Source organism: Paramormyrops kingsleyae, chromosome 19, assembly GCF_048594095.1.
Source record: "Paramormyrops kingsleyae isolate MSU_618 chromosome 19, PKINGS_0.4, whole genome shotgun sequence".
Lineage (NCBI taxonomy): Eukaryota > Metazoa > Chordata > Actinopteri > Osteoglossiformes > Mormyridae > Paramormyrops > Paramormyrops kingsleyae.
Genome location: NC_132815.1, coordinates 21,551,244 through 21,674,175, shown reverse-complemented (window position 1 = coordinate 21,674,175; position 122,932 = coordinate 21,551,244). Strand labels below are relative to the sequence as shown.

The following is a 122,932-nucleotide window of genomic DNA, read 5'->3' as shown; positions in this document are numbered from 1 at the left end:
GACAGAAAACAGCATGGTGGTTCTTGGCGGTTGTTATGTCTGTGATGGTGCCGGGTTTGTTGAAGGGGTGCGGGTAGTTTGTGTGTGGGCATGCTAATTTTTATTTAAAAATTCCAGGTCTGTAGGTGTATTGTGAATTGTGTGAGTGACAATTTCCGTGTCAGGTGAGCGACAGCACATGCTGTGTACATAGACACTAAGTTTTTTTTTTTTTTCTTTAACCACAACAAAGAATAACTGAGGGAATCGTATCTCTGGGTTGTGCCACCTGTCTGGTTCTCGGTCTCAACTGATAGACAGTAAAAATATGGGTCAATAAAGGTTTAAAAATGCAATGGAGGTGGGGGGTCAAGGAGTGGTGCTGACAATGCTATGGACTGGAAACACGGAGCCCACGGTGGTGATGGCAAAGTAAAAATAGTCCCCAGAATCTAGCTGGAAACCCCAAAGGAAAAGCCACACATTACCTCTTCAAGGTAATGGGTTTCTATACCCTTGACTTGCACTGATGTAAATTCAGAAGCTTGTTGACTGAAGATTATTGGGATAGTATTTCATTACATATATTGTGATGTGCTGTGTAGTCATCTTTGCTCTGTTTACTTCAGGCCTAATGCACAAGCAGTTTCCACCTTAAGATGCACAAAACCACAGACAAAAAGAGGTGTACGCAGCGACTTGCATAGGGATGAACAGACCATAATGGTTTGTCCCCTGGAACAAACTCAAGCACGTTTCAGCTTCAAATGAAGTTTCCTGAACTACAATAGTTTTCTACTCTCTGTATAGCGACTAGCTCGTTTTGACATACCTTTGGGTGTCAGAGGAGAGACATTCTGCCACAGACGTCTTTCCTCATTCTCCAGCCATTATGAGTCTCACAGCTGTAAACCTGCACCTTACAGTATCATGTTACGATTATGCAGCAACTCCTGACCTACTTTAAAAAAAAAAAAAAAAAAGCCAGAGAGACAGCGGGAAAGGCAGGTGTGCAGAGGAGAGAGATGATTGAGATCTAAGGTTTAGAGATGCTTTAGTTAGCCCTTTGGCAAGGGTGGGACAGATTGCCATCGGCCTGTTCAGGAAACATGTGAAAACATGCTATTTCCCAAACACTCCTGTTGCGAAATGAAGGAGAATAAAAGCCCTGACTATTTATGAGGAGGCAGTCATCTTTGCTGGCTTGGCTGTACTGTCATCAGTGAAGGAGCGAGTCCTCATAAAAGCCGTGACCTGTCCATTCCCGGGTATGTAAACACTTTTTTTTTTCTTCCCCATACCTGACTACTCAATATCCCGAGAAATGAGTGTCCCATTGGGGAAGCATCTCGGACGCATCACAGTGCCCGTAATACCACACGTACAGTGAAGTTTGAGATAGAGATCCGGGTAGAGCTTCGTTTTTCATTTTCAGTGGAATGTGGTGGTACATTTATCACAGATTAATTGAATATGACCTACAACTGGCACATTACTCTTCACAAGATCAAAATTTCCAGACAATGGATAAGCGATAGTTTAACAGCTTAAGTCGTCCCAGAGAGAGACACTATCCCACGTCACGCCAGTTGGCCCCATTAGCGAGATCCAGCGTTCTGAGGTCTGAGCTGAGTGGCTTGAGGGTTTGAGCCCTAATTAATGCCCCCCACCATAGAAATGGGCTTTGGGAAGCTCACAAACAGTTTCTCAAGCGCAACACTGTGCCTCACCAGTAGTATCGATTTCTTAGTCAGTGGGGCTACATGTGGATCCATGTGATTGGTTTCTGAAAAGTAATTCGGGCAAGCAGAGACTGGGTCAGAGTGGAAGCAGCATGGCTGGCTTTCTGCCGGAAAGTTTGGAAAAACCAGTACCAGTATTCTGGATTTTTGGTATTTTTACAATGCCTAAAACGGCCGCTTTGTTCCATTTCTCTCTTTTCTAAGGACATCTAAGCAATAACCTGATTTGGTTATGTCCCATTTCTTTGCTCATTCCAAAACTTTACGATTCTCCATAGTGAGAGAACAAGCAGACTGTCTCCCTTCAGCCCCATACAGATGGTTACAGAGGAGAAGCTCTCATTTCTCCTGAATGGCTGGAAGTGGATGAGAAATTAAGGTCAAGCTGAGAAATAAATAACTGCAAATTAAAAATAGAAAAACTGTTGTTAAATGAAAACACTATCAATACAGATAGATTTTATTCATGTGTTCTGTAGATGATGAAGCTAAATACATTAAACGCACAGAAACAGCACTGGAAAAACAGTTATCTGCAGTTAACTTATCAAAGACTGGCACTCTGAGGATCACCACTGTGATGTGAACAAGCCAGTGAAACCAGCCTGTGTGTGGTGTGTGTCAAGTTAAAAAGAAGGAACCACCCAAAATAAGGCCATTGTTCAAATAATCAGCCAAACTTCCTCATCTTCCCCTTCAGCCCTAAGCACCATGGCAACAGCCTGTCAAGTTCCATTAGTGCGAGCCAAGATTGATGCCTTCAGTGCCTGAGCAGCCAATAGCCTTTGTGGGAGAGGATCCCATAAATAAACAGCCAACCGAGATTGCACATCAGAACAATGCCATAGGTTCCTTCAGGTAATCTTCCATCAAGATTGAGCCTTGCATGAAACCTGCCGAGCCTGCTGTGCCCCCCCCCCCAGGGGCCAATCACCTGGGGATTCGCAGTGCAGCCAGGTGTTACCTGAGCTGTGAGCTCACACCCCAGGCCTGTTTAGAATAGTGTGCGTTTTGTGGGGGGGTGGCACGGGGGGGGGTCTTTACTGATTGCAGTTTATGTCTGGGCAGGAAATACTGTGCAAGTACAGACACATTTTAACCTAAATAAAGTTCTAGGCCATTAATCCACATATGAAATTATATATGTATTTATTTCTTAACCTCATGCAGTGTTGGCACAAGACAAGGCTTCCATCCTACAGAGTATCTCAGCACATCACTGCATAGGTTCATAGCCAGCCCCTGACTACTCAGCACAAACACTGTCATAAAAATGATCATCCGCATAAGAGCCAATAAGGGTTAGGGCAGAGGGCCAAGCAGGACTTCTCATTATGTTTACTGGCGGTGACGGCTCAGATAACGCCTCGCCTCAAGCTGTACTGCGGTACCATTCGAGAAGCTGAGGGCCTGAGCAAACAGCTCAGATAACAGTAGCAGTAAAGGCAGCCCAGCAGCCGAGACGGTATCTGATAAGCAGACCCCGGCCCAAGGGTGCCGTTTGCTGAGCTCACGTCCCACCATCTTGCCCAGTTTTGTACATAATAGGTGTGATAAGGGTGCTGGGTGCACAGCTGCAGGACAGGAGGGCAGGACAGCCGGGCGCGTCTGACCACAAACGGTGCTCAGTTACGCATGAGCAACCGCAGGGGGAAATCAGGCAGGCTGAGCCGGGAGACTGCGGCCTTGACATCGGTTTGTGAAATCGCTAACATTCAGTGCCACTGTGGGCTGTTCCTCTCGCCCAAAGTCATAGGAAGATAAGACACACATACACACTTACACATACACACACGCCAAGGTCATCGTCTACTGTCATCGTGGAGAAATAGCCCAAGTTAACCGATCAGTCAGGAGTAGCTGCCTCTCATGTTGCGGATGGCAGACGAGCCCCGCGTCAGATTGCAGGCGAATCCAGATCGCACCCTGATTGGCTGAAGCCCAGGATCTGTGCCTTGGTGGGAGGGGCCTGCTTGGTCATCATCACCTAATAAACAAACAAACAAAATCCATAAATAACACTGTGAGGTAATGGAAAGCAACTAGATCACTAGGTCAAAATTCATGTCACACCAGCTCAGCACAGGACCATAACATTTTTATACATTCATACGTACAAATAAGTTTGAAGTGATCAGGACTGTTTCTGAGTTTAGGTCTATAAAATAGACAAAACACACAAATGTTAACAATATTAGCTGGTTTTTCACTACTTATGCCTGCACTCTCCAAAGCCGATGGCCCACTGCCCAGCTACATAGCTAATCTGCATGTATTTGGGTGGAATCATACAAAAGCAAGAAAACTGCTGCATAGAGAAGCCTGTCAGATAACAGAACAGCGGAAAACACAAAACTGTGCTGTCCTGTGGGCCAGAAGTAAAGATTCACTCTAAATTCCAAAAAGCACTTTCCAAAACTCCCACAATTACAAGACAATTTCCCAGAAATCAAACCAAATCTCCAAATGCAATCCAGCAGACATAATTAATGAAATACTTCCCAAAATTAGTTGTTCATCACATCTACCCTATCAGGGAGTGTAGCAAGGTAACATTATGCCGCAAAGCCTGCTGGGAAGGTCCATGTAAATTCTGTGAGACTGAAGGGGACCGTGGTGTAAATTCTGTGAGACTGAAGGGAACCGTGGTGTAAATTCTGTGAGACTGAAGGGGACCGTGGTGTAAATTCTGTGAGACTGAAGGGGACCGTGGTGTAAATTCTGTGAGACTGAAGGGAACCGTGGTGTAAATTCTGTGAGACTGAAGGGAACCGTGGTGTAAATTCTGTGAGACTGAAGGGGACCGTGGTATAAATTCTGTGAGACTGAAGGGGACCGTGGTATAAATTCTGAGAGACTGAAGGGGACCGTGGTGTAAATTCTGTGAGACTGAAGGGGACCGTGGTGTAAATTCTGTGAGACTGAAGGGGACCGTGCTGTAACGTCAGCCACCTCCCCGGCATGTGGCGGGGCAAGTAGCAGCCTGCATACTGACGGCAGAACACAAGGGGCCAGAGCATTAATAAGTGGTGACAGAATGTGCCAGAACAGCTCACTGTCTATCGCCTTGACCGCAGAAGGACAGAGAAGAATCGGAGGAAGAATAAAAGAGATACAGGTGTATCGAGACATCTGGGATATTATGTGGTTTTTATAATACACCATGACCGTCATCATCATCGTCATCATCACAAACTAAACCTCCCGTGCTTACAGGCTTCTGTGTAATTTCACACATATGATCCTTAGGGAGGCCAAAAGTTGCCCGATGCAGTCGTGCTTTCGATGCTCCCTCTGTGACCCTCTGGGCTTCACTGTTAATAGTAAAAAACAAAGGCCATGGCGATTGCCCCCATCACTGACTCACACAAGGTTGTGGAAATGAACTCAGGGGCCGCCGTGCCAGTGCCCCCACCCCCAACCCCCCCTGGGACTTATCTGTAACATCAGTCTACATGTGGGGGAGGGGGGACGTGAACACAAACCAACAGCCTGTGACAAAACCACAGAAACGGTTCACAGAGGGAGTTCCTTGGTGATGGGGTGCTGTACTTCTTTATGTGCCAGAAGGGGGGGGGAGGGGATCAGGATGAAACAGTAACGACAAAAGGCCACAGCATATCGGTGTAGGCAGGAACACAGACGGGCCAGACTGCGCTAATGCACAGAGATCAGATTAAATAAAGGCTCCGACTTTGATTCATCTCATTCTGACGGGCTGTGAAATGAACACCTTAACAAAACCTGTCACAGTATAAAGTATCTGAGGTGGGCCTCAAGATGGGGCCCGGCCAGGTCCCCATGCGGCCCACTGTGACATTAATAAAGAGACACTATTGGGCCAGGGCCCCTACAGCTCCTCCCCTTACCTACCAATCAGAGGCGGGGATGCAGGTCCCGTAGGCCATAGCATATGGGCGGGGCCAGGGAGAGGCGACCCCTGGCAGGACTGTACTGCTCCTATCATCTCTCAGCCAGACCGGCCTCCACAGCGCCATTACATAACCGTCACACTAACCCCCTCCCATCAGGCCTCACCGGCCAGCCGACCGCAGCACCGGCGGCCAACCAAACCCACAACTACGCTAATCAGACCACTTGGCTTCACAGCAACCGTCACGGCGACCCCCCGGCGACGGCAGCATGCGGTCACCCTACATACGGCCCCGAGACACCTGCCAACTGCAGCCAGAGCCGCGGGCATTTCCTGGGGCTGCGGGGGACGAGCTTGCCCGTTTCTGTTTGTTTACACTAGCCGTGGTTTTGAAACGTCGCGCTGAGGGACAGCCCGCTCTTGCAGCCGAGAAGCGCGCTGGTGCTCCCTGCAGGAGGAGCGTCCCCTGAAGGAATCTGCTCACAAACCTACCCCTGTGTAAATCTTCCCAGACCTCCAGCTGTCGGGCTTTTCGAAGCGAAGCAGACGTAGGACGGCAAACGTGTGACCCAGAGACCCCTCTGCAGCAGTTCCAAGCTTTGATGCACGTCTCTGAGGACATTACCCAGCATGCTCACTGCAGACTGACCTGTCCATTTAGGACAAAGGACATTTCAGATCCTGCTGGGTACATCATGCCACTCCCCCCCCCCCCCCCCCCCCCAAAAAAAAAATAAAATCCCATGTCTACACTGACAGCCCTTCAATCATGCTAACCACTCATGCCAACTACAACACACTGAAGGGTTGCAGTTACACAAACCATCTCAATGTACTGTCACATGTCTACACAGACAAACACAAACAGCTCACATTTTCTGTTTTGCAGGGCATGCTGCAGCGAAGGCAGAGCTATACAAAAATGGCACCTGCGTGAATACTATGAAAAGGCCTGATGAAGGGCCAAATGACCCCACCCTTGTTTACAAGGTAGACAAACCACAGGAAAGACTGGGGTCAAAACAAGTCATGGAGGGGGGAGCAACAGCACCTTTAATGTGCAGAGTGGAGCAGAACGCAAGCCTCAACTCAACCACATCTTTGCATGCAGATCAGTCACATGACCACTCTCAGTTTCTGCAGGAAGTTAAGTAAATACACATGGACAGCCTACATGATGTAGCTGACGGAACAGGTGACAGGGTGGCAGTGACGCAGAAGGGACAGAAACGCAGGCACGACGGGGCGCCTTTGCCCCTGGGCGATGTCACAGTCTGTGAGCAGTTGTAGCAGAGCGTAGCTTAATTTATAAACGATTCATAGACGTCGCACTTCCTGAAAGCCTCTGGACGATGGCGATGGAAGCGCGGGGCCACGCAGAAGCCATACTCAGCCCTGGACCACATTGGCACGCTCTGGGTTTGGCCCCACAATATCTACAGTGGAACTGGGCTACCAGTAGCGAGACACATGGCAAGCAGCTAAAGGCAGAAATCACTCCTTTGCATGATTGGTCTGCATCAACTTTATTTTCCTATTAGACAGCAAAATACTGCTCTGGGGAAAAATAAAGTTCCCAGTATAAACACCATCATGTGTAATCCTGACTTAATGCTAGTAAAACTTTAATCCCAGTTAATGAACTGGTAAGACAGTAACAAAAGTCAGTCATGGATGGTATTGAATAGGATCTCTCTGATTATTTCGTGCTGCTAAGCTGGACCACAGTGGCGCAGTGGTCCTGGGTGGATTCAGAAGTGGGGGCTTTGGTGGGGGGGGATCTTCGGACGGGGCCTTTGCGTGCACAGCTGCTAGAGAGGCTGAGGTCACACTGGGAATGCGAGGCAGCTGGAGGCAGGGAGAGAGACTCGGTAGGACAAATGAGGAGCTGCTTTCATGTACTTTTCATTACTTCTCAGGGTTCTGCATGCTACTCCTCGCGGGGAGGGGCGGCGTGTTGAGGGCGCATGTGTCTGACGCCAGGCACTGGATACATGCTGCAGCCAGACCTGCAAGATGTTTGCACAGTCTGTAAGCCATTAGCTGGAGGTCTGGTGCATTGCTGATTCAGAAACACATAGATGTGCATATTTTAAAATGTTCATTTGAAACAGTCACCAAGCATGCCTATGCAGACAGGCCAACAGGAGGCGCTCACTGTTGGAAAAGGTCATGAGACACAGTTGTTATATGATCATTTTTATGTGCTCTGTAAACTCCATTTGCTCCATTGTTTCTCCATGTCTTGTGACATACACTGCGGTCCACCTTCCAAATGGACTAATCGCACTCATGTTACATAACGCAGGTTCCCTCTCAAAAGCAGATAGTGTCATGAAACAGACAAGCCAGAACATGCCCTATTTAAAAGCTAGACAGAGCTCGATTTAGATAAACACACCAGTGGAGAAATCCCACGCTTCACAGCCAGTCAATACAATCCAGGTCATCCTGATGGGGCTCGATTACTGCAAGCAAGAGGCTGTCAGCTTCGCTTCATGCAGGCACGCATGTGACGAGCCGTGCAGCCGGCCACCGGTGTCAGGGACGACTTGACGTTCACCAAGTGTCACAGGTGACTGGCTCAGTGTCAAACTTCAACAGAGCAGCACCTGGAACAGGCCTCAGTGTCACACAGAAGAGACATTGGAGAAATGCCCCCCCTCCCCTCCAACATGCTCCTAGACATGCTGCAGAGATCAGGGCTGAAGTCAGTACGGGATGAATTATTAATAATTATAAAGGAAGAAAAACGACCATTTCAAACCATTTTACAACCTAAAGTGCCCCACCCACTGACTGCTTACATAAAATAGCTACATAACTTTGGAAAAAGCTGAAGAATAAAGAAAAATATCTGATCAGTTTGTGGTACGTTTCTAGCAGAGATGTTTTCTACCTTAGAACCGCAACGAAAGTTAAAAGCTCCACGTCAGACGGCCACTGGCTATAGATTCTGGGGGGAGCCATAGCTGCACAGCGAGCAGCCCGGCTGTGTGTGGAAGTGCAGGGTCGCGGCTAGAGGCCCCCCACCCAAGCTTATTAAATGTCTGGTTAACCCAGAGTAATCAGCGCTGGCCAGGGGAAAGCGAGCAACGTCAATGGAAAGGGATGTGAATCCCTCAGAGCACCACCTCCCCCCAGCTGCCTGAACAGCACCAGCTGTTCCGCCGGGGATGCAGGGTTCTGCAGAGCCAGGGAGGCGCCCCAGGCTGCCCAAACCCCCTCTGTTTACGCCGCCATCCTTCCTCCGCACTCCTCCTATCATCTTTAGCTTGTTTATTTTATTGCTCCCAAAAATTATGTCTAAGTCTTATCTGCCCTCCCATCTTTAACACAGTACAGTGAGTTTAAAAGTCATCTGAAAGCTGAGAGTTGGGCCTAAAAGGGTTAACTTCAGCTGCAGGTCTGTTTTTCTTTGCCTTGCCCCCCCATGCTGAGGTTCTTTCTATATCTGCAGCAGCCTTAGACGGATCACCAACCCCCCCCCCCCCCCACCCTAGAGGGATTGAATGGAGAAAAGAAAAGAGAAACATGATCTGCTGAAGCGTGAGAGATGGGAAAACGGGGAGTGGGATAAAGAGGAGAGGAAGGAAAATGAGAAATGGGATGAGGAGAAGGGAAAGGAATGGAGAGGATGGACAGAGACAGATGGGAAAGAGAGGAAGAAGACAGAGAGAGAAGGGAAAGAGGAAGAAAGACAGAAGGGAAAGAGGAACAGGACAGAGAGAGAGAAGGGAAAGAGAGGAAGACAGAGAGAGAAGGAAAATAGTGAAAGAAAGAGAGGGAAGGGAAATAGTGAAAGAGGGAAGGGAAGTAGTGGAAGAAAGAGAGAGAATGGAAAGGAAGAAAGTGAAGGGAGAGAGGAAGAGGACAGAGAGAGAAGGAAAAGAGGAAGAGAGAACAGAATGCGAGGAAGAGGACAGAGGGAGAAGGGAAAGGGAGGATGAGAGACAAAGGAAAGAGCGGATGAGAAAGAGAAAGGAAAGAGGACAGAGAGAAGGGAAAGACGACGACAGTGAAGGGAAAAGGCAGAAAGAGGACCGAGAAAGAAGGGGAAGAGGAAGAGAAATTAGGGGAGAGAAAAAGGATAATAGAGGAATAAAGGAATGGGAAAAAGAACATGTAGAAAACTAGAGAATGGAAAGAACATTAAGGAAAGTGAAATAAGGGGAGAGATGGAGAGAGAGAGGGAGGCAGTGCTTCACAGGAGCCCCGCGAACAAAGGGCTCTTTATGCCCCGTGCAGAGAGTGTAGTGCAACCCGGCTTAGGGAGTGTACACCAACTGCATTCCTGCAGTGTGATTACAAGCCGCTTCTCATTTATACCCCCTCAACAAAGCGCTTTAACTCTTCCCTGCCGCCTCGCTGTCGCGGTAACAGCGGACCCCTCGCGGGCCAATCGGCCGCCGTTAATGCGCATGACTCCCTCCCTCACTCCCTCCCTCCCTCCGGCCGGCCGGCCGGCACAGCCCAGCGAAGGAATCTCCATAGACCAAATGCTGATGCACTGGCAGCTTAGAAGCACAAACCCCAGCCCTTAAAAACATGCACTGTAAAGAAATGTTGCACTTTAAATTTATTTCCACTATCTGCAACAGAAGATCTGCTTTTTCACACACCAGGGAATGAAGTATTATGCTTACTACACCATGCGGACGGCATACAAACTCGCCCTTAAGCTAAGCCTTGCGCAGCAGACGTCAGATCCAGCAGCAGGTAGGCTGAAGTGCTTCCTGCGGGCCACACACTGACGCCATTGTACGGGATGGACAGCAGAACGTAATTTAAACAGCCAAATCAGAAGCCGGCATCTCCTGATTTGGTCTGTGAATGCCAGTGCTATGGGCCAGTGGAACGTGCATCAGAATCCCCCGACATTCCATCTGTGCAGGCCTGAATATCACTTCTGGACCCTCGTGGGGGCAGGCGACGCAGCCCAGAGAGGAGACCTGGCTTCCCCTTTTCTGGAAGGCGCTTACATTCATGTGCCTCTCACGAGATTCGGCTGTAGAGGAGCGGAGTACCCCCCACCCCGGCCGATCCCCCTCTGCCAGGCAACCCCACAGAGGGGGCTGGGACTCTGCCGGCTCACCCCCCCACCCCCCAGCCCAGCCCAGCACTCTCTCTCTACCTCTTTGGGTGACTCTCCATTCAGGAGCCAAGGGCACTCAGAAGAAAAAGCAAAACAAAGGAAGTGAGGGGGGAGGCATTTCGGGAGAAAACAGAACAAAACCCCCACAGGAGGAAATGGCAGTTGTGTGACAGGCTGAGCAGAATTCACCTCTCCGCCTTTTCATCCGCAGCATTAACAGGCCCACAGCACGCTCTCAATCCCCCCCCCCTTCAAAGCTCTCTCTGGCCACTTTCTCACAGGCCGGCAGGAAGGATTGCGTGGGGGGGGTATCGCTGAATGAGCGTGCAGGTCAGGAGCTCTGCTGCCGAACCCAGGTGTACATCGCTGCTGCAAGACAACGGCAAATAGTTTCACTTAGGGGAATAAATCCCGCAGTCCGGGGGTCTTGTGTGTAACAGCTCCCCCCCCCCCCCCCCTACAGACCGACAGTAACCTCAGCAGATCGCTGCCCAGTCTCCTCAGCCAGTGGCCTTGCCTCTCCGTCGTTACCAAAACCATCAGGTCTCCCCTCCACAGACACCCAGCTTCAGGACCCCCTCCCTGAGTGAGTCACCCCATATGGCAGCAGCGACCCCCAAGCGGCCTGTTAATCAGCAGCGCAGATTGAGGCTCCCCTGTAACATTAACTGTACTGTTTGTTATTGTCTTGGTATGATGTGAATTTCAGAGACTCTGTTGCCGTTTTCCTGTATTATATGAAAGCGGTCAGATGAAGCTGCACTAGGCAGATGTTACAGAAGAACAATCTGCACTCTAAGTCACAGCTTAGTGACAATCGCGAGGCATCTGCTCCCTTAAATGAAACTCAATCTATTCCCCATTAGATTTACCAGGGCAACCGTAAAGTCCAGACTCGGCAGGACAGAAGAGACTCAGAGCACCATTAAAATGGACGGTGGACACAGGAATGTGCAGGCACGACCCAAACGAGGCTTGTTTATGGGACCCTCGCGTGGGGGGTGGGGGGGGTGGCAGCACATGGGGCCCCGTCTTATGCCCTAGGTCCTGCAGCCATCTGTTCAGGCTGAATATTCCTGGGGGTGGGGCGTTTCGCCAGTTGAGAACTCGAATGGGCATGAGTTGAAAGCAGAGCGGACATTCAGCCCAGAGATTCCCCTGCTGTAAACTTCCCCTTCGGCAGGCTGCATATTTCACACCATCATAACCGCGGCTCCCCAACCCCACTGCACAAGCGGTCTTTGTCTGCCTGCCACCTCCCCAGGCGTCACCTCCCAACCGGTGTCGTAGCGATGAAGCACAAGCAAAGCACTCTGGGTACTGGCAGAGAGGGCCTCACATGGACCAGAAAGACAGCAGCACCTTCACTACCCAAGGCGTCTGGAAGAGGCTCACCTGTCTCCCAGGAAACCCTCCAAACTTTACTCCCCCACAATAGACAGCAACACTCCTGTCTGGCATGGGAACATCGCAGCCTCAAACAGTAGCAATACTGATAACACCCCATGCCCCCCGCGGACAATTACAATAAGCAGGGAAAACACTACAGCAGCCTTCGGCCCCCAGCCGAGCCCCACACACACCCAGCTAATCTACTGAATACAGGACTACAATGACTGTACTAACTCTAACCAGTCTGAATACAGAAGTACAACAACTGCACCAGTCTCTTTGTACATCGATTTAGCTTTATCTGAGTTTCCAGAAATCCAGCCTCAAACCATGTACGTTGTTTTGTCCTTTTTCAACGTCTAGTTTGACAAAAGCGAACCCTACCATAATACAGACCAGCGTACGTATCACACACTGCCGGACATATAATACCACACTACATGTCACTCCCCCTTTTGTGTTATTGTGAGCAGAAATTACGCTTGGACTAGTAAATATGATAGTGAGTGAAGTGTAATGCTAAACTGCTACTTAATTATCCAAGCAGAGCTAGCAGCTCCCAGCCTAGTCCTGGCACAGGCCCCGCTCCATGGCTCTGAAAGCGCTGACCCGTCCAGAATCCCCCTCCCTGACCTGCACCAAGCTACGGTGCATCAAGGGAATTACAGCAAAAACAAAACCAGACTGCGGTCGAGTAAGTGGGAAGGGATGAGTGTCAGTTACTGGGACTGAGAAGACGAAACCACAGAGCGAAAAAAAGTTAAACATAACAAACAGCGGTGAGAGAAGGACAGCCCTGATTAGCCGGCTGCTCGGTACAGGGAGGGACACGGAGAGAGGCTGCTAATCCAGGTGAACATCTGGTACCGGTGACACGCGACACCGCAGTCGCCTGAACTAAAGGTTAATGAAGATGCCCGGCGAGGCCGAGCATGACGCCCGCTGCCCGTAATACATTTATACTGTCCTAGGGGGCGGAGCTGAGCAGTAAACACCAGCAGGGCACCATATATATTTGTGAGAGCTGTACAGTATATCAGTTCTGCTATGTGCGGTGGTTCCTGTGGACACACAGGGAGAGGCTCTTCTCTCCCAGGGCCAAAATCAGACCTGGGGTTAGCAGACTACCAAGGCACTAAAGCCCCGTGCCACTGAAAGCCGGGACAGCGGAGGACGGCGAGGTCATCCGTCCACCGTGACCTTGGCCTAATCCACAAATCATGCAAGAGACATCCGGCCAGCCCCCAGCGCCTTCTCCCTTTTCAAGCTGGTACAGACTGGTCCCAGTAGAGCTCTGCATGGCCTCCAGCTCCGCAGAAGAATGGCCCTTCATCATCGCCAATCGTGACCCGGGTCAGACTAGGCATAGTGAGACTTATATTCTGAGACAGACCACCCCTGTGTTTCAAATGTCATACCAGCTCAAATCGCACTGTTAACTGGCAGTACCTGTGAGCATTCTCAGACGAAATAGCCAAAGCTTCAGAGATAGCATCGCCGTACCCATGCTTGATGCATTCTACAGAGCAGGAGGCGACCAAAAGAGGATAAGTACTGAAAAAAGGATGTTGCCATGGTGATGGGCTGTATGACACCTGATTAAAAAAAGTCAACGATCCTTACCATACAGACCAAGTGGCACACTGGGCAGATGCTCGCATCACACATCCCAGAATCACAATGGCTCCGGAGAATACATACAGCCACATATTGAATTAAAGATTAAAATACCATGGATTCCAGCTTGCAAGGCTTTTGCGTGGGTTGCAGGGTTACTAGGCAACATTAATGAAAAACAGAATCATGGTGAACCTCAGTTTTTTTTTCCCCAAATGAGAAAGGGAAAATGGAAGGGGAAAAGCCAGCTGACCAAAACGAAAAATACAATGTGTATTTCTGTGTTTATACCAGCATAAAATATTTGTTCACAGATTAGTCCTTACCATAAACAATCCCCCTGATGATTAATCAGAAGACATGGCACCTAGAACCGAGCAAAACTAGACGAGGATTTCACTTAAGACCTGTTACATAAACAGAGAAATTAAAGCGACATATATTTGTGCTCCAGACTGTGTTATCCTAGATTATAATGCATGGGCCAGGCCTTCTGGCAGGACCCTGCTCCGTGACACAGGAAACCACTTCATCATACTTTCAGCTTGGTGTCAGGAGTTTAAGGCTTTGGCCTCTAGCTCTGGGCAACGGCATTTAATGTTCTGCAGATCAGACCACCGTTCCTGGGTGGCAGGACAAATTAAAGCAAAGGATAAGTCAAGCTCAGAATGAAAAGTAAAAAAACAGCCATGTAGTGAAACACATCCCCCCCCCACTGAAGTGCCTGAGACTGTCAGACAGAAACAGACAGAGAAAGACACAGAGGGACAGAGACAAACAAACAGACAGAGAGAGAAACACACAGGCAGACAGACAGACGGCAAGTGATCTCCACCTCCCTGAACTGACAGTCCAGCACCCAGCAGGACAGGTCCTGAAGAATGAGGGCGACTCGGCCCCACGCGGAGCTGGGTTTCCGCCCGCTCATGCTGCTGGGGGCAGCCCCGCCCTCAGGAGCACCACAACATAACGGGGGATTTAAACGAGGGCTATTCAAACGAGTCACCAACAGGGGCACACTATACTAAGAGAAACAAAATTACATTCACTCCACACCGAAGTATGGAATTAGGACTAACAAACAATGTATTTTCCCTGGCTTTTTGTCCAATGCCGAGGCAGGGGGGAGGGGGGGGGTCAAGGAGTGTCCAGCCCCCATGTGGGGAGCTGCAGTAATTGGGTAGGCAAGTGTGAGACTGGGGGGAGGGTGGTGTGAGCCACTTTAACAGAATAAAATGGGTAAGATGTGTTCTGCAGGAAGGCTGGTGGCTGGAGGTAGTGACTTGGGGTGGGGGGGCACAGGAGTGTACCCGGGGTAACACTGTCCGATTTACGGCTGTGCTGTATTCCTCCAGGCCACCACAGTCACATACTCAGTCCTTTTTCGTGCCAGTAAGCTACTGCACCATCATGCTACCAAACTACGTCCCACACTTTACAGCAGCTGTAACATTTAAGGGTAACTGGTAAGTAGGTTTTTAAGGATTTGTTTTACTTTTCGCACCACCGTCCATAAATCAGCTCCTGCTTGCGGGATGGACGGCGGCGCACGCGTCCCAACACGTGCAGGACACGTCAGTCTGGGTCCGCCGCCTAAGCGGGTGGCACGGCGCCGGGGGCGTGAGCCTAGCCCCCTCCATGAGGCTGCTCACAAGGCAGAGCGATCATCTTCAGCACGGGGAGGGCATGGGGCTGCAGGACAGGGCCCATTTCCATGTTGCGCAGGACCGTTACATTTGTACAACTGCTTTCAATAAATTCTGGCCTGTTTTGGTTATCTGCTCATTTTGGTTCACTTAGCAGCAGTGTTTATATTAGGTTATTTATAGCACGAGGGGACTGTTTTCGTGCCTTCATGCTTGATAGGGAGCGAGGCGCACAAGCATTTCCCCACGGGCCGGTGCTTACGACCGCAATGCCACCCAAAGCGGCCCTCGCTCAGGCTCTGCCTGTGCTGGGGAGCCCGGCTCCCTGTGGATGGGCAGTTTTCATAGTGATTGACACTAATAAATAGGAAGGAAAAATGACTTTATACACAGCGGCTATTTATTATTATAAAGTCGATTTGATTATACTGAGCTTTGTTTTTCTGAAAGGGGGCCAGAGAGATATATGACACCACCACCGTCATCTGGGCTGGACTCCTCAGATGTAAACAATGCATTTTACTCTTTAACCCTTAATCCATTTAACACTATGGCCTTTTCAGCTGGGGAAGATGGATGAGACCACGTGACCCCAGGCTGAACCCCGAACCCTGAGCCACAGAGGGGGAAAATGGCGCGCGGCCGGGCCCAGCCCAAGTACGGCAGTCCCCTGGTACGGGCCGCGCGGCTTCTAAGAGAAACAGAGCCCGTGGTGATTAGTGTCCCATTAGTCTGGCACTGAGTGCTGACAATCGTGCAACGTGCCAGTCCCGAATCGCACATCTTGGCGTGGCCACACGTGCATTCTAGTGCAAACTTCTCAGGACCCGCCAACAGCCCTGCGAACAATGAATCTGTTATATTGCCGGTAATGGCGTAGTGATAATGGGGTAAAAGACACATCACACCAAAGGCAGGAACGGTGCCATTCATATACACCCCTCCCCCACCACACAGATGACCCCAGTGACTCACAGGTCAGCACCTCTAAAGCAAAGGGTCACCCTGCTCCACTAGAGCCGTAAGGCTAAAGTCAATGCGGCCACCACAACAAACCAGGGACGGCATTTGGCTGATTACCTCTGTCTTCCAGGGGGGAAAAAAAAAAAACCCGAAAGGAAAACGCCTGCGTACATTTGGCACAAACACGCTGCGAAAAGCATATCTGCGTTCATTTCATTTCAAGATGGCTTCCATCTGGCAATGTCGTTCTGGGCAAAATCCTATAACATCTCCAATAAAAACCTCCCCCTTCAGCTGGGTAAAAGCCACGAGTCTTGGGGCTCCTGCATCCCCACAGCTGGGCCCGACGCCGGTGACCCCCTCAACAAGTGGCCCCGCCGGCTTCCCCTCCCCTGGGAGACGCACATGCTCTCCCTCTGCTAAGGAGACATGCTGATCCACAGGGCAGCATCACACCTCTCTCAGGAACTCCCCCCAGCTCAGACATACTGGGTGTACCCCAGCCCCGGCCCAGTACCCCAGCCCCGGCCCGGTAACCCAGCCCTGGATAATGTGGATGGACAGATCACAGACAGCTCATTGTCGAAATTCTGTCACACACTTTCACCTCCGGGACGTGGTGGTGAACAGTTAGGCGTGACACGGCGCTAAGGCCGCCGCGCTGCCGGCTCTTCAACTGCCGTGTGGCTCAGTGGTTTCCCACGGCACGCTGATTGGCTGCATCTCCGCTTGCTTTCTGGCCTTTTTACACCAATGTCACACACTGCGGTTATGAAACGCCTCCCCACAAAGCCTGGGAGGTTACACAACACAGAAATGACTATCAGAGTGAAATAAGAGGGGGGGGGGGATTTTTTTTTAGAAAAGATTGATGCTGGCTTTCAGCATTTCCCCATACAGTGGCCATAACAGGCTAGATAGGTGCCAAGGACACCCCCCCCAAATAAATACTGCCACTCTCTTTTCCTCTGCTAACAGGAATCATCATCATTTAAAAAATCTTAAATGCAATCTACACCACTGACAGAACAGCAGCAGAGAGCCGGATTGAAGGGGTGATTACGGGGGACGGGGTAATTTTTTGGCAGGACTGCGGTCGCCTCGTGGTGGACATCTGCTAACCCTCCTCACTTTCATTTGTCCAGCTCAGCCCGCCAGCCACACCCCCCCCCCCTGCCAAAACGTACTGTCTTGGTCTCTGGCCAACAGAGGACCACTCACAGAACGAGACTGGCAGCCAGTACTTCAGCCATCCTGGGAACTTTTCCCACTGTCTGCCTACAGAGAACGGGAAACAGAGCTCAATGCATAAAACCACAACGGGCGGCATCTACACCCAGAAAACTTCTTACTACTCTCTCATGTTGGGTGACCCCAAAACAGATCAAACTCCAAGGGACAAACACATTAACACTGAACTGCCAAACTTAAATTTAACCCAGTCAGGCAGAAAGGAACAGAAGAAAGCAACTGGAAAACCACCTAACTCAGCTTAGAGACCCCATGGTCATGTCACAGCTGCGTGCTTAATCTCAGCCCAGACAATATGGTTTCCCCTTCTATTTGACCATTTGATGGAGGGTTGTACTATTTAAAAAAGCAGAAAAAGGCCCTTTGATCACAGAAGCTAGGTACAGGCTTGGATGATCAGTCACAGTAGGTGTACGAAAGGTGGCAAATGTTCCATAAGACATGAGGAAAAGTCACTATTCTGCCCTTGTGCTTTTATTTGAAAAACAAGCAGAAAGGAGAGGCTTTTCTTGACCCTCTGCACAGCTGTTCATCCAATCAGGGCCCAGGCAGCTCAGGTTTATCCCAGGAGTTATAGAGCAGCAGGAAGAAAGTCTGTAGCCAATAGGGGACTGGAGTCCATCACAAGGCAATTTCACACATTCAGGGAAATTCAGAGCGGCATTTTTAGACTGCGGCTGGAAACCAGCATGAACATGGAGGAAAGGTGTGTGAAGGACGTACCAGAGGGGTGAGAACATGTAACCGCGGACTGGTGGGGCCGGAACGGCAACGTCTTCTGAGGATCTCACTCTGCACACCGGCAAAGCAGAACGGCAGATTACCACCAGTTTCTCAAGCAAACAATTTTGCCCAAAGCACCTTCAAATTTTTCCCATTTATTCAGCTGGATTCTGTTGGAAAAAAAGTTCAGACACCCCATTCAAGGACACTTGGGCAGGGCTTCCACAAGTAAAGAAACCGAACCCTGAAGGACAAAAACTGAAGAAGTCTACAAAGGACTCAGCTGAACCAGAGCATGATAGCATATAATGATAAATATATGCTGTCATGAAAAATATATTTTTAAATTTTTCACAACACGTACCAATGGCACTGAAGGTATTGCTAATTATTACTGGATTTAAAGTCAGAAGTCACAGTACTTGTCCCAAAAATTGTGTTACACTAGAGCCTTGCTAAACCCAGAAGAGAGGAACCCCAGAGTGCGATCCACCAAGTTCCAGGAAAAACACTGAACACATGGCAATATGAGTTTCAGGTCACATGACCGACCCCTACGCTGTGGATTCTGGGGTAGCAACAGGATGGTGTTTCCACCAGAGACATGGGGTGCAGGAAGACAAGCGACCCAGCCCCCGGAGACGTGGGTCAGAGGCGCATCTCGGGGGTTCAGACAGCCAGCGGGGTTGACTGGGGTGAACTGGCAGCACGACAAAAATGGCAACGCATGCGAGGGCTTGGGAACGGGGCAAAGGAATAATAAAACAAACCAGCAGAGTGGTAATTAAGAAGAAATAACACACGCGGGTCCCCGAGAAGCACCGCAGAACACTCCCATCCATCCCCATGTGCATTCCTGCTCTCCCGAAAGCAGCCAAAACCAAGGCTACATAGAAATGTGAATGGAGAACAGATGAGGCCGTATGACAGGTCCTCACACATCCAACCTCTGTTCCCCGCAACCCCAAGTTTGATACAGTCCTTAAAAAAGGAGGGACAACAATCAGAGGAGCTTCTTGTGGTGGAGACCTGGGTTAGGATGCGAGATGATGGTAGTGGATGGTTAGAAAAGTGTGTGAGAGTGTGTGTGTGTGCTGGGTGGGGGGGGGCATCAATGAAAGAACTCTGAGGCCAATTGTACGCCATGCAGGCCTCCAAGGCTATCAAAAGCCTAATGCATTCAGCGAAGGAAGCGCAGATCGATAGGAGGGCCCTGTTTGGAGCGAGCAGGAAGCTCTCTCCTTTCACATCAAAGGCCCACTTGTGGGGAGAAGCCCAGATTAACACAGCTGATCACAGATAGAGGGGAGAAAGAGGAGAGCCATTCACAGCAGCCTGGCCGGGGCCAGCGGCTCCCACACGAGCCTCGCCGCTAAGCCTGCAGCTCGCCCACACATGCACACGCACGCACACACACGCATTCCCACAGTGCAGGAGGGCCCGCGGTCCCTTGTCCCCTTCCTCACTCTCTCCTGCCCTTTAACGCAGGGGTGGGCTAGGCTGAGCTAGGGGGTGGGGGGCTAAAGCCAGCAGATGGCCCTTTCTCTGTGGCCCCAGCAGCCCCCCCCCCCCATCACGGGCTCCGCGGCCTTTCCCACAATGGCGGGGCACCTTGGGGCTTTCCTCCGTGTCCTTCACTCCCACGCCATTCGCACTGGGGGGCTCCAAATAAGGCTCCCAGAGACAGGGGGAGGGGTGAGGGCAGAATGTAGAGTAAATCTCATAACCGACCATAATTAATTCTTAGAATCAAGTCCTGGAACCGCACACATTACATTACGTATCGTAAAATTTAATTTTAGGGTCTGTGCAGCTGGACAGTAATGAAAACTAAAACGCAAGGAAAGAGAGAACAGACAAAGTATTCATGCTATCTTTATGATATGACGGTGAATTCAATATCGCACCTTTTTTAATAATCAATCAATTTTTTACTTATATGACTCTAAGTAGGTAGCAAAGTTGGAAAGTAAAACTTATAATGAGTGCTGAGCAGCAGAGTTATAATAATTTTGGTTTGGTTATGGCTCAGATCGGACACCATGGGGATGGTCTGGCTGACACACTATACTCAAGGACACAATGTGTGACAGTTGCTGTAACATTCTACCACTGATTTTCACAGACACTTTTTAACATTGAAAATGTAACTCCCAGAAACTTGAGAATCGGTACAGAACTAAAACTTCCCATCTTATGCATAAATGACATAATGTCAGGATCAGACGCATTAAAATCCCCAAAAATGTTACTTTTTTCCCCAGAACAGAGAGAGAACATTTTCATAGAATTGACACAATGTGCTTATATTCTCATTCTTGTCCTCTACTTTGGTTTCTTCAAGCATTGCAATTCCAAATAATTTACACAAAATCAACATATTTAAAATAAAAACCAGATTTCTAGGGATGAACTCACTGGAGCTCGGGTATACTTCAGTAACACTGCAGAGCACTGCAACCAAACTTTTGAAATTTCACAGCAGCATGTGTTATTCTGAGGGGACGGAGATATTATTCTGTGCTTAGATAAGTCATCTGTGCTGTAATGTCAGGGACATCTGAGCTTCACCCCACTGGAAACTGACTGTCTACAAAACATCACGCAGCCTCGCTGCTTCCACATTTTGCAGACACTTGAAAAATCTCTGAATTTTGATTGGAGATGTCTGGTGAATGAGAACGATGCCCCTGTTTGAGCAGGCTTGGCGTGAGCAGGCTTCTCAGTGAATCAGGCACCAAGGGATACTTTCAGCGAAGACCTCTGGGTGTTTGCTTGGGTTGCAGTGCGCCGACCCGTCCAGAGGTAGAGTGGGGAAAAGCGACACTGCACTCACCTTCCAGACGAATGCCATCGCTCTGTATGGAGTACTTAAACACGGCAAAAGCGGCAATGGGAGACTTCGCTACGATGATCTGAAACAGACACGGGGGAAGGGGGAATACAAGGCTTCTTATTCGCATTCAGGAATTTCCCCTGGGGACAGAAACATGGACAGTAAAGTAGAGTATTAATGTATGGACCAAAACAAGCGTAGTAGACACTCAGACACAATGTGCTTGTGTGTCCCCTTCTGCCGGCCCACGGTCAAACGCGCGAGAGAGTGCAGAGAAGATCAGGACCGGCGGCCAGGAGGCAGAGATAAGCGGAGGGCTGCTATGAAACTCAGCATTAAAGTCGGCCGCCCTGACGGGAAACGGGGCCGCGCGTCACAGAAATTAACGAGCGAGCTCTTTAATCATATGACAGTGTTTATGAAGTTGCCCTTTCGCTTCCCCCCGAAAGGGTTGCAGCAACACCACTGGGGTTGAGTTCTGCGGTGACTGACTCACCATCTGGCTGTTTAAAGCAGACCAAACTGAACGTTGTTACAGTTTATGCGATTTGGAGCGAAACTAAGAACGTACTTAAAGCTCACTTAAATAGTCACACACACACACTTCTGCAATTCCTGTTTTTGAGCTACAGGCATTTTCTTGGTACTTGCATTATGAAGACTCAGAAACACTGGTACAGACATCTGAATGCAATCTAAACATCCCTTGAGGCAAACTAAAACTTTAAATGTATGCCTGGAAGGGAAATCAGGACGGGGGTAGGGTTCCTGTACAGCTCCAGTTGCAGCCACAAATCATAGTCAGGCCCTCAAAACGCTCAACAATAGTCTTCCTGGCAGAGCCTGATAAAGACTCTTCCTGTGCTCCTTGCGTGCAACCTCACTTCCTGTCTACATCATGACTATGATACGCTGGAGCGTGTTCCTAGCGCATCGTGAGAGTACCCCTGCTTCACACTGCTCCTACAGCCCTGCCCAGGGACGATAACCTCGTAGGGTACCGCAAGAATATCCGCAGGGGTCAAAGGTCAGTGAGAGAACGCACAAGAGGGGCTGAGGGTCAGGGTAGCACAGATCTCACTCAGCTGATCAGTGCCCACGGTGGAACAACACACCGTGCCTTTTCACCATTTGCATTCCAAAACGAGCGTCCTTCAAAATGGATATGATACACAAATAAGACATGAATGAACAAAGATCCCGAAGCCTGCATGCTCGCCATGTGTTTCCTGGGCCCAGCTTTCCCTCACACTATTTTTCTTTCCCTTTAAATCATAAAACGGGGAACGGAGCACTTGTGACTAATTATGGAGCAGACTTGGTTTTAGAGAAACACTGAGCCAGATGTACAAGGAATGTATTGGCAGCTGGAGGTGAGGTGGGGGTGAATTACACTGCTGAAGGATTACTGAAGAGTCAGCTCCGGCTGTGATCACTTACAGCTCTGCAGCCGGTGACGGCTTCACTCCCGGTGCAATCTGGGCGTCTCGTTTTGTGTTAGGTCAAACCTGGCTCTCTTATTAGAGCTTGCGGGGGGTTTTGCCGACCCCCAAAAAATAAAAATAATACAAATGTGTATTTGTCAGGAGAGTCCGAAAGGACAGGAGAAAGAGGACCTCACTGAGAGGCCCGCTGCCATGTGTTTAAGGCAGGTATCTCTCAAGCATACATAAACACACTGCTAACGTTATCCGCTGATACACTATATACCCCAATGAATATGAGACATACAAAGCATTCATCAAGACCACCATCCTATTATTTGCTGCATTCCGCTGACGATGTTAGATGCTCACTTCCAGTCTTCCGCTGCCTTCCCTCCGTTTCTGCTGAGCTCTCACAGCGGCAACAGGCAGACGTGCGGGGAAGCTCTGCAGACCGCGGGAAGGAGGAAGGCATTGCGGAAGCGAGGTGATGAAAACCCTAAAAGTGCTGCCCAAGGAGCTCCGACACGACCCCCCCCCCCAAAGCTAGTTAACTGTTCATACAAAGCCTCGGAAGGTCAGCATCACCCATATACAAGTCTGTCGAGGAGCGAGCGGAGACAAGAAGCAAAACAAGAAGAACAATGGCGTTTGAAGGCGGCCGCCCCCCACCCCCTGTGCCGCGCGGAACCCCCTGCTCCCTGCCCTCCGTGACCGTCCCGGCTGCCGCTTCCCGGCTGGGTGTCGGCCTCCCCATTTGTTCTCCTGCTGTATCAGCTCTACGGCCAGGCGACTGTTTCCTGCCCTTATGATCCTACAGCATCACCCGCTCTCTACCTCATCCTGCTCCTACTTTCTCTCTCACACACACACACACACGTGCACACACACACATGTGCACACACACACACACAAATTAATATCTTTATGGGGAATTTCTAGGGGACAAACCCTCATCCCAACAATGACAACCCTAACCCCTACCCAGCTCTAACCTTAACCAAAAGTAAACAAGTAGAAAACTTGACATTTAGTTTTTTGATTGCAGTAAGCGTGTTTTATAGAATTGAGCTTAATTGGACTGAAAAAATGGTCATTTGGTCCCCACAATGTAAAATATACATAACCCAGAAACACACATATACTCACACACACACAGCAGGAGAATGAACAAGAAGAGCAGGTCAGCTGGCCTGGTCCATCTCACTCCACCCCAACTTTTAACCCCCTGCAGTACCCGCTTTCCTCAAATCCCACAGACTAACCCCCCCCCCCCAGCCCACCTCTAAAAAGCACCTAGCATGCAGTCAGCTCACTGTGTTCAGGCAGGGGAGGGGGGGGGCAGCAGGCCTGTTTGTTCAGCTGCTGAAAGGCTCAAAGGCAGACGCAGGGAGTCTGGGAAGGACGGCAGCCTCACTGCCTCCGCATGGGACGCAGAGCGAACGGGGGAGGGAGAATAAAGATGGAAAGGAAGAACAAATAAAAACAACAGAGTCAACTGAGGAGCCACGAGCTTTCAGTCTGTACGCCGTGTAGATCTCGAACAAGTGGACGGAGGCACACTGGGGACTGTGCTCAGCGAGAAGAGTGTTTAACCTCACGGGTACGGCAGCCATACTTTAGGGATCCCACCCAAACTGCCTGGCATCTCAGAACGCTGAACTGGGCGTGTGATGGCTTACCTGTCTGCAGTGTGCGTCTACATACTGGACAATGAGGCGTGTGTTGACACTGTGGCTCCAGGTATTTCCCAGCGCAGCTGTCACATACCCAGAATCCTCTGCAGCCAGGGAAGATCCTACAACACAGTAACAGAGGTGCATTAGGGCAAGGGTCTATGAAGAGGGAGCCGGATTTGACTTCAGTGCCTCACAGATAAATAGCTCCTAGGGTGGAGGGCCTACAGATACTACGTGCATCTTTCAACATGTCATTGATTTACATCAGTCAACTCAAAGTGAGAAGTCTGCATAAAACCGATGAATTTTGCAAGAACCCATCAATGGCCAGTGCTGCTTTGATCCATCACATCTCTGCTACTGATGTGAAACCTTTCCCAAGTACAGATTGCATGTTAACTCAATGGCTCAGGTTGCAGAGCCTGTAATCTGCGTGGCCGGGGACTGACGTTACACTGGGTTTGACCACCAGGCTGACATCGGCACTTCCAGCAAAGATAACAATTCACTGCCTCTGTGCTCAGTCCCCTCATGCCCAGCGCTGCTCGCGACATGCCAGGACTCAATGGAAAAACATGTAATTAACATTCTTCCTCAGCCGAGATAACATGAAAAGGCCGGAAGGAGGAGAAGCCATACATGTGCAAAGACAAAGAGCAAAGTCGTTTATCAACTTCAGTGCTGAAATTTCAGACTAACAAGGGGGGAAACTCGAACCCGGGCCCAGCTGTCTGGGGCATGATATCAGCACTCACCTCCCACCACACACAGACAAGATCACATGGCCACTTTAAGAACACCCGAATATGACATGTGAGAGAAACCAAGGTAGAACATCAGAAAGCTTGTACACTATTATATCATGCTATTCTAAACCCCATTTACTTAATATTCTGAGAGGATAACAAATGTTCTCTTCAACAAGTAGCAAGTGAAATATTAAATTACTGAGGACATCCCCATTTAGTCAGCATCCTGCTCTAGATACAGCAGTGGGTGTTATTAAAGCTAATTGCCTTGCGTTTTATTTTACAAGCGGTGAGAGGCGTTAGTGCTAATGGCCTGGTGTCTAACGTTTCTCCCTGCATGTTACCGTGCCTGTGAAAAGGGGCTGTGACCAGGTTCATCCAGGTAATCAATAACGGGAGGGCAGTAAAGACCGCACAGACTCCTGGCATTCAGCTTGATTAATATGCTAAAGTATGCAGTTACATAACATGTTTTTGCATCCTTCTTCCTGAAACGAACGGCTGTTTACGTTTTAGCCAAGCCATCAGTTTAAAACATGGCTCAATTTCCAAAATTAAAATTAAGGGCCCCAAGCTGCCTCACAGATGGCCATAAGCAGCTTTCAGTCTTCTGCAGGCAGTTCAAGGAGCAACCTAGAGATCCACAGAATACTCACTCGACCTTCAAGCACAAGGACCAAACTGTTCAGAAGCTCCTCAGTGCACGCTACGCCCCCCCCCCCCCATGAGTAAACAGACTTGATTCCTCTGGCTGTAGGAAGACACAAAGGCCAAGAATACAAGAAGGAGGGAACTTTCCAGTGGGGGATGGACAGAGGACGGGCCTTTCAAGGAAGTAGGGGCTTACAAAGAAAAGCTCACCACGTCGCATACATATAAAGCTCTAATCCAGCTCCGGAGGGCTTCCTGCGGGTGGGGGCGGGTCAGGCTGGGGTGGACAGGGCAACTCACCGTCCCACATCCCTTTACTGCTGCCCAGCTGATGGGGAGAGAGTGAGGGGGACCAAGGGTAGACTAAACAATCGGCGCGCAGGGTGCAGGCTTCCGAAGGGCCCCCACAGGACAGGATGCTATCAGTGCGGCCCTCACTCTAATGCTGCTCCATCACTCCAACATAAACAGTCCGTCCGCACCCTGAGTGACCCTCCCAGGGCCTTCCCAGAAGCAAACGGTCTGCCGGAGGCTGTGGTAGTGGGGGGTGGGGGGGACAAAACTCTGTATAAAAACAGGGAAATATGACTGCTAGAGAATCCTCATGGGGGGGAGAGGGGGACGAACAGCCCGGCCCCCACCTTAAGGCCAAATGCCCCGTTTATAGGGCATGTTCTCTCCCTGTGAAACAGAGACCTGTATAAATCCGAGGTCCCCCTCCCCCACAGGTCAAACTACTACCAAAAGATGCAAAAGGTAACGTTTGGATCTCCTGACCACAGTGAGAAGAACTCAGAGGAACTCAGGATGGATGGGGGTCTGACGGTGGCAGGAGGTCCAACGCCACATTCCAGAGGGTTAGAGGCACGAAAAGCATAAATGCCATGAAAACCGCATGTCGTTCTGAACATTAAAAAATGTGTCGCCTTTTGTCCCAGCTCTTTGAGGCGAGGATCCTCTTTGGAAAACATGGATTACCTAGCGGATCTGCAGAGGACATTGCGTGGGTAGGCTGCTGGGAACAGCATGGAGAAAGTGGGAACTGCAACATTATGGTGGCGTTGAGGCTTTGACTTTGCGTTTTGGCTGGAAAGAGCAATTATACGCTGGGCATAATGATGCAGGCGCCCATCCGCAAACTGCGCCCGGCTTCTCATTAAGAGGCACGCCGGTGCCGAGACAGTCAGCCTGTCGGGTCTGAAGCGGAACCCAGGTGTCTGCTGGGTCAAACCCCAGGAAGCTGCTTTTCATTCAGCACGCATTCTTACAGCTCCGCTATCCTCCCAGATTCGCATTAGCGCCCTCGGAGAGGACGTGGAAAGTTTGAAGAGAAGCTTCCAGTCCCCATGTGTGAGCGATCGCGAGCGCCAGCGGGGCAAAAGGTGCGCCAGAACATTCTGGAAACAGAGTGGCAATGATGCTGGTTTTCCATGATGTAGGTCTAGAGTTGATCCTGGCAGACTATGGGGGGGGGGGGGGGAGGCTGCAAAGAGAAAAATACCCCTTAACTTACCCATGGGTTTTCTCACCTGCGTATTAACTTGCCCGCCAGCTAGTAAACATCTAAACACCTGCAGAGTCTCGGGAACCCAGCAACTGGAATTAGGGGGTTGCTGTAGGATGGCTGCGGAGTTACTGCCAGCAGGTTAGTGGATGTCACCACTTGATCTGCTGTGACGGCTTCGCTTTTGGGCTTCAAGCAACAGCTTAAGCGACTGGCACCTCGAGCCAGCAGGCCGGCAGAAGCCCGCTGAGACTCCACAGATTAGGTCATGGTGAGCCCTGCTCAGACAATGCACTCAGTCAAAATAGAGGAGAGCCGAGTAAATGGGCTGCCCAGCTGAACTGGGAACAGAAGCTCTCCTCTGGACTTCCCCAGCGGCTGGGAACCAACGGCGAGAGGTCAGAAGATGCGTTGACCGCTTGTCGAAGAAGCTTCACGGGGAAGTGGGAATGTTCGAAGGCTGCGCAGATAAGGTGACGCTGAAACGCTCGCTGACACATGCAGAATGCAGGGAAGGAGACAGACGGGAAGAGAGATCAGTGTAAGATAACTGTAAACACACAGAGCTACAAGCTCCAGGATTGTGCAAGTCTGTGATATTGAGAAATTACAACACAACTGCTGTTATAAACACGTCAAAAAAAAAAAAAAAAGAAAAAAGTCACTGTGTGTGTCGGGGGGCCCTAAATTAGCAGAACTTTGAATAAGTTCAAACCAAACACAGGCGCTTTGTCTCTAAAGCCCAATGTGAAAATCTTCTCCCAGACATTCAAAGACGTCTCTTCTCAGCAAGACAGGACAACTGGCCTTTAGTGACGTGTTTCTTTAATGAAACACACACTGCAATGTGAGACGTCGCACTGAGCTGCACGTGAGAAAAGGGCCCTGAGGGACTGAGAAAAGGTCCTTATACCTTCCAGACTGTTCCATTTAAAAGATGTCGCAGGTTTCAGGTCACTCAGGTTTGTGGTGATCTGATTGGTTAGAACAACCTGGAGAAAGGGGGAGGGGGAAGAATGGGGGAAAGAAAACAGCATTGCTATTAATCTTACTCATGATGGGCCTTCCAGGAGACAAGAAGTAATTATGAAATGGTAGGTGGCCAGGGGGCTTGGTCTGATCCTGTAGTTCCTAACCCCTGTCACGGGCTCAGAGTCAGGAGGCTATGTATTGTGTTCCAGCACTGACACCATACAAAAGCACCAAAGGACTGTGAACTGCCGATGACTGCCAGGTAAGGAAGGCAAGAGTCTGTCACACCCAACACTGTCAGCCCCGACACACAAACAACAGAGAATACGCGGCTAATGTCATGTGACGCTCATGTCATAAGATACGGATAAGGTTCAGGACGCAGAGACAGACATCTAAACAGGCGCACACACATCCCCTGAGTGCAGGTTCAGTGTGGGAGGGACAATGTGTCAGGGCAGAATATCTGGCTTACTTTCACAACCTCTGAGTCTGGAAAAATCAATAGAACAGAAGAAAAAAAAAAAATCCCCTGTCTCCAGCTATTTGCTTTGCGGTTGAACCTGAAACTCTGAGGTCTGACCCAATTTCATTTATATAATCTTGTGGATGTATGGCGGAACCCTGAGAAAGCAGCAAGCATGAATGCAAGGTCCACACACGACAACACGCCGACAGCTTGCCGATAACCCAGGAGTTCCCGGATATTTTCCTTTTATCAAAACACAACAAATAAAATATCTGATAAACAATTTCACCATCATTTTCCCTGCAGGGGAAAAACCTGTCAGATTGACCGACACTGCTCTAAGCAATTGGAGTAAAAATGAAGATGTGAGCTCAAGTGGAAGACAAAGCAAACAAAAAACAAAACAAGTTTATACCCTATCCTCACCCCCAGTATGCCTGCTGCTCCCCGAAATAAAGATCGAGCAGAAAGCACGACAAAGGAAAGGCGGGAGCCTAAAAGGAATTGAAACTGATACCAAGACAGAGCTTCTGCACTTCTGCACAACGCAAGGCTGGAGGAACACAACCTACCTGACCTATCTGACAGAAAGCACCGATAAAAAGTATCAAAGGCATGTGGCAGCAGGTACGCGTGTGGCGGGAGTTAGCGTCCAAAAGGCCTGCTGAGAACAGGCAGATACCCTGCAATGACAAGACAGGCTACCAGAGCGCTGGCACTTGCGTGGCTGTCCTTTAAGAAGGGGGGGGGGATGGAATTGGGACCGGTGGCCACCCGAGCTTGAGATCCATGGCAGTACAAACTCAAACCCAAACCCGAGATGGAACTTGAACTCCTACAAAGAGGATGCTCTTTGTCCCCTTCCTTCTGCCATATGAGGTTCTGTGCAATGCTGTCTGCCAGCAAGGTCTTGCTACGTGACCGGCGTCGCTCACATAAACACGTGTATGTTTCAAAACAAACAAAGTGCAGCTCAGGAAACATTACGTTCTCCGAGGCGAAGCTTTGTTCTCTTCCTCACAACACTTTGGCATCCATTTTTAATATATAAACAAGTTAATTAAGAAAGAAATCCTTCCCGGTCTGGTTTTTACTGTTAACGCTTTATCTCCTGTTTGTGTTATGTGCAACCTTGTGCCAAACACACTATTTTTAATCTGCACAGCTGAAAGGCAGACCAAGCCAGTCGGAATAACCTGAAATTCCGGCACTTCTCCCACTGAACCTTGCTGCACCATGTTCACAGGAAGCTAATGGCCTTGCTGCAGACACGTACCTGGGGCTTAGAGCACAACAGTGGCACAGATACAAGTGACAGCAGTGTAAGAGGGTTGAAAGTGTGTTTCTTTACAGACACACACACACACGCGCACACACCAGGAAAAGCCGAACCTCGACGACAGGCTACTTTGGCGGGAAAACAAAGTTGATCCAGAGATTGAGTCTAAAAGGAACGGCATCCTGTCCACAGCACGTCTGCACAGCATGCCTAGGTTGTGAAACTCATGTATGTTTACATTTTTACATTTTATCACATTCTCACAGAAAGGATTCAGGTTCCTGAGTCTTGCCAGCACAAATTTCTAACTGCTGTTAAGAAATAAAAACAGTTCACATATATAAACCTCTGTCCTGTTGTATTCCATCCATCCTCTGTTTTATTAATCTATGACTAATATATTAGATCTACAGTATGATCAATGCAAAGTTCAATATACCAAATACACAAAACTGCCATCAAACTCTCAAACTCAATCTTCACATTCCACACAACATCTTTGCCTCTGGGCTGCATTCTTCCTAGTTAAATGAACACAAAAACACAGTAAATGTGAGGTTTTGAAATTAAATACATAAACCAAATAGATGAAATATACTGCCCAAATATACAAACCAAAGCCACAGAAATGCTTCATAGCTGTGCTATAAGACTGTCAATGCATTATGCAAAGAGAATCCTGTTAGGTCGTTAGCTGTTCTGCAGGAATTCAGTGGGGTACTGTGTTCAGAGAGTCTTTTATGTGATATGAAATCCATCGTACGCGTGACTCACCCAGTAGGTACACATACCAGATATTAGGTGACTAAAAACGAGCTGTAATAAAGTAAGGCTGCTCAGCCTGCTTGCACCATCCAGTGATGGTCACTCTCCTCAAAAATCCCCCTAGAAACTGTTTGCCTGCCCTCTAGTGGCAGCCGCCCTGTCTGACACAGTGAATTGTGAGTGCACGTTTGAAGGCAAGCTGGAGAAGGGGGGGGGTCTGGGCTGACGGTGTGTGTCAGGCGGCAGAGTGCTGCCTGACACCCATTACTAAGGAACATTTTCCAGTTGCCTGCGGCTCAAGACCGTGCTGAAGAAGCCGTGTCACAGTATAAACCCAGATATCACAGCAGGCAGCTCTCCAAGTTGCTGGGGGGGTGGGGGGGTTTCAACCTATTAGTGAGAGTTAGGCAACTTAAAAGTGTAGATCATGGGGGGGCATGGATTTTTTCTTTAAAAAACATTATAAATTCAATCAAGAGGATGGACCCACGTCTAATCTGCAGTTACGCGGCTTCTAATTTCTGTACAGAAGCGTGGCCAGATGGATCACAGAAGAGGGGGGATAAAGACATACCAGAGCTGCCATAATTAGTGTACAGAAGTGGGCAGGGGGGGGGGGGGCATGGGACTGTGGGGACTGAGGAGTCTCGCTGGGCCTATCCTGTAATCTCATGAAGTCCTGTGGGACCGAGTTACGCCATGGTGAGCGCCTACGGACCAGACCACCTCCCAAAAACATCACAGCAGTTTTTGTTCTTCATTTGTTTTCAGCCAGGCTGCCCGAAATAACCCATAAAACGAGGCTCCTTCCTGGCTGCCGGCTCACCATTTACACATCGAGCTCGAGCAAAGTCTCGCGCACGAGTCACAGGTATTTAGGTAATCGGCAGGGCCCAGGCCGGGACCCGTGCTGGGCGCTACGGCACTCGCTCTCTCGCTCTCTCGCTCCCTCGCTCCAGGAGTGCAGTCGCTTTGCTATTTCCTGTATGTGACTCATGAGTCATTGCAATTCCCTCAGCGTTTACTGTTAAAGTGTCATATCCTGCCCAGCGAAAAACGCGCCACCCCTTAATCCTGGGCTACCCTTTTATAAAACTGGATTTTCCCCAGTTATATAAGCCTGTAATAGAAGTGCAGGAATATTCTTGAAAGAAAAAAAAAAAAACTTCCCGAACGTTTTGAAAGAAAATAGAGCTAAGATTTTTCTAAGAATTGCTTGTTTGTTGTCCAACACATTGCTTAATACAAGCTCAACTTTTAACAGCTTACCACTCAGAGTGCTTGCGGGAAATTCTAATTTTAAATTCAGATCACAGCACTCCAGTGTTATTGCTTAAGATTTTTGTTTACCACCATATAAATACACACTTGTAAACCCCCAAGGATATTCTTGTTTTAAAAAGTTCAGCTGAACACTATTATTTCCAAATTCCATAGCAATCGACTCATTTAGTTTACAATTTATGAGTGCCATAAAAAGACGTGTGCAAAGCCTCCTGTATTTACATGTCACAGTTCCCACTAGCTTCTAATCCTTTTTCATTTAAGCAGCACTGAATAATGCCGTCCAAAGCAAAATGGGTAGAAGGTGTCCTGAAGACTTATGTGCAAAAAAAAAAAAAAAAAAAAAAGTTGTTGTCATTTTTGTTGCTAGGAGACCAACAAAACTATTAGGGAGCGCTCGGATTTGAAACAAAGGCATAAACAAATAGCCGGGGAACAAACGAGGAGGGGAAAAAAGAGCAGTGAGTACAACTGTCCCCAACATGGGTTTTAAGAAGCTCCGAGTCACACAAATACCTATTGTCTGAGACTAAAGGGATGATTCACTAATAGCATGACTAATCCATAATTAGGCCATGGACCTGCTCACATTGTACTTCCTGACGTTGTCTTGGCCAGTGAGTGAATGAGTCAGAGTCTCAGAGGGGTTAGAGAAGAGAGTACATGTGTGCAGGATGGGAGGTGCTGTGTTTCTTCATGTACGCAGACATGATACAACTTCACTGAAACTAAATGCCAGCTGCACTAACGAACGGGGCCTCAGACGACTACCAGGGCAGGCCGGGACAGTTCCACTGAGTCTGCTTCATCGAGGGACCAGGGCATTTCATCTACTGCGTTCCTGACATCCTGTATCGCAGTCTGAGAAAACGCCACTCATCAGTCACGTCGTGCACGTCTTCCAAACCCAACCTAGCCCTTTGTCCACACAACGAGGCACTCAAAACTGAACATCCAGTAAATGCAGTCGTAAGCTTGTTGGGGACTCAGAGAAGCAGAGTGGGACACACTGCAGGCGGCGGCTGCTGGACCTCATGCCGCCATACTAGGTGCGGTGCGGTGCGGTGTGACAGCTGCGAGGTAAAACCCGCGACTCCGGTAACACGGCCACCGGCCACGTGCCCAAGGACGGCCCGACGGAGCAAAAAACAGCCAAGCAGAGACGTCAACGGGCCAGCTCCTGCTATCAACCAAACCGCAAGCTGGATCACAGAAACGTACTGGTAGGACCACTGTGGGTCCAAGGTAAACCCATTACAACCGAAGAAGAGGCAGAGCAAAAACAACAGGAGCAGGAGGGAACAGCCACCGTCTCCGCCACCACTGGCAGCAGCACAAACAGCCAGCAGATAGACGGCAGAATATTTACAGAAACATTTATCGTGAACCCGCACAAGCACAGGGATGGGTGAGGAGGTGAATCTGGAGAGGTCCAGATGGACCAGAGGGTTCAGAGGAAGGGCACGTCTCGAGACACCCAGCTTTCGCTACACGGACCCGACCACCGGCGGAAAATCCAGCGGGGTGGGAATCTATTTAACCGCCTCCAGAGAGCGGCCCGTGAAACTACGAGCCTGTGCCCTTTCTGACGAGACCACCAGGAAGCATGCCGGGGGGTGAGACCCCCACACAGTGGTGGCGAGGGGTGCGGGGGTGGTGCCAAATAGAAAAACAGCCATCGCTACCGCAAGGACACTGCGACCACTTTCGGTCTCTCAGCTGACACAAAGGGGCGCAAAGCACACGGCGGCACGCGGCTGCTTGAATAAGAAAGTGCGAGGTCTGACAGCGAGGCGTAAGGCATGCTTGGCGATGCAACTGGGGGCACACCAGCAGCAGGAGATGCGTCTGCAGATACGGGTGGTCTCCCAAAAGCATGTGGGCCTCAGCGAGGGGGGGGGGGCACGCCACAGACACAGGCCAGCTGTCACCCGCGCGCGGCACCAAATGTCAGCAGGCTAACCGGGACGAGCAGGACGCCGGCCAGCCTGCACCCACAGTCTGTCGCCCGCTGAATGGAATGTGTGCCGACGTGCGAGGGCCACCCTAGCTCTGTAGGTCAGCATGAAAGCGAGCCCCAAGCTGTTCAGCCTCCCCCCCACCTCCCCACCCTCAAAGGGCCATGCCCATGTGGCTCACACTGGCTGACCTTGAGTGCTGCCACAGATCTGCCAGCACGAACCTCGGAGGACACCAGGGACACAAACGTGCAGTGCGACCCGGTCAGACACATGCTGTGGGGCCTGGTGACCCTGCAGCCCAGAGGTGACCCATGTAATGCGATCCGAGCACCGAGGTCCAAAAGGCCTCCAGAGCACCTGGCCGAAACCTCCGATCCCGGTGAAAGAACACACTTTTGACTCACCAGGAAACGTCCGAGGCACAGAAGCGATGGTACTGAAAGAAGCAGTTTCGCCTGGTTATTATTGGTTTGAGGTTGACAAGCTACCGGCAACAGCCATGAAAAACACCAAACTAGCTGAAGCTACCAGCTATTTTTGTCTGTCACAAAGACCGTCTATTAATGATTACGAGAAAAGGGACCTAACGGAGGTATGCTGCAGAAAGGCATAGCTGTTGGCTACGATGTAGATGGCCGTACAGGCTCTTTATTCAGCCTTGCTGATTGAAACCCAGGGAAGTCTTGCAGCGTGGGCCCAGCCCGCATAAGCTGCAGGACCTCACAGGAGACGCCTGAAGCTAGACACGCCAGTACTGAGACATGCCTGCGGCGGCCGCTGCTTACAGGTCACCTCTCCCCAAACAGAGAGACAAACACAAACAGCCGCAGGGGAGGGGGAGTGGCAAAGGCGAACCGTTTAACTCCAGGACGCAAATTACTGAAGAGAGACGACTGCACACTTCAGCAGGACGGGTCCGACAGCCCGTCCTATTTCTCCAGGAAACACATTCGCCATTCTCCCACTCTCTTCTCATTTTTAAATACCTTTACCCTATGACTTTTTTATTTTTAATTCTCAGCTTCTCTCTCCCAACTAATAAGCTCTTGTAGGCCTCACGTCAGTTCTAATTCGCTAACTTAACTATTAAACTAATAAACATATACCTAGCTGCTGAAAAGAGCTAGTAATAAAAGCTTTAAAACACTGCCTAAGAAACTCACTGAATTAATAAACATGTGGACATCACACATTTATTCAGTTGAAAAAAATACATGATATATATTTTAAAAGTTATTTCCTTCTTTGCAAAATCAGTTATTTAACTAAAAGTAAAACTAGTTCCTTTCATTTTATCTATGCAGTTCCTCTAACTGCAACGGAAAGGTGGGATGTGTGATGTTAGCAATCAAACAACCACGTTCACCTACACCTGTGCAAGCAAAGATAACAGAGGAAACTCCAAAGGACAAGGATGGCTTTTGTGTCACTGTGGCCGGACTGCCGCTCTACAGGGCTTCTGGCTAGAACCATCCTGAAGCCACACAGCAAATATTCATATGAGGTAGGCCTTTCATCCCACTTTGATTTCACCAAGTAAGAATGACATGCATTGCATGGGGAGAGTGAGCAGAAGTGTTTCTAAAATTGAACTTGTGAGTCTTCAAATGCATCCCTTCAAATGAAAGCATGTCAGAGGCACCATGATAGAAATCTACAGCAAGGTTCCTCTGATGTGTCCTTCTGGACTCCTGCTCTGCAGTACGCCAGAAGAAAAACTTCCAAACACAGGAACCTGAGTAAAGACGGCCGGCCATATCTTTTCTATCAAAGGCACTTGAGCTACTGTGATGTCTCCACACACTAGTTTGCACTGGCCACCTTAAAGAGAGTTGTGTAGTAGACTATATAAATCCTTAAAACCCCACTTGTTTCGTCTCCTGCCATGGACATTTAACGCATGGAGCGTTTCTTTAGCCATTGGCTACCTGAAGTACTTGGAAAGAGGTTTTGTGGGGCTCGGAGGAGACAGCAATTAAGCGAATGGATCAAGGAGGGAGTAAGGAAGTCGATTTGCAACAAAGGAGGTGACAGGGTGGGGTTTTAGCTCCAGGGCTCCCTGGGAGATCTGCTGCCACTTGTTGCATATCTGCTCCTCCTTCTGTCTCAATCACAGCATCATCAGAACCCTGGAGCCAAAACCAAACCCACTGCTTGGAAAATAAATAAGATCCTGTCTTCCAAACCTCAGCTACAACATGAATGATTTTTCCTGGGTGGCGGCTAGGCCCGATGGTTCAGTTAAGGAGATATGAGGCAGCCATGGCATACCTAAGGTCCACAAAGCCAACTCACCTGTTAAACATATCGCCTTCCTCAAAGCAAAGACACCGATTCTGCCTGCAGTTTGACTCATTGGGCAGTGACTTGCAGTCAGGAATAACATGTCGATAGTCGCTGCCTGACTGTGACTGCATCAGGCACAGCACAGCCTACCGCCACAAACAAGCAGCACCATGTAGATCTTCAGCCCCCACTTCATGGAAAATACTAGGAAGGCGGCGACAGATCCGAAGCTGCTCTTTTGCTGGGAAGTCACACTAGAACAATAAAGTCAACAGACTAACTGTAAGCTGAAAAATGGGACCCATTCCTACTCACAGGGGCCTCTGCTACTGTAGGGTCATCATTAGAGGGAATCCTCAAGAGTACGGCTTTTGTTCAGTGCGAGGCTGATTTAGTCTGACAGTGGCTGCGTGCTCCACACAGAAACAGTGCTCCCTTTGTGCCAGGCCTCGCTGCCGTTCCTCTGGCGAGACGCTCTCTCTGCTTTGGCTACTCTGCCCAAAGCGGCGCAAGAGGAGCGACACAATTAAAGCACCGACTCATCTCTGCTGCAATTAGCAGGGCAGAGACGGGCTGAGCCCAGCTGGGAGGCCATTTCCCTCCTGTTGACGGTTCCCAAGGAATAAAAAGTAAATAGGCAAACGCCTGCAACACACGCGAAGCTGCCGCGTCCTCGTTATGCAAAGCTAGGCGAGATAGCGTCGGTAGCGGTTGGGGCAGCGGGCAGGCGCTCTGCAAGGAGCGGGAAGGGAAGCACAGGTGTCCCGCGGGGGCCACGTACGCAGCACCGCGAGGCAGACCATGAAGAGGGCCGCATTTACATACGCGCTAAGATAACACCGGCAGATTAGCCACTGAAGCAACAGCCACACACTGCTCGAGTGCAACAAAAGCCTGCACTATAAAGAACGCAAGCCCCACCTGCAGACACACAGGAATAGCAGAGGCGGCAAGCAATAAACGCAGAGCGAGAAAAAACACCCGATTCCCCGCCCTGCCTGCGAGGTGCGAACCCTGCATGTGCACTTTACAGTCTTAGAGAGCTTCCATCCAAACTCTGATTCCTTTCGAGAGAAGCAATTCTGCACTCATGATTTGCACCGGTTGCCAGAAATTGTTTCACCCCCCAGGTCAGCAGCACTGCCAAGAGTCAGGTGTATTCTTGCCAGCATGGAAGGGGCATTCCAAGATAGATGGTACCTGTGGCAGCAGGTAAGGTTGATCCCATGGGAATTTGGTGTGCTGTGACAGCTTTGGCTAGGCTGAGACAGACCAGGTCTGTCTCTGACCTTCTGCTGGAAACAGGTTCGAATGAAAGCTTTTACAGCCCTCCACTGAGTTCAATCTTTCCACACTGACTGGCAGAAGACCGAGGAGACCAAAGCCTGAGCCTCAGAGAGTCAACTGCAGGCCAAACGGGTAATTATATCAAACACACGTTTCCTTGTTGTTCCTGCTTTTATTAGAAATTCGGCATTTATTCTGGAATTGCTTTCGACGTACTGCCCTCCAGCACAGCTCAAGAGCACACAGAGCTGCACAGCTCAGTGAATGGAGGAATCTACAGGCCCTATGACAGGCACACATGCAGTATGGAGCGAGAGAGGCACATGGGCCCACCAGCACCCTAATGCTTTGTTGGGTGAAAGAAAGAAGCAGCAGTAGATCAGGGAAAAGAGTGACTCAGGCCCACTGAATTCCCTCAATGGACCACTCTTCTCTTTCAGACAGAAAACATGGCAGTCTCTGGACAGCTCCAATAGAAGAGCACGCCAAGCATTATTTTCAAGTCACTGGCAGCATGAATGGAGACACTTTCAGCGCTTCCAAGAGCAGAGCCCATCCTTCCCTCACAAACGTACCGTGACGGTGCAGCTGACTGCAGGGCGAGCCCGACGCACGCTGGTCGACATGTTCCAGCAGCGGAGTTTGGCCCTTTCTGGCAGCAATAGCTAGACCAGTCAAGAACAGACATGTATGGAGAGAGTTCCCATGCAGATTCATTTACCTCAGTGGTCTTAAAAAGACATTTAAAAAAAACCCCAAGATTTAGACATTGGGCCTTGTTTATATTGGCTCTGCAAGGTACAAGGTTCTACAAAATGGACTGTTCCTTCACTTTGCTGGACCTTATTCAAGACAAACAACGCTATTCTGACCTAGACAGGAAAAACACCCACGGTATCATTACACATCACATCTGCCCTTCAACCAGAACAAAAGCCAGAACCACAACCAGCCCTCAGGCCCTGTGCCGCGATTGGCCCATGCAAAGTGGGCGGGCTGGTTGTAGAGCTCTCACAGGTGCTGTACCTGCCCTCAGGTGAGTTTGAGCCACTCCTTAGTGATGACAGACGTGAACAGCAGCACCCAAACCAACATGAAAGGGCGATTTCATGATGCAATGACCCAGCCATGACCAAACCAGGGACAAATGTTCCAGTTACATAACACCACACTGACATCACTTAAGGGAAAAAGAAAAAAAAAAACACCTAGCACTTTTATAATGCAACGCTTAGGGATGGGGAGGACGACGACGCTGGGAGCCATAGGGTCACGCTGGTCTGAGCAGTCCTCTCATGACGTTTCAGCTGTCAATCCAGCAGTGTGGCCTGCATTTCGAATCACAGCAGCAAACAAACACTGCCTTGCTAACTGCCAGCAGCATGAAAACTCCATCATCACAGAAACATTTCACGGCGCGTCTGGGGAAAAGCATGCAGCCGGGCCCAAACCCAGGCTGATGCACCCGTGCCACTCCACAGCTCTGGATCTAGCTGGCTGAGGCCCCCGTTAGGACGAGGGCTAGGAAACCGGAATCCCTGCTGCGGCCGTTACACCGCAGGGATGCAAACGGCTGGCAGCCTGCCTGATATGGGCACGAACCGTGCCACCACGGTGCGACACAACAAAGCCATCTAACTGACTGCACAACACACAATCGGTGCGGTTTGCAGCCAGTCTGCGATTCCACATTATAGAGCCATTATGATTTTTACCGGCAATATCGTTAATATCGAGCAGCCTAGCGTGGAAGGCCAGGACCAACCATGCTCCTCTATTTCTGGGAAACAGGCGAGCCACCTCAACTCAATCTTTCAGTGTAAACTTGCAGGGTGATAAAAACAGCAAACTTGATTATACCCTCTATAAATCGCTGCTTCCTTGCAATATGTTTCCAAAAGGAAGCCCTTCTGTTTATCATTGTGGGCAGTTGTGAAGTTGATATGTGAGCGGACTGGATGTTAATGCATCAGAAATTGGGGGGGGGGGTGTTCCTAGGCTCCACAACCGCTCATGCAAAACTGTGTGCAAACAAACTATGCCTGGCTGCACGGATCCAGGCCCGCAGCGATCTGGCTGCAGGAGAGGCAGGAGATGGGAAGGTATTACTGCATGGGAAAGACCACCATATGCTTAGGCAGGCTGCAATAGGAGAAGGCCCTGGCAATAGGAGCTAAGTACAGACTGACCTCAACACTGAATGAAGGGTCACCATCTTAATAATAGCTGCTATAAGCATTTCAAAAATGTTTTTGAATTTTCCCTCTAATGAGTAAACAGAGGGAAATGAACAAACTAGACAAATAACTACTATTATTGATTTCTAAAAAGAACATCTGCAATGTTAATCTGTGACCAGCGGTTATACATGCATTAAAAAAAAAGAAAAAAAAAGTAACTTATCCTAATGTTCCTGCACTAAGGAGAATCCCGAATATTCAAAAGTGAAGCAGAGCCACCTAATGACAGAACGTGAGTACTGCAGCTCTCATAAGCTGGGTTGCAGAAGCCTCTGGCAGCATACCATTAGAAAGGTATTGCATTACACAGACAAGTCACTCGCTCCCTATCCAAAGACAGGCTGAAAGCTCACGAGGGAGCGGCAGCACTTAAAGGGCTCTCATCAATCTCCACTGTCACTCCGATTGCTCCTAGGCCAGTCGGCCACTAAAAGGCATCACTTCTGTTGCCTTTGAGAACTCCAGGGGGCGCTCTCCCTCCGGTCCTCACCGGGATGCTGAACTCCTGGGCCAGGTACTTGAGGGTGGCAGCCTGTTGGCCCAGCAGGTTGCTGCGGTGCGCCAGATTCCCTGGGAGTGATGGGTCGAACTCCTTCCTCACCACAGACGCCACAGAGTCCAGCACCACCAGGCCAGCCCGGCAGGAGATGATGTCCTCCTCCAAGTTCTGCAGTCTGCATGGAGTCACGTGAAAAGTGGTGATCTAGACTATCTGATGGAGCTTCAAGCTCCCACACACACATACAGGGTACAGCAAAAGCAGATGCTTCACAGCGAGATAGCAGCTGGATTTAGAAGCAGAGTGTGCACACGAAGCTGGCTGCAGGACAAGGTAATCACCATGACGGGATGGAACTGAAAGCAAACTGGCAGAATAACAGGTGATGTTACCAACATTCTTTCTTTATTCAGGATTCACAGCACATTTCTGAGTAACCAACTGCAGGGCAAATGCGTCACTTCCCAAAGGTTCAAAACATAAAGCGATATAAAAGAATGAAAGACTCCTTCAGCAGGAAATGCTTCTCTGCTCATGTCGAAAGCAGGCAGCTCACCTACTTTGGACGTCCCGGCAAGTGAGCTCCCGGAAGAGGTGCACCCGGCTCGCCATCTCCTCCACACGCTCCCTCACCGAGAAATAGTCGGGGAATCTGCTTTGAGCGATCTCCACCAGCCTGTGGGGAAAAGGGCGGCGTTCTTCCACTTCCATTTACATAAGAAATTTACAAACGAGAGGAGGCCATTTGGCCCATCAAGCTCGTTTGGGGAGAACTTAACTAAAAGCTCAGAGTTGTTAAAATCTTATCTAGCTCTGATTTAAAGGAACCCAGGGTTTTAGCTTCCACTACACTAGCAGGAAGACTATTCCATACTCTAACTACACGCTGTGTAAAGAAGTGCTTTCTCAAATTCATTTTAAAATGTTCTCCCGCTAATTTCCACTTTTGGCCACGAGTTCTAGTATTTAAACTAATATTGAAGTAGCCATTTAGCTGAACAGCATCCAGACCCATTAGAATCTTATATACCTGGATCATGTCCCCCCTTAGTCTCCTTTGCTCGAGGCTAAACAGATTCAGCTCAGCTAACCTCTCCTAAGACATTCCTCTAAGACCAGGAATCATTCTTGTAGCCCTACGTTGACCCTTTTCCAAGGCAGCAATGTCCTTCTTGAGGTATGGTGACCAAACCCACACACAATATTCTAGGTGGGGTCTTACCAAGGAATTATATAATCGTAGCATCACCTCCCTTGGCTTAAACTCCACACACCTAGTGATGTAACCCAACATCCTACTGGCCTTTTTATTGCTTCCCCACACTGGCGAGAGTGGGACATGGAAGCATCAACATACACATAATCAGCTACCTTTATTTCAGTGGAACCCATAAAATATCTGTACTTTATATTTCTGCTCCCTGCATGGATTACCTTACATTTATCTGTGTTAAATTTCATCTGTCATGTATCAGCCCAGTCGCTAATTAAATCAAGATCCCGTTGTAGCCTCTGTGCTGCTAGATCAGTATCTGCTACATCACCCACCTTGGTGTCGTCTGCAAATTTAACCAGGAGGAGAGTCAAAAAGAAGTAAGAAGGAAGAAAGTAAGGAAGGGCAAGACACCTCTCAGCGGAGAAGGCAGACTCTGTGTCGATGTAGAGAACCCCCCTGTCGAGGCCGCCCATGCTGTGCGGCAGAGTGGCCAACACACTGAGCATCATGCACAGCTGGCTCTTACCACAACCGGAGGGGCCTGTTACCTGGAGGATGAAGGAGGGTTTTATTATTAACCACATTCCTTGTATTTGAAGAAGACCTTGACTTTGCCCCACTTGATTCTTTAACACACAAACTGTGACTATAAACCTAGATTTTACACCAACGCAACTCAAACATTCTGCATGCATATTCTAGTGTGAATAGCCAAAAGTCAAAGATGTCAACAGGCTTTGAGAGACACTGAGGAATCCCGATGGTTTTCCAACAACAATCTAAATGACAGACGGCCCTAAAACTGAAGCCTGGATGACAGTTGCCTCACTAGGCCTCCCCAAAGTGATCAGTCCAAACCCGTTTTAGCATGTTCCTGTAATGCTGCACTGGCTGCTAGTAGGTGGCTACCTCGGTTAGCGTGCCGCATGCCAGCCCCCCCTGCAGCAGCCGGTCAAGAGCAGCGAGGGAGGTTGGGAAATAAAGACCAGTCTTCTGCCTCCATAGCTCCAAGGCCTGATGGAAGGAGGGAAGTAATATGTCACATCACTGACTGATAAGAAAAAATATTATCACTGCCATGCAGCAAAAAGAAGGGAATCAAGAGACATTATCATGATTTAAAATACTGGAAAATATCAATAAGTCTTAATAGCGGAATGTACAGTACACCATTAATACAGTATAAGGATATGAAAGAGATGTACACCATCAAACTAAAACCACTAAATCAGCTGAAATTAAATAATTGAAATCATTTTCCATTAGATCAAACTTAAGAGCTCTAAAATGGCAGCAGCTGAAAGCCATGCAGTTGCATAAATAAGTTAAAGCTGCTGCTTTGGATAAAGAATTCAGCACAATGAAATTCCCAAAATATACACTGTGACACCATGCGGCCCGTTCCAAGAGACTGATTATTCAGAATACCAGCATGGCACCGAGCTTGCATGAAATTCTCTTATTTACTGTGTGCGGTCGTGTATTTTATGTTGTACATAATACGTTAGACCACTGTAATGTTTAAATTGGGGTGCATGTGCATTGCTAGTGCCCACCCTGTGTGTGATGTCGATCGCTGTTTCCCTTGTGTGTGCCACTGCTTATTACATCTGGCACTGCATGTTATATAATCACAGAACTTTAGTCTGTCTTACAGAAAGCTGCCTCCTATTGATAAAAACCATGACCCACACCAATCCTGTTACAATATGCTGCCCACTATATACACTTGGTCAGGTCACATTGCCAAGAAGGCAGGAGGGGGATGCTGGCTGTTACCGTAGTCATTTTGGGAGCACAGGCTTGGCTGGTGGTCTTCAGCAGCTGGCAGGCTTGAGAGTAGCTCACCCCTGCCACACGCATCACCTCCAGGGGTGTGAGGGACAGCAGGTCCTGCACGTGGGGGAGCAGCATAAACCATCTATATGAACGTCAAGCCAAAGAATAGATTTCCACTGCCCTGACCGCCTAGGAATCTACACAGGAGCCATTTTTTCTGATTCCTGGGACTGTGGTCCGTGGGGGTCTAGTGTTCCCACATTATGGCAATAGGCACGTCTTTACTGAGTGGCTCTTTCTCTGTGCTTCATGGCCACATTATCTGAGATAGGGTACCTGACTGCTTGGGGGGAGGGGGGTTATCCTACCCCATTAAAAAAGACATCTGAAAGCACCTGAATTTCCAGACCACCACACTTAGTTTGAAAACATTTCGCCTATAAAACTGTATCAAATGTGACAACCACATCACCTGTATAAAAGCTGAATTTGTCGAATCATACAGACCACGGCTAACCCGAACATTATCGAGCTAAAGTTAACGTTGGCTTAGGTAACACTGCAAAGCATATTTTCTCAGGGTTAAGTCGGTCTGGCTGGCTTGACAGCAGACTGCAGCAACTAGTAACAATGCTGTGCTATAGCTAACCAGGCATACATTGGGTAAAAACTCAATTAGCCAGCTTTCATAGGAAAGTTACTTTCATAGTAAGGCCATTCGTTAGCATGTAGCCACCTATTGCGAGAAGATTAAATAAAGTTGAAGCCTGTGAAGTTTGCCTGAGCCGGCATCTTCAGCGACACGCAGCCGGCGCCTCCTTACCCGACAAGTCTCGATACGGTGGCTGTTTAACCTGCTGCATATCTCTGCGGACAGGTTAGTCCTTCTTAGCTTTTTACTTCCCATTATACGAAAAGGGTTAGGTAGCTAGCTAGTCGGTGAGCACCCCCGAATTTTTCCCTCACATAAAATGCAGCTGGAACATTATGCAGAAGTGACTATGGTTAAACTATGCGGACAATTTTAATAAATTATACTTAGGTGCAAAACACTTTACAGTGAACTTCACTGTAACACTATAACAAACCTAGCATTCAAAAAGTCGGCGCGTAGGCGCAAGGCATCATGGTCAATGTAGTGTGACGAAGCCGTGACCTGGATGGACGTCTCCAGAAATCCCGTGATTCTTCCCTTTTCTTCCACAGTAAAAACCTGGTCAGCTGAAACTGAGTTTCAGTGCTGGTCACATTAATGTTTACCGCAGCTTCCTTCAATTCATGCAGAAATGTTTGTTTCACTACTGCTTGGTTGTTAAAACACCTGAAAAGGGGTCAAGCGCATTACAAACCAGCTTATATTTACCGCTGCTTCATTCTGGCAAGGAAACATCAAAAATGCTGCGCACGCGTCAAATAACGCAACAGCAGATATTCAAAGACTAGCCATAATGTACAAGTCCTTTTCCGTAAATATGCCCTAAATATTCGTGTAAAACCACTTAACAAATATACAATATACATAAACACACACAGGGGGCGCAGGCTACATTAAAACATTTCAGTGCTGATGAAATCAATACACTTCGGTCTGATTGAAAGGGTTCAGATTTTAATACACTACAGTCACTGCAGGAAAAAACAGTTTTATTTTGATTATTCCTGAGATACATGTATTTTCCCAATTCATTAATTGGGAGTCAATTCATTTTTTAAGCCACCAAAGCAAATATTCTGGTCAGAGCATAGATTACACAGGCTTAGAAAAAACATATAAAAAGACCATAGTAATAACTTCAAAATAAATGAATAAATGATACATTTTATTTATTTAGCAGACACTTTTATCAATTTTTTTGAGAAAGCAGGGGCAGACAATCCCTGGACTTGCTCAAAGGCCCAATGGTGTAACCACTCTGCTGATGCTGGGATTTGTACTGATGACCTTCTGATTGCAGGCACATCGCCCTAATCCGCTGAACCACACACCACCCTCCTATGTAGCCAATGTTAATGAATTTCAGAAATAAGGTCTTCTATTGGCTATGAAAATAAAATAATTCATCAATTGTACAGTTGTACCACTTTCATTCCTCTGTCCCAAAAGTCCATCTATAGGAGGAATTATGCCACGCTGTCATATTGAGTGGCTATTTAACGCAAAGAATTCCCTTTCCCTCCACAGGCCAGCCCAGACAGCCTCTTAAGACTGGCCTATCTGCTTGCCCTAAAACATAGAGCAGCTGAGGTCCAATAGAAAACATCCCTCAGACTTCAGTTTTCAGTGTCTTTCCAGTTAACATACAGGAGCTATAATATCAGTGGTGAAATGTATCCGTAACTGTCCTCAGTCCACTTTAAAATAACCATTGGTAACTGGTCCTCCCAACCTGTAGGGGGCAGTGCTGAAAGCATCTAGCTCTGCAGTTTCATCGTAACGTAGCCTCAATGTGTTCCGGATGACCAGCCGCTCCATAATGAAGGAAGCACAGAACCAGGGCAGGGCATACTCAGCTGTGATCAAGCCCATGAAATTGTACCGAAACTGGGAGTAGTCCCAGGGACAGGCATTGAACTGGCGCAGCAGAAACCCTGTCCCGAACTCCCACAGGTACGTCCAGAGCGTGTAGATGACACACCGCAAAAGCACCGGGCAGCGGCCCCGCAGCCACAAATACATGCGCTCCACAGTCAGGATACATGTGCCGTAGATGAAGAGTGCCCACACACTGGTCACGCCAGGGAACTTCCAGTTCCAGTTAACCACAAACTCCCAGGCTGCCGTGAACATGACCTCACAGAAATATCCGTGGATGGCGTACAGGTACCAACGTGAGAGCGTGGTCAGGGGCTCCAGGCTCGTTGTCCTGGTGGCCATGTTTCTTGTGCAGGTGGTGGAGATTCTGGGAAACAGACAGAATATTTTGTTTTTGAGAAGAAAGAAGCAAGAAACAGAAATGAAATTAAATGAAAACTGACAACACTGAAGACTATAAACTAAACAGGATTTCAAATGAAAAATATAAAAAAAGAGAACGAAATTTAAAAATGAAAACTATAACAACAGATTCAAACCTCACCACCCATCTGACACAGACGTGGAATTAAACATCACAACCTGACCAGCAGCTTCTTCAGCTACAGTCCCTTTCAAGCCTCGAGCAGGACCCTCTCCATCAAGCCTGAACAATCCCATTACTCATGTCAATCCCATTTTAAATCCATAAATGTAAAGTGCTTGCACAAATAGTCAGTCATCATTCTGCCTGCTATGCTAATGGTATAGTGGAATATATGGATGCAAAGTGTCTTGACCCGCTGTTCCAGGTGTTAATGAAGTGCTAATTGAAAATGAATAGAAAAAAATAGCTTAACTGCAGGACTCCACTGCTTATTTCTACTACTAGTATAAGGTAAAGTATCACTCATTAGTATAAGGTAAAGTATCACTCATTAGTATAAGGTAAAGTACCACTCATTAGTATAAGGTAAAGTACCACTCATTAGTATAAGGTAAAGTACCACTCATTAGTATAAGGTAAAGTACCACTCATTAGTATAAGGTAAAGTACCACTCATTAGTATAAGGTAAAGTACCACTCATTAGTATAAGGTAAAGTATCACTCATTAGTATAAGGTAAAGTACCACTCATTAGTATAAGGTAAAGTACCACTCATTAGTATAAGGTAAAGTATCACTCATTAGTATAAGGTAAAGTATCACTCATTAGTATAAGGTAAAGTACCACTCATTAGTATAAGGTAAAGTATCACTCATTAGTATAAGGTAAAGTACCACTCATTAGTATAAGGTAAAATATCACTGGTTAGTATAAGGTAAAAATTTAGTGAAAAAAATGCATTGGTTCGCGTACAAAATTTGGCTGAGGAACAGATTCCTCGACTGACACCAATGCGTACGTATCGGTCTCTAGCAGCCATTGGAGGTGCTCACACTTGCTCTAAGTGCCTTAAAGCCATTTCAACCTTTGTTTGATTTTTGTGCATAATTTGTGAACCATGTCTACCAAGAAAGTGAGAAGTGTTCCTAGTGGTGTTAAGAAGATGGTGGTTAAGAAAATCATCATAAAAAAGAATTTATTGAAAAGCAACCTAGCGTCTGAGTACAAGATACCTTAGTAGACGATCTCGACAATTTTGAAAAGAGGCCATCAAAGCATCTGATGTGGCAAAAGGGGTAACTGCTTTAACCAAGCAAAAGTCTCAAGTGTTACAGCAAGTCAAGAAGCTTTTATTAATTGGGATTCAAGCGAAACAAACGGCAGGTGACAGCATCAGTGAGGCCATGATTTGTGAAAAAGCGAGAAGTTTGCACGACGATCTGAGGAAGAAAACTCCAGGCACGAGTGATGATGTTGAAGAGTTCAAAGCCAGTAGAGGTTGGTTCGACAATTTCAAGAAAAGAAATGGCATCCATAGTGTGGTATGGCACGGCGAAGCAGCGAATGCAGACAAGAAAGCCGCGGAAGCGTATGCAAAAGCATTCATCCAGTTCGCGAATGCAGAAAGCTATGTCATAGACCAAGTTTTCAATTGCAATGAGGCTGGTTTGTTTTGGAAGAAGATGCCGAAGTGAACGTACATAACGCAAGAGGAGAAGGCATCGCCAGGCCACAAGCCTATGAAGACTCATGCTTTTGATGTGTGCGAACGTAAGCGGGGATTTCAGAGTGAAGCCGACGGTTGTTTATCACTCTGAAAATCCTCGCGTCTTCAAGAGAAACAACGTCGTCTGCCAGTTACTGCCAAAACTGCCAGTTATGTGGAGGTCAAATACTAGGCCTTGGGTGATGAGGGTACTGTTCAAGATATGGCTGAATGATGAGTTTGCGCCCTCCGTGAAGCGATATCTCATGGAGAAGAATCTGCCCCTTAGGTGCCTCCTGATCACAGACAATGCCACGGCACACACTCGAAAGCCATAGTGGATGAGCTGGACCCCGAGTAAGTTGTAAGGGTTACAAGATAAAGTTCCCGCCACTGAACACAACATCCCTGCTGCAGCCCATGGATAATCAAGTGGACGAAACTGTGGCCAGAAGCTGCCCCTGAAAGAGATTTTGAAGGCTTTGAAGAAAGTTATGATGTGGAGGAACAACATGTAGTGGAGGATATTGTAAAAATGGATAAACACATGGGCCTGGAAGTTGACAATGAAGGTGTGGAGGAGCTGGTTCATGATGATAAGGACGCATTAACAACTGAGGAACTCATCGAACTGTACAAGGAGCAGCGGATCATGAGTAGGAGCATTCGGAGGAGGAAGACGAAGTGGGGGAGGCTACCAATGAAATGATGAAAGAAATTTGTGCTAAGTGGACTGAAGTGGAACTGTACCACCCCAACAAAGCTGAAGTGAATAGAACTGTTAACCAAATGAATGAAAAAGTGATGTCGTATTTTAGAAATATTCTTCAGAAAAAGGCAAGTCTCAATTGGCAGATTTTTAGTGAAACTGTCAAAACAAGAGGCCACGAACAAACCTGAGGTTACGCTCAAACAGGATACAGATGAACCACAGGTGATCAACGAACCAAAGGCCAAGCGAGTAAGGAGAGAGCACTCTTGAACAGTTTCCAACTGTTCCAACAGAAGGAGACTCTCCTTCCAAACAGTAGCCCCCCAACCCCCCCCCCCCCTCTATTCCTTCACTCCCGAACTCCCCCTTACAAAGGTAAGCATAGTGTGAACTTCATTTTACACTATTGTATATTGTTTTTTTACTTTAGCTAATAAGTTTCTTTTATTAATGCTTTTTTATACTATATTGTGTTTTTCTTTAAAGTTTTTACTATAAAAACAAGAAAATATATTAAAAAAAATTATTATTTGGTAGGCCCTTGAACGAATTAATCAAATTTCAATGCATTGTTATGGGAAAAATTGCCTTGGTTCACGTACAAAATGGTTTGCATCTTTGCGACCAGTTTCCTGGAACGGATTGTGTTTGCGAACGAATGACTGGTTATTAACCAGTGGTATAATACAGCAGAACAGAGAGGGTAACAGTTTGGGTGCATCTAGAGGTTTGGTGGGAAACTAAGTAGTTTTATTCTCCATCCCCAGGGCCCCCAACCTGACTGCAGGCGATTACTACAAAAAAAAGAAAAGGTAAACAAGTATTTAATACTGTGCTGCCCTGTCCCGGTCCTCAGTGTCCAGCAGTTTGGCTTGTTGCGACACTGGACAAACAACAACAACAAACGGTGTACGCGCGGTCAATTTACACTGAAATCTGCACTACATAAAGTGTCCACCAGAGGGCTAGAAAAAGGGGTCCCAGTATCTCACTGTATAAGCAGCACTTGTAGTTATAGACTTGAAATTTCGTGATCTGCCAGGAAAGAAATATGTACAAAAGAAAAAAAAAATTCTCAGGATGATAATTACACATTGCATTAGATGACACAGCAAGTAATTAGGGGAAATGGCACCTAAAACGGCAGAATAGGGCAAGCAGGAAAAAGAAACTGGGTCTTCTGTACAAAGGTTGGTGTTATCATGCTCCGTTTAAACTCATAGCAGATGAACCGGCTTCCCCACAGAGTTAGTATGCTTAGACACAGGTAGGGGTCACTACTCTCGTGTCAGATACAGCACAGCTCTTCATGGCTTAATGAGAAAGCCTTAAGCAGAAATATCACTCCTTTAAATATTTTCATTGTTTCAAATTCCATCAGTTCCTTCTCATTAATCCAGGACCTCAGGTGTGGATTATCTGTGCCTCTGTTTGTCGTCCCTTCCTGAATCTCTTCAGAGTACCCTGGTCGAGGGTTGGGTAGCCTTGGCTTGGCTGGAGATACAGTCGTGCCCAAAAGTTTACATGCACCTAAGTGAAATACATTCAGCTTCTATTTATATATCATTTACTGTTTAATATCCAACATTCAATGCATTCCTATAATAATGTCAACCAATCTCTTTCATTTCCATGACTGATTTCAACAGCTCTTTCATTTTCAATGGTTTTATTCACAGTTCAGTTAATGAAGCTACAAAATTAGTAGGTCAAAAGTTTACATACACCAGGGTGATCTGGTGCTTTTTTCCGCATGGATTATCCCCAAATGGTTTTCATGTGTGTCCTACTGGTTCAGGTTGTGCAACCAGGGCTGTATAAAGGACCAGAGTTACCTGCTAATGCCTCATTTCTACTTGATCCAACATGGGGATAGGAAAATAACACTCAATAATGCAGCTGCAGAAGTCGGGAAACTCTCTAGATGCCATAGCCAGACAACTAGGAGTACAGAGGTCATCCGTCCAGACAACTGTACAGAGATATCAAAAGTCTGGCACAGTTAAGACCCTAAAAAAATCAGGCCGGAAATTGAAATTGACACCAACCGATGAGAGGGCATTGGTTCGAAAGGTCCGCTTCAATCCCAAGATGACAACGAAACAAGTATGCCAAGAATTGAAGGCTTCAGGAATCAATGTCTCACTGTCCACAGTCCAGAGGGTCCTACATCGTAATGGGCTAAGGGGCTGCAGAGCACGAAGAAAGCCCCTTCTTCAAGAACGCCACCTTAAGGCGAGGCTGGAATATGCAAGAAAGCACAAGGATAAAGATAAAGGCTTCTTTGGTCTGATGAAAAGAAGATGGACTTTTTGGCTCTAATGACCAACAGTATGTTTGGCAAAACAAAAAGGAGAGGCCCTCAACCCAAAGAACATAGAACCCAAAGAACACTGTGAAGCATAATTGTGGCAGCATCATGCTATGGGGCTGTTTTGCTGCTAGTGGTCCAGGATCACTGTGTAAGATAGATGGCACCATGAAGAAGGAGGAAAACCATTGAAAGTGAAAGAGTTTCTGTAATTATTCATGGAAATAAAGAAGACTGGTTGAAATTATTGTAGGAATGCACTTAATGATGAATATTACACAGGAAATTATATCAAAATGGAAGTTGAGCATATTATGCTCCAGTGTATGTAAACTTTTTGGCACGACTGTACATCTGAACTACAGGAGAGCTGCATTAAATTCCCATCATAGGCAGCTCAGTGTCATGACAAAACATTCTTGTGAATCACAAGGACGTCAAGCTGTACAACAGTGATACAATAAAGCACCCAACAAACACACAAAAAAGAAATGTGAAAACAAAAGGTTGACGATTACTGTGAGCGTCAATAATCCTGCAGGAATGTGCTCCATTGGTTTTGGAGAACAAAAAGGTTCCTTACAGCCTTTCCAATGCAAAAAGTTCACAATCTATAGCCACCTTATAAGAATGTACTTGGCAAGTCAGTTGTAACCTTAAACATAGGGCCCTGGAAGCATTGTACCAATGTCAGCTGTAATGAATGCAGCTGATGGAAATACAAACGCCGGTCCTTAGAATGGCTCCGAGGCGTGTCACGTGATTGGGAACCGAGGGGGGGGGGGGATTGGTTGCTGCCGAACCATCTGGTTCTTCATCCCTCTCGTCACGACGCGACTCTGCCTCGCCCTCCTCCCTCTGAAAGCCTCCCTTTTTAAAGTGTTTGCACAGTGATGCAAACAAGGGTGGACGGCACAGAGATGGCGAGAGAGAGCGGAGGGGGGGGGGGGGGGGCAGGGAGCAGAAAGGAGAGATGACCAGGCAGAGACATGGAGGGCTGGACGTGACGAGAAATCCAGGCTACCTGTAGGGAAACGGATCCTGGAACTGATGTTGTCTGTCCCCCCCGCCACCATCCCTGTAACCCCCCGCCCCCCAAATCGTTAATGCAGGTTCCCTGAGTGCTGACATCACTCTACCTTTTTGAGCGCATCGCCACTAACTCACACTGACCATGAAGACGTTATGTCAGCCCTATGACTTGATATTAGATGAACTGTACGTGCACTAACTTTACCCTCCCCGCTACCTGCCAGTCTGTTTATATTAACTTTCTAATCAAGGTTGTTAGCTATTTTATAAATGCCTCATCTGGTAGTCATAATCACTTACTGTATAAGAAAAACTGTAAATTAAGCACAGCAAGCAAGTATACTGCCGTACAAGTCCCCGCATCACCCATCTTCAGCAGCTCTCCGCCATTATACCTGCACCGAAAATCTAGAGGCAAATTACAAGTGACCACATTAAACCATGTAAACATTCCAGCTCACCAACTGAACAACCTTTTAGACATTTAATAGTATGCTATCCTGGACCTCAGCATTCTAATATTAAGAGCTGTGTAATTGCTGATAATCAGATGGGTTCCTAAGTTGTAAGTTGAGGGCTGTGGTATCCAGGATAAGTAACCTGGGGACACAGAAACTCATCATCTCACAGGCAGGAGGCTGGCAGGATGAGGTGCACATCACACACCAAACAGACCATATATGTACCACACCATCAAAAAGCAGAATGAAACCTGCAGACCTCCACGATTTCGGTTGGCCCATAAACACAGAGAAACAGGAGCAGAACCAATATTTGGTCAATGCCATCACTACAAGAAAGGCTGTTATTAAACCCAAATGACCAACACACAGTATCACAGATGGTCTGAGCCAGAGGCTGACTTAAGTGGCACGATATCATACCCTTCTGAACCCAATCTCCCCACACCAGGATATAATTTGTAATATATTAGTGTTGTAAGTTTGTCACCAGACATTACAAAAACATAAAAATTGCAGATATGATACACCAAGTAACTTCCCCAAAAAAGTGTCCCATCACTATCTAGTCTGATGAAACATATCAAAATCTGTTTATTATTATTTATTACCTCTCACCTCCCACTGTAAAACAGGAGGATTCAATCACATTTTACCAGGCCCAGTGTAATGCCCACTAATTATATCACTGTAGACGATTTATTACCTACTAAATACCCAGGAGGAAGTAAATCCTTGATTTGTGAATAATAAACACCCATTCGAATGTTTTATTAACCTGCAGTCCACTTATTTTCTATTTACATTTCCCTATATTTATAATAATACTACAATGGCGACCAAAAATTTTGAGCACTGTATTATAAAGGAAAGCTAATTTTGTTGTCTCTTCAAACCGCTTATCAGGAAGTCAAAAATAACAATATGGGCTTTGCATATGCACCCCAAATCAAGTAAATGCATCGCATAAACGCAGCAACTGACTCGTTTGCCCTTTATCCGTCCGCTAAGCTGCACTGAATACAGTACACGCGTTAACTTAGCAACTCAGCATATAAAGATACAGCTAATAAACAGTAACGCGTTAATTATAACGGCCATGACCTTCACCGATGTTACTTTGGAAGAGCAGATAGCAGATAACTGTGTCTCTTCGCCGGAATTGTTTATTATTTTCTCCCGCCAACAAGCAACCTCATCCGTCAGCAACGTTTTGCATAGATAACTTCCTTTCATATAAAAAGTTCGTTAAAAATTCAGTGCAGACTTACGTGTTTTCAGTGATTGTCAATTAACAAACTATTTTCTACTAATTATTCCAGATGATGTTCTCATTTGACAAAAGAGCACACATGTCCCGGCATCGGTCGATCTCCGACAATCAGGAAGAGTGTCGGCTGAACTGAAAAGACGCAGCAGCCGGTATAACGCCGGGTCCTCTGCATGACAGTGACACACTGCGCCTGACAACGATAGCACACTTCGTAGACTACCGGGACTATTTACATCCGCACATTACAGGTGCTGTAGCCTTAAATACTCACCAGTATGCTTCAAATGTGTTACAGAAATGAACGTTGCGTCAATAAAGACAATCGCAGGACAAAGAACAGCTTATGTTAAATGAATCTTCCATTTTGCTCCCATTACCGTGGTTTCTGGTCATCTACGGCCGATGGCCATAAAATACAATTTCCCCAAAAGTGACATCGTTAATATTCATTAGCATTAAAGTGTTAAGTCAGTCAATCTCCTCCGTTACCTCGACTCACCTACTTCCTCGTTTCCCTGCCAGATCGCAGCGCGTACGTTTCACATTAAGACACGGACAGCACACCCTCAAAAAGGCCATCAACTCAGCCGCGTTTCACGTCCGAACCGACGCCCTCCAAAACATGCCGAAGATCCGGATGTTTTTACTGCAATTAATGATCTATATATACTCCTTTGCACATATTATGTTTTGCTAAATTACGTCCATAATGCAAATGATCACATAGACAAAGGAAGGTCAATAAAAAAATTTAAACAAAACTGAATTGTTTGGCATTACTCAAACAGCAGCTATCAATTCAGATCTGAATGTTATTCCTTCCTTTTTGCATTTGTTTTAGTATGTACTTCCTTTTCTGACATCACACTTCCCGTGTCTCAGCTAGAGATTAAATATTGGGTTTCTTTCTCTGTCACAGGGTATTCTACCCTACTCCCCTCGTTATAATTTCCATTCTTTTAGCGTTTCACACCAGGTATCTTTTCTATGTACTCGCTTTTCCCCTCTTTGCACTATTTATTTAAAAAATCTATGTATTGACCCCCCAAATCCCCCCACTATCTCTGGATGAGGTCCCAGCGCTATGTGAAGGCCTGGTCCTCATTGTGGTGGGCCAGGGGTTAATCGATTTGTGGACCTTCAAGGGGTTCATTTCTGTCAGGATAGGCTACAGAAGACCTTTCCTGCCTGACTCGACCCCATCAGCACATCCAACTTGCTCCCTGAACCCAAAGTCAGACTGAAAATCACCACCTGCCCATACCAGTGTGGACAGCTGGGGGAGAAGAGCAGCAAGCAGCCACTCATCACCTGAAGCAGACCTCCATCATCCACTATTGTGCTCCTCTGGTTGCATTCACTTGTTGTCCCAGTTACCATCTACTGCAGATCCATATCCCACTGCATTAGGCACACCATACATTTGTAAGTGCAAATACACAATGTAAAACAGGTTTAATCAAATTTAAAGAACAGTTTAGGTGTTAAGAATCATACCTTTAAAAGTGATGTAATTTTGTGCATCCTTTTTCTCACAAAGAATAATCAATTTATTTTTTTCAATAACATAAAGGGCTGATGCAAAAGTTATGAGAAAGATAGAAAGGCACATTTTCCTTCAATAAATTAAACTGTTTGGGACAAAGATGGGACTAGTTCACAAAACTGATAACCAGGAACTTACAAAAAAAGAAAACAAATCATTTTTCCCAATTTTTAGATATATATTTCCTTGTAATGCATAAAAAAGACCCATGAGGCATGTTACAAAGTCCCATCACTTCATTCGTTCAGAATGCAAACAATTTCACAAGCTTCAAAACATTTCATTGCTGTATATCAATAGCGGTTATCGTTCGTACAAAAAAAATACAATAACAATATTTATACCAATACATATCATAATAAACACAATCCACCAGAGTCAGGTTTGTCTTGATTGGCTACAATGGATTTCAGTCTTCGATGACGATTGGCTCATCAATGGCAGGTATACGCAAAGAAGGGCCAGACTGACAGGAAAGGACAGTGATTGGCTGGTGGGGCCTCCGGGCGGCTCTCCGGATCTGTCTGGCTGACAGAAGCCGCTTGATTTGTCTACAATAACAAGAGGCAAGAGTGTGAAATTGACAAAGGCAGACTGTACAGAGCAGGTCCAGCAGCCGATCCTCACAGTGCAGTTTGTGTGAGACATCCAGGAGAGCCCAGATACTTACCTTGTCCCTTCTTTCGCCAGGAAGTAGAGTTCTCCGCAGGGGTCAGTCCAGTTTGTGCACTGCCTCTTTTTGGGGGGCAGGAAGCCACCCTGGGTCATTCTGCCGCTTGGACAGGATCTCCCAACATGGTGCCTGGGCTTTGGACCTACCGCCTAGGAGATGATGCAAGACAGAGACAGAGAGCGGCAGTTGTTTGAACGTATAAAATGACCATGCAGATTGAATCAGCCAGGCAACATAAGCCCAGTGGAGACACCATGGCAGAGTGCGGCCGGGCAGCTAGATAGCACAAAGGTTCCCTAAGAGCTGTTTGCATCTTCAGCTCCTGTTGTGTGCAGAAACACAGGATATACATCAAATCTCACTTTTCTCCCATTGATCAACTGCTTGTCATCTCTAAGTCTCAAAGTGACCGCCCAAGACAAATAAAAAAAAAAAAAAAGCTGCCTTTTACAGTTGTATTAATCCAGCCAATTATTTTAATTTTTTTTTTCATTAATACATCATTAATTGTAACTGGCAATCAGAAGAAAAATTAAACCACAATCTAAAAGTCTAGTTTAGCAGTTTGAAATTCACACCAGTGTCATAATTAATATTTCTAGATATCAGTTCTTACTAGAATCCTTTCACAATCCACTACAGGAGTGTTTGCTAAGCATTTGTCTGTATGTGATCCACTGAGCACGTATCAGTTAATAAAAGCTAACAATGTCCTAGTGAGACAAAAATAATTGTTTTATGACGTGAGTGACTTACACAATGTAGAGAATAAGAAGACAGGAGAGGAGAGGAGAAGAGAGGAGAGGAGAGGGGACAGGGAACCCTGAGCGAGCCCTGGAGCATCCCTAAGAAGAACTGTCACAAACACACTTTCCTTCTTGAGTGCTTTTACGTGAAAAGCTAAACCCTCCAGAAACTGACAACAGGCCAAAAAAACATGGGAGGAGCACCTTACAGGGGAACAACTGTTACACAACATTTATCAGGGTCTTGGCTGCTTGAGTCATTCTCCCTGAGATTCTGTTATTTACCAACACTGACCAGGAGAACAAACTGACACAATTCAGACTGAGAAAGAGAGGGATTAACAAGACATGGCATCTGGACTGTCGGCCAGGAAGTGACTTCTCAGGTTTCTAGCTGCCGACGGGCAGAGGAATCCTTGCCCAAAACACTCAGAGTGCAGATCTCTGGTATGGTGGCCGGAGATTTGCTACGCAGTATCAGGGTTCCAAGGGGGACACGTGAGTCATCTACAGAACTGGATACAACTGAAAATCTGACTTGGGGGGAAAAACACACCATACATACAAATACAATTTTACATACATTTTCTCATTGTCATAGTTGCGCAGGAGATTAATAATTCCAGATGTTAATTATTCAATATCAGACTACGTGTACATATCACATACTCATATAGTACTGGCCTGCAATCACATTGTTTTACAAGGGTGCTGAGGAAGGGCTCTACTAGTAGCAGAAAATCATATGGCTATAATTAGCTTACTAGTAATGTTATGCAGATATGTGCAACCATGGGAGGCTGCATGACAAATTCAGTGAAGTGTGACTTGTTTTTCAAGTATGCTCTACCATCATAGCATGATGCCTCAAGGCTTCAGCCAACACAAGTTAACCAACGGAACACCTCACAAGGGGTCATCCAACGTGACCGTTTGTCTGCATTGTCATCTGTGGAATATGAAAATATTTTTCACATGGTCAAATTCTTAGAATTGTTGCTTTAGTGAACTGATTTGGGCTGTGATTATGTTTATTAAGTTATGCGACTAAGTTTATATAAGGCATTCTGATTTGCTACATCATAATAACAAAGGCAGACAGCATACTACAGTTAAAATCCCCTTCCCTCACTCCTTTGGCTTGTTTAGCTCAGCCTTAGCTCAGCATCTGTGAGGACACATCCAGGTGCAAGCAGTGACCTACTATTACTGTGGCCTAGCTGTTCCTGTTGGCCACCAGTGAGCAAGGCAGGCATGTGTCACAATGGCAAACCTTGGTGAAAGCAAACATGCAGTGGAGATCCATCCCACAAAACAGGCACATCACCACATGACACCTGCTACTGTGTGAACCAGAACTACGTGAACTGCGACCGTTTATCCCACAGTCAAAAAGAAAAATGCCTTAAGTTTACCACTATTAAATAGAGGCCAGGCTAACACTGCCTCAAAGGTAGCCTAAGGAATGGGTAATAGACATAGACAATCAGCAACTTAAAAATATGTAATTGGAGCATAGTGTTGTACATTTCTATAATCACCCTAAATGTGAACTGGTTAATTGTTTAGAAACCATTCAATCTTTTAGGTATTCCAAGTTTATGTTCAAAAGGTCATTGCTTCTGGCCCATCAGACTCATGACAGTCTTACCCTGGACGGCCTGTAAGGTGCCAGCACTTACGGGGCATTGATAGCCTGGCATATCCGACAGATTTCAGAAAGAGTCTCTGGCTTTTGGCTTTTTCTAATGTTGCCAAATCATCTGCTGATTTTCCTGGCTTGGTTTTGCCAGCTTGATAAAGGCTGTTTAAGGACAACCTCTCTCTTGCCTATGGAATGTTGGTACAGCTCATCCTTACTGGGGTTAGGGATACTTATGACATACCCATTCTACACCTCTTTACTAGGGTAGGGATGCTCCAGCTCTGATCAGACGATTCCCTGAGTAGATCTGAGGACAGAATAGCTTGGGGCAACTCCACTGGTAGCCACCCACCCCATTTCCCTTACCATCCCCCAACCCCCAGTACCCCCTCTGTGTCTTCTAAATCAGTGTTTCTCAAACTGGTCCTCTGGGACCCCCATATGGTCCAGATTTTTGCTCTCTCTCTCTCAACTCCCTGCCACACAGTCCACATTTCTGGTCAGGTCAAGAGGGAGCTGGGAGGGAGAAAAAACATGGACCATCTAGGGTTCCCCAAGGACCAGTTTGAGAAACATTGTTCTACACTACAGGAACCCACAAATACAAGGCCAGGACCCACAGAGTGCTCCGCCACTGAGGAAGGTTCTCTCACCATCGGTCTGGTTTGTCCATGGTTAGGTTTACCTAACAACATGAAAGAGAACAACTTGTGAGTCCAGATCTGGAGGACAGAGGCTTTGCTTTGAAAGTAAAACTGATAAAGACAGGGACAGATACAGTGTGGATGGAAACTAACAGGCACAAACAGTTACACTGGTCCTTTTTAATCTAAACCATAAACAGGTTAAACTGTAGTGCCAAAGGGAAAACTGACAGTCAAAGGATACCATGTTCAGATTCAGGTTGTTTCTGTTCCGAACGAATAAGAGCACAAGCCCTCAGTGGACTGAGCTACCATGGAGGATTTGGATATTTGTTTCTACATCTACCTTTATATAGGGCATCACCGCAGAGTAATGCGGGCAGGTAACAAATCACTGTAAATGGACCGGAACCAAAGACATATTAATGCAACATGGCCTGGAGCTCAGCATATAATGTATCCTCTCCTCTGGCACACACTGCATGCCCACGTCACTTACAACACAGGTTTGAGTACTTGGGAATAATCAATAGCCAAGTTAGAAATCAACAACCATTGCTGAATACTTGGGAAGGCTATTCTGTAACTATTTGTTGAACAGGTTTCTGTCTGACGGTACCAGAAGGCAAGAACTGATACATTATAAATAATTTAAAAGAATTACTAGTATGCTAATATCAAAACACGAGAAACCCTTTGAATCTGCATGTGTAACCAGAGAGGGGCATCCTGCAAAATGACTGTCCTTATAGGAGAACTTCTCCAGTACAGATACAAACCTGCTTATATTACAATGCAGTAAAATACCCTCTCATACACTGCCCTCGGCTGGCTAGTCACAGCATAGCAAATCACTCATCAATTAACTAGGTCACCCCCCCCCCCCCCCCAGCTCAATATAGCAAGCCCAAGTAAACAAAATAACTGGTCCGGGTAAAATGTCCAAACATTTAAATAGAAAAAAAAAATAAAGATATTATTATGGTTAAGATATTATACAACTCATGTAACCTTTTTAAGATTTTGTAATTTAACTACTTCAGCTTGCGCACCAGAAACCCCATGAATAATTAAAAATTCCTTGCTGTGTATTTCATGTACGTGTCTTATGATGCCTTTCAGAGGTGCTTTCAAACACCGGATGTGGCCTCACACAGCCTGAGGGGGCTGGCAGGCTGGTGTGGGGGACACAGATGGGGGTGTGGCGTTGTCAGCGGGGACCCCCAGGCACCCTTACCCTGTTTTTACACCATGTTCATTGCTTAGAGTAAAACGCTCCAACTCTTGGTGTAATTCATATTGCAGTATGAAGACCAGTTTGTTTGGTAGAATAGCTTGCCAATAACAAGCGGGAAAGTGAGGTTTAACATGGTGATCTTAATTATAGTTCATCAAATTAGCATAAAAAATTTGTCACATTAAAAGCAAAGTTGAGGATAAAGCAAACTGACTATGGAGGTGTTTGCTATGTCAGCAGAAAAGAGTCAAAGGGGAGTCAGTGGGGTACTGCGAGGGGGGGTGAGGAGTCAGTGGGGTACTGCGAGGGGGGGTGAGGAGTCAGTGGGGTACTGCGAGGGGGGGTGAGGAGTCAGTGGGGTACGGCGAGGGGGGGGTGAGGAATCAGTGGGGTACTGAGAGGGGGGGTGAGGAATCAGTGGGGTACTGAGGGGGGGGGTGAGGAGTCAGTGGGGTACTGAGAGGGGGGGTGAGGAATCAGTGGGGTACTGAGAGGGGGGGTGAGGAATCAGTGGGGTACTGAGGGGGGGGGTGAGGAGTCAGTGGGGTACTGCGAGGGGGGGGTGAGGAGTCAGTGGGGTACTGCGAGGGGGGGGTGAGGAGTCAGTGGGGTACTGCGAGGGGGGGTGAGGAGTCAGTGGGGTACTGCGAGGGGGGGGTGAGGAGTCAGTGGGGTACTGAGAGGGGGGGTGAGGAATCAGTGGGGTACTGAGGGGGGGGGGTGAGGAGTCAGTGGGGTACTGCGAGGGGGGGGTGAGGAGTCAGTGGGGTACTGCGAGGGGGGGGTGAGGAATCAGTGGGGTACTGAGAGGGGGGGTGAGGAATCAGTGGGGTACTGAGAGGGGGGGTGAGGAATCAGTGGGGTACTGAGGGGGGGGGTGAGGAATCAGTGGGGTACTGAGGGGGGGGGTGAGGAATCAGTGGGGTACTGAGGGGGGGGTGAGGAGTCAGTGGGGTACTGCGAGGGGGGGGTGAGGAGTCAGTGGGGTACTGCGAGGGGGGGTGAGGAGTCAGTGGGGTACTGCGAGGGGGGGGTGAGGAGTCAGTGGGGTACTGAGAGGGGGGGTGAGGAGTCAGTGGGGTACTGAGAGGGGGGGATGAGGAATCAGTGGGGTACTGAGAGGAGGGGGTGAGGAGTCAGTGGGGTACTGCGAGGGGGGGGTGAGGAGTCAGTGGGGTACTGCGAGGGGGGGTGAGGAGTCAGTGGGGTACTGAGAGGGGGGGTGAGGAGTCAGTGGGGTACTGAGAGGGGGGGTGAGGAGTCAGTGGGGTACTGAGAGGGGGGGATGAGGAATCAGTGGGGTACTGAGAGGAGGGGGTGAGGAGTCAGTGGGGTACTGCGAGGGGGGGGTGAGGAGTCAGTGGGGTACTGCGAGGGGGGGGTGAGGAATCAGTGGGGTACTGCGAGGGGGGGTGAGGAGTCAGTGGGGTACTGCAAGGGGGGGGTGAGGAGTCAGTGGGGTACTGCGAGGGGGGGGTGAGGAGTCAGTGGGGTACTGCGAGGGGGGGGTGAGGAGTCAGTGGGGTACTGCGAGGGGGGGGTGAGGAGTCAGTGGGGTACTGCGAGGGGGGGGTGAGGAATCAGTGGGGTACTGCGAGGGGGGGGTGAGGAGTCAGTGGGGTACTGCGAGGGGGGGGTGAGGAGTCAGTGGGGTACTGCGAGGGGGGGTGAGGAGTCAGTGGGGTACTGCGAGGGGGGGGTGAGGAATCAGTGGGGTACTGCGAGGGGGGGTGAGGAGTCAGTGGGGTACTGCGAGGGGGGGGTGAGGAGTCAGTGGGGTACTGCGAGGGGGGGGTGAGGAGTCAGTGGGGTACTGCGAGGGGGGGGTGAGGAGTCAGTGGGGTACTGCGAGGGGGGGGTGAGGAGTCAGTGGGGTACTGCGAGGGGGGGGTGAGGAATCAGTGGGGTACTGCGAGGGGGGGTGAGGAGTCAGTGGGGTACTGCGAGGGGGGGGTGAGGAGTCAGTGGGGTACTGCGAGGGGGGGTGAGGAGTCAGTGGGGTACTGCGAGGGGGGGGTGAGGAGTCAGTGGGGTACTGCGAGGGGGGGTGAGGAGTCAGTGGGGTACTGCGAGGGGGGGGTGAGGAGTCAGTGGGGTACTGCGAGGGGGGGTGAGGAGTCAGTGGGGTACTGCGAGGGGGGGGTGAGGAGTCAGTGGGGTACTGAGAGGGGGGGTGAGGAGTCAGTGGGGTACTGAGAGGGGGGGATGAGGAATCAGTGGGGTACTGAGAGGGGGGGATGAGGAATCAGTGGGGTACTGAGAGGAGGGGGTGAGGAGTCAGTGGGGTACTGCGAGGGGGGGTGAGGAATCAGTGGGGTACTGAGAGGGGGGGATGAGGAATCAGTGGGGTACTGAGAGGAGGGGGTGAGGAATCAGTGGGGTACTGAGAGGAGGGGGTGAGGAATCAGTGGGGTACTACAGAGCTGCAGAGGGGCGGGGTGAGGGGTCAGTAGGGTACGGTGGGAGGAGGATTACTTGGAGACTGATGTGTTGGCCTGACTGTCAGAAAGAAATGCTACTACCCCCCAGCCGCATCTGCTTGACCGTTTGAGGCTGCACGCTTTCAGGTCTGTATGAATCCACCCCTTGAACTTCTCAGACCGGACCATGCTGCCTCCCCCCCGCCACACCCTCTCACCATCCAGGCCGTTGTGCTGCTCGTAGCCCCTCTTGCCCAGGATGGTTGGCGAGCCGTGGCTGAGGATGGGAGAGGACTTGATTGGCGTCAGGCTGCCTGTGGGAACAGCGCTGCGGCGAGGCGGGCCGGCTTTGGGGGGGCTCGGGTGGGCCTCTGCGCCGCCGCAGGATCATGAAGGGGGGCAGTGAGAAAGGAGGAGATTAAAGACAAATTCATAGACTTGGAATGGCTGTAGATATTATCAGTGTAACGGTACACGTATTAGTACCAAAGATTTCTGGTACGGGTATGTACAGAATATGCATATGTACAGAACAAATGCAACAAATACGGAACCTTTGTGTTTGTGTGTTTCCCCCGAGCAACATTCAGAAATGGGCAGAAGCCGCGCTGCTACGCATACGCGCATGTCTCAATGTGAAGCTTGAATACAAGTACAACACAGGTATTTTTTAAAATGCTACATCATAATGCATATTTATTTTGTTATGCTTTGAATTTTTTGAGACAATATTTGTGTCGCACAGTTCTAGTATGAAGCTGAAAGATGCTAATGTGAATATAGTACAGATCAGGTGCAGCTAATTTCCTAAATGTGCACTTTAATGGATATTTATTTTATTTTTATCTACAGTAGAGAATGTTTATTTTGATTTACTTAAGTACCATTTAATTTTTTATTAGTAGGTTGCAGCAGTATTGAGACTTTAAATTATACTTTGTTCAGTAAATCACTGTATAATAAAGGAAAAAAAGAAGTTATTTGTTTTCTTTCTTTTACCTCCACTGTACCGAAAACATATTGAACTGTGATCTCAAAACCAAGGTATGTACCGAACCGTGATTCTTGTGTACCATTACACTCCTAGTAGATATGCATGAAAAATTTACTTTACCAGAAACTCAAAAACAATCCTTTCACTGCCCTCTACTGGCAGCTATTAGCATGGTTAATCTGAAAGCACTTAGAGTGGAAAAAGTTCGTTAGTTTATGACCTGAAACTAACTACTACAGGCACTTTCACACTGAAGTTCCGGAACCTGGTCCTTGGTTGCAAGTTTCTGGGCTCTCAACCAGGGACTTGTGTATGTCCTAGCCTAAGCAAAACTAAACACATTATGTAATACAAAACTGCACCGTGTCCCCAAAACAATGGAGGATGAAGTCGTTTTGTTAGTTACTGGGGGGGGGGGGGGGTTGATGGCTTGGTTATTGATAGAATTTTCTGATGCAGAAATATAGAGATGCAAGCAAAAATGGATTCATTAAATGTAACTGAGGTACAAATAATTTCATCTGCTCAATTTTTGCTCTGCTAATTTTATCTCTTTTCCCCGCACTTTTCCAATTAGTGGCAGTACTTGTCGTCAACCAATAAAGTTTATTGCTCCAAGCGCCTCTCCAGTAGTTCGTGTTCAAATGAAAAGTACCTAGTCCGGAGTAGGGACTAGAAAAGGGTTCCTGATCTGCCACTGAGGAACTACAATTGGGCCAAGTTCCTGCAGTATGAACGTGACAAAAGTTTCTGGTTCTTGAAAAAGATTCTGGTTCCTGAAAAAGATTCTGGTTCCTGAAAAAAGTTCCTGCGGTGTGAAAGCACCTGATCAGAAACCGAGGCCAGTTACGCAAGTTACACTCTAGAATCAGACAAAGTATACATGTTTTTTTCTAAAGTACTATTCCTCATCTTAAGGTTCACTAGTAAAGCAAAAGAAAAGTTCTGCATCCACTCACCCAGATACTTGACCACAGCCTCTAAGGGCTTCCGCTCGATCGGCTTTGACGGCAGCGGACTCTTGACGATATCTGGAAGTCGCACCACACCTGCCATCCGGGGAACAGCATGACATCTGCTTGACTACAGAGCCTCCCTGCGGCAGGCGTAAGGCCACCCAATGTCACATGAGAATCGCGGCAGGCGTAAGGCCTTGCTGCCTTTACATGTCAACAAGGACGCAGGCTGCTCACACTCTGCCCTGATGGCGGCGCTGTTGACGGGTGCGTGCGGGACGCGGGCGAGGTGTCTGGGCCGTAGCAGGTCCCGGCAGGTCCTCCTGGCGGACCGGGTCAGCTGAGACGCGTGCAGGTAGAAGGCCTGCCTGGTTTTGGCTGCGAACCTGGGGTTTGAACCATGTCTCACAGACTGCCCGTGGGTCCCCTGAATGGGAGTTAGGGGGAACAGGGTTACTCAGGAGAAGGAGACTGTCTGAAGGGGGGGGGGGGCCTGGGAAAGGAAGCCAGACATCACTACAGATGTGACCTACTGAGCTGCTGCGGTTGGGTCCCGGCCGCTCGCCATCCAGCCGCGTAGGCATCTTCAGCCCGCCATACTTCTTCCAGTACGTCCAGCAGGGGGCACACAAGCGACACTGCATGAGAGGTGGACCCCACGAGTACCACTGGTGCGAGGCTGTGGCTGCAGAGAGATGGGCGGTAGGCAGGTGGGGTGAGTCACTTGACGGGAGAGTCCCTTGACCCGTGCGAACACCCAGAGTAGTCAGGCAAATAGAGCCCCATGCCCCCCCCCCCCCCCCGCTGGACGCACTGTAGCAGCTTTCGCAGCCCCGGCCTGCTCCTGCCGCCTGGCCTGCCGAGCCCGGAGTTGCTCCGGCACCATTCACCAAGCCCTGCTTCACACCGTCAAGACTTAGCTGGTTTGGGTTGGGCTTGTTGCTAGGAGTAACAAAACCAGGTGTAAGGGTGGGAGACAGAAGAGGACCTACCCCCTGAAGCTCCAGCACCCCTTTCCCACGAGCGTCCTCAGGGAACTCCCTTGGTATCCCCCTGACCATAATCATCCTACTGGAATCCCTCTGGTGGCCCCCCTGCCACCCCCCCGCCGTCCTGCCAGCACTCACTAGTTGGGGATGTAGACCTGCTTTAGCTTGCTCTCCGCTTCAGCTGCCTTCAGCCGTTTCTGCGATAATATGGACAGAAAGACGGCAGTGGGGTCAGACCGCAGGGCTGAGAAGAGACGAGACATGAGTCTGCAGAACGGAGTAGTGTCTATATCAAAAGGTGACATGTGAAGCAGGGCAGGTGTGTCAAAGGGTCACTGCGACCAGCTGAAAAAGCTTTGTCAAATAGCGATCAGATATATAGGTCAGGCAATGACTATAATTAACAGATATCTATAATTAAATGCCTGTTACATATCTGTTCACACAGCATAAGACATTTCCTATGCTTGTTTACACTTACCAACATGCTTCCAGAAAGTGCAAAGGAAATGTGCGTGGTTTCGCCCACTTCACCACATTCTCTTCCAGGTGACTTTTGGCACACCCACTAACCCTTCAAAATGCCCACAAACCTCTCAACACACTCATCCCGCTTTTGATACGCCCACTACTCTAGCCTGCAGAGAATTATATTTCGAGAAGCTGGCCAGCGCAAGGAAGATGGAGTGAGACAAGGTGGTGGAACGGAGAGGTGGGATGGCAGCCTCACCTGCTGCACATATCTGTCCGTCGTCTTCCACATGTAGTAATACTCGATTATGCTGGTTAGAGACTTCCAAGGAAGCTGTGGCAGGGAGAGCATTAGGGTCAGTGACTGGTGGCAGCGGAGGCGGGGGGGGGGGGGGGTGCAGGGCAGCCCAGGAGCACAGCTGTACACAGGCGAGAGCTCAAAGTAATTACATTCCATGGAAACAAGAAATCCAGGTTCCTACTTGCCTCAGTCATTCTCAATCCCTTTATGTCAGTAAGCCTCATCAATCAGTCCAGCAAAAACCAACAAGACTGATCAAAGCGCGTCACTCCCTAAGGGTCATGCTGTGCTCCTCTCGCTACTTCACCCATATCCCAGCATGCACCTAACCAAGCCAGGCACAGCGTGGCTGTTGTTACCACATACAGTAGCATCAGGGGCATATAGAGGGGTGGGACCACAGGGGACCCCAGCTGAAAGCTGATTAACCCCTATTATGTTCAAAACATATCATTTCTTAGACCCGGTGAACAAATTATGGCCTCTCTTATGACCCCACCCGAAAATATCCGAGAATCACCCGCTGATTGGTGTCTCTCTCATACCCCCCCACGGTCACTCACAAAGTCCTGCTGGATGTCGCTGAAGTCCTTGCCGTACTTCTCCAGTGCCTCCTCAAACAGGCCAGCCTCAGAGGCGCTCCACTCCTCCATCTCGTCGCGGCACAGTACCGGGCCGCCGTGGGGCACCAGGGCGGCAATGGCCCGGGACATGTCGTAGCCCGCCTTGTGCAGCGTGTCCATAGCATGGAACTGGAGGGTGGATCACAGTATCACCGATGGCACTCGTGGGCTCCGCTACCCTCTCACAGCTTGGAAAATTCCAGACGGGAGAACTAGTGAGTCTGCTGTGCACCGCACAAACGTGTGGGACGGATCCCTGCCCACAGCACACCCTGCCTTGTTGCCTGTGTCTCCCGGGACATCCTGACTGTCCCCAAGACCGACATGCAGGTCAAAATGGCCCCTCTGATAGAGGACAGCCCCTTTACCTTAGAAACAAACCCACAGGTACTGGATACAGCAGCTGGTGACCCCAGAGGAACAGCTAAAGGGAAACTCGGGAAGTGGACCTCCTTGTGGACCTCCTTGTGGCAAGCCCCAAGTGGCAGCTCACCAGAGTGATGTCCCGCGAGGCCGCGGCGGCACTCATGTGCAGGCTGGGCTGGCGGACCGAGCTGCTGCAATCGAGGGCGCGGGCGAAGGTCCCCACCGAGCTGCGGAGCAAAGCTTCGGCTCACTTTTTCAGACAGCATCACTTAGAGTGACAGAAACCTCACAGCCCTCCGCGAGGCATGCCCTCACCGAGCCACCACCAGGAACTGGTCGATCTGCTTCTCCGTCAGAGGGCTGCTGGGATCCCACACCTTATCCTCCAACCTGGACTGGTCCCGTTCACCATCCTCCCCTACAGGGAAATGGTCCATCGTCAACACCTAAAGGACCCTCATGTTCAGATGGAGATGTCACAGGGTGCTGCTTTTACTCGCCAAAGCTCTTAATTCCATTAGTACAGTGTTTCCCAATGCGGTTCTCAAGGACCCACAGACAGTCCACGTTTTTGCTCCCTCTCAGCTCCCGAAAATGTGGTCTGTTTGGCAGGGAGCTGAAAGCGAGCAAAAACGTGGACACTGCATTAGTGAATGGATAGTAAGCCACCCTGCATGATGGTGCGGTATCTCAACTGGTTAGGAATCTGCATTGCTTGTGGGTTCAAATCCCTTATTATAACAGATAATCATGTCCCCATATCACATAACCAGTATCTGCACTTAGGACCCACATTCGCTCATCTTTCCAAAAACCAGCAAGTCTGTGCCACTCCTCCACAACTACCGTGTGATTATCCTGCTCTACCATTTGAGTTTATTCAGAATCTGGTGAACAGGCCGACGGCTCTGACCTTCTCCTGGTGAGTCGGCAACATCGGCCTGGTACTTGCTCCCGACCCGGATCTCGCCCTTGTCTGCCAGTAGCGTCTTCTGCTGAGGGTCGTACACCAGCGAGTAGAAAAAGCAGTCCTGCCGGGGGTGGGGGGGCAAAGCAGCAATACTGTCACACATCCTGTACTGACAGCACACACATGCAGCACATTGATAGAAGGTGGTTAAGCAAAGTCTAATAACATGAAGTCTGTCCGTTTTGCCAAAGGACAATTTAGCCTGCTAACTCAACTACTCCAGTAACTACATAAAGCTTCATTCAAAGCCTTCTTTTGGGAAAAAGTAACTCGGCATCCGCATGTTATTTTTATAGCTACCATCCAAAAGCAAAAATATTTACATTTGTTTGACTTTGAAAAAGGCAAAGAGTGCACATTGCAGTAGAACCTGCACATAAACCGTTAACCCTTAAAGCCCGCCCAGGCTGTCCTCTGTCTGTCACTGTTTCCTGTCTGTCCCCCATGTTCCTGTGACCCTGACACAGCATTCCATGCAGTTCGCCTCTCCCTGTCTAAACAGCCTGCAAGATAACCACACAGGACACAGAGCACATGTGGGTCTCAGGAACAAAATGCTTATACAGCTGCAGACAGCACCCAGCCCACACAGAGAGCAGGAACACCACCATGATGATGATGGCAGGAGGGCCATGCTTACCTCCCGGTCCAGGTAGGACGCCAGGGCCTCAGTCTCGTTCAGCAGGGTAACGCAGCACTTCCCTCTGAGGATCACCAAATACAAGTTAACAACTGGCAGACTCAACCAATCAGAGACAAGGGCCACATGCTGAGGTGTGGGCTATTTACAGACAAGGTGATGCTGGGCATACAGGAACAGAACGTCACCCAATGTGACATTGGGGCTGCTGTGTATGAGGCATCTGACTTGTGACCCAGGGCCACCACGTACGGGTCACCTGACGTGGGTGACAGGGTTCTGGTATGTACCGGTCACCTGACGTGGGTGACAGGGTTCTGGCATGTACGAGTCACCTGACGTGGGTGACAGGGTTCTGGCATGTACGGGTCACCTGACATGAGTGACAGGGTTCTGGCATCTACGGGTCACCCGATGTGGGTGACAGGGTTCTGGCATGTACGGGTCACCCGATGTGGGTGACAGGGTTCTGGCATGTACGGGTCACCCGACGTGGGTGACAGGGTTCTGGCATGTACGGGTTACCCGACGTGGGTGACAGGGTTCTGGCATGTACGGGTCACCCGACGTGGGTGACAGGGTTCTGGCATGTACGGGTCACCCGACGTGGGTGACAGGGTTCTGGCATGTACGGGTCACCCGACGTGGGTGACAGGGTTCTGGCATGTACGAGTCACCTGATGTGGGTGGCAGGTAAGGATTCCAGCTGGCGGGACAGGAAGAGCTCTCTGTGCCTGAGCTGGTGCTTCTGCTTCTCTGACAGCTCGACCATCTCTGGGTTCTCCATCTCCTCCTCCAGCTCCCCTATTGGACGTCACACACCCACGTCATCACCTTTGGTGTGCTCAGCTTTGTCTACTAAACATGCCGAGCAGATGCATGCTAGTGGATGTCTATTCCCTACATGCGGCAGTAAGATGGCAGCCCAACATGAAGGCTTAAGTGAGGCAGGCCTGAATGCTGTGGGCCCTCCCTAAAGAACACATGCAGCTGCAGCAGTCTGCAACATGTCAGCTCTGTGGTCAAAGGCATGCACTCAAAACCGCCTACTGCCCCCCACCCCCAACTCCTCTGCATCTCTCGCATCTGTGTTCTTTCTTTTTCTAAAGAACTTTTCATCATAAGAGAGAAGCAAAGGGTGGGTGGGGCACTTGGGTGCATGCCAGGCTGGGTTTTACACATTACTTAGACAAAATTGGTCATAATCAGCCTTTTTTACAGCCTTCGAAATCACCAGGTCTCAGGGAGGACGAACATGTATGTATGTATGTGTGTGTGTGTGTGTGTGTGAGAGAGAGAAAGAGAGGGACAGAGAGAGAGGGAGAGCAAAGGCAAAGCCTGATTGATGTTCTCTATTCCCACGTCATTATAGTAATTCATCATGGTACAATCAGGAATCTCAATAAAAGGTCTTCAAAATCAATTATACTGCAGTCCTCTCACTCGACTTGACGCCTTTGATCACGCATGAACATGCTGCTGCAAAAACCTACAGCCATTCTACTTCTATCCATAACCTGACTCACTGACTAGTAACAGGGACCGTGTGGTTTTCTTTAGAATATCGGATTCCCATACGATGCAGTAACCCTTCCTCACTTTTAAAGTGGTGCCACTACAATGGATAAGGCTCCTCCTTTTCCAGTAACAGCCCCTCCTCCTCCAGCATTTTGCCTCAGCCCTACGCTAAGATCAGGGACAGCTACAGATGGAAGGAGTCAACATTTTGACCAAGGGACATATTTCAATTACGAATCACAACCCAACCACAAGTGAAGAACTGCAAGCCAAACTGCTGAAATCGGGGAAGACCAACATCACAACTCCAGTAGGTCAGAGGCTAAGATGCCGATGCACTCTTTTGAGTGCTTTACATGTGCTAACAGTTCTCCACAAGATCATGTGCTTTAGCATGCATGGAAAACATAATCAAAGGAGCTTTCACAATCATAGACTCGGTAGCTTGCTGGTAGGCTCTCAAGAAAACAGGCAACATCTGGCCACCCCCAACATGAACTCCTCACAGCTTTTAAAAAGCCAGAAGAACCAACAAGACAGAGACACCTGAAGTGTGAGCTCCTTAGGAAGCCAGGATTCACTGCACATGAACACACCATAGAAAGGCCAGACAGCTACAGTTGAGCCTTTCCTCACTGGTACTTCAACAGCTTAATCCCCAACAGGAGGTGACAGTACAAACCCAAGAGGGTTCAGGATACATTTTAATTAGGGCTTAATCTACCCGTGAAACACCAAGTGAGGAAATCGTTTATTCAGCCCTGCTCCACACGAACACACTTTACTGGGGCATACCAGTATTATGTCAGTGCAAATGTTGGAAATGACTGCTCAAACATCTTCCAGCCTTGGTAGATCAGACTTGTTTTTTTTTGTTCTGCACTGCAGAGCATCAAGTACCGAGGTACCAAAGTAACACAAACTATCCTTGTGCACAGCACCTCAACAGCTCCACTTAAGACACCCAGTTGAATAACTGGATGAAAATGTAGCTGAGTACAAACATCAGCTCTGCATCTCGACGTGGCTGATAGTCGAGTTGTGGCTCCAGGAGGCACATAGAGAGTCACAGCGCCGAGGGCACGAAAATAAACATCAGACACATTTGTCCAGCCTGCTTTTAACACTTCTCAAGCACCAGTGTGAACAGACCAAGACAGCAACAAAGAACCCAGAGCCCTTCACCCCACACACCAGGATATGAACCGCTATAGTGCTGTTTGCTTATTCAGTCTAACAGGGGAAAGGCTAAAAATTTCTTGACGGTAATCAACAGTAACTTCAATAGCGGAAATCAGAAACTACAAAAAGATCTTATTAATACACATACAATAAACATCACTGTTATAGCACTGAGCTAAAGAAAGCTGTCTAAGAACACTGTGTGTGTGTGTGGGGGGGGGGGGGGTGGCTCGCTGCTTTAGGCTTTTCCTGAACTGTTCTTTTTTACACAGCCCTGTGCTGCCCCAGTTAGCACACCATCACCTTCCTGTACCTCTCTAATGCTCTTGACACCCTGCTTCTTCCTCAGACTCCCCACTGCTCCTGGCTTCTCTCTGATTAAAATAAGACAGCGTTTCTGTGCCGCTCGGACTCACGGGCATGCTTGTCGGCCAGGGCAATGAGCGTGCTGGAGATGTCCCGCCGTCTGTAGAAACAGACCACCTTGGCTTCCACATTGCCATTCACGGTCTGGAAGAAAGAGTGCGGTCACAGTAAGCTCACATCTGACCGAACAAGGTGTTCCTATGTAGGCATGGGTAAAATCATCTACAGACCATAATCCACCACTGTTATTTTTGGAATATGGATCTTTGGGCTCTCAGGGACTTAATAGTTTATAGGCTTTATTATGCACAATTAAACATGTTTGCAAGTAAAATGCAGTTAAATGTGTGGCCCAATCATATCCTTAGGACTGGATGCCAATCCTTCAAGGGGCAAACCGTAATATTTTAGATTACATGCCATGTTATAATGAGCACCTCTCCCATGACATTGGTCAGCCCTACTTCTGTGTCCTTCACCATCTGGATGACAGCAGGCTACAGCGCATCAGGCTTTCAAATGACACACTAATAAGCCAGCATCTAAGCTGGCCCAACCTGAGGCACAAGAATCAGATTTCCTCATAGGTGTAAAGGGAGAGAAAAGACAGAGGAAACGTCATACGTTTTATCCAATAAAAGCCAGATGATACAAGTGTTCTTGCCCAGAAAATATTGTAAGTTTAATGTGAAATATATAAAAGTTCACCAGTTAAGCTGGTGAAAAAACAGCTCTGGAAATAATTAAGAGACCACTCTATATTTAAAAAAAAAAATCTGTATTTTTAAATCCTGGTTTAATCCTGGTTCTGCTGGCAGAAGGCTACACTGCAAGGCATAAAGACATACCCATAAACTGAGTATTGGGTGAAACTGAAAATTTTGCTGTCAATTTTCTCCATAGCTGTATATGCAATACAAAGACCCCAATGATTTGACATTAACAAAAATATTTTACAGAAAATTCCATGTCAGTAATAAAAAAAAAAATGATTTTAACTTTGCCCTTGACAAGTAATCTTTCAGACAAGACACAGTGCCAAGTTAATATACCTTCACTTACCTTGTTCAGTTCCTCTATCCTCCTGATCAAGAAAGGGTTACTGGAGGAATTTTCAAAGAAAACGTAATCTGTAAGATGAAAAAGATGACATGAAAAAAATACTTCAGATTATAGTGCCAAAGCTAATTAGGAATGGTTCATCTCATAGGAATTAAAATACAGACAAATATGGTCCTGCCAAACCTCCAATAGAAGTTTAAGAGCAAGGAGACCTTTCCTCCAATCATGTGCACAAGACCTTTGTCACTGAAGCTCTTTTGCATACACAGAGCGCAGACCCCACCCGTTGTAGGTCACAGAGATCACTTCTCGTGACATGTACATATGTACAACACTGAGGTTGAAGTACAGCATATGTGACTGCATAGTGTCTAAAACACATGCAGCCTGTACTTCAAAGAACCCAAATCATTCAAATACCCTGCCTGCATTGATTTAACTATGTAGTGACACCACACCAACCAGATCTTGCAAAAATGACATGATTAACATAATTTTTCCTGAGCTGATCAAGAGTGCATTTTTAAAAAAAAAATGAATATAGTAAAACAACCTTGAGAAAGATCATTTAACTCTTTCAAGCTGCTTTGTAATTGTACCCCAAGGTAGAAAACCCTTTTACTGAAAATATCAGAAATCAGGAGACAGAAAAGTTTAAAGAAAATATTTATCAACCTTCCCTCTAAGTTTACACAATTTACTTGTGATAGTACACAGCTGTTTTCCTGGTCTAATTTCTAATAAATATGAAAGACCTTTGGGGGAAAAATGATTTTAAGACACTTAAGACAATTAAGACAAGATGAAATACAGAATCTTATTGCTATACGCCCAAATGGCTAGTTTACATAAATACATCTATGCACATCAAAGATTTATCTACCTCTAATATGTGAATCATGTACAGATGCTGATGTTTTATAAAGTAGTCTACAGAGGGTACTTCAAATCAGAAATGCATAAAGACCTCCACTACATGAGCAGTTGAACCTAGAGTCAAACAGCAAGGCATTGTGGGTGTTCTGACACACAGATGCCCACAAACATGTATGGGACCTTGTCACCAATATTAGAATACAGAGCGCAGGACAAAGAGCACACAAAGACACAAAGACCCATGAGACCTGCCCCTTCAAGCAAAAGGTTCATTACAAAGATCATTTAAACTGATATGAAGTCCAAGTACAATCTCAGACTCCAGTATCACAGCATCTTTCTGTACAAGTCCCTAGAATTGCTAAAAAGGTACCTTAAGAAACTATCACTGCGTAGAACCCTATTAACTAATTGTAAGTAGGATAGAAGTTAATCACGTGAATTCTCAAAACTATGGGTTACTAGCAATAAAATAAAAATGTGGAAATTTGTAGCAAAACGAGAACGCCCTGTCGTATGCCTAAAACCAACATACAATGCATATAAAATACAGTTAAAACATAAAAATACATATTTTAACTTATTAAAAATATTTTATAATTCTACACTGTAAAATATCTCCAGATTAAAATCAGTAACAGTAACTTCGCCGGACTTCTCGCATTAATCACGGCGACATGAGCCACAGTCCAGGCCGTCCGGCGATTTGCAGACAGGGCTCTCGGTTTACCCCGGTTCCCCGTTAGTGTGTGTGGGTGGGTGGGGGTCTGTCTCGGCATGATAAAGGTCCGCTAACGGAGCCACCGGGACTAACTACAACTTCCCGGGTCCCAGCCGACAGCTACAAACTCCAAGTAAAGCCGCTAAGTGCGACTATCGGTCGACATAAACCCGGAAAAAGCAGCCTCTGTGTCGCTTTAGCCAGAACCCCCTCCGTCCGGGAGCGGGGCATCGGTGCGGGACCCTCGACGAGGAGCAGACGCCACATCGGTCTGCGGCCAACTTTACCGCCCCCAAGTCTCGCTACGGCGACTTTCCCCCTCCCGGTCAAAGGATATGAACTCAGAAGTTGCCGGAGCGCAGTTCGGCGTCGAGCCGCTACGTCCACCGACCGATAAGCGAGAGAAACCACTCCAGAGACCCACATGCTCTTCATCATACTGGCGTTCGCCAGTGCCACCGACAACACCGTCCTCATCCTCCTCCTCGGCGGCGGCTAAGCGACCGCCGCGCGCTAGCGGGTGGCACAAAGCGGCGGCAGGCGGCGCGGAGGACTCGCGAGCAGACGGTTCCCACCTCCGACCCGGTACATGTTTGCTGCCATGACGGCCCCGGGTCCTGGCTCTGTGCAGGGACGGCGAGAGATCGCTGACGCCTCCGCCGTCGTTACTACTAGCTACCGCTATTCTGTTTTGGAAAATGGTGGATTCGTTAATACCAAGTGCGCCAGACGCGGGAGCTTAAAGGGATAGTACACATTTAGAGACGGATCCTCCCGAATAACGGGGATGCAGGGGGGTGTCTACGGTGAAATTCACACACGTTTCAGTATAGAGATTTTTTTTGTCCCTTCGTGGCGTGGTTTTAAATGCAGCAACGATGCACTCTTCTCCCAGGGGTTACCGTGTGCGAAACCTGATTTAGCAGAGCGGGGTGCAGCTTTGAACCCGCAACCCTGAAACTGTGCAGGCGGGGCTGACCGTCCACAGTCCCGCCCCCTGTTTTAGTGCAAACCATGAGGACTTCGGCTGTAAACTTTTACATTTCTTTCGAAGGAACCCGAGATATATATATATATATATATTCTGTTTTACATCCAGTGGTGAACCCTGATGTATGCTATGCCATTCGTCAAATAGTAATGGCTTTCACCATTTCCACTGCAAATATAAAACTTAATTCCGTGACTTTCCTAGAATTCATAGTAAAGAACTGAGAAGTCTCGGGGCGCCACTTGTGTGTGCAATGGGGAATTAGCTCAAATGGTAGAGCGCTCGCTTAGCATGCGAGAGGTAGCGGGATCGATGCCCGCATTCTCCAAGCTTTTAACATCTTATTATGGGATCAATATAGTGTATTATATTTGCATTTAGATGAGCCTTGACTAAACATCCCTGCGATTTATGTCGTAGAATCCATTATTTTACACTATTGTAAATGTACTCTTAGATGCACACGTTACATTATTTATTAATGTTAAATCAATGTAACAGTGATGATTTTAATTTCAAATTTTTATCAAAACCCAATTTAAATTCTGAATCAATCTAACGTCGCTCTGCACCAAGGGTTCTCATAAGTGCGACTTTTTAAATTGATAATTTCGTCTATAGTCCATTGTCTTTCAATAGCACAATAATTTCACCACCAGAGGTCGCTAATAGGGCACATTAACTGACAAACAATGCGATCTGTTACTCTACCTCGTTTTCACAGAAACCAGCAGGGCTTGGTGAAAAATATTTTAGGTGGGGATATTTGTGCCATATTCAGTCAGTTTCAGTAACCATCCCAATACAGTTTAACAGAACCTGCAAAATACCAGTGCATTGTCAAATAATAATAATTTAATTGGCATCAAAATCAACAGATTAATAAAAAAAAATGCGGCTGGCAAATTGTCTAAGTATTTAGATATTCGACCTGGAAACATATAGTAAAGGCAATTCTTATCCTTCCAAGTTAGGCAAACCAGCCACCTTGTGTGACAGAGGCAACATTAACTGGGCAACAACAGCGAACTTGGGACACAGTAGTCTGTCAGCATCACGGACATCAAGACAGGAAAGCAAAAAGATACAACCGAGACAGTCCTTTTAGCTAAATGAAAACCACACATCCAGGGATAAAATAAATCGATCAGCAATTTACCTTGAGTCACTTTCTTTTGCTTCACTGTTACCCACAACATTTGAAAAATCAGATAATTAACGATATGCTCAATAACGGAGAGCGGGCAGCTCACAACCATTTTGCTTTCAAAGTGTGGGGGTCATATCCAATAATATCCGTTCTCTCTTTTTATCGTTTCTTTAATTTTTTTCTCTTTTGCTTTTTTATAATGTTTTATATTACGTTATTTCATATCACTTTATGCAGTGTACTGAATAAAAGACCGGTCTTGCTAACTTGCCTTGCAGGAGCGAACTTGAGGAGCATTGAATCATGGGAGTGGTCTCGTTTGGCAAGGGTGCAACCAATGTATCCTTGACATTTTGGGTGGAACAAGAATGAGATCCGGGGATTTTTACCGCATTCATACTATCTGTTCTTCAGTACAGGGGGTCCTCGGGTTACGACAGTACAGGGGGTCCTCGGGTTATGACAGTGACGTAACCCGAATAATGGTGCAAGTCGAAACACACCCTTTTTCTGATCTCTTTAAAATGTCTAATTTCACTTCCATCGTGATGGCTTTCCTCTTCACAATCAGAACACTTGCGCTTTTAGCAGTCCAAAATGGCGTAGGTAAGCGTAATGAGGGACGTCAACTCCCTCACTCATACGCCGTGTTACTGCATATTCTTCTGCCACGCGCAACCAAACTAGTTCGCCCACATAGTCCGTAAGTACGACACTAACGGCGTAAGCCGAAACACTCACGTCTTAAGTTTTTATGGGAGTGAGCGTTGTAAACTTGAAACGTCATGTCGAGGCGTTGTAACCAAGGACCCCGGGTATTGGAACTGGTCTTCAGTAATGGATGATGATGAAAAATGGGTACACGAGAACACAAGTACAGTCAAATATTGAGGGTAAATCTCAATACAACGCAAAGACCGTACTTGTGGTCTTACTAACTTACCTTCAAAGAAAGAACTTGGGGTACAATGAATCATGGGACTGAACTCATTTGGTGAGCATGCAGCCAACGTATTCTTGATATCTGGGGTGGAGCAAGACCAGCATCTGGGTTTTGTTTTTTGTACTTGTGTTCTTAGTATTGGAACTGGTTTTTGGCGATGGAAGATGATGTAAAACAAGTACACAAGTACGGTCAGATACGCATATGGAGATTCACCCTGAGAAGCACCCATGGTTGCACCAAGATGGCGGCGCAAGGCAATTACACAATACTACTGCAACCCTCTCAATGCGTTCCTAGTGGTCAGGGGCCCCCAGCAAATACCAGGGGTGTTTCTCAATACCAAGAACGTAATGATCGTACTTATGGTCTTGGCAAGCTCAGTCTTTCTAACTTGTCTTCCAACAACAAACTTGGACCGCAGTGAATCATGGGATTGGTCTCATTCAGCGAAGATGCAACAATGTATCCTTCATATCTGGGATAAGGCAAGAACAACATCAGGAGATTTTTACCATACTCTGTACTTCTGTTCTTGAGTATTGGAACTGGTCTTCAGCAATGGAAAATGACATAAATCAGGTACATGAGAACACAAGTATGGAAAACTATGCATATTGAAAAACACCTAAGGTTACCCTGGGCCACGCAAAAGCCCAGGACTCTGCTTTTGGTGATAATTGAATCACCCTCTAGGCATCTGATTTGAGGACCCTGATTGGCAAAATTTATGTTGCTATGTGCACATTTTGTTGTAGCACAATGTTTTGTGTCAACACTGACAGTGCATATTTTTTAGCTCCCCAGACGAGATATTGAGAGTATGAACATGAAGCTAATTTCACCCCAAAATGATCTTTTATCCATCCATCACTGTAACCACTTAATCCCAACCAGGGTCAGCGGAGCCTATCCCAGGAGCAACAGGCACAGGCAGGAACCAACACACCAGGCCAACTTAGAGTCACCAATTAACCTACCACACACACGTTTGGACTGTGGGAGGAAACTGGAGCCCCCAGCGGAAACTCCACACAGAAAGGTCCTACACCCGACCCAGGGACCGGACCCAGGACCTTCTTGCTGTGAAGCAGCAGCGCTAACCACTGCGCCACCTCGCATTTATATTTTATATATTACACAATAGTGTGTATTTTAAATGTACACATACTTAAAATAAGTAATTATTGTTCATTAAAATCAAAAACCCTTTCCACCAGGGAAGGAGGTGGCAAGTGCCCCATATTGCTGTTCACCAAAGCCTAGCCCTAGATCTGACCTTGTGTCAAGTTTGATTCTATTTTCTCTTGAAACTTTCCTATGTTTTACAGGGCATGATTGTGTGTCAATTCACACAGTATCGGACGAACTGTAAATTGCGTTGCATTTATTTAATTAGCGTCCACATACAAATGAAGCAGATAATACATCACAAGTGTTCAGCCGACTAGGCTAAGTGCAGCTTGGCTAAGCTGCCATTGAATGTCCAGTAACACGTACAAGTTAGCAGTGGAGCAAGAGCAATACAGTTCATGATTTGATACTGCATTGATCTTTCAGCTGTATTTAAATTATGTTGCCCAATTCTGTTTTACACTAAGTCTTACTGTTTACACACCCCATATTTTATCAAATTAATAACCAACTTAAAAGTGTCTTCACTGAATATGTTTCAGCCTTGATCGAGTAATCAGCTCATCCTTTAATTGCCATTTTCCATAGTTTCGAACCACTGCATTGTATAGTTCATAAGTGATTAGGAAAATAGATCTCTTAAAATAACTTTTACATTGCACTAGGACCATTGTTGCCATTGTTAGCTGGATACGGAGGACCATGGATAGCAGAAACATTGTGTTTGTCTCTCTCACATCACCACACAGCGACCTCTACTGGCAGCTGGGTAACTGCATGGCCGTGGGTAGGATTGAAGGAATAACACTCTCTTCCAAGTGTGTCTCATCACTCAGAGAAGCCTGAAGCCTGTGGAGTAAAAAAGTAGCGGCTAGTTGAGAACACAAGCAGTGGAGATTTTAACTGTTTTTCACCCATCTCAAACTGGCATGGGTGTAATTTCATCTATGATTAAATTAATTCAACGTGACAAACGAAATTGACAAAATACATATTTTAAAAAGTAGAGTTAGTTCATTCATGGATTCTTGTCACATCAAAGCTGATGTGAGCACAAATAATCCTCTGCTCTCATTTGAAAAGGAAAGATTTTTCATTTTATACTTACACGAGTAGACAGTCAGACTCTGCTAGCCAGCTAACTAGGCCTCTTAGTTAGCTAGTTTTAGTTTTTCTGTTAATTTATGTTGTAAATCTATGTTGCATGTAGCACCTTGGTCCTGGAGGAACGTTGTTTCGTTTCACTGTGTACTACCTGTATATGGTTGAAGTGACAATAAAGCCTACTTGACTTGACTTGACTTGACTTGAGACTTGCGTTAACCCGGTGGATGGAGCATTTCTAGTACTGTATTTCTATCGTTAGATTTGCATTCTTATATTTTTTACTTCTCCTCTAGACCTCAAAGTTTTGCAAAATCTGGGATTTTAGCCAGAATACCCTAATCGTCTGGTAACTTAGTCATATTTAATATTTTGTTACTTCTGATGATGATGACGGTTGTTTTGGATGGATTACTTATGTCACCATTAAATGTTTTTCATTAGAACTTATTTTTAATTATTATATGTACAGTATCTGTGTCGCTGACCAACACTTTTCATGTACAGTCATCCAGCCTGTAATGTACAATGATGTCTCTTTGTTGACTTCTTGGTTGAGGACTAATAGTGTAGTACAAACATCAGAAAAATGCAGTTGACACTGCCTGTAAAATACGTTAAATCAGGTAACTAATGGTGTATTTTCAAGAGCATTGGAATATGAACTATGAGCCAACATGGCACACACAGGCCTTATTTATGAATAGCTATTAGTTTGTTCAAGCCCATGGGTCTCTGTGGGACTGCATTGTAAAACCGTACAGCTGTGCTAGGAAGTAGAAAAGCGAACAGCTGGTTCATCATGCCTATAGCTATGTGCATTAATACCCTACATTTAATGGAAAAACCCCTCTGTACACATACACTCATATAAGATGTTGAAGGCCATATAATATAAAACATATTTAATTTTAATGTATAATAATTGTAATATATATGTTATCCGCATTAACTCATGTATAGGATACATGTAAGGATGTGGATATGGTAATTGTCGTTACAGATAATGCCAAAAGTCATAGACTGTTTCTCTTTTGTACAGCAGTTTATTCTGATTAAAACAAGAACAAACACTGCAACCTGCCATTGTTTCCCGTGTCTATGGGTTGCCTGCCACCTGCACTCAGTCACCATTATTATATCCTACCTACATTAATATTGTGCTGGGGGCAGCCTTGGAATTCTCACAACACATGGTCAATCACAAAAAAGCATAACAATAAAGCAAAATAGCCCCTAGTAGCCTTTGTTAAGGCCTTTGTTTCATGCCCATAATTCTCCAATGCTAAAAAAGTAATTTTTCATGTAAGTAAGTGCATCTTTTTTTAATTTGGGGAATTAATAACCAAAGGCTATCCTTTGGGATATCTGCTATAGTAATAACAGAGGGTTATGTAACACTGATGTGACACTGTACAGAATCCAGTCAGAATGACTCTAGCATCAATAGGCTCATTAATATCCATCCCAGTCCCCCACTGACCCCCACCCTCTATTTTTCCATAACTTCTTTTTCCGCTGAAGGGTAGCCATCAGCTAATATTGAATACGTAGTTGTGGAAGATGGATGGATGGATGAATGGATGGATGATGGTCTAATCGATGGATGATTCACACTATGCAAAAAGGTAGATGGGCGCCCTTTAAAACTGGTACTTTCAAATCTTTTCTGTCTTGATTTTGTAGGAATTGTTTATATTGCTCATTAAATTCTGTTTTCTGGTTAAAAAAAGAATTATAAATTTGATAAATTATACATCATATAAAATTATTCATTCTCAGGTGTTCTTAGTGTAATTATCATGCACTATGTAAGTTAGAAAGAAACACACATATGTTAGGTGATCACATTCAAATACAAATCTCCACTGTTAACCAGTCTTTGTATTATTGAGGTAGTTACCTCTGAAGATTGGGTATTTCCCCAGCAGAGAATGCTGACATGAATGTTTACCGGACCTGAATTCTGCATGTGATATGTCCATCGGTATCCTGGTACCCTAATGTACATTGTCCTCAGCTTTGTAATCCATTTGAGATTGTAAGAGTGGAATCCTGTCATGTCTGATTAGACAAAAGGGTGGGATAGTGGAGGGGAGGGGGTCAAGCATCTCCAATGTCCCAGCTGATTCACATGTATGAAATCTGAGCCCATGGCAGCCCGAGCCCATCTGGGCCAACTCTGGGTCTGCTGTATGTGGACAGTGCTGCTGTTCGGCTCAGGCCTGTGCTCATATAGAACGTCATCACTGTATTTCACTGCTTCCACTTGCCTTTCACTGTAAGATCCTGAGATAATGGGGGGAGGGGGTTAACCCCTTAGAGACTATTCCTTCTGAAAATCTCATCATATTGACTAACCCTAACCTTGTTTTCCAAGGTCCCACATAGCATAAATCAGGGTTCCCCAGTTCCGGGCCTGGAGGGCTAGTCTGCAACACAGTTTGAAGATTTCCCTGCTCAAACACACTTTATTCAGCTGACCAGCAAGTTGCCAGATTTAGTAGGTGTGGAGCAGGGAAATCTGTAAACTGTGTTGCAGTCTGGCCCTCCAGGACCGGAAATTGGATGCAAAGAATTGTCCAGAATGTCTTGATATGCATATCAAGACATGTTAGACAATTCTTTATGGGTACGGGTTGAGGAAGGCCCTTTTATTTCCTGCATGACTGTAACCCAGTGCACAAAGCAAGGTCCATAAAGACATGGTTGGGTGAGTTTGCTTTGGAAGACCTTCACTGGCCCACACAGAGCAGTGACCTCAACTCCATCGAACACCTTTGGGATGAACGTTCAACATCAGTGCCTGACCTGACAAATGCTCTTCTGGTTGAATGGGCAAAAATTCCCAGACACACTCCAAAATCTTGTGGAAAGACTTATCGTAAATGTGGCAGCTGAAATAGCTGCAAAGGGAGGACCAACTCCATATTGATGTCTATTGATTTAGAATGGGATGTCATCAAATTTCCTGTAGGTGTAATAGCCAAGTGTCCCAATGCTTTTCCCATGTAGCATATGTGAACCCCATTCTGATTTTACAAGCTAATTCCTGGTCAAGATTCTAGCCCAGTTCCTAACAGGTCTACTGAAGCAAGCTGAACTAGTCTTCACTGTCATCACTCCTATGTTGATTATTATAGCAGAGCAAGGAGATCTTTTATATGCCTGATAAGCCAAAACATATTTAAAAGATATTTCAGTCTTATTCTCAGCCTTGTATCTCTGATGCAGCTTTTATTTGAGCTTAAATAGCCAAAGTTAATATCATGACAATTTACACAGCAGCCTTATTCTAAATGCATAACATCACTTTAAGGACATGCAATGTTCAGAAAGTGGCAATGGTCACATAGATGTTGAATGCGAGATTTGCCATTAAGAACTACATTTGAAGGACACTTCTTTGAAAGTGAAGGCACAAACGGGTCAAAATAAATATTCACCCGAGTAGAAACAAAATATGCCTTTTTCTTTTAAGGATTTTTGAGGAGTCATGTAACTTTGACTGTGAGTTTTCAGTTAATTTGTTTACACGGCTACTAAAACAATAACAAGAATGTAAAAAAATGCAAAGCATTTTTGAAATTTATGAGTTTAAATTACAGGATTCTGCATACAAACATTAATAATAGCATATGCAAACATCTGTTTAACATTTAAGACATTTTGGCATTTTTAACAAAATATATTAATTGTAGTATTATCTTAATATGTTTTGTTCCAGTTTTGCAAACCGTTTTACGCTAGTTCTTCAAAATCAATGTTTATATTTCCTAGGCGAAATCCCATACTAATTTCCTTACATATCATTCGTCAGCTGTAAATAAAGCCAACTCGAATTTCCCTCGCCATACATGTAAACCTGCATCTCTTTATAACCAGTGAAGGGGGGCCATTGTGAATTTTCTCCTTACTTCCTCAGCTCTGGAGGGCCTCAATTTTAGGAAGGGTCCTCAGTGTCAACGGCCAGTTTTATCCGCCTCTCCACCCTTGTTAATTAACAGAGCTAAATCAAAGGCTGAAATAAATAAGATCGGCAGACTGTCCTACTGACAAAAGGCCAGCATGGGAGGGGCTATGCAAACAGGGAGCTCTGCTGTGCAATGATGCTCCCAGTAGTAGGAAAGGAGCGCTTACAGCACGGAGAAGGGAATACGCCGGGAATCACTGGAGTCCAATCTTCACAATACCGACTCCATTCCATGAAATAATATGGCATCGACGTGTCCGAAGTGCGACAAAACCGTCTATTTCGGTAGGTCAAATTTCCGCCACGGTTCTACATCAATTACAAAAGCGATTAACGAAGGTAAGAAATATGCAAAATTCTACAAATTTTTTTAGAATCTGCGTGAAATAATATGGCACACCATACTAGTACTTAGCAGTACTACCAATATTTCCAGCATTGTAGCAATAAAAATCTGATACAATAGAAGTCGTTTAAACTGAGCTATATCTTCTGGTAAAATTATAGGCATAAGATTAGGCAGGCTATTAATATCTGCAACGAGATGGTTAATAAAAAATACGTGGGCTATATTTAGGTAAGTACAGCCATGCGTAAGGAAATGGTATCCTACTCCAAAACGTGCATCTATTTGGCATAAATCGAGCAGGGCGGTGTTGATTGTTTCTGTTAATACATTTGAATTTGCAGGGAAATGTATCAAACGCAATAAAATGAGCGGAAGGGTACCCCGTTAATTATGCTTTGATGGAGCCTGGGGAGTGGGCTGCGCTGCCAGGCTGACGGCGGCTTTGCGGGCTGACCGGCTGCCTCTCGCCGACATATTTTTAAAGGCATCCGTTCCATATCCCTCCGTATCTTTGTTATTTGCTATTATGATAGTATTTAAATTCTCAACTACCATAAATATTACCTTTTCATTTTAAATATCACTAAATAAATGAATAAATATGTATGATACCACGAGTCATTCTGGAGTACTGTTATCTGTAGCCTATTAGCCTATTCACATGATATATGGGTTATTAATTAATTGTAAAAACCTATTAAAACATAGTATAATAAGGAATTTTCATTACTGTGGATGGCTGCATTAGCCCTTATGAGTGATCTCGAAAGTGGTGGACTGACCTAAAAGTTGCCCTCAAATACGAACTGTAATCCATTTAATGAAATCAATCTTCTGGGAGCTTCAGAAGACACGATGCTCCCGTGTTAGCATTCTTGCTAGCCCAAAGAAATTTTAGCCATTTTTGCATTCTTTTCCTGAAGTGCATATAATTTTTGAATACAATGACTTGTAATTTTAAGCTATTCCATACTTCAATGAATCAAAATGGTGTTTAGACAATCGTTCTATAGCCTAAAGGTTTAACCTAACAAAGAAAAAGACATTTTGTAAAATACACCATCAAGCTTCTGGAAATGTGTGTTTTGTATATTAATTTGTTATGAAATTAAAAGTATCTTATGTTCGAACTTGCCATTTAGCAAATATTTGGCAGCCTTTCTTTTAATTTTATTTGTGTACAGTTACATAACTAGTTGCCCAAAATATATTCAAACTAGAGATTAACCCTAATAGCCTTATTTATATTTATTATTAGTCAAAAATGATGTACCTTTAATTCAGAACCAACTACTATGGACAGCTCTTAGAAAACGGGACCGGACAAGGTTTGTACCTCATATTACTTTTACCTCATTCCCAAGTACCTATCGTTGCAGCCGCGAGCCGAGAGTCAAGTGGGAGGGGCAATGTCGAGTAGGAGGGGTTAATCACGAGGTGGAGGAGGGGTTTATGGTCAGGGTTGAGGTAGGGTTATCAGTTATAAACCCCTCCCACATTGCCCCTCCCACTCGACATTCAGCTCCAGCAGAGCTGTATACGCCTCTCCCGCATCTGGGGGTCCCCAAGACTTACTGCAGATAGCCAAAACCGCGGATAACAGCTAACCATCCTCAGACCCCAAATATAACGTGATTTTCGTATAGCCTACATATATATGTTAATGTGTAATTGATAAATTACTCACCGTAAGACATTACCAACATTAAATCCGGTGATAATAAACTAAATTTTACATTATTATACAGTACTGTACTCTCATGAATGAAAGATATTCTGACTTTTTAGCCGAATTCTGAAGAAATGACATAGCAAAAAATATCATGCAGCTATCAAGGTATGATGGAACAATGGATATTATGCTTATTATACCCCCTAAAGGAGGAAAGAACAATGAAAAACATAAACTATTGTCGCACATTTTTTAAATATTGTATCATGTACTTGTACATAATAGGGGTGGGGGGGGGGAATCGATTCTGTTACAAATTGTGATTCTTCAAGGTGACAATTTTAATATTGAGTAAAATTAGATTTCTGAACACCAGTTTAAATATGGGTTACTGAAATTGTGTTGTTCACATTTGGCATGGCTAATATATTTGTCCAGTTGCACACAGGACAATTTTGTTAAGGAACAAACATTCACTAGTTTAGCATGGTGCTGCTTGTTGTAAGTGTGTACAGAGACGTTTCCTGCACGATTTCACTTTAAAACAGCAACTAATCGCAAGCGTGCGAAATGTAAACTTTAACTGAATATCTCTATACCTCTTCCTTGAACACTAAAAACAGTTTCTAAACAAACTGAACTATTTACACCTTCTTTAAACTGCCCCCTTCGGATTCCACCTCACCCTGTGTCGTCCGCTTTCATTGGCTGTACCTCATCGCCGCACTCATTGGCTGTACCTCATCGCCGCACTCATTGGCTGTACCTAATCGCCGCACTCATTGGCTGTACCTCATCGCCGCACTCATTGGCTGTACCTCATTGCCGCACTCATTGGCTGTACCTCATCGCCGCACTCATTGGCTGTACCTCATCGCTGCACTCATTGGCTGTACCTCATCGCCGCTCTCATTGCCAGTCGCAACACTTTTCACACTACAGAATATGGAGTCGCCGACAGGTCCAGACGGCGACTCGGTTTGCGGAGAGAATGTTGACCTCGTTGAGAGGTTCACTTACCTCGGCAGTGACATTCACGTCTCTGGTGACTCTTCATATGAAGTCAGACGGACTGGGAGAGCCAGGGGGGGTCATGAGGTCGCTGGAAAGGGGTGTGTGGCGCTCCTGATATCTTTGCAAGAGGACGAAGGTTCAAATATTTACAGTCTTGGTACTTCCTGTTTTGCTGTATGGTTGTGAGGCACGGACACTATTCAGTAACCTGAGACAAAGACTGGACTCCTTCAGTACTATATCTCTTCGGAGAATCCTTGGGTATCACTAGTTTGACTTTGTGTCAAACAAGCAGTTGCTCAGGGGATCCTGAATGAGGCACAATACCTGCATTGCGAAGGAGCATCAGTTACGGCACTACGACTATGTGGGAGTTTCCCTAAAGGTGATCCGGCTCGCAGGATCCTTGATGCTGAGGACCAGGCCCAGGGGACGCCCACGTAACACCTGGCTGCGGCAGATGAATGGCCATTTCCAGAGGGTGGGGCTAGACCACGTGTCCCCTTGTGGGGTTGCCAACCAGGATCCCGAGGTGTTTAGTCGCGTGCTGGATGTTCATGCTCCCCAACTTGACCTGACCAGGCCTGATCGGTGACTCCATTGAAACGCATCTTTTATACTAACAGCAATCAAACTCCTATTTGCCACAGAACCCTAACCTTAGTACATAACCTGTAATGAGAATTTATTTGTTAAAAAAGATCTTAGCAGCCTGTACTTACTTGGTGGTTTGAAACTTATAAGCTGTTTGTGGAGTTTTTAAGCTTTTTTTTGGGACTGCAGATATGGGGGTGCCATTGTAGAGACATAGGGCTTGTAGCCAAATGTCTCCAGTGAAACCAGTCTAAAAACCCCTATTACCCCAAAATACCGAAATGCATTTAGCATCTTTCACCACCTGAGAATATTGCATTAGACATCAGCAACTGCTGTGCTTAATCACCTTCTAATTGCATATGTGGAGGGAGAGCTGTCCTTGATGGGTGCCCTCTGGTTTTGACACATGGATAATGAAATGTGTGACATCTGCGAACGATTCATTCACGGGGAAGGACTCCCTTGCAGGAACTATACACTCATGGTCACTTCCATGCACAGATTTGTTCTTTTCGTTCTTTTGCTTGGCCTTGGAAATGTAACTCGAAAGCTCCTATCGTCCTTGACTATCGCTGCATTCCACTTGTAACAGAGAAATGTAACAGAGTTCCTAGTTTGAAATTTTAACTGGAACGCCCCCGGAAGTTGGAATTCCTACTCAGAAAGCCGGAGGAATCTACACAGCTCTGACCTCAGAATTCAAGATGGCTGTGCCCTATATCAACAGAAGTTAAAGCTGTAGTTTAATATTGTTTATTAGCACTTACATCTTATTCATGGCTCATTAAATCGGTCATACACACAGTACTATCTGTGGACATGTTGCTACGGTCTTTTTATGCGCAAAAAACCACGTAATGTGTTGTCATCAAGTGATATTGCTGACAATGACTAACAATTAACCAGGCTAGAACTGGGGCCTGTTTCAAAAAGCAGGATTGTTTGCTTAGCCGGATGATTTATTGGATTTAAGGTAGTCTGGCCTAAATGTAAGTGAAAGAAAATAAAGGGCTTTTAAATTGGCGTAAAATAAATATGACAAGTTATCCAGCTAAGCAAAAAATCCTGCTGTTTGAAACAGGTCCCTGGTAATGCTAAATGGCTTTCTTACTTGCTATACTGGAACACGGTTAGCTTGGGGTGACGTCATTCCCAGCTCCAACTTACAGTGGAACGCAGCTTATGGCCAATGAGAGCCAGTGAAGCATATAAGGGTGTGCTGTAAGTAAGCATATGATTGGCTGGAAACTAGACCTGGGTCACAATAAACATAACAAAAAAATAAGCGATCCATATGATAAAATGATTTTGTCTGTTACAGGACTTCAGTCTTCATTTGGTAGGCCTATATATGCTATGTGTGCACAGCGAATTGACCTCAGTAACGCATTAATTCATAATAAAAGATAAGGAACATTCTATTATTTATTTATTTATTGAGAAGGGAGGGTCTGCCAATCTTGGGGTCGGTGGGGACGCGTCCCCCCAGTTCCAGTGCCCCTGTACACGCCTACAGTGAACAAACGACCAAGAGTCTCAAGTTCACCCACTCACTCACCAACCTAGTTGCACCTTCAGGTCTCTCGTTCTTGTTCTAAACGAGTTAGTGAGTGAGTGGACTCAGATAGGCCACCTCTGGATCATGACTCAATGAGAGACTCAAACCTCGGTCATAACGTTGATGTTGTGTCGGGTTGAGTACCGGATGCTGTGCCGGCCGCCACAGTTTTGGGCCATATTTTGTTCCCACATATTTTATTATTTTGCTTTCACTCAAAAACGCTGGTTCAGGTTCAGCGATGCAACATAGACTACGTTCACATTACAAGTTTCATTGTCCAGTTCTGATTTTTTGCTCAGATCAGATTTGATCTGATTTGTGACCTGTATCTAACTGAAATATGAATGCATCTGTCTGGTCGTATACACACATTGATACTTCTTTACATGAGTCATCTGCGTCAACATCAGCAAAAAAATGCTCAGCATATGCGTATAGGCAAAAAAAAAATGCATGAAATCCGATTAGCCCCATTCACATTTGTCACATTGCCACAAATCAGATACTTATTTGATCTAGGACTATACAAGAAAGTGACTCAAGTCTGATTTGAAAACACTGGATTTGTGTGTCCACACACACATGAAAAAACAAGATCTGAGTCACATTTAGGCAAAAAATCTGAATCAGTCACTTCAGCTTGGTAGTGTGAATGTAGCTAAAACAAAGGTCATGCCCATAGTTAGATTTTAGAGATGCAACATTTTCACAATTTATTACGATTTTCACCAAAGTTCATCAGCATGTTCTCCTTAGCTGAGATGATATGATAGGTTTATGTTACTACCAAATATGAGTAGCTAAGGTACAATGTTACTAAAACCTAGCTTACTTTAGCTTACTCCTTAGCACGGTTTAGCCTAAATAATAGGCCATTTATTTATTATCTATTTTATGCAAACAGGAAATCCCACTGAATCCATTGGTTAACAAATCATAACCAATCTTTTAGGCGAACAGAATCAAATGAATTGTGTCGCTCTTCCATACTGAGAAGCATTTGGCTGTTGATGGAAGTTTGGAGCCCAGCAGGAGACATGGAGCCAGTATCACGAAGCGAGATTTATTGCTTAACCAGATTGCTTGTCAAATTTAAGGTAGTCTGGGCTAAATGTATGTGAACAAAGATAAAAGTCCATTTAAAGTCCAATGTGTGGCTTAGCAGGCTAAGCCTCTGTGCCACTGACTGTAATATCGTCAGCCTGAGCTCGGCCTTGGTAGAACAGTCTCTTGTCCACGGGATGTTAAACAAGGCCCTTAACGCCCAGCTCCACAGGTGTCTGACCCCTCTCTGTCATCCCCGGGCTTACTGTCATCTGTACGTGTGTCTCACAGAGAGCAGGATGTGTTGGGAGAAAGCTAATTTCCCCATGGGGATTAATAAAGTATCGTTACAAGCTGTCCTTTAGCTTGCTGATATCTTGTTCTAGTTTAAATCCTGACAGTCAGGAGATGCTAACTGAACACAAACAGATTTCTAAAAATTTTACTTACGTGGATAAACAAACTCGAATTGTAAACAAACTCACGCCCACAGACATACTATCGTGGGGTTCCCTTGGCATTGTAAGTGTAAAAAAGTGCCATGCCTGTATTTAATTGTCATTTTCCTGCTTAATTCAATTCCTGGCTTTGTGTCCTACATTTTAAAAGCCATTCCAAGCTGTTGACCAGCATAGCTTTAAAATAACACGGGGCTTGTGATATGTCATTGAACGTGTCTCTTTTCGGGCTGTTTCTTTCTTCCTGTTTCAAGGAGCTGCAGGTTACTCGGTGGTCAAGAAGGCTGCCAAAATGGAGGGTCAGTAGTTCCCATGTTATGATGTGATTGGCTGGAAACCCTTGCTATTCAGTGCAAATGGAATGGATAGGCTTGTATATGCACTAATATTCTTTAGCAGGCCGAGAGCTACATATTGAACTCTGTGTGAATTCTGTGTATAGACGGCGTCCGTGCTGAAATCTCCGGGTGAATACTCATGTCACCGGCATCATATTTATGGTGGTAGTTTTTTGTTTTTGAGCATTTTACCTTATTTTTAGACTAATGGCCTATGATGGATCTTTGGACCCTTATGGAGAGACGAATGCCGAGATCAGCATACTTGCAGTGGGTGTTATTCATGTAAACAAACAGTAAGTGCACAGCCTGACTAGCGGCCATATTGAGATGTTAACAAATTTTATCAATATTTTTATTGAAGTGGCTTTATATCTGGATAATGATTTTTAATGGTCGGAAATTTGTGTATTACTATAATCATCATGTAATTATCATTATAATGGTAATTTTCAGTCAGAATCTTTCTATGTTACGATGTTTTTTGTTGAAATCTTTGAAGTCTGGAAACTAGCAGCCATACTGCAGACAGGTCGATTGGGGCAGAGCAAGGTAAGAGGTTTTAAATCTGACACGTTACCCGGTTAAGCAAGAAATCCTGCTTTGTGGTACAGGCTTCTGATCATTTTCCATTTTCACAGCTATTGGCCTCTCCAGTGTCAGTCCTGGCTCCAGGCTTTTCCACAAATTACATAAATCACATTTCCACTTTCTCTTTTATTCTGACACAAACGGTAGCTTATTAGTGAAGATAACCATGTGGGGTAAAATCTAGAGTTAGACTCACGTGGTGTTTTCCTCATCTTTGATCTAGCTTGTATTTTTATTTATTTATTCATTTTGCCATCTCACATGCAATGTAGCCCATTGGATGGTTGCTGACTTTTCATTTTTGGATTCTGCATGATCCCACCAATCAAGCTGTGACAGAACTGGTTGATTTGGTTGGATACAAAAGCTTGTATCCACATTTGGTGTGCAGAGTGGCATTGTGTGGTATGTTTTAATTTGCATGTAAATATAGCAAATGCAATAAAATGAGCGGATGGAGCCCCTACCAATTAAGCTGTGATGGATCCTGTTGAGTTGACTGTGTTGTGTGTCTGACTGCCGACATATTTTTAAAGCCATCCACTCCATATCACTCTGTATCTTCTTTGGTGATATGATAATATGTTAATCTTCACTTACCCTAAATGTACTTGTGGATTTTGTGTCTCACTTACCAACTCCCTAGATGGCTATTTATGATATTTCAAGTTATTTTGGAGTATTGCTACCTCTTTCGTAACTCATTCTAATGCTCAGGTTTTTTTTTGTTTATGTGTTAATTTATGTGAGAGTTATTCCTTTTGTTTAATCCAGATTCACTCATGATTTGAAACCAAACCTCTAGATGTTGGTGGATTAAGCATGGTGATGTTAATCAGAAAAGTGAGCACGGAGATGAAGGTAAAAGTGTTTCAACACAGGATGTACAAAAACAAGGCCAAACAAAGGGTTTGGCAGTGGGATTATAAATCACTGTCCTTTGAAGGACTTTTTGCCTTGCAAGATAAGCATAAAACACCCATCTCTCTCCCAGCTTGACCACACAATGACTGGTGATCAGGTCACATGGTTGCTTGTATGCTATGCGATACCTGTCAGGGTCGAATGAGGGTCACACAAGCAGAAAAACAATCCTTTTGGAAATCATACATATTTCACAATTATGGGTAGACTCTACACTAGGAATCCTAAATATAGGCTCTTATCTGGCTTAGGCTCATCTGTGTTTATCATAAACATTCATCTCATTTATATAGTTTAGCATACAAAACGTTCCCCTACTCTCATTTAGTTTGAGATGTCTTACATTCAGACTCCTTTTACTAATTTCGTTACATTAGCTTGATTACAAAACAGTCTTGTGCATTATAATGTGCACAGACAACTCCTGTTCAGCAGGAGGTCCTGCACGCACTTGCCTGTTCGCTGTAGTCCCCTCTCTTTCTGCTCCACTGCCCCCAGAGGCTGTCTTATGTAATGTCCGTCTTGAATCGGTGCCTCCTGCCCGGTCTGCCTTGCCGTTATCTGGGTCATTATGCAATCCTCCACCTCACCGGCCGTTTAAGGAAGACTTTCCTCTCATGCCGAAATGTGAAAAAGGAAATTTAACAGGGTGATTTCTTGCTGTAGGATTATGAAACTCTGGCTTCAATAAACTCCATAACACCTAATAATCTTTCAGGCCATTCTTGCAATTTTACAGGGACACAAATGGCCACATGCTTTTCAATTGCCAGTTTCCACCAAAGTCCACGTCACCTTTGATTATTTCCATATTAGACTGAAATACACTGAGTGGGAATTCTTGGAAAACAGCAGCTTAGATTTTATTTTAATTTATGTATTTTATGGCCAAAATGCTGTTTCCAACTAACCTGCATTTAGACTGTGCTTCCTCATCCCAGGAATAGTCCAACAGGTGGTAGATCTGGAAAGAAAATTAATATTGTGTTAATATTAACCCAAAAGAAGCAGGAAATGGTGAGATCATGCCCACTGCATTGGAATGCCCTTGTTTTTTTTTTGGACTCTGTAATTTATTTAATTTAATGCTGTCCACAGCTGTCCCACTAATACTGTCCACAGCTGTCCGACTAATAATCTCCACAGTTTTGTGCCTAATTGTAAACCATGGCTGTCCTGGTAAAACTTTCCACAGTACCCACTGTATTGTAGTATCCTAACTTAAAAATCTGTAAGTTTCATCAAAGGTTAGCTAAACATTTGTAATTCATGCAGGTTTCAGAAAGGAACAGTAATGGTACAGAGAACATAACCATGGGGAATGTTTTTGTCCTTATCTGAAGTAAAGGTTAACTACCATAAGAATGTACAGTCATTAGTATATTTCAAAGCTGAAGGACGTGCCACTGAATAAGAGGGGACGTGGAATGTGCAGGCTCAGGGAAAGGGCCTCGTCTGTCCCCTGTGTGTTCTGGATGAGAGAGTTCCAAGGGTGGTTGTCACTGTAGCCACAGAGGGGATGAGGCACAATCCGAAGAAGGTGCCAGAGACCAGGCAGGAAGGAGCACTTCCCTGATTTACAAACCAGCTAGTGCCAGGTTTACAGCAGAATGGTAATTGTCTGAAGAAAGGTCGTTTGCTGCAGAGAATGAATCAGAGTTTGTTTCCATTTTCTACACCACTGGAGCGAAGAATAATAATTAAACAGAACTGAAGAAAGTTTAAGAAAATATAAAGGAAATTAAAACATGTGGTCTTTGCTGAAGGGGGCCAGAGATATAAGGGAGTTACCCTAAACCAACCTTGACACTGTACTGGTCACTCAGGCCATAAAAACCATCTTATTATTCTGATGTAATATGTTGACATGTAGCTGGCGAATCTGTAGCTAATAAACAATACAACTCTTTGTTATATAGGGTGCAGTTTCAGGGTTTAAGGAATGAATGGTGACCTGGCATTCATTTTTACTTAACTGAGAGAAGTGAGAGAAAGTGAAAGAAGTGAAAGAAGTGGGTATATGTCTGCAAGCACATATAACCCACATTAGCTTCCAAAAACATAGGAAGCCAACTATTTTAACTGCAGAATAACAAACGTGTATTCGTTCACACATAATAGCACTTACATAACACACTGAAATATGCATTCGTAAAACACTCAAAGTACCCATGTTCTAAGATGTCTGGAGCAATCTCCATGGAGATGATGTTCTCAAACTAGCAATTGCAACTTGCAAAGAGCAGTTTGCAAGCTTCTGGCACTGTGTTGCTCACCCTCTCACTTGTTGTGGGGATTATTGCCTGATTGCGTAGAGGTTTACACTTCCATGGTACCTGGTCTCCAGTAGGAGGTACGACCCCTGACCATCAAATTCAAGCACTGGAGCATAGTGTGACAAGCCTTCATTCTGTGGCATGGTTTTTGGGTGCAAATCCTGGCCAATAAGCTAATTAAAGAGCAATTAGAAGCCCCTGTGGATAATCACATACCCAGATGGGCCCCAGGGGTCTCCTGTTTAACAAGCAATCATTATTTCCTCCGTTAATGCTGTTTGATTACAGCTGAGTTTGCACATTTGTCCCAGTCATGTTGATACTGTTTTGCTCGGCGAGATGGGACTCCCTATGGGGAAGAGTGGCATTCTCTTTCAGTGCTTCGTGATGAAGCTGATGTACCGTCGTCAGCTTCAGTATTACAGTCCCATTGTAATAAATAAGGAAGGGCATGACTACTAGCATTCTGCTTCAGACGGTGCTAAAATAAGTGCATTAAATTACCGCCTGGCATCGTACCGGCTCACACAACTGTAATACTTGTAACTGTAATCTTTATTAATACCAAGCTATTATTGTAGATGGTTTACTGCCCTGACCTTCACATATCTGCCCCACACAGTGAGCCCAATAAATGCCCCGCATTTCCACTCTGAACATTTGGCAGTTTCAATGATCTTGTCTTTCACTTGGCTGAGAATCAGCAGTTTCCATCTGAATGGGTTGCATTCTTACAGTGGAGGTTCCCATAACCTGGGGTTCTCAGCGACGTCCGCCCTTCACGAGACATTTGTGGATTCTCAGTGATTAATACAAGTAGCTCAGAAGCGACATTTGTCCCCTAACCAAACATGAGGATGACTTAGTTTGGCACTGGAATCCTAGAATCTGAGCTCCAGTCCAGTGAATTAGCCACAGCAGATCCGGAAGTGCAGAGCACCACGACAGGAGAAGGATAATCACACGGTGCATCCTGCAGGTCTCCAAGGCGACAAGTATCTTTTCAGCCTGGTTGCTCTGGCAACGGGAGTTTGGGGGACAAAGGGCTAGCGATTGGGGTGACCTTTGCATTGTATGATGAGGCTGGGGTAGCAGGAATATAGATATACATATATTGTATTATATTGCACACTGTGCAGATATTTGTCTGTAATTGTAATACTTATTTGGAGATTATTCTCTATACATTTTCAGTGCCTTAGTCTGAGCCCTTTCATATGTACCTCTAACTCACTTTGTTAAACTTTATTGCACAGTCTCAGGACCGAATCAGAGTGCATTTCACTACATGTGAAACTTGTATAACTGTGTATGTGACAAATAAAGAATCTGGAATCTTGAATCTTGTGAGGCAGAGCTTTGTTTACCAGCCTGCGGCCCGGAGCTGTAATGTGTCTGCAGCGCAGCCAGAGGGGCCTTTTCTACCCCGGAAACAGCAGCGGGCTCTTTGTACAGCACAAGGCCACATTATGGATTTATGATGCAGGCTACGCCCAGCTTTTGTCTCTTCCATAATTGTTTCCAACATGCCTTGAAGCATCAGTTCTCACAGCATGGGAGGAGAAAAGTGGGGGGGTGGGGGGGTCATAGGTAGGGAGTTGAGATATGAGGCAAGCTTCTGCAGGGAGACGAGGTGAGGGGTTTCCTGCTGGGAGTGTGTCCTTGGTGCGGGGGTGGAGATGCTGGTTAGCAGGAAAACCAGGCCAGTAGGCTGCTTTCCAGCCCTCTGTCTTCCCCATCCGGCCCCAGCAGGTCCGGCCCCCAAAGCATGGCTCACAATTCTCAGGGCCTGGGGTGCTGAAGCTGAGCTCTGGGACCTAGTCGTCCGGGGGGGTGTGGCGACATCCTTCTCCCCTTCTCCTTTCCGTCGGCAACAGTGGCTTTTAAAAGCGACAGGGAGTCAGGCGACTGTCCCCTCACCAGGAGAATATACAGAGTCTGTCCAGAAGTCTAATCTCACCATACAGACCTGACAGCTTCTAGACTTCTACAGTTTCCAGACTACCCCAAGCTAATGAGACTAACAGAGTCACCGGTGAGCAGGGGTGACCGCTGAAGAATTTGGGCCCCATGGAAGCATATTATGTTGGGCCCCAACCCAGATCAATCGAATTATGTTCCTAATTTTTTAGGACCTCAGTCACTCGGGGACCCTTGAAGTCATCTTAACTTTTCCCTGCTTCAGGGGGTCCCTGACGCTTAGGCTGGGACTGTAGGAATAGGAGCTGTGATCAAACAGTGACATGGTTCTTCATTGGTGTATGACAATGTGAATTGAATTTCAGATGAATGGTAACAGTCTGCCTGTGTTATAAGGTAATTAGTCAAATAAAATATTAAATAAAGTAGAACCTTGGAACTCGAACACCTCTTAACTCGACCGACTTGGAAACCGAGCAGGTCTGTTGAATTTTTTTCGACTTGTACCTCCGAAATCTTGGAACTCGACCATTCCTGGTAAAACTTGTATGGGTTCTGGTGGTACAATAACCACGGCCCCTAAGAAAGCAAGCAGTGATTGCAGCAAACCAAAGAGGAAAGTAGTGAGAATAACTGTAGAACTTAAAAAGGAGATTATTTCTAGACTTTATGGTGGTGCACGTGTGTCTGTTCTCTCTTCGGAGTATGGGATTGTCATTTATTTGAAGTTTATTGCTTTTGAATGTGTGCATTTTCATGTGTGTATTAGGTTTATATTGATTGTTAATGCTTTTTATCATTAGTCAGGTTTGAATTGCAATCATTTGAGGGTCTGGAACGGATTAAATTCATTTACATTATTTCTTATGGGGAAATTTGACTTGGACCTCGACCAAATCGCAACTCGACCAGCCTTCTGGAACGAATTAAGTTCATGTTCCAAGGTACCCCTGTAATTCTTTGTAGCATAGCAAAATAATTTTTTAGGTTTTTCTTCCTTATATTTGCTAAATTATGTTGTGTCTCGTCCTCTTATTCATCCCAGTCTGTCCTTGGTTGCTGGGGAATATGGCAAAAAGAAGCATCTGGAAAAGTGTGGTTGATTTGCGCCAGCAGCATGTTCAACAGCGTCACACTGTCACCTTATCGATTCTGCAGCTGAGAAGGTGACGTCCCTGGGGAAGGACTGGCACCGGTTCTGCCTGAAGTGTGAACGTTGTAGCAAGACCTTGACAGCGGGGAGCCACGCTGAGGTGAGTAAGGCCTGGTGAGATGGTTAATGGACCAGCGCACACTCCCACTGCCCTTCACTCGGACAGACCTGCACTTTCTGGTTTATCCTGTTGTCATGGAGAGACACTAACGGATACAGGGAAATTGCAGGGATCAGGAGAGAATGTTTCTGTGGACCTAGCAGCCGTGTTAATGGTATAATCCAGCACAGATAAAATTCCATTGCCGTCTATATTCATTCACCTAGAGCTTCGCAAATGTATTCAAACATCCTCCGGTTTATTGCAAGACTGGGCAGATGTGTCCATTTTCATTGTCTTTGCTCAGTCAGTGCTAAAATCTTCCCATTTTCTAGGGGAAAACACCAGCCTCTAGTTACATTTTCAGAGTGGTGACTGTACCACTGTTCTTCAACATTCAGCAATGAGTAACCACATGTTTACACCTTAACTGATGTATGTTTTGCTCCTGGTGGGATGCCTTGCCCAGATTTTACCAACATGATGATTTCCCAGATCTTCAGGAGATGTTAATTTGTTTTTAATCTCCATATATGGTCACATTTTACACTTTATGTACCCACGTTTCACACTTCTCTACCCAAATCTAGCTGTGTTCCCATGGTTACGGACCTGCTTGTATTGAGAATGTCTGTAGTAACACAACTATGACCCTGCTCTGTGGCAGAAGAAAAAGGAGTTTGATAGGTGTCAGTCTGAGTGACGGAGGGGCGACAAGCGTGAATCCAGTCTGAGTGACGATAGATGGATAACAAGTGTCAGCCTGTGTAGGCAAAGGGAGTGGAAACTGCCTGCCAGCTCTTTATGCAGGAAGCTTCCGGAAACCTGGCTTCCACTCTACGTATGGGGGTTGGCACCTAGAGCCAACAGCAGATGGACTGGCTGTGAACGAGCGATGAGGTTATGCTGGGCCCCGCATGCAAAACACCCCCTGGACACCGCAAGCCCTGTTCTGCGTGCACGTAAGCGCGAGGCCTGCTATTAATGAGTGGTCAGCCCGGGTTTGGTGAACAGGAGAAACGAGAGCGTTACGGCTGGCTTGTTGGCACGGCGACAGGCCGCTGGAGTGAGCGGAATAAGGGCAGAGAAGAAGGTTCTCGTTTGAGGTGAGGAAGGCAGACAGGGAGACATGGTGGCTCTCGGTGATGGGAGCCGTTGGGTGTCAGCCACCGCTGTCCTCTCCATGGGGGTGTCTAGGCTGACGCTGGAGCCCGTGTGCTGAAAGCAACACCTGTCTGTGGTGGGATGTGAAACGGCCAAGGGGCTGTGGTCACCAGGAAAGATCATCAGTCTCTTAATATTGTGGACTATTGCTTTGGTTAAAGCACAGCAATTTATAAAAATAACAAATTGTGTCACTTCCATAGCAGCGTATGGTTCAGTGGGCTAAGCCTATTTGCCTGTGATCAGAGCGTCGCTGGTTTGAACCTGGCTTTGGTAGAAAGGTCGCGTCTGTGGGCCCTTGAGTTAGACCCATAGCCCCCAGCTCCATGGGCAAAGAGAATTTCCTCGCAAGGGGTCAATAAGGTGTCATCATCATTAGAGAATATACCAAATGCATAAAGTGATGACATTTTACAACGCAAATCATTTTTGTGTCATGTACCTGGGATGCAAAGATAAGTCTTAATGCCATGATAAAACAATGGTGGTTGATAAAGCCTATGAGCTGTCAGTACTGACTAGTTTCAGTACTGCCCGTTAGCTCCCCCTCTGTGGTACTTCTCTAAGTCTCCCTTGACACCTTTATACTCAGCCTGAGAGGTTTGCACTTATCACACTGGCTCTGAGCAGAGGTTTTTTCTCTCTCTCTCTCTCTCTCTCTCTCTCTCTCTCTCTCTCTCTCTTTCTTTCCCTCTCTCTCTCCCCTGCAGCATGATGGGATGCCTTACTGCCACAGACCCTGTTACGCCGCTCTCTTTGGGCCCAAAGGTACCGTAAGCCAGTTCCATCTTGCGTTACGACTCCCTGCTGCCCAGGCCATTGTGTTGTGCGACGGTGACCCTTTCCTGATCTGCCCAGGTGTGAATATCGGGGGGGCCGGCTCCTATGTCTATGACACCCCTGTCAGCTCCGGCCTAAGCAGCCCACCTGAGGAAACTGCCCCCAAACCCCAGGAGAGGAAGGCCTCTGGGCCGCCGAGGGGGCCTGTGAAGGGTAAGCATGAGAGCCTAGAGCTATCTGTCCGAAACAGGAACAGTGAGGGCAGGAGAGTGTAACAGGTTGGGATCATGGGCAGATCAGCAGAAACGTTTGATACAGACATCAATAGAGCAATAAGAGTAACTGCAGACATTATTATGGAATCCTATTACCTGCCTTTACCTTATATACCATGTAGGCTATTCAATCTCATGTCATTTTATGTCTCCAGTCATTGACCTTCACACAACCTTCAGATGTGCGCTGACATGTGAAGATCAGACAGTTCTATGCATTTGAGATCCAAGTTTAGCTCCCTGCCTCTGTCTCTCTCTTTCTCTGTCTCTCTCTTTCTCTGTCTCTCTGTCCTCACAGAGCTACAAACTGACAGCACTGTGCTGTGGTTTGTCATATTGCTTTCTGCTTTGTTTGTTTTTCCCTCAGCTGCAAGTATCACCACATTCTCCGGAGAGCCGTCTATATGCCCCAGGTGCAACAAGAAGGTGTATTTTGGTACGTCCTAACCTTTAAAAATACCTCCACAGCAACTACTTTGTTTCTCTGGGAGGAACAAGGACCTTTCTGTGTAAGGGTAGCGCGTGATGTGAAATCAGCAGTACCTGATAGCTTTATTAGTGTACCAAAATACTGATCTCAGCACAACCCGGCTCTTATTTCCTTCCAGAATTCAATTTAGGAACTCCAGTAACCTGAGCTCCATTGTGAGGCAGTGAAGCTTCATAACTGGATATGATTACACTCCCAAAATATGATCCTATTATTGGAGATACTGTGATGTATCTATAACTTCATATCCCATTTATTTTTATGGTTGTGCTATAAGCTAAATAGTGACCTCTAGTGGACAGTAGAAAATCTACCGGCATCCTTCCCCTAATAGATTTTTTTGCACCATAGGTGCATAATGTACCTGATGTGAAAGTTTGCTGTTCTTATAAGGCACTCATGCATCTTAAAGCCTAAGTCCTTCTGAGGGGCACCGGTGGGACATGGGGATATGGTTGTCATAGTGACACAGTCATATCTGTCTGTGGCAGCTGAGAAGGTGACTTCCCTGGGACAGGACTGGCATCGACCCTGCCTGCGCTGTGAGAGGTGCAGCAAGACCCTAGCGCCAGGAAGCCATGCGGAGGTGAGAGCTGGGGTCCTGAAGGGCGGAAGGCAGAGCCCCAAAGACCCAGGGCCTGGGCATGATTATTCAGCAAATGTGAGGAAAATGCCTTTTTTTTTGGTGAAATGACTGAACTGCACCTGTTCACTGTTTTTCAGCATGACGGGCAACCTTACTGCCACAAGCCATGCTATGCTGTCCTCTTCGGACCCAGAGGTATTCACAGTTTCTTGCCATCACTTACGGATCGCACCACTCTACATTGCCCACCAGGTGGCGCTAGTGTCCCAGAATGACATCTGTTGTTCACCACTCTCTCTGGTGCTCATGCTGTGATCGGGTTTTTAGTTTTGCCAGTCCCCTGATCTTGGAAGTTGATTCAATTGTTGCGTTTTGGGAAACGTTTTTGAACCTGTGTTCGCACTGATAAAATGCAAATATTGTCCCTTAGCGTAATAATAATAATGTTTTAAATGAAACTGCGATTAAGTATATGCCCACATATATTGCCAAACCATTCATACCTGAATAGCCAATTAATGTTAAGTAGGTAATACACAAATTAATCAAAGTAATTATATTTCATTTTTCATTTCTGCAAAAACAACCTTTTGCTCCATTTATGACTCCTGTAGCCCCAGAATGTTATTAGATGTACCACTGAGATCATTATTTCATAACTACATAATCAAACCATGTCGACGTGTTGATTGGAGCAGTATACAGAGGACCAAGGTTGAACACCTACAGTCATTCACTAAATGCACATCTGAGTAGCATGTGTTGTTTTGTGGTGTTATTTTGCGTTGCTGAATTCATGAAATGGCTCCTTCTGCTCTCTACAGCTCTGGCAAGCATGCATGTCCTGTTAATGAGACTTAATTAAATCAAGAGAGCAGAGCGTTAATGAGTGCTGGGTTTTAATGGAGCTATTAACGTCCCCTGCCCAGTGTACAATGAAGGGCAGATAACTCATTTTAAATGGGATTATTATCCACCACCAGCAGCTTCCCAGTAGTACAGGGCCCACCCTGTCCACCCTGGATGGGATGGCAGTCCATCGAACGGGAAAACACACACACACACACAGACACACAGACACACACACAGAAATACACACACACAGACACAGACACACACACACACATACATAGACACACATATACACAAACACACACACACAGTCATATACTTGGCAGTTTACAGACAGCAGTTAGCGTAACTGCACATCTTTGGGCCGTGGGAACAATCTGGAGGAAACTTGTATGACCTAGGGAGAATGTGCAGAAGCTGAGAACTGTGGGATTTACAAAAACAGATCAGTCACAGGTTCACCCACTCAGTGCTTAGGAACTGACCTCACTTCATATGACATCACTTTGTGATAAAGACGCACTTCTGGGGGCTCGGGGAGAACTTTTTATCTGCTATATACACAAATTGGCTGTTTTGCATTAAAGGGATATTTATGTACTTGCAGTTACAAAATGGCCATGAGTCGCAATAAATAAATGCCTTTAGCTTTAGAAGGTACAGCACGTGTAATGTAAGCGTAAAATGTGTGGATATGAATCACTGATTTCTCACTGTCAGTGAATGGACAAATGAATGAATGAATGCATGAGTGAGTGAGTGAGTGAGTGAATAAACTAACCCCAGCTTTCTTTGACCTTCAGGTGTAAACACCGGGGGTGTGGGAAGCTACATCTACGAGAAGATGCCCAGCACTGAAACACACCCATAGACTTCTGTCTGGGTGCCCCCCCCCCCCTTTCTCTGCATCCTTCCACCAGCCAACCCCAGCCTCCCGGGCCTGTGTAGCACTGCATCCAGTCAACCCAGCATAGGGCACCCCCCCCACCCCCATCATAAACATTCAGGACAAATGCGTATCTGTATTTATTAAAAAAATATGTGTTTTGTTTTACCCCACCTCTCTTAGTGCTTCCACAACATGGGGTGTTAACACAGCAAGGGTGGTGTTGGAATATTTTACTTTAAAACGCAGAACTTCAGAAGATAGAGCTGTAGGAGACAGGGGAAGTGAGAGCATTCGAATATATTGTCATCTCTATTTTAGGACTTCTATGTTATCCGTCTGTGTCGCCCCCATTTTAAACAGCCCGTCCTCTGAAGTAAATGCCAGGCATGTGTCTTTTTTTACATAAAATTCTCCTTTTTCTGTTAATCTTCAAACGTAGGTATTTTTAGTAGCAATAGAAGCAAGTAACCAAGGCACTATAGCGTCCGTGGTGGTGAATGTGGTTTATTGGTATTATCCCTGGTGATCACGGTTTAAACACTCGGTTCTGTCCAGTATGCAAATCTTTTAGGAAATGCGTGTCGCTTCTGTTTTCTGGCCTATAATAAATAGATAAATTTGTAAAGCCGCCGGTGTGTTGAGTCCTGGATTCACCTGAAAGTCGTTAGCACTCCATAAAACGCAGAGCGGTGTAACGAAAGCAGACTTCCCCGTATCTCCACCGAGCCTCCGAGGCCTTGTTCACATCGGGGCTGCAGAGGAAGGAATAGCGGCAGCCCAGAAATCACGTTTCCTCTTCGACAGCAGAAGACCAGCTATGCATCAGGATGTTAGAAAAAGATCTGACTCACACCCCCCATGTGGCTTTGCCATTACAGACAAATGGAATCAGATTTAATTCACATTTCGGTCTTCTTCCATCTTGTCAGACGATGATCCTGCCAAGCCAGAAGCTGAATTGCAAAGACAGATGTAAGTTCTGGATGCAGGACAGTGAAGTGCAGTCCAGTTGACTCCTGAAGGCTCCAAGAAGGTTTTCATCTAGTCTTTGTGCCCAGGGGGGAGGTAGAGATCAGCCTTCAAGGGATTCAAGTGATTGCACATTGTGAAGAACGGCGAGGATGAGATGAAGCACAGGGCCGCGAAGACTAAGCATCATGGGGATTCCATGTGCGTAACTGCTCAGTGTCTGAGGATCAGGCCTGGCCAAAGTTCAGCGTGTCCTCTGAAGAAAGGCATACCGGGCCAAACTGACTGACAGATCCTCCTCTGAGCGAAAACACAGAGATGTCACAAAGCAAACATGACAAGAGAGATATGAGGGGAGGAGTGAATACAGCTTCCATCATCTCAACAATATATTGGCCTCTGTGTCATGCTGTATCATCCTACCATCTATAATTCGTCAAATACTTATTCACCAGTAGACCAAGGTTTCGTCATGGCAATATCCTGAATTAGCAGATTTATGCGAGTTATATACATTGTAATATGACTTCAGTTTCACTTGTTTTGTACTATTAAGACAAATCAAGAAGGAGGCATGTGATGATGTCGCGCTCAACGTCGATATTTCAGGTCACGACAGGAAACATGGAAGGACTTTGGAAGAAAAAGCTGCCTAGAGGTTTTCAGGACCAAACGTCAGGATGAGGAGGATCTAGAGGACTTGTACCCTTCTTTGGTCCATGCACACGTTTTTGATGCACATTATATTTTTGTCAATTGAGTTAGTGGGAAGGATATCGCTTTACAGGTCATTCCATTCCACATGATTTAGAAACCAGTAGGGGTGGGGGTGCGGATATAATGGATTAAGTCACATGATGGAAAAAGAGTGGGAGGTGGAGGGGTAAAGGCATGCACTTACTGTCCTCCATCATGCCCAAGAATGTCCTTTCACCTTCTCTAGCAAATGTCAATAACACTGCACTTTGCATTTTTAAAATCTCTACTTTAATAGTGGCTCAACAGGTTGGATCCAGTCTCATTCAGAGACTCAACTCTCTTTCACCCACTGAGTTCATTTTCTTCTGACAAAGCAGCAATTTCGTACCACACCCTTAAGAAGCCCAGAAATCAGGCCCTTCTACCTGAACTTTGTGACTGGTGCCATCAACAACGCTTGACAGTCTGGCTTTTGTAAAACGACGCAAGCTGCAATCAATTACTACTACAGAACATTCTTCTAATTTCCAATTATCCTTACATAGTTATTTCGTGTCTCCACTTCACCACAGTCTTCCTGCACATCAGCACGGCTCATAAGAGCAATAGACTGTGTTGACCTTCAAGAAAAACAGAAACAAAGGGTACCTTTGATCACCATAATCTCCCCACAGCTGTAAGAGATTTATCTCAGATATGAATTCCTCAGTGGTCTGAGGGAGTTCTGGTTTGAACTCACTAGTCCCCGTTCCTCAATGCTCAAGGATCTTTGGGGAAATGGTCTCATTTGTCTTTCCCTGCATCTGGAGGGCGGTGCAGTGTTTTGTAGAGTCGGTTTCCATAGAGACACAAAATTCACAGACAAGCTGCATTCCAGTCTATTTCTGTTTTTAAGCACTGGGCAGGAATGCTACATGAAAAAGCGGGAGTGCCCGGCTCTTGAGTGATTTTATAAAGTTAACTGCAAGGGGTGATTGAAGTTAAGCACCTGCAGATATCAGTCACGTGCTGTCTTGTGCATTGCTGTTGATATGGAAATATTGGCAGCAGCAAACACTGTTATACAAATGAAGCATACAGAGTGATCTCGTCTGACTTGTGCAGGTAAATGTCTGCATAGTGAAAAACATCCTCTCCCAAAGGCATCAATACAATGTGTGCCAGTGAAAATATTCAGCCAGTGAGAGTCAGCCAGCTATCAGTGATAATTGTAGCCAGGTTAAACCAATTTTTAGTGGCTAATTAAGAGCTAAGGTGAAATGATTAAGAGTGTAATAAGGCATTAATGATATAAATACCACACGCCCTTACAGATCCAATAAATGAAGAGCTTTCGTTCCCAAGAAGCACTCTGGCAGTCAAAACTTGTGCAGCTGTGAGTGAACCAATAAAATCATACTAGGGCCATTTTAAAGTCATGTTGGTGGAAATGAATAGAAGTTGTACATGCAGGAAAAAGCAGGTGAGAGATCTCCAGCACACTGTGAGCTTACAAGTAAATGATTTATGTAGTGTTAATGTAACCAAAATTTTGGCCAACGTGCAAAAAATTAACAACTCCATGGCAGGCAAATGCCTGGAAACAAATCAGAGGGGGTCCTGCGATTTCTGACAGGTGCTGTGACTGAGAGGTGTTTACATCAAGGCAGCTGGGCCTGCAGTGGTCTCCAGCTGTGTTTGTACTCTCACTGCAGCACTGGACAGGAGGTTCACAACAAGTACCAGCACTGTCGCATGTCTGATGATCATCAAACCGAAGGGGGGTGGACACCAAAAATTCATTCATTTTTTCCCTTTAATCTTATTGGTAACACTTTACTTGACGGGGCACAAATAATATAACATTATACTATTAAATTTGTATTAATTAACCACCACAAATGAAGTCTTTGTTACATATTGATCTCATATTTGCTCATCATTAATGAATCATCCCAAGCAGTTACTGTATTTGTTACTATATCTGTTAATTCTGTGAACCTTTGTGAAGGAACTACTGAAAGAACAAGTAATGAATAGCAGAAATGAAATACTGATGTCATATTCGTTCATCATATGAATCATGACATATCTTTTATCTCAATTAACAACTATTTTTGTTTATGATTTGTTCATAACTTATACTTCAGTAGTAAGTGAGTTACTAAGTATTTGTGCCCTGTCAAGTAAAGTGTTAGCAGTTTATTTCTCTACCAGTGTAACAACACTCCTGAACTGATAGAGATCCACTCTTAAAAACCCAACTTGTGTTAGTGTACCAGGCTCGCCACTGTCATGCTTCAACTAACAATAGATTTTTATAGATGGGAAGTTTTGTTCGGGCCACAAAACATTCCAGTTCTAGCATGGGAGTCCATGGGAGTAACACCTCAAGGAGGCATTTGTTGAAGATGCTCCTACACCTCACTAATTCTCCTCATTCGTTTCACTGCAGCCTTCATACTCCCAGACCTCCAAACCAGCATGAACAGCATCAGGTATCCAGTGGTTAATCTGCGGCCTTGTAACTGACTGGACCACCTCTCATGTTAGTATGCTAATTCTACTTCATGTATTTCAAGTTTTGGCATAGTTTAAAACCAGCATTATAATGCATGTGTATAACTATATTTCTCCAGCTTTTGCAGCGTACATTAGTTACATCCGCTTCTAAAATGGAATTGGAGCTCTAGATCTTATACACTATGGAAGTAAATCTCATACACTACAGAAGTTCTGGAAGAGTCTTGTAGCCTAATACATGGCTTGTTAGCTGCTTAATAGGTGCAGGCACTTAGACTATTTTCTAGGTCAGTTGTAATATCCTCACATCATGAGTAATGGCTGTGCAAACATTACTACATCATGATTACGTTCGAGTTGGAAATGATCCTAGTCCCGTTTTCTGTCTCACTCTTGTCTCGGTTGTGTTTTCAAAAATCTATTCTTATGTAGAATTTTTTTTTCCAAGAATAATAATTGTATTGATAACCAAGTCATGTAATCGATTTTTCAACAGCATGCCAAACATCACATTTCCTATGGAAAATTTAGGAACTACATTACATTTAGGAGACAATCAACGATGATGATTTCATACCATCAGACAATCTGACCATCTATACCATTTTTGTTTTTTCCACCTTGACCCGTATTTCGTAAGTGTGGACAATGTGTTATATGTCTGTAAGACACTCAAGCTTGGAGCTCATGTGAGGGTAAATCTCAGGGTGTTAAAAGTCCACGATCTACACAAAACTCTCAGCGGAATGCATCTCAGAACAGCCCCTTTGGGCGGAAAGATGCAATATGACATATGGATGAAAATGTTCCCATACTTACCCGTGTTTCTCTAAGAGCGTCTCCATCATTCAGATATATATTCCATATACATGGAAGCACCTGTTAGAGATAATGCAAGGTGACAGCTCATCCTTAGAACTTTGGCAGCAGCGAGATGAATCCGGAGGCACAGGAGTGAAAGTGTGCAAGGCGCTGAAAAGATTCTGCTGAACTTAGCTTGGATTAAGCAAAACATGTGCAGTACGAAGCAAGGTGAAGAAATATACCCCAAAGTGTACAAAAAATCCCTGCACATATGAGGGAATCAAACACTTTGCCAAGGTTCTTGCAAACGGACCCCCGGATGACCCTACTTCATAGGGAGAACACATCGTTCTATGTCTAGGCCATCATGTGCTTTGATGTAGACTCAGCACCAAATGGGGGCAACCATAACCACCTTCAGATTTTGACTAATGTGAAGGCGGCTGACCAAGTGGCAGTTGAAATTACCCCATAACACCTCTCCATGCGTCTCCATTACTAAGGCAATTTCCAGCCACGTCTCTCTACCTGCATCAGGATCACTAACAAGGATAAACAGACTCACCACTAAGGTTGATGACCTAGTCAGCGGCTCTTGACTGCCAATTAGGTGGGAATGTGGGCAAGAACCTGAACACTATGCTACAGCCAAACAGCCATGGTGGCCTGGAGCAACCTCCAGGAAAACTTAGACACTTTGAATGTTTCCATACCTTAAACGTAATGTTTGGTAAACATTTCTAAAATGAGAAATTGTTAGTGGGCTTGGCCCCACCATTCACCTGGGGCCAAACATAAATGAAAGACACAAGAGAAAGCAGGCCAAAGTCAAGGCACAGGTGGAGAGGAGACACCCCCATTGGGGACAGTGGGGCACTGTGCACAGGTAGCATGAAAACTGTGAGGAACGTGTGCTATTAATAGTGATGACTGAAGTATGTGTACCATTTCAAACCTTAAAGACTCAGAAACGGTAATTACCGGGGTCACAAGCTAACTGGAGAAGCCCAAAATATGAAGAAAAGAAAACAAGGACGTTCTCCCACTGTGGTGTAAAGCTGGATTTTCAGATACTACCTATGGAACCAGACTGTCCCAAACTTCACGATTACGTAATTCTAATACTTACAGAGGCCTGTGTGGCTTTCTGTTCTGGGTCAACCATTGTCATCACATCCTTCTACATATGCACATCTAAATCTGTCCCAACTTGACAACATTTACCTTCTCTCAGGGTTTGCATGGTTTCTTCCAGAATATTATTCCCCTACAGGTTGATTGCTGAATATATGTGTAAAGATCTGGCCTCCCTTCCAAGGTGTAGTTTGTCTTATCGGTAGTGTCTGCTCTGATATCCAATGTTATAACAGCTTCATTACTGCAGCCCAATTCTTGCAATTGCTTTATTCATATTAATTGGAATTATAACCCAATCAGAGGACTCAAGAGTTAGTAGGTTAAAATGTTTATTAATTTCAAGAAACATGTTCTGTGACCAAACACCTCAACCTGGACTGTCCATCCATCCTGGTCTCTGAGACCAACAGCCCCAACGCTGCTGGAAACAGGGAAGCAGAGAGACCTGGGCCATTGACTCCACAGCAGAGGACTGGAGAATCCAGACCAGGAATCAGGGGACACAAACCAGGACACAAACGTTTAAAACCCAAAGTCAAAAGAGCAGCGGCACAGCTCACCAGCTGTGGAATGCAGGGCACCTGGGATCATGGATCCCCTAAGAGACCAGCCGACTAGAAGCACAAAGCAAAACGCTGGCCAACAGGACCCATGACTCCCAAGCCACCCAAATCACTAAGCCAGTTCCCCCTGACAGCTGACAGGCACAAAGAAAAACCTACTCATGCAGCCCCCATAAAACAAACCTCTGACAGTCATCTGAGGCCTATGCTTCAAGAGCACTGCTCAGTGCTCTGCTGAATTAAGTTTGGGGTCTAACTGAACCAAGCCCACAGCAGGCTCAAGTACCTGATTAGTAAACCGGGGAGAGGTGTGACAAACAGTGGCTGTCGCTCCCTGGGACATTAACTTTCTGTCATTCTATTTCAATGGATAGCTTTTTGTAAGACCTCATTTTCCCCCCTATGTTTATAAACCCATAAATAACATGACAGAATGGTCATACTCTACCTGTTAAATGGAAATCAGACATCTAGACGTTTTTTTTTTAGCAGATACGTTTGTCTGAAGCTTGGAAAGGCTGAGGTCAGAGAGCATGGTCAGCCAGCTACCCAGGAACAGCTGAGATTAAAGGCCCCGGGGTAGTTTGATTACTTTGTTGGCTTCCCGATTCAGACATACAACCTTTCGGAGGCTGGCACAGATCCAAAACTATGGAACTACACACAGCCCTGACTGAAACAGATGCTGTGGTGTCATTTCATCATGAGCTACCAGGAATCTTCTGAAGACATCTGTAGCTACACGCCCATTTATCCGGAATAGTGGGGGTTCTAGCTCAGTTTCTGGTTTCTGGGACAGGGTCCAGGCCTCGCTCACAAATACAAAGCTATCCTGTGTCTGTGCCGACTAAATGCTTTTTCCATCTCGTTCTTCAGAGTAGACTACTCCCCCTTCCTAACTTTCATCATGCAACTCGTCATTCCACATCTTCCAAACAAGAGCTACATTCAGCTTTTTTTCTGTCTATATTTACTGGATGGATAAATCAATAAGGAGAGCAGTGCTGGTTCACGGCTTCACGCCTCTGCGGCTCGGGGTTCGTGTCCTGCCTCGAGTTGGCGCATGTGGAGTTTGCGTGTTCTTCCCGTGTCACGTGGGACTCCTCCAGGTACTCCCACGCCCTCCCACAGTCCAAAGACATGCAGCTGCCATCTCTAAATTGTCCATACTGTGTATGTGTATATGCCCTGTGGTGGACTAGCATCCTGTCCAGGGTGGACCCCAACTTTGGCATAAGCCCCAGGGTCAACGATATGGGTTTGGACGATGGATGGAATAAATCAAGACAAAACGGGATTTAAGTTGACCATTTAGAAGGATTAGAGTTAATTTTGGACTTGGGGTATTCCGTTCAAAAAGGGCACCACTCTAGCATATATCCCTTTTTAAGATCCTTGCCACTTAAAGCCCACAAAGAGGGTTTCTAATGAGGCTGAGCGTCACCACAGCTGCAGGCTAATTCCTGTGCTGCTGGACCGTGACCTTCTCCTCCCTTGCTGCTGCTTATTAAAGATTAACAAACTCACCCTCATCTCCGCTCCCCCTGTTTGCTCCTCCCCACCGTATAATGGAGTCCATATTAACAAACACTTTACACTTATAGAACATCGACCGAAGCACCTTGTTCTGCCACGACCCAAAAAAGCCAGGCCTTGTGTAAAACAATACCCTGCCATCTTATCCTATATCATCACAAACTTATATTCATGGCAATCATCAAGGCTTACAATCTCATACTTCTGAAATTGTGATAGCATCCCAGAATGCTTTGCAACAATTTGTTATGGCAGTTTGTTTCAAAAGGAGGATGAAGCACAGAAGGAATTAAGTGAAGAATATATGTGTCAGTTATGAATACAGGATGAAGGGATCGGTTCTCTGATTACATAACCAGCTGAAGCAACTGCTGGCTAATGTGTTATAATGAGCCTCCAGTCCACTGGCTCTGCCTGCCTCATCCCACTGCAGCAGGCCGACCGTGTTTGGAGTGGTTACCCAGCTATGCAATGACAGCGAGAATGGGACGAGAGCTTCCCAACCTCCCACCCAGCCAACTCACGCAAACAGAGCTTTGGTTCCAGACCGAAAAATGAAAGGTCCAACATGTGCCCTCAGGATCCAGTGCCAGCTCCCTCTGGGAAGGGAAAATCACAAAAAAGGAAAAGGTCAACGGCGTTCAAGAAAATCAGGCACTGGCGAAGGCAGAGCCTCCTAGACATACATTAGGGTTGCCAGGTCCTAGCTGAACACTCACCTAAGAACTGGAGCACATCAACTTCTGGATCCAGTACTTTAAAGAAATTATGGTTTACAAAACAGATCGGGAGGGTTTTAGATTCTATGAATATAGCATCTGGCTCAGCCTCATGGGACCTCTGCTGAAATCTGCGGTGGGGACAGAATCGGGGGGTTTAACTGATGTCAGGCCGTGAGCTTACATATTCAGTGGGTTTCATATGAGGATGACTGTATACCTACACTCATACAAGCGGTGAGGCGGCTTGCTGTGTACAGTAATCTGTCTGTTTAAGAAAGTTTAGCCTTTAGTTTAGCTATGGCCATACATGAGCTGAGGTTCTGGTGGAGATGCTCCAGAAACTTCCACAGACCACAGACAGGGAGAATGTCAATAAGACATTGAGTAATACTGGGATAGGCTATATTTGTCCTGTGACTCTAACAAAAATATAGTCTATTGATCCTCGATAATTATGTGGGAAGGTGCCAGGGCATTATTTCCTGGCTATTGAGAAACACCATATAATCTTCGTTCTGCATTAATGGGGAGGAGGGGTGTTGTCTCTGTTGTCTCAGCTGTTCAGTGTCCTTTGCATTGCTTGCTTTTGCCATTGATCTGTTGACATCCCTATGCTGACTAAGGATCTGGATATCTGCTCCCATCTTTGGGTATTTAATGAGTGTTTGCAGACTAACATCACTGTGAAGGATCATCCATCCATCCTCTGTAGCCACTCGTCCTATTCAGAGGAACACAGGTGTTTGGAGCCTATCTTGGTGGATATGGGAACAAAGCAGGGAACAACCCAGGATTGGTTGCCAACACACTGCATGACACACTGCATTGCATGAGGATCCAGAGGAAACACCATGATGACATGGAGAGAACATGCAAACTCCACACTCCAGCTATGAGGGAGACTTGAACTCAGGTCACAGAGGTGTAGTTTTTGTAGTTCAAAAAGGTTTTGAAACACTTCCAGTTTGGCATTTCTCAGAAGCCCAGCAAATGTCAAATGGGTAGGAGAATAAGGTCTGACTGGTAATCTATGAGTTGGCCATCAAGAATACAACAAACCCAGTATTACATAATAGAAGAGCAGGTGGAATGTCTCCACCAGCAGAATTTGATCACTTTGAAAACATGGCTTTAGATTAATGGAATAATAACTTAGTTCCAGAATTTCACAAAAATCGTTCTTGACATTCTCCCACCTTTTTTTTCCCAGAAGAAATCAAGAATTTTATTAGCTGACCAATGCTATTCCAGGGTTAAAACCGCCAACAAATGAAACTCACTAATAATTCTGGAGCCATAGCAACAAAACCAGGATCCCAAAAAAAAAGAGACTTTTGTATGATTCTCCTTGTATCGTTCAGATCTTCTCTCCAGCTTCCCTGTGTGTTTTCTCCTTTATAGGGCATATTCCTCAATCAGTGCTATTAGCAAAAGTAGCTATACAGCAAAAGCGGGAAAAAAATCATTGGACCAACAGGTTTGTTTTGTCATACTGGTTTATCAGCAAAGGAACATTTGACATTAATCCATCGCAAGAGCTGCGATTTTTGACACTGCTTGCTATTTGCAGTTATTGAGAAATCACTCAAGCCTTTCCTGTCTCCGTCTATTCCAGTGTCCAGAAAGCTGTTTTTGTGTCCTCCTACACTTTGTCACACAGACCTTGAGACAGCACACACATGGATGCAGGGTGAGTACTCAGGCACCCTAAAACCCCTCCCTCCATTACTTGTTTAATAGTTTGTTGAATAACTTCACTCCTTGTCAGTCTTTTGATACTCATACAATTATGTCAGACAAGCAGAGTGAGAATAAAAGGATAAAAGGAAGGCAGTGATACCTTATTAAGAAAGAATACCGCTTTTTTTAAAATTTAGAATGACATAGCAGCCCATACTATGTAATGGCCACAAAGTTATTTTGACGTGGTAGAAGAAACTACTGTGCTTTAGGAGCACAGATTGTGTTGGTTTCACCCAATCTCAACACTCCACTTGCCATCCCCAGCATAATTCAGTGGCTGTAAAACTCTCACACCTGTCTGTTCGCACCTGTCTGGAGGGAAAACCTGTTTATGCAGAATTACCTGCCCATTAGTGACTGATTTGCACCAGGCGTCTCGTTTAGGTGAATAATTCTCAGAATAATGAAAAATGAGGTTAACTGAACACCAGCGCACCCTAACCCTGTGGACTTTGAAGATCATAAATTCTTCCTCCTGAGGTTTTTTTTTATCTTTCTCTGCTCAGCCCTGTACTCTGAGTAATGATGTCACACCACCATGATTGTTATTTTCATGTGATCACACACCCCAAAATGATCCAGACTGATATTTAAATTTTCACTTAAGTATATTGCACATGAAGCAGACAACCCACTACAGTATCAGGCAGCCCCCCTTTTCCTCTGGGTTCAGAAGGGTCTTTCTTTTCTGTATTGAGCTGTTTTTGCGATTGTGGTCTTTCTGTTAGCCCTGACCAGTCTGGCCATTCTCCTCTGACTTCACTTAGCGACCAGGTGTTCTTAACAAATTAATTGCCACTTAGCTCATTTTTCTTGTTTATCGCGCCATTTTCTGTAAACTCCGTGGTCCATAAAAATCCCAGGAGGGATTTTCTGAGATACACTTTATGGAAATCACAGAACAAACAGGGGGATTTACTCTCACTGCAATGAATAATGTCTTATAAGTTTTAATATGACATAAAGTAATTATATTCATAACTCCATCCAATCTAAACTAATAAGCATATGACGCTGACCTATTTTTTGGCCGCTGTTATAGTTTTAGTTAAATATCTCTTACTTAGAAAATAGACATTTATCTCCTAGGGGCGTCCTCAAAAAGTTTATATTAAAAAGTTTCCAAACTTTTTCCAAAGTTCCACAATATAAAGAAAACGCGAGTACACGCACACACACACACACGCACACACACACACACACACAGAGTTTGGGTTTTCCTCTTGGTTCCTACTGACAGCCCATAGCGATAGCCTATAAATAAGTATTATCCCTCGCTCCGCACAGTCATTCTTAGAGTTTCGCTGGAGCCCCCGTAGTTACACAGGTTGCACTGACGAGTAGCTTCCTGTTCGTTTAAATCAAAGGAGAGCTTCTATCTCTTTGGAAAAGCATACAAACATGCCTAAGTGCCCCAAATGCGAAAAGGAAGTCTACTTTGGTAAGGTCATCTATATTTTCTACATTTTCTGTATGTATTTATCACATAAATAATATTTACACCATAGTAACTGATCGCATTTTATAATAATGCCTGAAATTTTGGCTACTATGCTTACTATGTCTTAAGTATATGTGGTTTAAATAAGCTTAAATACATTTATGAAAGAATCTGACTTATTTGCGTCGTAATAAAATTGCTTTACAAAAAACTTGTAAAAAAGCGCCCAAATTGTTGTGGGAACAATCATTAATGAATTGAAATCTACCTAGTGTCTACGGAGGATGAGTTTGATGGGTTTTGGAAACATCTGTCCTCTAGAGAAAAATGTAAATAAATAAAAATAAAATCATATAGATTTTATAATGCAACATATAAATGCAAAAGTTGCTCTTTTTCATTAGTTTGGAGCAGAATGCTGAATTTTTTTTTAATTATTGTTAGTAAGAAAATTCACCACCGCCTTTTTTCCGAAGTAAGGCGCGACATGCAGCTCTGCCGCTTCTTCGTTATCGCACCGTTTGCCAAGCAAAATTTCAAAGGTCTTTCCATCGTGAAAAGCAGTAAATCTCAAACACGTCTATTGTGACGGATATGAACACCTTTACGGCGATGCCGCAGGTAAATGACTTAAGATAGTCATTAATGAAGTCATCATCATAGTCGTCAAGATCTATAAGCCTTCTATCAAATGTCACCAAACCGAGATAAACGTGCAACTAACGCAGCCTCGCAGGATTTATTTATTAGATAGAACATTAATCCGGAGTTACTGGGTATGTTTAAACTTTCGGATCGTGTTGTCTTTTGATTCAGTGCAATACTAAAAACTGTCGTGGTACCTGATCCACTTTTGGAACCTGTTGATACACTGCGTAGTACCGGCAGAGGGCATTATGTACAGGTTCTAAATTCAGGTGAAGGGTAAAAACAGCACGGGAGATACTCAAACTCTGCTGCTGCTATTGGGGTGATCTCTATGTGTCACAAATTCCATCAGAGCAAGGGGATTGGGTGCGGGAAGGGCGTCAGCCTCTAGCCAAGGCATCTCCACAAATTTCTGGCTGTAAAAGCTGTATAACAGCATTGAACACATAAATCTTTCTAGCAGATGAGTTCATTCAGTCACCCACAGCTTATCCAGTAGAGGGTTGTAGGCGTAGATGAGTTGATTTTCAGTCAGCCAGAAAGTCTACGTGCTGCAAGCTGGAGGGAGCCTGGGGTGTCCCACCACGAAAAGCCGGGTGTCAGGGAGGGGAGGGCATGTCCAAGGTGTCCAGCCGTCAGTCTCTAGATTTCACTCAGATGTCCATGAAAACTGGTTATTCATTTACCAAGAGCTAATCGATGCTCCAGCTTATGAAGAGTTTAGCTGTGAGGACATCCAAGTCAAGACAAATTTATTGTACCTATAATGTTGCATAACATGAATTTCTTTAGTAACACACACACACACACACACACACACTATGTAACAGGAAAACTGAAAAATACTCTAGATAAATATGAATAGTTTTTTAAAATAAAATGTCAGATAACTGTAACCACATCATTAAACTAATATTGCGTTGCGTTTATCATTTTTACAGCCGGACATACCTTCTCTGGGCCTCTCCGCTGACCAGGGACCACACCCAGAAATATTGCACTGCATAAATGACAAACTGCACCACAAAGCCAAAAGACAGATGTAAAGAAGCCCTTTAACTTGCAGAGAGATTTCTAGGTCACACCATGCTTGTGTTTTCTGGGAATGGCTTTTAACTTTAATTAGATTTCTAAGTGCAATATTGAAGTGAAACATTAGAAGTTATGCGCTTTAGAAGAGGAAAGCCTGGTTCTGTAACCGCAGTGAGCCTGTAGATTACCATGCACTGTAGGAGGGCCGAATGCAGTGGATCAGGGAGGGACTACGCATGTGCCTGTCATGGTGATGGGGCTTATGCTCAAACCCCTGGTCTTTTTCTCTCTTTCTCACTTGCCCGCTCCCCCGTTATCCCTCAGCCGAGAGGGTAACCTCTCTGGGGAAGGACTGGCACAGACCGTGCCTGAAGTGCGAGAAATGCAACAAGACCCTGTCCGCTGGCTCGCACTCTGAGGTGGGTGACGGGGGAGGGGCCGCGCAATAAATCCTCAGACAGACGCCTTGCTGTTGACTCTCTTCAGCTGAGTGACAGGGTGACATCAGTGGTGGCCGTCGCCTTGTTTCACTCACCATGAAGGTGAAGGAATAGATGGTGGTCATCAGTCTCCTCAGTTTCTCTGCAGCAGACCCACTGGCTTGGAATATCAATTAAAAAGTTGACTTTGGAAAAAGGCCCATGTTTTAAGTATATTTGACAGTAGTACGTTATAAGCACTGTCACCCTCGGCTGGATAAGAGGCCATGGAAGATGGATGGATGGATGGATGGATGGAAAATAGAGCCTTCATGACATTTCAGTGTTGTTCTTTTCTAGCACAATGGAAAGCCTTACTGCAACAATCCTTGCTACGCTGCCCTTTTCGGACCCAAAGGTGAGTAATTACACTTTTACACATCTAGTAAAACAACACAACTGGAGGTGCAATGAGACCCACATTTGTGAGCTTAAACCTACCACATCCAGCTGGTATCATACACTGCACAGTGGTGCTGAAAGACCGATGGGATGGAACCACTGTTCTCTCCAAGAACAGACAGGAGGATGGAGTGTGACCTCATTACCTACCGTCATGAGGACAGACTGTGACAATGACATACCCGTGGCATAATTTTTTCCCATGATTTCGCATCTATAAATCTATTTGCTCCAAAACGGGGCATCCATCAGGACAGATAGGCTCTGTTGATAACCTGAATCTGCCCACAGATCCTGATCCTTGGTGGGTGTCTGTGTGATCCCCTTATTATTCCTATCATTGAAGCTACGGCCTGTTAGCCATTAGGGAAATCTCATGCGGCCAGTGTCCAGTTCAGTCACTGAACCATTTTAATGTGATTTATTTATTGACCAATGGGTGTCAACAAGGACAAGAGTTATGACCAATCCCACAGCACCCAGTTATCTTGAGCTGGGCCTATAGTTTTTTTTTTTTTTTTTGAGGTCTGACCATAAAAGGACTTTGGATATAAAATGTGTGGAAACATTATGTCACGGTAACAGTTGCTATGGTAACAGTTGCCACAGCGAGCTGGGCAGCCGTCACGTGTCCCCCAGACGGAAAGTCTGTTGCCTTAAAATCAGATTAGAAGACCTGCATTCTTCATTGGGGTGGCCCTTCCCACTCAATCCCAGGACATCTTGTGCCTTTCACACATGTGGCCATCTTGTGCGCTACTTAAGTCTTTTCCTTCCCACAGGATTTGGCCGAGGAGGAACTGAAAGCCACACATTCAAGTAAAGTGTAGCGATGGTGAGCATGATGAGCTTAACTGTAAAATGTGAAACGCTGTATGAAAACAAGGCAATGCTTAAGCAGATGTCCAAGTGCCTCCAGGAAGCCTCAATTATTGATAGGCTAACTTTACAGAGCCTTTTTTGCTTTTGGTAACTTTAAAAGAGCTTACATTTTTCTGCTCTCAACTTTATCCACATGCATACAACATCATGCAGGTCTAAGTTAACCTTTGTCCAGCAGTATTGTCTGGGGTGTGAATTTTCTCCGAACAGACAAATATAAAACAGCCTGAAAGGCAGTGTAATTGCACAGGAAATCGGCAATGAAGGACAAATGTTGCTCCTCCAGATTTGCTTCCTTCCTGTACAGACACTTGGTACACAACGTTGTGACATTAACGTTGATGGAAGGTTTTTTTCTTCCTGCAGATTACCTTGGAGAGACTGGATTATTTGAAACTGACAGAAGGCAGCATTCAAGCAAATCCAAACCTCAAACTAAATGTCCTCCTTTTTGGAAGCCCACTACCTTATATTAATATGAAATAATGGCTTCAAGCGTTCCAAACGTGTCCCGATATTTCAGGATAGTTTCTCTGAGCTTCGCACCTATAGCCAAATTTCCATTATTTTATTTTATTCTTTTGAATAAAACATCAGTCTTGAATTTCGAATGGTTCCTCTTAAACTCTTTCCTCTTACTTACTAACCTGTTCGTTCGAGCCAAAGTACAGCTGTCCAGCCTGTCGCTGCGACATCCAACAGAGACTGCTGATGTAGACGTATTGTCTTTATTCACGTATTGTCATCTGGTAGTTTGGGCTGATTGGCTAAGGTCCCCCTCTGTAATCAGCCCAGTTAGTCTGGTTCTAGGTTTGATATTTCCCTGAAATGAAACAGAGCAGTCGCCCAATGGAATGCTCCTTGGCAGTTCTCCGGGGTGAAAAGACACACAACATTGATGCTTTGTTACGTTTTTTAAAACAGATGGAAATGAGACTTCTCCCTTTTAGTATTTCCAAAAGGCAGAAGGACAATAGAAGCCCAAAACAGATCCGGTCATACATCAACGGTGATATAATTCATATCACAGCTGCTTTAAGAATTGAGAAAAGAAAGATTTCATTTTCACCATAGGCGGCGAAATTTTGTGGCATTTTCTTTAGCTGCGGTTCCTACTGCCGGAACTTACGGTTATTCAGTCAATGGCTAGAAACATAATTAATTCCAGAAATCATTTTATAGTAACAGGGAAACAGTTTCTCTCATTGTAGGAGTCTGATTCCAATTTCATTGTTTTTTATATACTGAGTAGAGAATGACAGACTCCTTCACACATATTTTACGATTATAGCAAACTGTTTCGCTTAGGTTGTTCCTGGATAAGGTACCTATTTTCACCCAGTCACAGGACTTTAAAATCAGTTTATGCAGTTAGTCATAAAAGTGAATATAAGCACTTAACAGGAATAATTTAAGTATGGATACAACTTCAGAATAAAATCCGCGAAAACAATAATAATCTAAAAGGGTGGTATATGGGTAAAGTGTTTTTTCTCTGAAGAGAGGATGTAGTTTAGTTTTACTAGCTGTAACCCTTGATTTAGCTAAATTATGTTTCCCTTAAGGGCTTGGTACTTCCCCGTTTCCTCTTCCTGTTTTATTTTCCTCTAAAGAATGCATAACATTCATTCCGGTATTAGCTGTTGTCTTTGGACAGTGGACGTCATGGTAACAGACCAAAACAAGGCCCAACAGAACAGATGATCACACAGCCCTCTCACTGTCCCGGTGCCAGCCTGGGAAAGGTCCCGGCTGCCATAAGGCACTGCCATGCCAACCGTCAGCATGTAAAACTCAGCGCTTTCCTTCATTTATATGGAAACTCCATGTTAATGTGCCGAGTGCAATTTTCACTGCAAACCAATGCCAAAATACAACCAAATGCAGGTAATCTCACAGCCTATCAGAATAAGATGAGCACAAGAATCTTTTTTGCATTTCTTATTTTATATAATTTAGAGAAACTGGGGAAACCACTGGCCATTGGGATATTTAAATACATAAATGTAACATTTTACATACAAGAAGCTTAATGATAAAAAGCCTATTTAAATGCAGCAGTAATGTAATTCAAAGGATTGAATCCTATTTCCTTAAGCCTATTCAGTTCAGCATTATCACCCACTCAAAAGCAGTAACATGGTACCATAAAACTGAACGCATTGATCCTGTCACAAGCCCTGCAAATTCTACTGACAATGTGCACTGCACTATATAACTGTGAGCCAGGCTGACATTTCAGAACATTTTGCAGAAATTGGCCATCTGCCTTGTTTCTGCAGCAAGGCAGCTGTGTGTCCTAAGAGTGGAGCAGATGGGCAAACACCTCTGTAGGAGCATCAGCAAAGCGGCACCCCCCCCCACTCCCACACCACAGCGATACTGCAGGCATGGACCGGCAGGACCGAAGGGCCTGCACCCCGATGGGCTGGAACCTCCTCTTTAGGGAGGCAACATGTCTGTGTCGTCGGTGGAACAGATTGGGAAGGGGGTGGTGAGAGAACATCTGGAAGTCAGAGAAAAGACCACGGAACGGTAGGACGAAAGAACCAGTGTATGATACCTACTCGTCACGTGACTCAAACAAATCACCCGATATTCCAAACAGTTACAAAGGACCGTGATTCGCTAAAACTGAAGTGCTATGCAGAGAACAGAATATAATTTATGGACTTGAGGGGATGAATCACAGGGGATATTCAGAGACATTAAAACCTGAGATTTTCATGTGAGGCTCCTATTTTACTATGAGTTTCTTGTAATGACCAGTAGGACCACCAAGCACTGACAGATCTGAGAGCTTATGGGGCTCCGTCGCTTGGCAACACGCCTTTGGCTGAGCTCACCGCTGCTGTTTGAGCACCAGGCCAACGCCCAGTATTCACTGGTAGTCCTGGGCAGCCTGCAGACTTCATGGCCAGCCCAGTAAACACGCAGCACGGGTTCATGCAGTGTTCCGGCATCATGACTGCAGATGGTGTGTCAGCGTGAACCAGAATCCTTCAGCAAGAAAAGCTTGTTGGTAATAAACAGACCAGGCCCGGGTTATTGTTCTATAAAGAACATTTTCGTTTAGAGGTTTGATAACTTTATCTATTCTCTGGCCATTAAGTGAAAATAATGCAACGGATACAAACATCTGGGTTCACAGTATTTGGTCATAAACTGAGAAACTGTTCAGGGATGAGTCCCCATCAGGTCTAAAGAGTGCTTTAGATTAAAATATTAACTGGGCATCTAGAGGGCAGATGTATAGTTGCAATTTGATTAAGGTATGGATTGACTACATTTAGTAGTACGCAACTGTTATTTTATTATAAGTATTTCATTCACATTTTCAACAACCTACATATCATATGGTCTCCCAGACTTTTGGCCACACACAGCCACAATGGGATAAAGTTGCATTAAGACAGCAAGACAAGATTTCGGGAGGGCTCACGTTTAACGGTTTAATGAAAATTTCACTGGCAAGATCGTTTTTCACTTTTAAACTCGGCAGTGGGGGCTGGGGGGGGGGTGTCTTATGAGTCTCTCTTGTCTTGGCAGCCATGTATGTGGAACGGTCTACAAAGAGGGCTCAGCATTCAGTAGGACGGGCGAAGCACATACAGTACATGGCTTTTAACCGTGGTGCAAAAGTCACGTATAAATTCTTTGTAATCCCATAAAATCCAGCGGTCTGAAGAGAAGCCATGGAAGACGGCAGAGGAAGAATAGAACCCAGCACCAAGGCACTTACACAAAAACCCCACAAGGGAATCGCAGATACCCACACTGAGAACCGGGGAATGACAGAATACAGTAAAGTTTTCCATATCCATTATCTCTGCAAATCTCCGGATTTAAATTGTGATTCAAACCAGAAAATGGAAAAAGGGAACAAGTCAGACCAGCTGAATCTTATATCTTTAATTAAAAATTACATGAGCGATTCTGATATTTGTTAGCTCAGTTACCCTGTTTATGATGAGAGGGATTCTTAAAATTATTGCAGCCTAATATCCATCTGGATTTCACTTCACGCTACTAAATTATTTGTCAGAGTGACTCTGGACTATGCAGACTGCCAATTCACCAAAGTACTGCCTTTTTAGACCATTACTTTCCATCCATTTTCTCAGAAACTCATTTTATCATATTTTGGCCTTTCAAAACAACACATGGAACAGTTGAACTGCCTAAACGTTCCCTGCAGATTTTATGAGAGCCAGTCAGGAACTAATTAAGATCACGCCGTTTCACTGTAGGCGAAAAGCCTTCCCCTCCGTGAATGGACCGTCTTTTAACATGATGAACGGTGACAGGCCACTTTAACATCCCATACACACAGAAAAAAGCTACTGAGGGAAGAGCTTCAGCACTGGGGTCATGCTATTAGGGCCAAGTGGGGCTTCACTGAGTGCTGACCAGCCAGAAAGTAAGAGGGAGAGGTTAACCGGGAACACACAGACACACGCATAGGGCAATCACTCACTCACTGCTCATGTAGGCAGACAGATCCGCAGAATATATGGACATTTATTTGTAAACTTACACTAG

The 122,932-nt window shown here is 45.8% G+C and overlaps 5 protein-coding genes and 1 non-coding gene across 18 annotated transcripts; 3 read left to right on the top strand and 3 right to left on the bottom strand.

Moving 5' to 3' along the window:
* Positions 1 to 2,146: 2,146 nt before the first annotated feature.
* rad51b (RAD51 paralog B) lies at positions 2,147 to 44,361 on the bottom strand. Of its 2 annotated transcripts, none has more exons than XM_023841266.2 (10): positions 44,251 to 44,361; positions 43,163 to 43,276; positions 42,293 to 42,397; positions 41,795 to 41,931; positions 40,724 to 40,843; positions 40,159 to 40,342; positions 28,039 to 28,117; positions 24,225 to 24,340; positions 21,119 to 21,197; positions 2,147 to 3,708 (listed from the first exon to the last, which is right to left on the bottom strand). In XM_023841266.2, exons 2-10 carry the CDS (start codon positions 43,244 to 43,246, stop codon positions 3,572 to 3,574), a joined length of 1,041 nt encoding a protein of 346 aa, XP_023697034.1. In that variant the 5' UTR covers positions 43,247 to 43,276; positions 44,251 to 44,361; the 3' UTR covers positions 2,147 to 3,571. The 2 variants fall into 2 exon arrangements, with proteins under 2 accessions (XP_023697034.1, XP_023697033.1); XM_023841265.2 differs by having other exon boundaries at positions 43,986 to 44,311.
* Positions 44,362 to 44,749: 388 nt separating this feature from the next.
* LOC111858980 (transmembrane protein 229B-like) lies at positions 44,750 to 54,382 on the bottom strand. 6 transcript variants are annotated; one of them, XM_023841243.2, is made up of 2 exons: positions 54,057 to 54,382; positions 44,750 to 46,062 (listed from the first exon to the last, which is right to left on the bottom strand). In XM_023841243.2, exons 1-2 carry the CDS (start codon positions 54,134 to 54,136, stop codon positions 45,507 to 45,509), a joined length of 636 nt encoding a protein of 211 aa, XP_023697011.2. In that variant the 5' UTR covers positions 54,137 to 54,382; the 3' UTR covers positions 44,750 to 45,506. The 6 variants fall into 6 exon arrangements, with proteins under 6 accessions (XP_023697011.2, XP_023697016.1, XP_023697014.1 ...); XM_023841248.2 differs by having other exon boundaries at positions 54,047 to 54,133; XM_023841246.2 differs by lacking the exon at positions 54,057 to 54,382 and adding an exon at positions 53,829 to 54,035.
* A 613-nt stretch (positions 54,383 to 54,995) lies between these two features.
* On the bottom strand, positions 54,996 to 75,427 carry LOC111858990 (metastasis-associated protein MTA1-like). 6 transcript variants are annotated; one of them, XM_023841257.2, is made up of 19 exons: positions 75,079 to 75,427; positions 72,907 to 72,974; positions 71,895 to 71,988; positions 69,456 to 69,582; positions 68,779 to 68,842; positions 68,082 to 68,199; positions 67,484 to 67,586; positions 67,296 to 67,395; positions 66,743 to 66,931; positions 66,138 to 66,212; positions 65,546 to 65,604; positions 65,233 to 65,360; positions 64,952 to 65,103; positions 64,656 to 64,845; positions 64,422 to 64,511; positions 62,687 to 62,839; positions 58,788 to 58,852; positions 55,774 to 55,925; positions 54,996 to 55,654 (listed from the first exon to the last, which is right to left on the bottom strand). In XM_023841257.2, exons 1-19 carry the CDS (start codon positions 75,104 to 75,106, stop codon positions 55,513 to 55,515), a joined length of 2,097 nt encoding a protein of 698 aa, XP_023697025.1. In that variant the 5' UTR covers positions 75,107 to 75,427; the 3' UTR covers positions 54,996 to 55,512. The 6 variants fall into 6 exon arrangements, with proteins under 6 accessions (XP_023697025.1, XP_023697026.1, XP_023697028.1 ...); XM_023841258.2 differs by having other exon boundaries at positions 58,821 to 58,852; XM_023841260.2 differs by lacking the exon at positions 75,079 to 75,427 and adding an exon at positions 74,928 to 75,039 and having other exon boundaries at positions 72,897 to 72,974.
* A 322-nt stretch (positions 75,428 to 75,749) lies between these two features.
* Positions 75,750 to 75,822, top strand: trnaa-agc (transfer RNA alanine (anticodon AGC)). The gene has a single exon. It is a non-coding gene; the product is annotated as a tRNA-Ala (tRNA).
* A 7,915-nt stretch (positions 75,823 to 83,737) lies between these two features.
* On the top strand, positions 83,738 to 103,459 carry LOC111858997 (cysteine-rich protein 2-like). Of its 2 annotated transcripts, none has more exons than XM_023841273.2 (8): positions 83,738 to 84,137; positions 97,701 to 97,795; positions 99,670 to 99,727; positions 99,818 to 99,952; positions 100,382 to 100,450; positions 100,996 to 101,090; positions 101,228 to 101,285; positions 102,746 to 103,459. In XM_023841273.2, exons 1-8 carry the CDS (start codon positions 84,041 to 84,043, stop codon positions 102,811 to 102,813), a joined length of 675 nt encoding a protein of 224 aa, XP_023697041.1. In that variant the 5' UTR covers positions 83,738 to 84,040; the 3' UTR covers positions 102,814 to 103,459. The 2 variants fall into 2 exon arrangements, with proteins under 2 accessions (XP_023697041.1, XP_023697042.1); XM_023841274.2 differs by having other exon boundaries at positions 83,745 to 84,083.
* Positions 103,460 to 114,751: 11,292 nt separating this feature from the next.
* Positions 114,752 to 119,001, top strand: LOC111858979 (cysteine-rich protein 1). The gene is made up of 5 exons (XM_023841242.2): positions 114,752 to 114,947; positions 116,952 to 117,046; positions 117,407 to 117,464; positions 118,291 to 118,343; positions 118,757 to 119,001. The coding sequence occupies exons 1-4, from the start codon at positions 114,908 to 114,910 to the stop codon at positions 118,329 to 118,331; spliced, it is 234 nt and encodes a 77-aa protein (XP_023697010.1). The 5' UTR covers positions 114,752 to 114,907; the 3' UTR covers positions 118,332 to 118,343; positions 118,757 to 119,001.
* Positions 119,002 to 122,932: the final 3,931 nt, after the last annotated feature.

Bases quoted from the DNA above. Each gene is read 5' to 3' on its own strand.
- LOC111858997 (XM_023841273.2), top strand. From the start codon at position 84,041: ATGGCATCGACGTGTCCGAAGTGCGACAAAACCGTCTATTTCGGTAGG. The intron at 97,796-99,669 runs GTGAGTAAGGCC...TCTCCCCTGCAG, and splicing joins CAGCGGGGAGCCACGCTGAG to CATGATGGGATGCCTTACTG. The intron at 101,091-101,227 runs GTGAGAGCTGGG...ACTGTTTTTCAG, and splicing joins CGCCAGGAAGCCATGCGGAG to CATGACGGGCAACCTTACTG.
- rad51b (XM_023841265.2), bottom strand. From the start codon at position 44,069: ATGGGAAGTAAAAAGCTAAGAAGGACTAACCTGTCCGCAGAGATATGC. The intron at 40,343-40,723 runs GTGAGCTGCCTG...GACTCCATGCAG, and splicing joins TGCCGGGACGTCCAAAGTAG to ACTGCAGAACTTGGAGGAGG. The intron at 28,118-40,158 runs GTGAGGACCGGA...CCCTTTCTCCAG, and splicing joins CCCAGGAGTTCAGCATCCCG to GTTGTTCTAACCAATCAGAT.
- LOC111858980 (XM_023841243.2), bottom strand. From the start codon at position 54,136: ATGGCCTTTTTGAGGGTGTGCTGTCCGTGTCTTAATGTGAAACGTACG. The intron at 46,063-54,056 runs GTGAGTCGAGGT...TCTGTTTCCCAG, and splicing joins GCAGGGAAACGAGGAAGTAG to AATCTCCACCACCTGCACAA.
- LOC111858990 (XM_023841257.2), bottom strand. From the start codon at position 75,106: ATGGCAGCAAACATGTACCGGGTCGGAG. The intron at 69,583-71,894 runs GTGAGTCCGAGC...GACGTCCAATAG, and splicing joins CCTGGCCGACAAGCATGCCC to GGGAGCTGGAGGAGGAGATG. The intron at 55,655-55,773 runs GTAAGTATCTGG...TTGTTATTGTAG, and splicing joins CTGGCGAAAGAAGGGACAAG to ACAAATCAAGCGGCTTCTGT.
- LOC111858979 (XM_023841242.2), top strand. From the start codon at position 114,908: ATGCCTAAGTGCCCCAAATGCGAAAAGGAAGTCTACTTTG. The intron at 114,948-116,951 runs GTAAGGTCATCT...GTTATCCCTCAG, and splicing joins CGAAAAGGAAGTCTACTTTG to CCGAGAGGGTAACCTCTCTG. The intron at 117,047-117,406 runs GTGGGTGACGGG...GTTCTTTTCTAG, and splicing joins CCGCTGGCTCGCACTCTGAG to CACAATGGAAAGCCTTACTG.